The sequence below is a fragment of the Cyprinus carpio genome, chromosome B22, assembly GCF_018340385.1.
Source record: "Cyprinus carpio isolate SPL01 chromosome B22, ASM1834038v1, whole genome shotgun sequence".
NCBI lineage: Eukaryota > Metazoa > Chordata > Actinopteri > Cypriniformes > Cyprinidae > Cyprinus > Cyprinus carpio.
Window position 1 is genome coordinate 25,134,448 of NC_056618.1, and position 142,465 is coordinate 25,276,912.

Genomic DNA, 142,465 nt, shown 5'->3' on the forward strand with positions numbered 1-142,465 from the left:
TAAATTTGTCCAAATGAAGTTCTTCGCAATGCATATTACTAATCAAAAGTTATATTTTAATATATTTACAGTAGGAAATTTACTAAATATCTTCATGGAACATAATTTTTTTTGGCATAAAAGAACAATCCATCATTTTGACCCATACGACGTATTTTTGGCTATTGCTACATATACACCCCAGCGACTTATGGCTGGTTTTGTGCTCCAGGGTCACATATGATTCATTTAGATCTTATAGAGATCCTAAATAAAATTTACACAATTCTTCATAAAACTTAAGTATATTTACATTGCTCAGTTTAAAAGTGTACAGGTATGGACGTTTAATAACAGATCGTGAACATTTTTAGTAACTTTCCAGCTAATTAGGCGATTAAAAAGTTACTTCTGTTAATTTAGCTGTTATTTATTATTGATCTGTTTTTGTTATTAGGGAAATTTTATATTCCTCTACTAAATAGAGTAAGTTAACTTAAAACCCAATTATGCTCATTTTCAAACAGCCTTTAAAGCTTATTTTAGAATCTATAGTCTTTAAAAAAATCGTAAAGCCCAAAGAACTGTCTCAACTAAATGAATTTAACATATGCTTGTGATACCCTTATATTTTTAAATTATTATTTTGTTTTTATTTTATTAAAATTGTTTCATTTTTATTTACAAAATGTGTAAATATGAGAAATATGTCAAGCGCTTGCTGTTGAATTTTGTAACTTTGCAAGTTCAATCATAATAAAAAAAGTTATTTCTATCAGAATTGTTGACTCGAGATTCGCTCAATTCAATTGGTGAACGAATCATTATGAACCGTTTCACTGAAAAGATCCGACTCGACTCTCTCGGATTGGACACCGCTGGAAATGACCGATGAATGGCGTCATCACACTGCGGTTTCAGGCATGATGCGTTTATTTATTTTTCCGAATATATTTCAGCAATAACGCAAACGTATATGATTTTAAATTTGTGATTTGACCATGTTTGTTTGTGTTTACGTACACTGGAAAACTCTTGTCTGGGGGTGGGGGAAGGTTTTGGACTGAACGTTTCTCACTCACAGAATTGCGTCAGAAAAACGTCAATGTCTGGAAAAAAACCCCCATGAATAGGGAATGCCCCACCAGACTCCAACAAAAGGGACGAGGTTTCGTCACGTTTATGCACTTCAAATACATTCTCCATTTCATTCCAACGCACACTTTACATAGAATGTTCATTTAGAACGTTCACATCGAATCCGTCCGTCATAAACGAGCTGGCAAGTGCAAGAAAGCATTGTATTGTTGCTTTATTAACACTATTCACTTTTATTACCTTGCAACCACACATTTTTCCTTCAGGAAATGCAAATCTAGGGTTCATACAGTAGCTCTGACATCTAAACAGATTTTCAAGAAATCACTTTATTTTCAACCATATGAACAGAAAGTGTGAACGTTTATTATAGGATATACAAAATAACTTTAAAGGGAATGTCGGAAATTACCAATACTAGAAAAAATTTGGAATGGGCAACTGAGACAACCAACTTAAGGATCATAAGGATAAAAAAAAAAAAAAACCTGACACGTCTGTTCATCCTAAATAAATAATACTAAATAAATGAAAACAATTCTTGTAGGAGCTGAAAAATAAACTGAAAAGGTGTTTGGTCATGAAAATGAGAATCTCTGGGGACATCATTGAGGGACAGCAGCTGATTCCAGTGATATTTTGGAGCCTATAAAGGAGAAGAAAGCGCGAAAACCAGGAAGGTACCACATCAGTGTAAAGACTTTTGAAATAGTGTTGTCTTTCTTCAGCATCAGAAGCCTGTAGATACTGCTGAAGAAAAAGCATACAATCATATTCTTGAATGTTCAAGACTGTTCACAAGCAAGTTTCAGTTCACCAAAATAAGATCACTGAACTTCACGCACGTAATTGAAGAGTTCTGCAGCAACCTGAAGAGCATCATTCTGTACACTGATATATTTCTTAATTATAACTAAGAACTTTTCTGTACATAAATAGGAATTATATAATATTTCTCACATCTATTTCTCTCCAGCTCAACTTTCATGCATTGAAAGTAAAAAGTGAACGCCATTTAAAACCTCTACTGTGCGATGGACAGCAACAGAACTACAACCATTCTACTTTCAATTACAATTTTTTTTTTTTTTCTGAAGGTCGGTAAGGTGTTTGGCGTACTCGAGGTCTTCAGCACCACGTCATCCGTCTCGTCACAGTGAATTTGGGTTAATTTCTAGCTGCAATGACGACTGATAAAGCTACACCGCCAATCGCAACGGCTGTAGCCCCAAAAAGCCACTTCCAGCTGAGACTCTGTAAAAAGAAAAATACTTTTTTAAAATAAATACTTCACCCATAATGTATACTATCATTATTTATTCACACTCATGTTGTTTTAAACCCATATGTGGCTTTCTATGGTATTTTTTCGGAAATATTTTTATAGTTTTGAGGAATGAACAAATCAAAATGCAACTTTTTTTTTTTTTTTTTTTTTTTTGCCATTTTTGTCTTTGTTATGATTTATACAGATCACCGCTGACAGGAAGCGAACTGAGAGAAAGGGGGGCGGGACCGAGAAAGGTCCTAAACTTAAGGCGCATTCACACAAAGCACGATAACTAAAGATAACGATAAAGATATAGTTCTAAAAATCTTTCTCAATATTAAAGAATAGCAGAGTGTAGACCACAACTATAACGATAAAGGCACAGAGAAACGATATCATCGAATCACTTTCTGATAAATGATAGAAACATGGACAGCCAATCAGAATTCATCCTGCTGCAACGAGATCGAGAATTTAAAGCGGCAGGCGAACATGCGCTTAGAATAAACAGACGATATCGTCCGCTGGTGTGGATGCAAATTTCGTTATCTTTATAGTTATCGTTCTTGGTGTGAACAGGGCTTTAGGATTCGAACTCGGGACACCTGTAGCGCAACAGCGCTGTATGTCGGCGGGAACACTGCCCACAAGGCTATCTGCACAGACAAAATTTAACTTATCATTGACTAATAATTTTCTGCACCAGAGAGGTTTGAATTAAACTTGAGAATCAGATAGTCCGAATCGTCAAGGAATCATTTGGTCAGATTTGTGAACCAGATTAACTAGAAATGAAATGGCTCAAAAAATGATTTGTATGAAGTCCCTTGGGGTACATTGTGATGGGGGGAAAATTAGATGAGAGGACAATTTACATTTCAATTTGTTCACGTTCTTTAAAAAAAAAACTGCTATTTAGCTCTTACAGTACTTTGAATCAGTGGATCTGAGTCAGAATTGTTCACTCAGACTGATCCAGTCCAATTAATGAACAATTCACTGTAGACTGTTTGATTAGATCAGACTCAAATGAATAATTTCAAACTCATGAATAATTTCAAAGCTTTGTGTTTTCTTCACTAGCTCAACTGCTGATTGAAATAATATTTGTGTGGTCTACGGAAAAATTGTGTTTCAAAGCTTTTGCGAGCGAATGCAAGGTTTCTTCTGGAAATATTTTTGCGAAAAAACGCAAAGTTTCTCTGGGAATGCAATATTTTTGCGAGAGAATGCAACAGGCTTTACGAATGAATGCAGAATTTCTCAAGGCAATTCAAAGTGGAATGCAATACTTTTGTAAGAGGACACCAAGTTTTTCAGGGAAACGCGAGAGAAAGTAAAAGTTTCGCAAGAAATGTAATGTAATATTTTTGCGAAATAATGCAAAAGTTTTTTGAGAAATGCAAGTTATTGTTTGCAAGCTAATGCAAAAATCTGACTGATCCAGTTCTCAAGTTCATTTCAAACTCAATGATTCATTTACACGTGAAGATTCAAACAACTGCTACGTAGGAGTTTGGAACAAGAAGGTGATTAAACATTTTTTATTCGTTAATCATTTTGAATTTTTGAGTCAGCTATCCCTTTAACAGACTAAGGCATAAATGTGCCCTTTGTCATCTGTAAAACCCACTTCCTGTTTAAAGCAAAAACAGACATGCAGCCTCATAAATAAACAGTGCATGGTGTTAAATAGTTGAAAAGGGCCGTTTTAAGCTCTCACCCATGAGGACTTGGCACGGTGTTTCTGCAAACTGGTGTTTGTCGGGTTACCCAGCATCTTTTTATACATGGCCTGTTCGGCTCCTTTCTGCTCTGAGTGTTTCTTCACAAGCTTCGACAGCTCAGCATGGATGGTCTGCCGAGGAAAGGGCAGAGAGAGTGAAAAGTGTGTGTGTGTGTGTGTGTGTGGTATCGTCAGGCTGATGAAACTGTTGCTCACTGCAGCACACCAACACATTTGGGCGGCACGAAAATGATTAAACATGACAGTGCTGACAGAGACTGAGTGAAAGCCTAACAAAAGTCAAGATGTAAACCAATTTAGGATTAAAAACACATTCACTTGTTTTCCAATATCAGCTGCAATGGCACAGAACACAAAAGCAGAAGTGAAAGCATCTTGTACTTATGAAACATGTCTTTATATGGATCACACACACACATGATCACTTTTCTCTTATACGACCTCAAAATCAAGACCCTGGAGTTTTATTCTCTCTGTACCTGAGTGAAGATAGACTAGATCTGCTCTAGTTTTAGCCTGTGAAGATGATATATGAGAATGCAAAAAGAAATTTAGTTATATTTAGTTCACACTTGTTTCTGCCAAAGCCGAGGAGTTCGAATCATTTAGGAAATCAGTTTTCTCAGATGGTTTGTTTCAATTAGAATTAAATAAAAATAAGCAGTTTATCATTTAATTTTTAATCAACTCTACAAATTTCAAGTGATCTTCTTGTAGAATTAGAATTACACCTGAGTGTTTATTTTTCAAATTTCTCTAAATTTGTTTCCAAACTGATCTGTTCAACAGCTGAGTGTGACTCATTCAAGTGAATCTTATTCAAGTTTACTTGGGTGAACTGGTTCATTCATTCAGTTTGCTTCAATAGGCTACATATTTCATGTGATTTCACAAAACGAGTCATTTATGAATTGATTTGTTCAAGAGTTCAATGTGAATTGTTCAAGTGAATCTGAACTGTTCATATTTTAACAAATCGGTTCACTCAATTTGTTTCAATGCACTTATTCAAGAAATAGTTCATTGATTAATGATTATTTTTTGAACTGATCTTTTTAACAATTAGATTGGAATCATTCAAGTGAATCTGAATCATTCAGATTTACTTGAATGAATTGGTTCATCCATTCTGTTTGCTTCAAAAGGCTGGCCAACAAAATCAGTTCACTTATTAATTTGCGTCATTACATAATTCATGTGATTTTACAAAAGGACTCATTTATGAACTGATCTGTTTATGAACTGTGTGAATCATTCAAGTGAATCAGATTTATTCAGTGAATTGGTTCATTCATTCAGTTTGCTTCAATAGGCTGGTTTAAAAAAGCATGACTGATTTTAAAGAATGACTAATTTCTAAATTGATTTGTTTAACAACTGAGTGTGAATAGTTCAAGTGAATCTGAATCATTCCGATTTAATTTAGCAAATGAGTTCACTCAGTTTGCTTCAATGTACTGATTGAAAAACAGTTCATTGATTAATTTCAAGACATTGAAACATTTTCAAGATCAATTGAAATATTTAGCAGTTACAGTCGAGTGTGAATTGCTCAAACGAATCTCAACACATCAGATTTGTTTGAGCAGATCACTCAAGACAATGAACTGGTCGATTTGTTTAAAAGAAGATTCATTTGCAAACCGAATCATTTGAATACCTGATCCACACCTTATATGGTTACTTAAAAAGAATCGTTACGATGAAGAAACACTGCTAAATCAAAGCATAACCTACAAACATCAAAATTACAATTCAAAACATGACACTAAACAAATTAAGGATAATTAGATTGAATAAAGTGTCATTATTAATAATAAGTAAGGAGCGAGGGCTGTGAAGGGCATTTTAAATGTAGACTTTCAGGAGCCGCCTGAGTCAGACTACACCATGACAACCTGCCATTTAGTTTAATTACCACTGATGTTTAATTACTGGCTAATGACTAAAACAAGTAGGGTAAAGGCAAAGTGGTGGGATGGAATGAGAGTAGATGAAGGAATTCTGCACTGGAGTGTCTCTAAAGGCCAGACACATGAGAAGAGAGAGGTGTAAATGTGCAGATGTAGGGCTTGGCAGTGTCAGGCTGGTCATACAGCAGTCAGATGGAGGGACACAGGGAACCTCATCCCTCCGCCTGTGTAAGCAGAGCAGCCCAGTGCTGATTTAGATATGGCAAGTGTGCAGAGGGACCCGGCTATTTATAGACACGGAAAGAAATGCGATCCTAGGAGTTTTTGAACACTCTGTTCTGTCTGCAGTCTGACTGAATTTGGGGTCTGCAGCTCCATCTGCTGGTTATAATGGGGAATGCATATGATTCTGGGACAGGTTATACAAGTAGTTCTTAATAAATACCAAATTTCAATAAAAAATGTTTATCCTAATGCAATAAAAAAAGCACTTTTTTTTAAATAAAATAAAAATACAATAAGACAAATGAAAAAAAAAAAAACGGCTTTCAACAGATTCCAATTTTCAACAAAAGATAAATAAGAAAATAAATATAAGATAAATCATGTCAAATAAAATAAGATGTGAAAATAAAAGATAAAATAAAGATACCAATATTCAAAAATGACTAGAAAATAAAGATAAAACAAGATATAAGATGTAAAGTAAAATAAAATAAAGACACCAATTTACAAAAAAAGACAAATATGAAAATAAAGATTAAATAAGATATAAAACTTAAATTAGATAGAGTAATATATAAAATTGAAATCAATATAGAATAAAATAAGATGAGATAAGACAAATTACAATAAGATATAAAATAAAAATAAGACCAAATAAGGTAAAAATAAGACCAAATAAAAATAAAGATGTTTCAGTAAAAAAAAAAAAAAAAAAAATTAATTAAGAAATAAAATAAAAAACAAGATATTAAAAGATAAAAGATAAAAGAAAATACAACAAAATAATTTGAAAATACAAAATAAAAATTAAAATAACACAAGAGATAAAAATCTAAAATAAAGATACCAATTTTCAATAAAAGATTAGTAAAATAAGATCAAATAAAATATAGATAAAGTAATATATAAAATAAAATAGATATAGAATAAATAAAATACAATATAAAACAGAATAGTAATTCTCAACAGAATCCAATTTGCAATAAAACAATCAAATAAAATAAAACAGAAATTAAACTAAAACAAATAAGATATAAAATAGTTATCAATAGATGCCAATTTTTAATAAACCACAATGCGTTATAGTATTTAATTATTATTTTAATAATTAAATCATATATAATTATAAATAATAATATATATATATATATATATATATATATATATATATATATATATATATATATATATATATATATATATATAATTAATAAATAATTATTATTTTTTATTTAATTCAAAATAAAATAAAGAGATAAAATAAAGATCAAATTAAGAAGATATGACAAATATACATTTTTTAAATATATAATAAAACAAAACATTGATCATCAGTGATAGAGTCAATCAAATTTGTTCTGTTAAATTTTCACTTGTGTTACCTTATTACTTGGTTCCAACTTTAAGGCCATTTTCAGTGTTTTAATGGCTTCAGCATACTCACCCTGCAGAGCCAGTACCTGTGGACACAAACACACAGCACATGTCAGCACTTTTCATCTCAACACACCTCTAGCTGTTTGGTTTTTCCTCCGCTGTGGCCGGAAACCTAAACGGAGCAAAACGACCGAACAACCGGCTTTCACTGTGTCCCTAACCAGGAGTGCACTACTCTTTAATGACAGCGAGTGAAAACGATACGCATCTGAACCCAGGAAACCAACCTTGCCTTTGCGGAACAGGGCTTTGACGTTGTCCGGCTGGTGCGCCAGGACGGAGACGCAGGAGCGCAGCGCCGCTTCATAGTGGTCTAGCTTGAGCTGAGCAGCCGCCATGTTATTGAGACATTTCACCTTCATGTCCAAAAGTTCTTCCTCTTCTTGTTGACTGATGTCCACTAAGATAAAAGAGTAATATGATTGCAGACATATTCAACGGTTTATTAGGAAATTAACTCAATGAATCATGAATGAAGCAGTATCACCTCTGGAAGTGGCTTCGGTTATCTGTAGCGCGATTCCGTACGAGTTGATGGCGAAGGCATAATCTGCGCGCTGGTAGTGGACGTTTCCTCGCTCTCGCTTTCTGTTGGCCAAACTGATTCGCTCAGAGGGCGGCATGAGCTCCAGGTCTGGGGCGTCATCTGCAGACAACAGCTGCACCTCCAGCATGAGATCAGCGTCAGGAGGCACAGCCGGAGTAGAGCTGACAGAGGAGATGTTTAACACGTCACACTTCTGTTCAAAAGTTAGGAGCCTTACAATGTTTTTGAAAGATGTCTCTCATGCTCACCATGGCTGCATTTATTAGATCAAAAATACAGTAAAACCAGTCAGGGTTTCCCATACATTGATTTATTTGTGGCGGGCCGCCAATATCTAAACTGACTGCCACAAATAGATCTTCAAAAAGGCTTTGTTGAATAAACATGAGCACTGCACGTTTAAAAATCAAAAACCGGCGCGGGTGTTTTTATATCACTGTATTTCAGAAGGAAACAGACTGTTTTCAGAACATTTTTGATGTAATTTTAATTTAATCTTGCCTGTAATGCCTGATAAAGCAGCGTTTGTGAGATTAGCACTTCTTTGTATACAGCCATTACCGGAGAAACCTTATATCTGCCGCGCTTAAAGCACAGCGCTCTCACAATACATTTACACAATCATGCTGCACGTATCAGAAGTTCAGCGCTCACACTACATGTGAATCGTGAGTTGAGTGAGTCGTTACATCTCTAATATAACTATACAGTATATATTTATTTATATAACATAATCTGACCTGCCAAGGGCACCGTATGCGTATTTAGCGCCTGCTTCAATCAATGCCTTTTCGCCCATTTCCATCATCTGTACAGTAAGATCCAGCGCCTAATTATAACAGGAACAACAAAACATGTAATTAAGGTTCCTGAAAATAAAAGAAAATGTAAAGTATAAAGAAAAGTAATACTTAAAAAAAATATAGTAGATCATGAAATTAAAATTATTTTCTAAAATTATTATTAAAACAATTTAAGAAATTAAAAATGACAAATTATAATATAATATAATATGATACCTGGAGAACGTCCCCATCACCAAGAGTAAAAGATAGGTTTGGCAGCTCTTCTACCACAGCTCCATTAGTAAGACTGGTTTTAAGATGAATTGTGACATTTTGGCCTCTCTGGGGTCTGCTGTCTGGACCAGCTCCGGCTTCCACAACTTTCTTTAACAACCTAAAAATCACCATAACACAAAACACAAAATACTCCCTTAAAACAAGACAAAAATCAACACGCCACACATTACAAAACCACCTAAAAAACCAAGCCAATCAAAACATGCTCTGGATATTTGTGCATTATAGTGTTAATCTCCATCATTTAATGAATTATTGCTGCCACAATGACGATGAGGTAAAAAGGGGTACCTAAAACATCCAGCCACTCTTCCTGTTCTGTTGAAGGAGTCTGATCTGCTTTTGTAGCGTCTTTAGCGGGACTGTCTTTCTTCTTTCCTCCACCTGCATCTTCTAACGGCGGGAGGTCGTCATCCACGTCGTCTTCCACATCATCCAGCATCGTGAAGTCTTCCCCGCTATCCAGCAGCGAGGCACGTCCAGATTTCTTACCCGATGGCGCCACCTCCTGGTTTTCAGCAGAGCCGTTCACAACCTCACCGTCGGCCATCTGGACACAATACTACGAGAGCGAAAACAACAAGTTTACTTAAAGAATAGCTCACCCAAAAATTTCCATTTGCTTAAAATGCACTCACCCTCAGGCCATCAAGATGTAGATGAGTTTGTTTCTTCATCAGAACAAGTTTGGAGAAATTTAGCATTACATTACTCACCAGTGGATCCTCTGCAGTGAATGGGTGCCGTCAGAATGATAGTCCAAACAGCTGATAAAAAGCATTATTATGTATCGTGGAATAATGCATTTGTTTGTTACAAACACGCAGGTTTTCGCTTCACAAGATGTTAATTGATGGACTGGAGTGGTGTGGATTATTGTGATGTTTTTATCAACTGTTTGGACTCTCATTCTGACGGCACCCATTCACTGCAGAGCATCCACTGGTGAGCAAGTGTGAGCAAACTTGTTCTGATGAAGAAACAAACTCATCTACATCTTGGATGGCCTGAGGGTGAGTGCATTTTCAGCAAATTTTCATTTTTTTGCGAACTACTTCCAATCTATGTAGAACACAAAAGCAGAGTGTCTGAGCTGTTTTTTCCCCATCTAAAAAATAAACGGTGACCATTAAATGACCAAACTTCAAAAAGCAAGCAACAGCATAAAGTTATAAGTCAACATTCATTGTATGAAAAAGAGCAAATGGGACATTCTGCTAAACATCTGCTTTTGTGTTTCACACACACACACACAAAACAGTTGAACACGCTTCCTCCCACATATTGTTTAACATGCACACATTTATGCACTTCTTCTTCACATGGATTTCTAGGATAAGCTCAACTTTTCTTAAAACAGAAATCCTCCTCAGCATGAAGGTCAACCTGTGACACTGTGCATACAGTGAATATCTAGAAGTATCCGCACACATTACTGCCCAAAGTCACTCTCTGTAAATAATAAACCAACACTGGTGGAGTATTAACTACCCATGTCATCTCTTCTGTCAGCTTTTACGCTCGTGCACAACATAATATAGGCCTACTTAGTACTGTTTAAAAAATAATTTCAATTAAGTGCACTGGCATCAAAGAAACACCGAAAACAAATGGACAAATGATAACTAAAAAATACAAGCATTATATAATAGCATTAAAAATCAACTGCACAATTACATAACTGAATCTTTACAAAAAATACTATAATCCTCAGACTTATGACAGCAATTAAACATTTATCTAACGAGCTCTCGGGAGATTTGTGTCTAATTACGAGCGGGAGAGCATGCGCTCGTGATATAATTTCAGAACCCTGCGATTATTTGCAGACAGGAGAGAATTTCCAGAACATTCCATCAACTTTGATAACGAGCGCGCGCCACAACTCGCCGTGTTAACTACAGTTTGACGAAACGACTCTCGTCTGAAGGTTTAAGTGCAGAAAAATATTGTTTAAGTGTAATAAAATAAAAAAGAAATGGCATGAAAATACTCACCGCGATGGGAAAGGGAACCCACACGGAGCCGCGCAGCAACAACTTTGACAACAAAACAAGCGCAATCTGTGCAACTTCCGGGTAAAGTTCAAGGGTCAATCCCGACGAGTACAAAATAAAAGTCACAAAGTCAAGGGCGCTGCGATGACTGCAGGGGACTTTTATATGAAACGTTTAAGCTAGTTTTTAAAACATAAATGTGTATTATTCGCTGCATTTTTTTTTTTTTTTTGCTATATCGGTTTTATATTAATATATATATTTATATCTACAAATTTATATCTTTTCTGCTGTTTTTATAGGGTTTTCTCTCAAATTATTTTATTTAAATAACAAAACTGGAACACATAAAAATATCAAATTACATTTATTATTGATGCAATCATTTCTTTTTGATAAGCAAATTTTCAGTTTGTTTGTTTTTCAGTCTAAAGAAACTTTACAATATAGAGAAACATACAAAGGACAAATTTAGCTACACGAGACACCTATAAGGCCCTAGGACAAAGATCTGAGCTACCCTACTATGAAATACAAAGCAAACCCATAGGGACAGACTGCTTCATATTAAATACTGTCATGTCGCAAGAAAGGACAGTGAAAATTACAGGAGAAATTTCCGTCATTCCCTCCCATGACCCCTTCCTGCTCCAAAATACACATTTTCCTCTCAAACATCTCTAATGTTACAATATTATACATCACAACAGAAGTGCAGAGATGGCCAACAGCTGGAAAACTGAAGCAGGTCAGCGAGCAACTAAACAATTCCAGCCTTCAGGACCTTTCATTCGATGTAAAGTGGCTGAAATGTCAAATATGTCTACAGATTTGATGGTTGATTGCTCTGATTTTGTGTTTTCACATTCATATAGACTCACAGTTAACTTTCTGTTCAAAAATCACAATATTCTCTCGAGCAAAACAAACCATTTTTCTTTACACCAACTAGGTGTTTGAGGAAATATTTCTGAAGAAATAAATGCATAAACCTATTGAGGATTTGATTTACAGTAAGGGTGACCATCGATCTGCTGCTTTTTACAGCAAAAGCGTCTCTTTAAAATACAAAAACACAAACAGATTCTTTATAACTTATTTTCAGCTGTACTCATTGGTTGTGACTGACATATCAAAACATGTCAATGATATCAAAATGCATTTTACAGTATTTACAGTAAACCAAAGGTCAGGGGTGAGGGTCAAGAAAGGTAAAGGGCTGCGTACCAGACAAACTGAAGACAAGCGTGGACATCCCTTCAAAACTTACCAGGAGGCTGAGCCTGGTTCTCTCAGATGGCCAAAATACATAATCTAATCACTGGATAAAAGCATTTTAAACTGGACTGGCAAGTATTTAAAATAACGTTTTCAGAGGTCGACCTGAACTTTAAGAAATGTGTGATTTTGAATGTCCCACGATGATCAATGTTCTGTAATGAAGTGCCGATTAAATAACCGTAGGCATGAAATGGCAGGTTTAATGAGGGTACAAATTTGTCAACAGGATTTTTTTTTTTTTTTTAATTTATCTATTTTATACAAAGGAGAGTCTCACTAAACCTGTAAGTCATATTTCACCCCAAATTCAGAAATAAAAAGAAAAAATAATTGTAATTGTTAATGTTTATATTTATATAATATATATATTATATATATATATATATATATAGATATATATACACACACACACATTACAGGTCAAATTGTTTGGAGACTTACTATTTTTAATGTTTTTGAAAGAAAAATCTTCTATCTCATCAAGTCTGCATTTATTTGATCAAAAATACAGAAAAACAGTAATATTGTGAAATATTATTACAACTTAAAATAATTATTTTCAGTTTGAATACAATAAAAAAATAATTTACTCCTGTGATGCAAAGCTGAATTTTCAGCGTGGCATGGACGGCAATCAGCAGTGTCACATGTGAGGTCCAGTCTAGGCACATGATCATTTAGAAAGCATTCTAATATTCTGATTTATTCTTGCGTGTTCTCAACAGTTCTGCTGTCTAATATATTTTCCAATAAATTCTCTACTGCATTTAGGTCAAAAGTAAATAAAAAATTCTAACAATATACCATGGTCAGTAATACCATTTTCCTTTTTATCACTTTTGAGCAATTTAACACATCCTTGCTGAATAAAAGTCTTGATTTTCCATAAAAAAAAAGCAAATGAAAAAAAGTGCTGACCCCAGATAGCTACCTGCAGTGTACCTATTACAAAATAAAATATTTTGGACCAACATAGCTTTTTTTTTTTTTTTTACTTTTTATTCATCAAAGTATCCTAAAAAAGTACTCACATGTGGACTGAAAAAATATTAAGCATTTCCTTCTCCCCAGTTTCCAACTTTGATAATGAATCCTCATATTCCGAATGATTTGCAAAGGATCATGCTGATAATAAATATCCCATCCTAAAAAATTCAGCTTTGGACCACTGAGCAACAGTCCAGTGATAATTCTCTGTAGCCCAGGTCAAGGCGCTTAAAAACAATTATTTTAAATTGTAAAAATATATCACAATATTGCATTTTGGCTTTCTGGATTTTTGATCAAACTCATGCAGGCTTGATGAGCAGAAGAAACTTCTTTCAAAAACATTAAAAATCTCCAAATTTCCAAACTTTTGACCTCTTCTGTATATGTATATATATATTATTGAGAGAGAGAGAGAGAGAGAGAGAGACCCACTGAGGTATATTGATACAGCACTCTGGGATATATATATATATCAGATATTTATTTATATGTCTTATATATCTATATTAGGGTATCAGTGATGGCCTTTTGGACAGCAGTCAGGTTCGGCAGTCTTAAACAAATATTTAAAAATAAAATGATCCAGACTAGGAGCTTTCAAAAGCCTCAGGAATCTATGCATGTATTTAGATATATATAATTAGTTGATTCAACACGTGATTAGGTATATACTTATCTCTCTCTATATAACCTACAGATGCTATTAATCGATTTGACACCATTAGTCAGAATATAATGATGTGTGTATATTTATATAGACATAGAAACAGTTTACACACATTTTAAACAAAAATATAATTAATATAAAATTAATCTATTAGACAAAATTAGACCAAAACATAATTACCATGTGATTTTCCTCCTTTTCTGTGATTAATATCCTCATATTGCACCACATGTGATTTTCCTTCTTTTTCTGTGATTAATATCCTCATATTGCACCACAAATGCTGACAGCAAACCCTGCGAGTGCAACCTCATTTGAAGAAAGACATGGAACCACACGTGAGCTTCACAGACAAGTAGTGTATTGAAAATACCAATAAGGTCAATGACCAAAAAAAAAAAAGATATATTTACAGACATGGGACTATAGAGCACAAGGAAACTCGTGCTTGTAAGAGCAGCCTGCCTCCAACTACTGCTACAAACACGTGGGTATAATATTTCTAAAAAGACTTCTGAAACAACGTGGCAAACACGTAGTGGCAAAATTACAATGAACACGAAAGATATCGTAACTATCAGCGGCAAATCACCCAGAACGGATGGTAAAATGTAATGTTATTGACCGTTCATGACCAAGGCAAGAATGGATGGCAGTGAATATGCAACGTCACCCTTTTAGACTTCGAAATGAACTCCAATCTTTAAATACAGAGCCGACGGGTGCATTAAACCAGTGACTGTAGCCACTTTTTGTACATCTCGGTAGTGATGACATCAGAACACAGGAAGAGGTATATGCAGACATCTGACGAAACAAACTCAAACGAAGAGACATACAAATACCTAAAATCATGTAAACAGAAGTGTCATTGTGCATTTGAATGTGTGCTTATTCTGTCATTGATGTTGTTGAGATACAAATGTGCCCTTTACAGGAAAATCCATAAAATTATGAGTACATCATCATCATAGCAATTATGAAAATTATAACAATAATATTATCAATAATATACAAATATATTGTAATGAGACCATTCCTGCCCCTAGCGTCACCACTTTAGCTTTTTCCATTTCAAAATGTACACAGCAATTAAAACAACCGCTAGTTTCAGTGTTTCATTGCCGAGAAAAAAAAAGAAAAAAAAAAAGGAAAACAGGGCTGAAATAAAGCCACCAGCCTCAACGCTGATGAGCAGCTAGTTATGAAGTGTCTTCCTGGCACAGTCCCACATACACACGCACATGTACAAACACACACACACACGGTGGTTCAATCAGGGGCCCTTAGCGTCCCGATCCAGTGACGAAGCCCGGCAGGCAGGTTGAGTCCGTCAGAAGGCCTGATGCCTGTTTTCTTTCGGCTTTGTACTGGGCGTCCTTCGCTCCATGGCCACGCCGAGCGGCTGAAAGGCGCCACCGCGCCAGCCCAGAGTGTTTGAGGGAGTTGGGGAGAGTTGAAGATCGAGCAAAAAAAAACTAAAAAACAACAACAACAACATGCCAAACGCAGCAGAGATGAGGAGAACAGGAAGTGGGATGGGGGGCGGGTTAAAAAAATAAAAACAAAATAAAAAAGAAGAATCACACACTCATCGTCATGTTGGGTGAATACTGCAACGAGAAGAGAGGAAGGGGAAGAAAATGAGATTGCGAAACCGATAATATCATTCGTTTATGTTACGAGCCGATATTTAGACTAACTACTGCATAAAGTGAATTTAGGCATAACTGTAATGAACATGTGCGTACAGGAGAGATCTAGAGCGGACAGGTGTGATGCGGACTTACACTTTCACTTTGGAATGGGTTTAAGAAGTTGCCTGTCATCTCCCCGTCGTCCCGTGGAGTTCCTGGGGGATTGTTCATACCTGCCATGTTGTTCGGAGAGTTCTAGAAACCCAGATGTATTATGATTAGAGACACAAGCAAAAATACTCACAAAATGAAGTAAATGGCATCTAATAAAAAACTCGTGGAAGCATGATACTAAATTCTGGTCAATAATGATGAGCCGATAATTAGGGACGCACCGATACCGTTTTTTTCCAGAGCGAGTCTGATACCGATACTGTTATTTTTGGTACTTGCCGATACAGATACCTGCATTTTCATCACATACAGATACTCACAAAATGGAATAAATGGCATCTAACAAGAAACTCAGGGATGCTCAATAATAAATAAATAAAAATATCCTAAAAACGGCGTAAGTGATAGGATGCATCAAAACTCATATTAAGAACAGTAAAATTAACGTTTAAAAGATTAACTTTAAGTGAGTGTTAGAGGATGGCAAAATAAAAAACAATAAGTGAGTGTTAGAGGATGTAGCATAACTAACATTAAAATAAATAAAAAAAAAATACAACATATATTAAAACCCACAATAAATTAAAAACAAAAAAAAAAAAAAACAACAAGCAAAACTCAATAAATCAAAAAAAAAAAAAGAAAAACACAAAAAGAGGATCTCTGAATGTAGTTGTTATTGTTAACTGAAACTACTGACTTAAAACAAAATGTAATTATTAAATTAAAAACTAGCTGAAAAACAAACTTAAACTCAAAAACAAAAATTAAAAAAAAAGAAAAAAAAAAAAAAAAAAAAAAAAAAAAAACAAAAAAAAAAAAAATTACTAAAATTAAAATATGCTTCAAACTGAATTTCTAAAACTGAAAAGTTTAAAATATGCTTAAATAAACTTGAAATTCTAAATCTGAAAAATAAATATTACAAAAAAAATTCAGAACTTTACTAAATTTAGGGCTTTGAATGTGTCAGTTGCATTGCTGACTATGGAGGAAAAATAAATTTCTCTCAAGTACGAAAATCTTTTGGGTTTGGAAAAATAAAAAAAAGGGGAGTATTAATGACAGAATTTCATTTTTGGGTGAACTATCCCTTTAGAAATAGACTTAAGAACATAAAATTGCTAAAACTAAGATTCAAATTAAAATAGACCTATAAAAATAAAAGTAAATTCAAAATAATACAACATAAAATATAAATAACACTGATTCACATATATCCAGGCATTTAGTTCTCACCTTTGGCAACCCATCCATATCACCCGAGCCTGTAATCAAAAGCAGTTATGTGAACCATTTGAAATGTCAAAAACATCCTCACATAAACAATCCCTTAACACCCATCGTACCACATCGACCCCCACCCAAACACCATCTTAACATCGTGCCCCGTCCACATATCGAAATTACAAAACAAACATACCATCAACACCCGATCTGTATCAAAAATTTAAATTTATGCATCCACACATAACTGATTAAAAACAAATACATTAAAAACCAATAAAACAACATTTAAATTTATGCATTTAAAGACCCTTTTTAATCCAAAGTGACTTACAGTGCATTCAGGCCACCACATTTTACCGTCAGGCCCCGGCGAACAACCATCCAGAAAATAAACAAAAATACTATTAACAACCATCCAGAAAACCATCAATAATGCTAACAAAGGACTAAACCATTTTCCATACTGCATGAGAACGGTCAACTTACATTCGGTCTGTTGCCACCAGGGCCGATTGGATTCATCATCGTGTAAATGTTTTCACTGGAATTCGTCGAGTCTACGTGGAAACAGATAACATCTCTTAGAGCTGCACAGGAAAATTCTCCGCAATCTGATGTATTCAAATAACATTTCCCAAAACAAGAGCTTTTTAAGCTAATTTCCAGTCACTGAGGTCATTTCTCTGTTTTGATGAACTTTCAATAAAAGAAAGCTGATATGAAATTCAGATTAGATGAAAGCAAACTGACCTCCTGGGCTTGGCATGATGGGAGTTCCTGGAGGGCCGCCACCTCCTGGAGGCCCCTGCAAGATGAGCACGGAAAATGATTACTCACAAAGAACATTTCGGACAAACAGAGAGAGAGAGGGGGAGACAAAATGTTGTGCGTGCAACCCACCACATAGTTTCCTGGTGATGAAGACGAGTATGCTATCTGTGGGAAGAAGAGATATTAAGAACCTGTTCCTTAAGAAGAGTTATTGCGATATTGAAATGACTGGAAGTGGCACTCACTGAGTTTGCGTTAGGGTTAGGCCAAGGCCCCCGACCTCCCGGAACCCTTGAAAACACAAGACGCAATGTTAGTGTGTGTATAGAAGCGTGTGGCATAGACAGCGTGAGTGTGTTACACTATGGTGGAGACTCACATGTTCATGCCAGGCATTCCAGGACCGCCGAGAGAGTTTGGAGGAGGCCTCATTCCACCGCCGTAGTTCTGCAAATGCAGAGATGGCAAAAGTGAACATACATATGAAAGATGTTATGGCACTGTAAAAAGAAGGAACATATGACTTGCTTTTATCTAATCTGGTAAATGTTAATTCAGTACCTCATCTACAATACATTGTTTTATAATACTATCATTACATATTATAGTTATATAATAGTTATATTACATAACTAATAGTTATGCCACATTTTTTGATTTATAATGAACTAACAGGCAGGTTGCCAATTTTCTTAATCATATAAACAACATGATATATATATATATATATATATTTAAATATATATATATATATTCATTTACAATAAATAATTAATAAAAAAAAAATAATTAAGAACATAACAAAGCATTTTAAAATAATTAATTATTTATAAAGAGCTTGAGAGAGAGAGGTATTTTTATAGAAGAAGATAATGAAGAACATTACATGTCTTTTTGAATAGATTTTCATAAAGTTTTTAATAAAACCAAAATGCGTTCTTGTCTTATAATAATTTAATAAAATGTCAACTGCTTGTCAATTAATTAATTTATGAATGTAGGTATATTGTAGGAATATGTATGAATATCCTACACCTTTAACTATAGCAATCCCTAAACAATTAATATAATAGTATATCAATAAATATATTATATAAAAATAAAAAAATAATAATAAAAAAAATAAAAAATATCTAATTTCAAAATACAAATTTTATAATAATTAACTATAATTAATAAACAAAATAATATTAATTAAAAATCTAATATTTACACATATGTATAATAATAATAAAAAAAATTAAACAATAATAATAAATAAATAAATAAATAAATCTTCTATAAATATTTAATATTGATATATATGTATCTCTTAATACATAAATATTTAAACTTGATATATTTATGTTTCCATGGATATATATTTCCATGGTTTCTATGATTATATCCTTTATTTATGTATGTTTACATTTCTCTGATATTTCCATGGTTTCTATGATTATATCCTGTACAGGGTTCCCAATCTAAGCACAACTGTTTGATTGACAGCAATGCCAGCCAACCTGTGGGCCCATGCCTCCCATTCCTCTGGGTGGGTTCATCCTCATCGGGCCGCCCATGTTTGGATGTCCTGATGGGGTAGATGAAGCACAATCATTTTACAAATGCCTGAGCGATTGGAGTTCTTCCATAGCAAATTATCCTCAAACACAGCTGGTTGTAAAACTCTATGGTGCAGTGCGGTACCTTGCGGTCTGGTGGGGTCCAAACTGTTTGGCAGGAGTGGCTGTGACCCTGGGACTCCAACGGGAGGCTGAAACCAAGAAAAAGTGCATGAAACGAGAGCCAAAGCAGAGAAAACGGAAATAGAAAACTGCAGGAATGAAGGGTTGCGGGTGGGTCAGTACCTGATTTGGCATGCGGAGTGATGGGCGAGGTCCACCTGGGTACCGTGGAGACATGAAAGGCTATGGGAAGAGAGCATAGGGGCTGTCAATCAAAAGACGACACTGCTCACCTCTCATTAGCATAACAGTAGTACTTTAACATACTGTATGTTGCTGTTAATTCTTCTTTACTTGATAGAAATCATACTCTTTACCTCTGATGATTACATTTGATTTTCCAAAAGCGATTTATAATATAAACAACAACAACAAAAAAATCTTACGGATTTATAACTGAAACTAAAAGAAATGTTTATAACATATTTAGCATTTGAGATGCACAATACAATCGTAACCAGCAGGGGGCGCAATCACATTGCATAAAAAGCTTCTGCTTGAGCTTAAAGAGGAAACCTCAAACATAGATTCTCTCTACACTGATATGGTGAGCCTGCCGCTATCAGATTGTTTAATAGAGAAAATATATGGTATTTTAAACTTTACAGTGAGAACTAAAATAGAAAGAGGTTGGACAGGAGAGCAATAAGCGACGCACAAACAAAAAGTTACGGACATCATCGTAACCATCTGGAAAGCGACAAGTTACAGCAACAAGTAATTTGTCTATCCACCCTGAGAGCACAAACACTGCCAGACGCCACATGATCACAGTAAAATAAGAACATATTTCAAGTTTCATATACAGTTACAAGGCACTGGATTTTTAACCAGAGAGTTCGCTGTGGTTGAGGTCATCCAGTGCACCACCACCAGAATAAAAACACATCAAGCGACAAAATTATTTATCATTTAAAGCATTATTACAAAACATATTAATACGGAAGGGTGTGTTGGTGTTTGCGAGTTTGTGTTAGAGTGCCTGTGTTTTTCCAGCTCGGTCTACCTATGTTTGCTCCAAGTTTCAGCAAGTTTGTGTATTTGGAAGGATGTGTTGGTGTTTGTGTATTTGTGCTAGAGTGCCTGTGTTTATGCTTGCATGTGTAAACGCAAGAGCATGTTTGTGTGTTCGTGCATGTGTTGCATTATTAATAGGATATTGATGGACTATGAAGGACTGAGTGCAGGGTGTAGGGAGGGACCAGGTCTGCAGAGTCCCGGCTAGATGAACTTCCACTCCTTACGGGCTGGGGAGCAGCCTGCATTATTTATTTGGCAACATCGTCACTGTCAGCGAGGAATATGTGTGTGTTTAACTAACTAGATTCAATTTTTCTTGTATTTTATTCTTCAAATAAGTATTAAGATCATATACAAGGATAGTTGTCCAACAATTTACTTAAGGAAACTGACTAGATTAGATTTTTCTTATAATTTAATTTTTTTCTTATATTTTATAAAGAATTCAAATTATATACGTATTTGTCATATACTTAATTAGATTTAATAATTTAATAATCCTATAGCTCAAATATTAGAGTCGAGCAATGCCAAAATCATGGGTTTCATTCCCTGGGAATTTATAAACTGATAAACTGTAACCTCAAATGCAATGTTAGTCGCTTAGAATATTTTATTCTTCAATTAAAACAGTCTAATCTAATCTAATGATAATTATATCAATAATATATCAATAATAACTATTACAAATTATGGTAGCATCTCTAAGGTTAGAGGTTCGATTCTCATTAACTGATAAAGTCGCTTATAATATTTTATTCTTGTAATAAAACAGTCTAATCTAATGATAATTATATCAATAAAATATCAATACTAATTATATCATTATTCTATTTACCGTAGCAACTCTAAGGTCATAGGTTTGATTCCCATTAACTGATAAACTGTATACCTTGAATGCAATGTAAGTCGCTTACACGATTTTATTCTTGTATTAAAATAGCTTAATCTAATCATTATTATATTAATAATATATCATTAATTATTATAATTATAGTAGCAACTCAAAGGTCATAGGTTTGATTCCCATTAAGTGATATAAACTGTATACCTTGAATGCAATCGAGGTTGCCATCCTATAGCATCCGCCAAATGTGTCAAATGTAAATAAAGGGTTCAAGTGAAGTCAGGTTAGTCGACTAGTCATTTAGGAAACTCATGGACTAGTTGATTTTTTAAGTCTGAAGCTTTGCACACTACTAGATCTAACTAGTGAAGAAATGAGACGAAACCAAGCTCATGAAGCGGACTTTTTCCAGAAATAACAGTGGTCCATTTTGGGAATGAATGAAAGAAATAGAAGAATGAAGGTGTGAAGACAGAAAGGGTGAATGGAAAGCTGCTCCCAATGTGTGTCTGTTCCAGAGGTTATGTGTGAGGGAGTACAAGAAAAATAGGGGACAAGGGTCTTACCTGGCCGTGTGGCCCCATCATGGGGTTGTTGGGGTTGTGTGGAGGGGGCTGTGAGTGTGGTGATGGTTGTGACCCGGGAGGGCCCTGAGAAAGGGAAGAAAAGAGAAAAATTAAGAGATATTATACTTGAAAACCTACAGACATGCCATTAAATTGGTCTTTGCTGAAGCTGGTTGACCAACGAAGTCTCACAGTTTAAGGTAGTTTAAGAAAAAGCTGATGATTCCAATGGTCTCCTGTAACAATCCAGCCTAGATTGGTAATAAATCTACCCTTTATTCCCCAGCAAAGGACATCTCCTACAGAGCTGAGCAGCTGCTGAACCCCATTACAGAGCTCCACAAAAAGGCCTCCTACTTGTCTCTCAATGGAGTGCATTATGGGTAAGTGGGAGAGGCATATGGCCCATACCGAGATGCCTGTTCCTGCACCACATCCCTGTAGAGTGACTGAGGAACAACTTGGGCTGGATTGAATGTATGTGTGTGCGTGTGTGTCTTGGTTGAGGAGGGGGGTGTTTGTTAAATGAAGCAATTAATAAAATCATTTTCTACCCAGCTAAGGAGATAACGGCTTGGCACCAAACTACAAGCCCATCAAGAGCAGCCCCTCCCACCGAGAAAGGGAACAGCACATAGTATTCCTAGCGGGACAGTGGCAGAGAGGATAGCAGCAACCACAAGTCCAACTGTTTCAGGGAAGCAATGCCGCTTCCTCACCAAAAGGGGACAGTGTGTAGCTACTTGACCGAGTGACTGCCGGGACACAAAGTACCAAGCAAAACAAAGCATGAAACAGCAACAACGCATATTTCATTGTTGTCTCTGTGTACATTACGAAAAAAATTACGACCATTTCTTTGGCAAATGCCACGGGATTGTGCAATTCATGTTTTTGAGGGTGTGCTGCTTCAGAAGGATGGTTTTCACTTGTCTTGGAAGTAATTATTCTTATAAGTGCAGCTGCCACAGAATCCGTCACAAACCGAGACGATAAATGCAATGTGTCTTACCGTACAGGATCTAAACTGGTTGTCAAAAAAAAAAAAAAAATCAAGAAATCTCGCAATCAAGCTCTAGTTGCGTACAAAAAATGGTCGAGACTTTAAAGCAAAAAGCACAACTGTCAGGAAATCAGTCACAAAACTTCACTAAAAAAACAAAAACCGTCACGAAATCAGTCACAAACCGTGACGAAGGCATACCATATAGAAAATAAAAGAAACTCAAAAAACTGACGTAAATACAAAAAAAATCCAAAATGACGTACTTTGACCTCAGAAGTAACTGACAATGATGCAAACTCAATCAAAACCATCCGTAAGGCTACAACTTAGGAACAAAGAAAACATGAACCAAAATAGAAAGTATATTGATATTTGTTTGAGTATTGGGACATTCCCATGTCAACAGGACTTCAACGCTGTATGGCCTATTTCCATGTCCCAGGACTCCTACACCTCGCAGAAGTATGAACATGATCCTCCAGTCCTTTTAACCTTGACGGAACTCTCCCTCTCTAGAGTCTGTCAGTCTTTCACTTTTCTACGTGTTCTGTTGGTTTTCAAGAGTTTTTTGTGGGAGAAGGGCTGATGAAATTCTCCCACCTTCTCCCCTCAAAACAAATCCATCCATTTCAGATGTTTTAATCTAAACTCCAAAGAGCAACTTGTGCAGTGGAGTTTCTACTCGCTCCCTCCCTGCCTCCCCCTTGCTAGTCTGTCCTCCCGAGAGGAGCTGGTGCAGTGGAGTTTCGACGTGAAGATTATTGAAGAGGCCGACCCATGCAATGAAGGGAATAAAAAAAAATTAAAAAAAAAGAAGAATTCATAAAAAATTTCCAAGATCCGGGCCAGACGCCAGCACACAAGCTTTGTGTTTCTCTCCTTAAACTCTCTTCCTTCGCTCTCCGTCTCTCCCCCGTATCACACCACCACACAGGGCACCCACCGTATAGAATGGGAGAATCTACAAAGAAGGAGTACAACAGGAGAAACAACAAAACTCCAAGGCGCGCAAGCATCAGCTACACAGCTCCAATACCAAAATTATCACCACTGCATCTGGAGCTGCATAGCTCCACTACCAAAATGCTTTTTCAACTTAACTGCAACACATCTGGAGCTGCATAGCTCCACTACCAAAATGCTTTTTCAACTTAACTGCAACAGTGTACCGCTCACTAGAGTACCAGTATATCTTCTAGAATTGTTTCTGTCCCTCCTTTTTTGCTGGACATGACTGGACAACATACAATTCAGCAAGTTAGTCGTGCTTATTCAATAAATAGTGAGTTCTTTATTAGAACGTCCCAAGCTGACAACTTGGATGTTTGTTTGACTTTTTGACTGAATCACAAAAAGTTTTCTGAGATAGTGGTGCACTCATGACCAACAAAGAAATAATTAGAGAAATAAAAGAAGAACAACAAACCAAAAGACATGCAAAGGAGGTGACAAAGCACAAATGTCTGCCTTTCGAAACAACAAAGTTAGGATTCGGATTGCGGAATCAGCATGGATCACAACCTGTTTCAACCACAATTCTATTAAAAACAGCTACAAAAAGAACAGCTCCAATTATTAGCACAACTGTGTCCAGCAGTCGTGGCCGATGCGAGTGGGAGGGAGCAGTAGTTAGCTCTTGAGAGGTGTGAAAGAGTGATATACTGGCCACTAGGATATATGCCAAGATATAATTGGTGTCACCAGACCACAGCCACTGGTCGCGTGGAATCGGGGAGCGTACAAGGAACGCACGTGGGCCTGTCTTCTTGCAATTGTTGCCACATTGCCATCTCTCTCTTCCTTCATCTTTCATGCTTTCATTTTGTCTTCACTCTCTCCATGCCTCTCTTCTGCCATGCCCTGGGCTGCTACCAAGAGGGAATTACTGCAGTGAAGCACAAAGTCCTCCCTCTTCCCCCCTTTCTTAGTTCTCTCTCTCTTTCTCTCCCACTCTTATGCACACAAACACTATTTATAGAATGCAATGTCACTCACACAACAGTCAGATCGCTCCCTGCTCTGAACATTGCTCATACAACATTAACACTCTCCTCCTCAACTCAAAGACCATATCAGGGTTCTGTCTGCCAATCCATATGACGCTCTACCTGATGATCATCTCAGCATCTGCTGCTTTATGGGATGCTCTATCAGCTATTCTACCTGACAATCGGCAACATTCTGAAAGCATTTCTCTCTGCAACTCTACCTGACGTTATACTTAATTATAGGATGCTCCATCTGCCACTCTATCGGATGCTCTAACCTATCTAATGTTCAATTTGTTGTATTGGATCTTCTCATCTCATTGACTCAATTGGATCCTCTATCTGCTGCTCTGTCAGGTGCTTTATCAGATGTTCCATCTAATCTATCTGATGTTCAACAAGACGTTAAATACACTATCAGATTTTCTATCGAATGAATCTTGTTACATATACACTCTATGGGATGCTCTATCTGCCACTCTTTCCTTATCTTCTATCTGACATTCTATCTACCCTTTTGGGTGCTCTATCTAACCTACTGATATCCATCTCTGTCAAAGTATCTGCTGCTCTATCAGGTGCTCTGATATTCTGTCTACTCTATCAGAGTTCGATGTTCCATATTCCATCTAATCTACCTGATGTTTGACAAGATTTTAAATACACAGTATCAGTTTTTCGATCTAATGAATCTTATAGTATACATTGACTTTGTGGGATGCTCTATCTGCCACGCTATCTGATTTTCTATCTACTCTACACCTATCTGATGTTTTACTAAATATTGAAATCATTGCACCGCCTCTTCCATCTCGTATGTTATCTTTTATTGACTATACTGGATCCTCTATCTATTCTACTGGAAGCGTCACCTGATGTATCTTGGATATGGGATGCTCCATCTGCCCTGCTATCCACTGCAACTGATTATTGATCAAACATATCTTAAACTAGATGTTAAATCCTTTGAAGTTAGAAGCAAATATAGAATATAGAGATGCAATTTGTATATGGCTTGAATTAAAAACAGAAATTAATTGATATAATAGCTTAATTAAGTGGCCTACATAAATTGGACTCAGGGTTATGATACAGAATTTGTCTTCCTAAGGTAGTGTGTGTTTTTTTTAGGAAGGTGACTAGCTTTGTCTAACTATAAATAGCTCAATAAAGATCACTATGGTAGAGGAACTCCCACAGGCACCTTGACTTTGGGAACTATGCCCCTAAGCATTTCCCCAAATCCCAGCCTAGAATTTACAATACAAAGATATGTTGTTAGATGTGTGTTGCCAAAGAGCTACAACCAAACACGCATGTTTTTAACCATTTTGGCCTTAGGGATTAAACTGTCGAGACATTCACACTTATCTCAGATCAGGGGCCACGACTCTCTGTTTGTGTCAGTGTGAGTTGCTACTGTACTGAACCACTAATTTAGACACGCAAAATGGAAATGAATGGAAATACGGAGAGGGAGAGATAGCGGGAAATAAACATCTGGACAGGGATTAGAAGAACTAAAGGGGGTAAGCGAAAGGAGGGGTGGGGATAGGGACAGAAAAAAATGGTAAAAACTTAATGCACAGGGTTAAAGGAGGAGGTTGAACGGGAGGATGGGGGAGGAGAGAGCAGCTCTTACTTGAAAGAAACCGGGAGGCATGGGTCCACCTGGCATGCCGTCATTGGGCGGCATGTTGCCCATCACAGGACTGGGAGCTGCTGCCGCACTCTGAAACAGAGAAACAAGCAAAGCCTGGTCAGAAAATAAATTCTAAAAATAGTAAAAAATTCCAAAGCAAATTCCACCTTTTAGCCATTCAAACTATTAATTTAAAGTTTGTATGTATTATAGAATACATTAAATAATTCCACTTTCGCCAATAACAATTCCAAAATACAACAACATAAAAGCATAATCTCTCGTCACATATGTAAGCAGTTCTTCAGGTTAAAGCCTGGGCCCCCCACACCCCAGACAAAAGCCAAACTCAGCCGTGTCTTTCCCATGACGATAAAGAAGGGGTAGACAGGGATTACACATGGCCCAGCGCCCCCTCCTCCACCCTGTAATCATATCCCTCACTCTTGTCTGAGTGGAGGAGGGTAAATCGCCTCAGTACCGCTGACCCTAAATAGCCCAGACACTCACCGCTGACCCTGAGAGGGCAAAGGGCACCGTTACACACAAAAACACACACACACACATACACAATAATACCCCTCTCTATATCTCACACATATATATATCCAAAAATAACAACAAAAAAGCCATTTACCATTCGTAAATCCAAATACTAGAATTCCTTTAGGGCTTCATCCCACCATCACCTAAGTTTAAGAAACCAAGAAATAGTTCAATTTTAAATGTTTTCCATGACTTCTGGTTCCATTAATGGATTTTTCAGAGATTTCAAATGTGTCAAAATGAACTTAGAGAATAAAGGCCCATTCACACCAAGAACGATACAGACAACTATAAAGATGAACATAATGTCCACACCAATGGACAATTCCTTTGTTTATTATAACTGCACAGCAGTTTTGTCATCTGCTGCTTTAGGTAAATGTTCAAGCACTTTAAAGTTAAATGGGTTCTGATTGGCTGTCAATGTTTTCAGTGTTAATCATGTCGTTATTGTTAAAGGGGTCATATGATGCTGCTAAAAAGAACATTATTTTGTGTATTTGGTGTAATGCAATATGTTTATGCGATTTAAGGTAAAAACAAAAAAAACATTATTTTTCATATAATGTACATTATTGTTCCTCCTCTATGCCCCGCCTTTCTGAAGCACCCTCTCTGAACTGTTAACCTGTTATTTGCCGCCGTAACGGCTGATGCTTCTCCGCCAAGCAGCTTCTTCTTCGGCTTTTGCGTGGTACTGCGGGTCACACAAGCAACATGGCCGTGGACACTGCAGACTAGCGGTTAACATGTGTACTGCACGTCGAAACAGACAACGACACAGAAGTATAAATGAAAACTGACACGGCGTATGTCCGATGCAATAGTATAAATCAGCCTTTGTAGTTGTGGTGAGGACTTCCATATTCTCATAGAATTAGAACGATTATTAAAACATTATAGTTATTAGGGCTGGGCGATATATCTAACGATATGATCATGCGCATCTAGTCAGTAAATCTGGTTCCTTGATTAGCGCTAAATCACCATCACCTGCTTTCAAATGGAGTGGCATTTAATAGACAGAGCCGTAGTTCACTGACAAGCTACGCAATATCGCGTTCATTATCCCAGATGAATCGCCTTTGATAATGAACGCGATATTGCGTACCTTGTCAGTGATCTACGGCTCTGTCTATTAAATGCCGCTCCCTTTGAAAGCAGGTGATGGCGATTTAGCACTAATCAGGGAACCGGCTTTACTGACTAGATACGCATGATCATATCATTAGATATATCGCCCAGCCCTAATAGTTATCATTATAATATCATGCTAGATGTGAATGACTTAAATTTTGTCTGGTTCTTCTTACACAAAAGTATCATATAGCTTCAGTAAACTTGGAATATAGAGCTTAAGTTGTATGGACTACTTTTATGAAGCTTCTTAGAGCTTTGTTCACAATATGCTTTCACAAAAAAACACACAACAACATGAACTATTAAACATAAACACATCACCATTACATTTAATAAAGAATAAAGTCACATAGGTTTGGAACTAAATGAAAACAACCACAACAGAAAGAAACCAAAAACAACCACAACAAAAACCCCACAAATATACATACAAAAAAAATACAAATAACAACCTCCAGCAACAACCACCACAGAAACTACACAGATTTGCATATAATCTATATACAAGAACGCACTTTCTCATAAACTAGGGAAGAAAAAGGGGCCGGAGGCTGGCGCTGGGCAGATAACAGGTGAGGTACGGCCAGGCGCAGTGTTTGCATGTAGTGGAGGGATGGCGAGTGTGTTTGGTTAAGGAGAGGGAGGGGCTGAGTGACAGATTGGACCGGTGAGATTTTGTTTACACAGTGGCTAGTGTAGGTTTAACCAGCACAATGGTTCAAACAGCATATATGAACAAGTTAAAATGCAGAAGGCGGGGGGATGAATACTTTAATTAAAACAAAGAGATGAGCTAAAAGAAAAGAAAATCACTGGCCAGAATGACCAGCGGCCCATCCGCGGGAACAGGAGTCATTGGTAGCTCACACACACACATACGCACACAGCGCGACTCCACTGCACTCAGGTAGAGCGGCAGAGGGCCCAATCGCCTTGTTGCCATGACAACCCAGACCTTGGCTCTCCCGCTCTCCGGTGCCCATTAAAACCCTCAGGCCGTCAATCACTTGCCCGACCAGGGAGCGAAAGAGAGGGAGCACGAGAGAAACAGAGAAAGGAGAATGAAGATAGAGTATAAAGGAGCCTGTGGCTTTTGATAGGCCTGGCTGTTTGCTACTGCTCCCTTTCGACAACATAAACAGACACATTCCAGCTCCTGTTAACCCTTCTCACACCATGCTTTGTAGCAAAAACATTATACATGTACGGATCGTTCCAAAGGTTTTGAGCACTAAGGCACATTCACGTTTAACATCGATTAAGTAGGAATTTCGCACAAGGGGGGGAAAGATTTTCCCAAACAGATTTCATGGATTAAAGATTGTCACATAGATTTGACAAAAATGGCCACAAAATTTTTTTTGCCAAAATTTTGTTCATGTGACCACACCGACATTTAAATGATAAAAAAGTCAGCGTATAATTTTAATTTAATATAAACTTTCAAGTAAATTTTAACAAAACTGTGACTTTTGTACTCAGATTACAGTTTTACAAACACATTAAATACACACACACACAAACACATGCACACACAGATTTTTAAAGCATGCAACACAGCATGTGCATCGTTATTTTGGGTACATTATTGATTGTATAATAGCAGAAAGAAAGCAGATCAAAGCACCCAACAACAAAACACACACAAACAAACACAAATAATCCAATACGTTCACCAAAAATCCACACACATACATTCACACACACACAAAAAAAATATAACACTGTCCAAACCCTCTAAAGTAATTAGCCACTGCTATTTTAATTATCAGTATCAATCGTGGGGCTAGGCTGGCCAGCAGACAGCTTGGGAAAGGCTTAATCTGGGCATCGATCTGGAGCAGGGATCCAGGATGAGGAATGGATCCTACCTTATCTGTGCTCAGACGAGCAGGGTAACCCAGATCACCAGCCCACAAACACAAGCACATGTACTCTGGTAACAAGTCACTGGCAACTCAGCACATGCTAAACAAGTGGCACAGTGGAATGGAAATTATAGATCTGTAAGCATAAAATTTATCTCGACTTTACATATAAACAATATGACATTATTGAGGCATACACCCAGAGGCATGTGGAGCACTTTTAATCATGGATAGATGCACCTTTTTGGACTTCAAAATCTCAACACCCATTCACTGCCATTGTAAAGCTTGGAAAAAGAAAGACATTTTTTAATAAAACTCTGATTCTATTTGTATTTGAGTAAACCATGAGGCAATTTTCATTTTTGGGTGAACTATCCCTTTAACCTCAGTATATCAGTACATTGATTTGACTGAATAGTATTGATTTGATTTGACTGAAATTTCATTACTGTGACATTGCTAGTCAAAATGCGTTTTTTTTTTTTTTTTTAAACATTCTGAAATAAACATCCAAGCTACAAGAACTTTACTGCATTTCGACACACTCACTGCCTCCTCCGCTCTTTCTCCCAACATCCCCCATTTTCAATAACTCTGTCAGTGAAGTTGACTCCATAAAGATTAGCCAGTGAGGACTGGCAGCCATAATCAGCCGTGCTGGCTGACAGATGTGCCTTTTAATCAATGGGGCGCTGGGACGGCAATCTACACTGTGTAACATAGGGAAGCCACTATGACAAGGGGTCTCTCTCTCCGTCACTCCCTCTCTTTCCCTCCCATGGTGTCAACAGCTGTTGTATCAATCAGGTGAATTAATTACCAGTAAACAAATCTGCTGAGGAAACCCCTCATGTACACCCCCACCCCACAAACACACACACACACACACACACTATATTCCCAGAACCCCATAGCTTTCTCAATCTCAGTGGCCCACAATTATGCTTGCTCAAGGGCTAATCATAAGCCATGTACAGAGACAAGCGTGTTAATGTGTGTGGACAGTTGGAGAGAAAGTTTCCCGCCCAGAACACCTTCTGAAATGCTGAAGCAGCAGTATAACTGTGAAACAAACAGACAGATAAATAGCTATGCGTAGCCCAGCTCTACCTGTTATTTACATTAGCCATTACCATACTAATTTACTGTACTGAACAACACTGAGCCAAAAAAGCTAATGTGAATACTTACTAGGAAGTTCATACTTAGATTGGAAAACAATATGTTTTAATATTAACAAAATGTCATTGATAATACAACAAAAAGTGCTAAGGTTGTACATTAGCCATTTAGCATGTTGATGTAGGCATTTTGTAATTTATGTGCTCGAAACTAGCTAAACTGTTCAATAACAGTGCTTAAACACTATAAAACAGTAAACAGTGCAAAAACAAAAAACAAAACCTTAATTATGAATAATACTGACAAAAACATTAAACTTTAATTGATCTGCCTTGAACTCGGAAAGTCACGACTCAAAGAAAATCCCACGATGCATATTCAAACACTCCATTAGCAATGCAAAACAAAAAAGAATACAACATTTCAAAAACTAATCAAAAAATAATAATCCCACACAAAAATTAAGCTAATACAAAACTGCAGTAAAAGAAGCCAACATGCCGAAAGTTAATGCAAACAGGATTAGCTTACATGTAAATTAAGCAAGACCGACAGCAGCAAAATGGTGTTGGGATACGACACATGCAGTGCACCACTGGGCACGACCCTGTTCGCCACCTTATTGGCCATGTCAGGTATTTTACCATGGCCTCACACATACAAAAACACTGTAATAAGCTCCAAATTACTAAGAGAAAACTAGGTCTATGAGGAAGTAAGACATTCATATACCACACAGATTTGTGTTTTAATAAAAATGAAATTTAGAGCTCTGGCATCACCCTTTTTTTATTAAATTCATAGTAACAACCAAGTAAACCCAAAAAGATACCGTACATCAACATCTTTCTATAAGCAACATCAACTTCACACATCATTGATCTGTTATTTTCATGTCAACTTGAGGCCAATGCACAGTTCTTAACATCCAGAGAGAAGATGGAAAGAAAAATGGCTCATTCTAAGTGAAGACACGTTTAGAAACGTCTAAAAGCGAGAGACTGATAAATGTAAGGGGGGGTGGTGGAGGGTTGGGTAAGACGTAGGAAGGTTTTAATGTCAGTGTTGCCATCCTATTTCTAATGTGAAACATGCAAGGTGGTCATATTACAATCCATACATTGCAAGAATGGTTGGCGGGAAGGGCGTTCCCATTGGGACCATTGATGTTGCCTGCTGAAAAGGGGAGTTTCCCATCTCTCCCTCCCTTTCTTTCTCTCTCTGCTTTCCTTTCTCTTCAAGTATGCCCTCTAAGCAGGCAGAATCATTCCTCTTTGGAAAGAGTCTCTGGAGTTCCCACTACAGGGTTAAGGAGCTTAGCATACTATAGTTAACATTCACGGAGTCTGAACGCTGGGAAAGAGTAAGAAACCAAGCAGGCTGTGGGTACCCAAGAGGAGCTGGAAGAAAAAGGAAAAAGAGAGGGCCTCGGTCCTGCCAGACAGGGGCTTGAAGAAGGGAAACACGAACATTCCTTAGACAATGAAGGGTCTGTAGCGCTGGACCTTTGCGCTTGAGGCACCAACAAAAAAGAAACGCAATCAAGGACAAAAACTATGAGCAGGTTGAATTCCTAGATGAACAATGATAAGAAGAAAGTGAGAAGAATTAAGCTGTGGTGGCAAAAATAACGTAGTTAACAAGAACACAAAGTCTAGGCAAATGAAAAGCAGACACAACACATCAAGAGCCCAAACAAGTTTCCCCGTTCTTCAAGCTTCAGCCTGGTTAAAGTGGCTTTGGGTTCCCTCAGATGTCCAAATCCACAATCCCTTTATGCACATCGTGAATGAAACCACTGAAACAGAGTCAGCCAACTTGTAACCGGCTGTGGCCAACAGTGGTCAGCCCACCCACTAGTCAAATCTGTCTTCCATCTACAATAACTCAAGTTCTTTACTTCCACCGAAAGTTATAAAACTGTCAATAGATGTGGTAACATTGATGCTAACCTATCTTCAAAAGAATACAAAAATAAAATGTCCTCTTAAGGAATCAAAAGCACCTAACTTCTCACAATCACAGTTGCTGAAGAAGTAGAGGCATACAGGAGCTCAAGTACACAATGCTTTTCTCAAACAGCAGTGTACAAACGTGTGCATGTCATGCTAACCTGTGCTAGCATCCCATCAATAAATAAACAGCCTCACAGAAATCTCTCTACACAGAATAATTCCCCTACACAACCAAAACAAATCTCCACCCCAATTCCATTGAAAAAAAAACTATATAAAATTAAAAAAAGTCACTTAACCCAATAAAACCAAATTTCAACCTCAATTTAATTAAATACAATTAAAGAAAATGCACCTTTATCACACAAAAGATTCTTCAACAAAGACTAACATAAAATAAACAACTTAATCAATCATTTCATTATCTTATCTATATTATAAACTAATGTGCATCTAAAGCTTGATCATCCCCATATCTGTAGATAATTTCCACCTGGAAAGCACTTTCTCTTCCACTCTTCAGGCTCACTGCCGGCATCAAGTCTCCAACTGACCCCAACGCACTGCAAATCCCACCACATCTTTACAGAAAAGGAACGCAAAAGCCATGAATCTGCACAGAGTCAACAGTTTCACTTGATAGTGATCGTTTCTGTCAGAGGAACTACAATACTGCTACTAAGATCTGACGAATTAACAATCCAATCAGTCGAGCTCATTTTAATTGCATTAGCCCTGTAGGAAGTATGGATGGAATGCAACTTCACTTGTGCTATAATGTGATTACAGTGACATTGGAAACCAAATATTTGTTGTCAAAGTGTTCAGCAATAGAATGTGAAAATTATGTGGGTTTGATCCAGACCTCAAACAATAAATGGGCATTCAGACCCTTGGGACACCAAGAGGACATGTGTCCGGCAAACTCCCAGCCTTTCGCTCTAATCTTGATATACTGTTCTGTATCTCTTACATTCTCTGTCTTTATGCTAATTCTACATGTGAAAACAAGCAAACTGCAAAGTCCCAGGGGGGGAAAATGGGGTTGTCTGATTCCACACCCTCCCTTCTCTCTCTTTCTGTCTCTCTCTCGCCACCCCCTCCCACAATAGAGTCTGCGTGTCAGGCAGCTCACAGAAGCCGTTGTCATGGTGACAGGTCCTGTCTGTGTTCCGTCCCTCAGGCATTTCGGATCCAGAGAACGCTGTATTTTTGAGAGGTAGAATGAGAGTCAAAGAGGGATGGAGAGAGAAGAAACCAATACACATAGACATTGGTGAAATGAGACTATGTGAATTGATCTAAGAAAATTACAAGAGTAGGACACAAGGATAAGGGGGAGAAAAGAAGCATTGCCCTTCTTTGACCCACCATTGTTAATCTGATGGGACACCGAGAGGTCAAGGGGTGGCATGGACTGGCCAATTGACAGAACGTCCTCCCAGAGCCAACAAACAGAGTAGGCATCTCACACCCCTATTCCTGGCACCCTACACCCTCCACATGACCTTTCAGACACCCTTCCACCAATACACTCCAAACCAACTGCCCCAGCATCCTGCCCCATCTCAAAGGAGAACTGCATGCAGATCCCCTCTGCATTCGCTCCGTATCATGTAACACGCCTAGAACATTGTGCACCTGGTACCGGCTAAAATAAGGTTTCCTGCAGGGACCATGTCAAGAAGGCCATTGGGCTCTCTAAAAAGACGTCAACAAGTTAGAAAACATGAAATAAAAGCAGGCAATGCCAATCCAAGATGCAAGACAATACATGAAATAGGGACTTTCACCAACTGTCCCTTCGACTTGGGTTCAAAAACACATCCTATTTCTTCCCCAAAACACATACAATACCAATGGACTAAACATCTGTGTTCCTGAAAAGTGAGATGTTACCATTGGTCGAGACATCTGGTTTCTTGTCCACAACACCTCCAAGTTCAAGGGACTAAGGAGTCTGCACTACTCTGCAAGTGATGTTTAGGAACGCTTAGGAATAGAAGTACGCTTGTTATTTAAACTAAAAAACAGCATACAGATGAGTCATACATAAGAAGCCTCTCATGCTAAACAAAATCTAAGCATCTGGAGGCCTCTCCTTCATGTACTGAAGACTTTGCCAATTGCAGAGAACTGCATCCATAGGTGCAGTTGCTTAAAGTCTTGTTTCTTACTTATAACAGCTCTTGACTTCCCCCCCATAGGGCCATCCAGCATGTTAATTGCAAGGCAAACAATCCGAGAGCCCACATTAACCTCCAGAAGTCTCCCATGAGTGGAGGTTAGTTAAGCCCTTTTCAAAAACCTTAACGCCACTGGACAAGTACCAGTTTGAAGCTAATCCCATTGAAGGAGGGACCCCTTCCCTCTAAATTTGCACAGCAGGAGAGAGATGATGAAAGTAGCAGAGATATGAGTCACATCAAAGAAGGTGTGGAGTGAGACGAGCGCTACCGCTTTGTTTGACAACTATTCTGTTAGTGATGGTTAGCAAGCTGGATAGATTTGTCAGCGGAACAGTATGGCTTCAATCATTGCACTGGAACAGCCCTTGTATTCATTTCCCAAGGTGTGATTTGAGTGTCTGCATGCAGTAATGCTATATAACTAATGTTTTGTGGCAGTTGAAACTTTCTAGACAAATTAGTAGGGTAATAGTGTAAATTGGTGTCAAGATTTGTTATTAAAAGGGTCAGGTTAGGCCTTCATTAGTCATATTAACTATGTAACTAGTGATACTTATTTAAAAAAAAAAAAGACTAGTTGAAGTGTTGGCACAACAAAGTGCATTGAATAATTAGGCTATTTTTGAGTTGACCTCACCTGAACAGATGCAATGCTACAAAAAATGGAAAAGAATACAAGGTTGAGAGAAGCACATTTAAAAGGTTTAACTATTTAAAAATTCACACTGTATCTTAAAACTGTTTAACTCTTCATCAAAACTCGCCCTTATGTCGTTCCAAACCCATAAGACCTAAACAATGTGAAGCATGACTAAACATACAAAAAATAAAAACCTACATATTTATGACCCTGCATAGACAGCAACTCAACTACCATGTTCAAGGACTAGAACAGAAGTAAGGACTTACAGCAATGATTGGCATCTGATATGAGAGACAGATTCATCCAATTTCTGCAAAACCTGGGTGATTTATTGTCATATTTGCTAATACCACAAGAAATTGTTGGTTTTATCTTTTGAAAAAGCTTTACAAAACTACCTAGAATTAAGCAAGATCCAATAATTCTTCTTGTTGGTACTCTGGGAATGCACAGCCACAGATGCAATATGCCCGGACAGATGGAAACAAATTAGTAACAAAATAGTATTACTATCCCTCTCACCCACACCCAAACACCACCACCACCCCCAACATCCACAACCCTCATTCGTTCAAAAATCTAGGTTCCTAAGCCAAACATATCCCCCTACACAAACTACTAACCCCTCTACACCCACCACACAACCTGTTCCCCCCACCCCTCAGCCTCATAAGCTTGGAGAAAAGTGCAGCAAAAAAAAAATCCTTTGGTAGGTCGGCCAGATTAAACTGCCACTGTAATCCGCTTGGCTTTCACCTCCTTGTCCTCAACCAAGAGAGAGAGAGAGAGAGAGAGAGAGAGAGAGAGAGAGAGAGAGAGAGAGAGAGGGAGAGCAGGGAAGAAAAGGACTGCAAGGTAAAAAAAAAAAAAATTAACAAAGGCAAAGGAAGCATTAGGAAAAACAAAAATACAAAAAAAAAAAAAAAAGAAAAAAAAATACACATTAAAAAAAAATACCTGGGACTAATGGGAAAATGGGTGGAAGGGAATGATCATGGACGATAAAAAATTTCTCCACGGTCTGCTTTTGAAGAAATATCGTAGCATTTTGCAACACTGCAACATCCGCATCAATACTCAATATAAACAACAAAAACACACACATCAGTGTTAACTCAGTGGTAGATTAACCCCACAGTACACTTACTCTCACTGCACTTATTCACAATCAAAAAAGTGCATTATTTGCATAGGCTTTAAAGCCTTGCTGGTTAAATGTTTCATTCGCTTTTTCTGAGTGTCGCGTACATCTGAGGTGTGCGCACTAAAAAGCCTATCAAACAGCGCCTGGTTACTAAACTAAGTTATCTTTTCTGCTAATACTGTCAAAACACAAAAGACTTGTTGGTTATGTCTAAAGGTTATAGTTGAGAAAAAAAACGGATGCGTGCCTGTATATTAGATGCGTGCAGCTCTTAAAGGGACAGTACTAAACATGCAGCTGACAGTCATTAAAGGGATAGTTCACCCTAAAATTTCTGTCATTATTTACTCACTCACATTTACCCAAACATGGGTAAAACCTTTACCTAATACAATGCACCCAAACCTGTATGAATTTCTTTCTTGTGCTGAACACAAATTAATATTTTGAAGAATGTGGCTAACCAAACAGTTGCTGGTCCACACTGAATTTGATAGTAGACTGGAGCACTATGGAAGTCACTTGGGACCAGTAACTGTTTGGTTTTACAAGTTCTTCAAAACATTTAACATAAAACCCAGGTTTAAAACAACTTTTGAGTGAGTAAATTATGGTATAAAATTGACAGAAAGATGACAGGACTTTTATTTTTGGGTGAACTATTGCTGTAACGATGATAAAACAACAAAACGCAAAGAAAGAAAAAAAATCACTCTATTCTTGACTGAAGATCTTTTAAACAGTTGTATAATCAAGAGGTTTTATTTTTATATTTGAATTCAAGGAATGCTACTGCTAATTATCTTCACCTGAAAATAAAGCACTGTTTGTTTTATTTGTATATCATGTATATAGTTGTAATGTGTCTCTTTGTTCTTATTTTTTAATAACAAAGATAAAATGACAAAGATTTTTATCTTCGCCCACTTTGACCTAAATATCTGCCTTTTTTATTTTATTTTGTTACCTTGAAGGGCTTTGTCTTTATAATAGGGAAATTAGTTTGGTTGTTATCCTCAGACAACTTGATAAAATCGTGAATCGTGATATTTAAAAAAAATAAAATAAATCTTGATATATTTTTTTCCATATCGCCCACCCCTACTTACAAATAGTTTTTAAAGGAAGGAAGGAAGGAAGGAACATATAGCATCGCTACAGCCTTCCAGAGTCACATCACCTTAACTGACCAAAACTATCAACCAATGTTCAAACAACACAAAAGAAATACAATGCAGAAAAACCGAACACACCAAACAAAAAAAAAACATAAAAAAAGCCCACAGTCAGGTACACACACACACAAAAAGTCTTGAAGAGACACACCACTAAACAACCACAAACAAAGAGAGCAGTAAATAACAACTCTTCAAACAGTGAGAGCAGTGATGGACAACTCCTAAGACCAATAAAACCCAGCAGGGATTCAATTTCCAAAGAAAAAACTCAAACAGAACAGTAAGGAAATAAACTAAAGAAAAAATTACTAAATATGTTAACAAGTAGATTGAAGAACCACTTCCTAAAGATGTTAACAGCCTTTCCATTTCCAAAGAAAACATATCAAACACTGGTGTAACTCGGTGCTGAAATCCAGCAGTTTTAGATGTGAAACCTTGATCCGAACTGGCTATGTGATTTGGGGGTCCTGCGATCTATCGTACAGTGCTACCTGCACTCACCATCTCCACAAAAAAAAGCACTTTTTTAATCCATAGTGCTTTCCTACTATGGTACTTTTTTAAATACCCTTTGGGTTATCTGCTGCATGAACAAAAATATAAAGCCAAAGCAAATGATGAGTCCAAAGTTAGATAATTAGGGTTTTCAATATTTTTTGATTGAACCAACTGCAAAGGAAAGAAAACTTCAGCAGGTATAAACGTATTGGAAAGCCGATGTAGCCAGGTATATAAACCTTTAATCCCCCATTAAAAAAAAAAAAAAAATTCAGCAAAAATGTAACAGAGCAGACTTGTTTTCCTGATTAAAAAAAAAAAAATAATATTAGTTGCTGAAAGTTTGAATAACCCTGGTTTAGAGAACTCTAAATGAAAGTCTTACTGTCTTGCTTTTTCGTTCTGATACCCCTGGAAATGGAAAAATGAAGAATTTATACATATTATTATGAAAACCCAGTAGAGTAGCATGCTTCCATCACAAATGATTAATGTGAATGCCTCATAATCTTGGCTACTTTATGTCTGTAATCCTTTCGGCTAGGTGTGTTAACCTTTTCCCTCTGATGAAGCCCATTACAGAGAATAAATCACACGCCAAATGAAAACAAATGATGTGACCGAACTGTGCATGGAGTAGGAAATCCCTGATCACTGAGGCCCCCATTCAACAGCATTGATTAGCTTCCCAACCAAAGTAGCCAGCCAGAGGAACTAAACGCTCTGAATCGATGCTACTTAGCAGATTACTGACCAATCTCTGCTTCTCCCTTTGACATTAAAGCAAAATTCAAATTCGAAGGAAGTGACAGACAACCAGCAACATGGTTTTCAAACATATAGCTATAAGGTGCTAGAAACTGTATTACGTTAATCCTGACCTTATTTTAATTCAGTATATTGATTGCGATGCAAAAACAAGCCAACGAATTGAAGGTGCTAATACCACAGATCAACCAAAACTAGGTAGAGTTTCTGCGTGTTGGGGGTGGACGAGGGAGGGTGATTTAACACCCTCCAATGGTCCCAAAGCACTATAGTATTCTGCATACACTACACAAAGTTACCATGGTGACAAGACCCAATTCTAGGCCCTGACCCACGAGGCATATCCAGCCAGTACCATTGTGTTAATCGAAGCTGTGCCAATCAGAAATGGACTAGTGTCTAGCTATGTGAAAATATAACTCGCTCTATCAAAAATAATTTTCCTTATAATTTTAAATTGTTTTTTAAACAATCCGTGTGCTTACATTAAATCGCCAACATAAAAATATAAAAAGCTAACAAAGGAAGAAAACAAGCTTGTACATGAGACAGAAAATCTGTTTTTTCTCAGGTTTTGACATCTAAATGTAAAAAGACACAACTAAGACATACACACTGTTTAAGGCATAATAGGTTTATTAAACCTAAATGGTGTAAGACGAACACAATGTTCATGAGAGACTCAATTTTGTTTCAAACATGTGAAGCATTTCCAAATATGAAATAAATGTTTATTTCTGTTGTATACATATCTGAAATTGTATACATTTCTGCAGACGGTATGCAATGTTGAAACTGAAAGTATGCGAGCGCCAGTGTGTATTTGTGCATGAACCTGCGATGAAGAGGAGGGGGGTTCGGGGTGGAGAGAAAGAGAGATTTTGGTTCAGCTGAACCTCATTAATTCAGAAATGGAAATCATTTCTGCATGGAGCACAGGAAAGACGAGAGATAGCAATAGAGAAGGAAAGTCTGAGAGAACAAACAGGAGAGAGAGCAGAGGGACATTCAGAGAAAGTCGATATTCCTCTCTTTTTCTCTTATCAGGAGTGCCTACAGTTTGCCAAAAATATCTGATATTAGAGCTTATTTTTGTTTGCTGCATTAGGGCTATATATATTTTTTCAATTAATCTTAGTAGGGGGTGGTATGACCCTATAATGGTGTTAGGTATAATATAGTATATATCAGAATCTAGTTATTTTCTCCAGAAATTCGACCCCAAAATGTTTCACATATCACATAACTATTAAAAAACTACTTTTCAAACCAATAAAATTTATTTAAACTAACAAAACAAACTAATAATTATTATAATTTTTAACATAAAACATAAGAAACCACCTAATAATTATTATAAGTTTTAGCCATAAATTTAAGAAAATATTTGTGGGGTAATAAATCTAGAAAAATAGTCATATTAGACATATAATCTCGAGTTTTTGTAATATCACAAGGGTCATTATGATATATCAGATCTGTCTTGCACATCACAGCATGTTATTAAACCATTATAACGTCATAAACTGTGAACAGCAACAGATGTCAAAACTATTAATTTGTAACACAACCAGGCCAAGAAATAATTATAAACCAGAGTCATTTCAGTCAACCATAATAATTCCACAGCCAAATAATTACATTTGTGAAGTAAAAGCCACAACAGGAAACATAGTATTAATATCAGAATTACATTAATGTTTTGACGCCGAGCCTAACGCATATCGTTGTTGAAAAATCAAATTTGGCAGTCACAAGCTTTAAATTAATTAGTGCAATTAAACACAATTTGCAGCAGTGTCAAACTCTTTGTTTTGGGTGGGCATTAGCGACACGTTGGGACGCTTATTACTACAAACATTTACTTTGCAGCATGCACTAATAACCTTCCGTTATAAATCAGCGAACAAATTAAAGAGACAAGGAGTTGAAAATGTGCCATGCAACAGGAAAATGAATATATACTAAAGCAGACAGAAGCTGTATTTCAACCAAACTAGTTTAGAAATGAAAAATGCAAACTGCACTGGTGAGAAACATAAAAAAGGTCCATTCCCAAAAAATCATGCATAATTTACTATAAAATAATTTATCAAATAATTAGAACATAAACACATTTAAACCAAAATACAACATTATTATTAAAAATCAAAATTACCAAAAACAAAAACCAGGTGAAATACATCAACAAATATGCAACTTTTTGAATGATGAGCATGTGAATTCTTGGAATCAGACCCAGATTTAGCTACTAATTACAGGCAAAATAAACAAACAAAATATATCAACAAACATAATGAAAAATATGAATAATAATAACAATAAATAATATAATAACTCTAATAAATTCAAAATTGTAAAATAATAAAAAAATAAAAAACAAAAAAAAAAATATCACACTTTTACATATATAACTGTGAATTTATAAATAATTATATTTGATAAAAATGATATTCTAAATGTACAAATGTTTTAAAAAAATTACATTCTAAATGTACAAATGTTTTCATTTAATTTCAAAACCAATAACCTCAAAATAACCAACAACAAAAAAAAACATGAAAAAAAAAAATCAAAAAAATAATAAATAAGGAGAAAAAGAAAAAAAATAAGTGAAAAGCCACCTTCCCCAGCATTTGATCTGTCCTGAGCCTTTTAGTGACTCTCCCGTCTTGTAATATGGGGCAGCCTCTAATCTGACAGTGCATCCCTTGGATTACAAAACCCTCTGACAACACCACTATCACAGCCTCCACAGACCCCCAAAATCAGGTCAACTGCCCCTCCCCCAGCCTCTTCATCACACTCCTCTTCCTCAGTGGCTTGCTTCAGGAAAAACATGACAAACTGTCTGTGCATGCTGTCGCAGTTATTTCTGTTTCTTTAAAAGTGTTAATATAGCATTGACTGATCATGTAAGTTGCATTTACAGTTATAATTTGGTTGCTAATTGCATACGCAGACATGCTAAATAGCGAATACAATTCAGGTGACTAAAATCAGATTGGATTTTTTCACACAATGATATTAACAGAACATGATTATCCATCACTACAAAACAGACTGAGGGAAAACCAAGGCACCTGCACATTTGGTAAACAAAGCAAGGTCAGATTTTCAGAGCAAGGTGTGATTTAACAGCACAGACACCAGATTTCTGATATTCATCATAAGAATCCGTAAACCCTGTCACACCCTTTAGACCCAACAAACATAAACAGCAACACACACTAAGTCTGAGGTATGAGACCAAAAGAGAAAATAGTGAGAGGATGAGAGACTGATGAGACAAAATGAAGATCAGACGTAAGAGATGAAGGAGAACAAATGCCAGTGAGCAAAATATCTGACAGATACGGCATAAACATCTTGATAAAGCCATCTACGCTGAAGAAACTAAAATCTTTGTGAGCTTTCCCTTTGAGAAGTATGTATGTGGCATGACTATAGAACAATGTGGCATAATGCATGAGATTAACAACCAAGCAATTTAATCTGAATGTAGGTGAAGATAAAGAAGCCAAATTGAGTGTTTAAAAGGGAGACAACAATGCACAAAAGCACAGAGGAGAGCATCATAACTCAACAAAGCAGCTGTGGCTTGAACGCACGCAAACACCCACACACACACACACACAACACACAGAGGGGCTTGAGCACACCTGATCAGCTCAGAGACAGATGCATCTTTAGCTCTGTTAAAAAGATGATAAGAATTCAGAGCAAACAGACAAAAAAAAAACAGTACTAAATTATTACTATATTGATACACTATGGTATTTAAATTGTACTCAAAGTTACTTTAAAGTATACCTCGGTACATCAGAAAAGCAGGGTAATAAAGCAATACAGTATTGCCATCTGTTAGCAATGCAAAAAAAAACAAGCAAAGAAAGCAAAAGGGTGCCATGGTGTCAGATGGTAATACCATGGTAAGTTTGGTCATTTTTGTTAGCGAAAGTTGCAAGAAAAAAAAGTGCTGCTTTGTTACTGATGAAGTAGCAGAAATATCATAATATTCTGATGTACGCCATAGTACTGAGTGATTACCATATTTAACCCTCTACATTGCGAGTAAATCACTCGCATATGCGACTAAATATTCACCTGGGTGACTAAATGATGTCTGATATTAGCCAATGGCTAATATAATATTAGATTTTACTCGCTAGCGTGTGAGTTGGAGGCTAATTATAAGTTATAAGCACAGATGTGTTTTCACTCGCCGAACACTCTCTGACTGAGAGCTTCAGAGTTTCACTCTCCGCTTACCGATCTTTGATATTTTCAGTTCATCTGTATTTGATGTACCGTAAACTCTAGTGTGAAGACGCACGACTCGCCATCACTTTTCTCACACATGCAGCGAGAGAGAGAGAGAGAGAGGGAATTGACGCGCTACATGAAAACGATATTCTTTGTTGTATTTTCCTGTCAAAATAACAGCGTTCCTTCAGAATTCTTCAGCTTTTAAGAACTGCCGGGTTCTCTGGTAGTAGGTGGAACTAATGCGCAAATGACAATCTCATTGGCTGGCGCTCACCTATTATCGTCCTTGTTTTAATTTCAGCAAATCAGTTCGAGCGAATGCACACAACCTGATTAATATTCATGAATCCAGCAGCTCATTGATCTTTAGTGCGTTTCATATTGTTCTTATTAGCAGAATTCATATCATTATCTTTTCAGTATCTTTGTTAATTTTTTCCCAATTATTTTTTTTTTTTTTGACCACCACCACCAGTCCGAAGTTCAGTTAAAATGACTAATATGCATTCATACATGGTTATCAAGTTTTAATTCTAACTACTAAAGTTCTATCATTAAATAATACTTGATTATCATATTATAATGCTTGACTGGCTGATGTTAAGAGTGTACTTTCAGATATTTAAAAAACTGTGCCATTTTACAAACATGTATATAATTTTTTTTTTTTTTTTTTTCTCATCAGTCTGGCGAGTAAACTAGAAAATTTACTAGCCAATGGCATTTCAAATGCCAAGATGTCCGTCGAGGGTTGATATTCATATACGAATAGGGTTGGGAAACGAGAACCGGTTCTTATTCAGAATTTTCTTATTCAAAATTTTTACTCAGAATTTTCTTTTTCAGAACCGGTTCAGTTTTTTGAAAAGAACCGGAACCGTGAGCAATTCCTAAGTTTCAGTTCTGAAAACGGTTCTGGTGCGACACGTGACCAAGTGCTGTGAGCAGCATTGCACCAGCATTTCCTGTAAACGATGTCACAAACCAAATAACAGAAATGCCGTCCTGCCTCTTTAATTACTGAGCACATTGTTTCCAATGACATGCACTCCACAGACTCGCCACGTGGCGCCGCATCGTGTCTTTAACTGCCGAACACATGTTTCCTACGACTGTACTGCACTCGCGCCTTTGATAACTGTGCACGTCATTTTGTCTGACTGTACATGTACTGGCAGCGCTTGCTGCCACTAAATCACATTATATTTGTCCCATGTTTTCATTAATATACATATTGACTTCAACTTGGGACCACTAAATAAACAGACTGCTATTGTTATGCAAGTATGAGGGTTAGATCATTTACAGGTCATTTCAAGAGTGATAAACAAAGTGATAGAAAATATTTATTTTCATGCATTTTAAATGTTTAAAAATGTGGAAACCACTCATTGCATCACACCATCTCCTGACTGACATTATTATTTGTAAAATAGAGGCTTTATGGAGTGTGTGTATACATGGTTATATGTATAGCAGTTTATATTTCATTAATTTAGGGAAATGAACAAGTGTCTTAGCCCTCAAGGAACTAAATGAACTACTTGAAAAGCAAAATGTTACTGATAGTGTAAAAAACATCAAAACATATTGAACAAAACAAAACATGAAGCAAATGCTGATTGATGGACTAGCATTACTCAACATTACTTACTTTTTTTAACAGTTGTTAAATGATTTTAATGGAACCAGAATCAGAACCGTTAGGCGGAACCAAAAATTTTTAACGATTCCCAACCCTATATACGAATTAACAATTATCAATATCCATAGCATTTAATAAAAAGAAAAAGAAACAAAAAGACTAAAAAAAGAACAGTTAGAAAGGAAAAGAAAAAAACATCAAGGTAATACCACAGACAAACAGCAGAAAAGAACAAAAGAGGGAAAATACTATGGTACTGTACGTGTAAAAAGTCAAGGTGATACGACAACACTGACTTTCTCAGATAGAAAAAAAAGATAATGCCATTGTACATGTCTAAAAAGTAATACTATAATACTCTTTTTCAGAAAAGAAAAGAAAAGAAAAGAAAAGAAAAGAGAAGAAAAGAGAAAAGAACCATGTCAAAAAGTCAAAGTAATAGTACCGTGATAATCAAGCAACCGTACAAGAAAGCAAGAAAGAAAAGTTACCATGGTACATTTATGGTATCAGATGGTAATACCATGACACTTTAATACAGGCTGTCTCCACAGTACTTCAAAGAATATCACAACATTAACATGGTACTTTTTTGTGAAAGCAAGCAAAGAAAGAAAGGCTCTTGTGAAATGTTGAGACAGTGAAAGCAGTGAACGTGGCAATTAAGACATGTAAAGAACCATCCCAGTTAAGCCCCGTCATTCTGTCGCTGGGGCAGCGGGGTACAGCTCTGCCAAGGTACGACTGGAGGCAGGTGCGGACACGGCCTCAGAGGTAATCAGCCGGTCAGTGGGGAGCCATTTTGACTTCTAGTGAAAGCCTTTGGAAGCACATGGCATAAAAATAATAATTACTCTGCATTACGCTCACTGTCTGGGAATAGACCCACGGCAACACAAGACCGAGACGATGAGCCGCTGCGTCTTTCACCAAAGCGTAGTATTGTGTGTGCGGAGGTGAAAAGTGGAAAAATAAACACTCCACCAAAAACAAATAACGTAATACACACTCATACAAACTGACACTGAGAATAAATCCAATCAACAATGCTAGTTTTGTGGCTTTTTCCCCAAAATATTTATAATACTTTTGAAACTTGATCCCCACAACACAACTAAACCACAAAAAAACCGATCCCGAGCAAATGGACAGTTTTACTTCGTTGCGCCAAGTCGGCACTTGAAAGCAGAGTGGAGAAGGGTGGCCCGCTATGCCAACGGTGCCAGACGTGGTAAATGCCAGCTGAGGGACCTGCTAACTTGACCTCGCAGACACCAGCGCTGCCCACCGCTGGTGCAACAAAGAGGGACGAAATGAAATAGAAAGACTTGAAATAACTGTGGTATCCCTTGATTCACACCCCCTTGCAAGGTTATGAGAAAAACACACCACTGCGGTCTCTGTATTGACACTCGCAGAAGAACCAGATGGTTTATTCGGACAAAACCCACAGCAGTGCAAACAGGAATCTGAAGCGTTGCGCAGAAAGCAAGCAAACACCTGCCGCTTCTGAAGAATAGATCAAGACGGAAGGGCGAGTCAGTCAATGGAGAAATATTTCATTTCATTGTTTGCCCTAGTTCACCTTGATAACCTTCAATGTGAAGGTCACCAAGAACGCATTAGCCACGAATGCTTTCATAAACCAAAAAAACGAAAGATGGAGGTTCGAAAACGATTAGATACTGATGCCATCAGTCCTTATAAGTCCTTATACTCAAATTAATAGTACAGGAGCTTGGACCATACACCTATGTAAAAAAATCTAGTTGTTTTGAACTTTAGTTGTGTTTAAAAATATTTGCGACTAGACTGTGTGATCACCCAACCGTATGTTATGTAGCTTAAAAACTGAGGGCAAAGTGAGAATTATCAATAGGTTTGCAGTAAAATAATAATCTTTAAATTATTAATAAATAATTATTTTCAAAATGATTATTAAAAACTTCATGATTTTGTTTTAAATATATTAGCAATCATTTGTTTTGCTTGAATATTCACATACTGACTATTTATTCATAACACCATGGTGATAAGCAGTAGTGTTAATTTTGTCTGCCACTTTTTATTTAGTCTCAGACTGTTAAATTAATCTTAGTCCTGTGTCAAATGTACTTTTAAGTTATCATATTTAGTCAAAATTGTCCTGTTTTTGTTTAGCCAAGTTTTAGTCGGCTAAATTGTACTTTCACCAATAAGTACAAATCAACAGAATGTGGGCTCATTCACATGGTTTATTTTACCTCATCTAGCGTACTGATTTATTACATGATATTTAGATATTATAGGTTCTTTAATATGTAAATAATATCAAAGACTTAGATATGTACTTTGTAGAAATGTATAAACAAAAAAATATTATAACAGTAAAATTCCTAATAGTAATTCCAACAATTCCTAATTCAATAACGTTTCTCTATTAAAACAGCGGTTGAGTTAGTTCATTTATTAGGCAACCACAAAAGCAAAAAGCTCTGATTTGGGGATTTGAACTCTTGATATCTGGCAACCGCATACATGAAAGCTCACATAGTAGAGGCGTGTACAGCGGTCTGCAATAATATTTTTTTTATATATTTGAATCTCATCTTTTATCTTCAACGATATTGCATGTTGATATAGTCAAGTTATCGGATATTGACCTTATTGTCGTCTCATCATAGTTGCATCTTAGTCATGGGGAAAAAGCTCTTCAATGAACATTTTATCAGTTTTCGTTAAAATTAACACTAATAAGTAGTAATGTTTTAAGCGACTGCCACTAGGGGGTGAAACGCGACTACAGTATGCTAATGTCAGCGAAAGTGAAAAGACCATAAATTTAGCTGGCATTGATAATATTTGTAGGTTATCAGTCAAAACCTAAAGTAATGTTAACTGGAAATCCACATTGCACGACAGTGGAAATGTTGCAACAAAATCTGCAATGTTGCCTGTGGAGAATCACCAGTTGTCTTTTTTTTTTCTTTTTTCATTTAATGCCTGTAATTCATCCAATTTTCTGTGAGAAACGAGTATCTCTGGACCTAAATCTGGGTTGGCCAGCCATCTTCAAAGTAACAACGGAGTTTAGATCAAAACAGCACTAGGGAGGGAGACTTGCAATTGTAGGAATTCAGACGGAGTTAAGGTCACACCTCCTCCAGACAGATGACATTTAAATTCCATTTATTTATTTGGCAAATGCCGCCTCACCAAAGCAACTTACAAGAAAATGCATATACTGCATCGTGACAAGTGCTTCAACACACATTAAAAGGACACAAAGCGGTACCAACAAGCCAAGGGACAACAAAAACAGCGCTAATAAGACAAGTAACTATGGTACAGGATTGATAACATACAGGTCACTTCTTCAAGATGAAACAAGGCCCTTCCCTTAATTTGAAAATAAATAAATGACCCTCAGACACACCTGTCCCAAAATAAAAAAACAAACAAAAACTCAAACAAAAAACAAATGTCCAAAATAACCACACAAAAACAAACATCCCTAGACAAAACAAACAGACCACATTTCACACTTGTTTTTAAACACAACACGCTCAGGAAAGTCATAAAAGCTTGATGAACTCTTTAAAGATAGAAAAAGGGTGGTAAAAGAGTAAAAAAGAAAAAAAAACATATTTCCATGCTGGGTTAGCTGGTGAACAGGCATAACTATGTTAAACCTGACAAAACTAGAAGCTAGTTGTGAAGCATGGTATTGGACACAAGCATGCTAACATCTCATGCTGGGGACCAGCATCCGAAATAAAACATATGCTCCTCTCCTGGTGTTTCTCAGCTGGGAAAATCAACAAAGAGGAAGATGAAGGTGAACAACGACAAAGCCTTTGAGTGAAAACGTGTGTGAGTCATTGTTCGTTCCTTTAAGGTTTATTCCTTTTTGTCATCTTTCAAAAAGCTGGTAATTCTCATTGAGAGCAAGAGAATGGGAGGCATTTTTGAGAGATTTAAAATGAAAAAGGGCAGAAACTGAGCATTCGAAAGGGGAAAAACAGACAGGTGAACGCTAGGGCAGATGATGCAGGGAGAACAGCTCAGACTGAGAGGAGAAAAGCGGCACGTAGCTCACATTCAAAATCACAGTCACACATTAGTCATCAGGACCACCTGGAAGCAAATGAAACAAGAAAGACGAAGACAATGACCAATGCTTATTCACTTTCCACTTTTGAAACACTCGGATATATTAAACCACCTGTTCCTCCACTCATCTTTTCAATGACGCAGAACGCTGCCAAAAGATGCCGCAACGAAAAACATGTTCGTCTGTCGCCCTTCCATCCTCTCCAAGCTTTCCGCCTCGTAAGTGTGTCATTGAGGAACGCTCACGTCCGTCATGTAGGCATATGTGACGGCTGAAATCGGTGTTAGTTATGTTCCAATTTAAACGGTGTAACAGAGCAACTCAAGAGTGCTGAGGGTCAAGAAAAGGGCCTCCATTATGTACTTGCAATGTTTCTGTCAGTATGTGATGGGTTGGGGAATACCATCTTTCAGAGCGTAACACTTGATGGAGCAGACAGGTTGGGTGACATTAAGGATATCCAAAACTATGTTTTTTTTTTGTTTTTGTTTTTTAAATGGACCAGTTAGTAGGTCACCTGAAGTATTAATTAGTCTTGAAAAAAATCAAGTGATACTTCGCCCAAAAAGGTTTTTCCAAATGTGCATGACTGTCTATTGAATTAAAGTCAATGGGGTTTTGGACCACACTGACTTATCTACTGAACAAAATTTAACTTTGAAGATTTTCTAAAATTACATATTTTGTGTTCTGCCTAAGGCAGAAACTTACAAATTTGGAAAGACAAGAGGCTGAATAAATGATAAAAAAATATATATTTTTTTTTTGGTTGAATTATCAATCTAAGGAGGCCTTGAATAATTAGGCTGTTTTTGGGTTCGCCTGACCTGGTTCTTCTGGGAATTTACATTAGACAGGTTCTTGCTGGTGATGCTTAATATATTGGTACCATTCGCCTTTGTTATTGTTTTGAAAATGCGAACGCTTTTTTTTTTATTGGTGAAAACTTACATATTGTGCCTTTAAAGGTGTTGTATGTAGGTTTTTGACTCTACTAAAGCATAAAAATACCATAATATGTTTGCAGATATTTAAGAAACATGCTAAGTTAACACACTTGTTTATCTGAAAAACAATGCTACAGTCAGTTATTCTCCTTTGAAAATGTGCATTCCAGGCTGGAATGTCAGTCTCTGTTTTGGTTTGTGAAACCCACCCACTGCCAGTTTACCCAATTGTATTACAGCAACCCGGGTTGCCAGTTGGTGGAAAACACAGCATATTTAATCTCATTCATCCTCAAGTGCACTTGTTCCTGTTGGTGTCGTCAATCTTGCAATCTGCGTGTGCATCAAGTCTGAGGAGGGGGGCCGGGTGAAAAAAACCCTCTCCAATATTTTGAATTCGGACTGCAACACCACCTAGTTCAACCACTCGGTGTCAATCTATCAAAGTCAATGTAGACCAGCTACTTTTTGGTTACCCACATTTTTAAAATATCCTCTTTTGTGTTCAGCACAAGAAAGAAATTAATACAGGTTTGGGACAACATTTGCGTGAGTAAATAATAACAGAAATTAAATTTTTGGTTGAACTATCCATTTAATGACAAGCAGCCGCATGTTTAGTCTCCTGTCCCTTTAAGAGCTGCAAGTATCTAATACACAGGAAGTATCCTTTTTTCTCTCACCTGTTTAATTTCATTTAGACATAACCAACTATGTTAATATGTGAACTTTGTGTGTTTTGACCATAGACTGTATAAAAACATGGATGTAGTGTCCGTGACATCACCTGTAGACTCCTGAAGAGTGTTTTTGAAGCTCAAAGTGTGCAGAGTGGGCCGTCTCCTTCTTGGCAACGCATTACCACGCGACTCTCCCGGACAAACGAAAATGGGCAAAAAGGCGGGAGCTAGTTGCTGAAGCCACGCCCTCCTAGCTCGACGGCAGTGTCAGCAGCGGCAATCCACCTGTCACTCATGTGGCCACGCGCTTAATTATGCAGAACTTTAAGGCTTAATATAATTTAAACGGATGAGTTATAAAAAAAATTCACCCCCCTCACAGTTGTCATGAAGGGCAAAATTAGCTATATAGACCAAACTCATATTTTGCACAAGGCTGTAAACATGTTTTTTTCTTCTGTAAAGTTGGGCATTTTAACATGGGGAGTCTATGGGATTGACTCCCTTTTGCAGCCAGCCTCAAGCGGCCGGTCGATGAATTGCAGTTTTAGTCACTTCCTTATTGGCTTCACGAGAGAGAGCGGGAGGTTGGCGCTTGGTTTTGACATTATTAGCATGAAAGATATCTTAATCCAATTATCAGGTGCTGTTTTTAGTGCGCCGCGCGCTCAGTAAAAGTGCACATCAGAACAGAATGCACATTAAATGTTTAAAGGTGCTGTATGTAGGATTGACACTGAGTGGTTGAATAGGTATTGCAGTCCAAATTCAAAATATTGGAGAGGGTTTTTTCACCCGGCACATCCTCCTCAGACTTGATGCACACATAGGTTGCCAGATTGATGACACAAACAGGAACGAGCGCACTTGACGATGAACAAAATGAAATAGACTGTGTCTTCTGCCAACTGGCAACCCGGGTGCTGAAATACAAATTAAGTAAACTGTTAGTGGGTGGGTTTCACAAACCAAAACAGAGACAGACATTCCAGGCCTGAACGCACATTTTCAAATGAGAATAACTGACTGTAGCATTGTTTTTCAGATAAACAAGTGTGTTAACTTAGCATTCTTCAAAAATATCTTAAAACAAATCTTATTTTTATGCTTTAGTAGAGTCAAAAACTTACATACAGCACCTTTAACAGGCAAGGCTTTAAAGCACATGCAAATAATGCACTTTTGTTATTGCGAATTAGTGCAGTGTCCTGTGAGAGTAACTCTAACGCAGAGTTAACATTTGATGTGAATGTACAGTATATTTTTACGGCGGCGCCAGAACTGCAGCTGATAGAATGAGCACTATAGCACGATACTATGATTTTTTTTTTTTTTTTAAACAGATCATGGAGACATTTTTATTGTCTGTATCAAAAATCGTCATATTGCACACCCCTAAATGCCAGCATATATACAATTTACAATATCAGTATCAATAACATAAATACAATATCAACCAATATGTGGGCTAGTGGTTAGAGAGTTTCACTCCTAACCCTAAGGTTGTGGGTTCAAGTCTCTGGCCGGCAATACCACGACTGAGGTGTCCTTGAGCAAGGCACCGAACCCCCAACTGCTCCCCGGGCACCGCAGCAGAAATGGCTGCCCACTGCTCTGGGTGTGTGTGTGTGTGTGTTCACTGCTGTGTGTGTGCACTTTGGATGGGTTAAATGCAGAGCACGAATTCTGAGTATGGGTCACCATACTTGGCTGTATGTCACATCACTTTCACTTTTTTTCACTTAACAATATAGATAAATTTATATTAGAAAAATAGGGCTGGACAATATATCGAACGATATGACCATGCGCATCTCGTCGGTAAAGCCGGTTCCATGATTAGCGGTAAATCCCCATCACCTGCTTTCAAATGGAGCTGCAGTTAATACACAGAGCCGTAGTTTACTGACAAGCTACGCTATATCGAGTTCATTATCAAAGGCGATTCATCTTCAATAATGAACTCGATATAGCGTAGCTTCTCAGTGAACTATGGCTATGTGTATTAACTGCAGCTCCATTTGAAAGCAGGTGATGGGGATTTACCGCTAATCATGGAACCGGCTTTACTGACGAGATGCGCATGATCATATCGTTCGATATATTGTCCAGCCCTATAGAAAAACTGTTAAAGTTCCTGAAAATCTCCAAATTAATAATGTGCAATTATCACATGAACATCAACAGACTTTTCACAGAACCAGGATTACCATCTAGATGAAACTGAAAAAGGCACTATCTGAAAAAAAAAAACCCGACTAGGCCCCAGCTCTGACGGCAATCAAAAAAATAAAGATCTTTCAAGTCACTCACCAGAACAATATTGTTATGAACTCATCTGTTTACAAGCAACTCCACATGCAAAATTACATGACAAATATGCAAACCTTTCTGCTGGTGTAACTTAATACTGAGGTTTAGACAAAGGCTCTGACAGGAGACAGACATCCATTAAACTACCATCAAATTTGAATAAATCATGTACCACTATATCCAGCTTTCCCTTCCTTTCCTCAATGTTTTTCTCTTTTCCCTTCTTTCTATTCAGTAAGCGACCCTAATATTGGACTAAATGCTGATTTCAGATCCTCTATAACTGAGAGTAGCAATCAATAGCTTGTCTATAAGTAGACTGAAGTATTTCCAGATGACCCTGTCTTGACTGTTTAAAAGCTAGGGTGTTCTGTTCTGAATGGTTGATATGTGGTTTCTTGGTGGCACTAGTTGCTGCATGGATTTGAGGAACTGGCTCTCCACTTCTGGGAGCCCAGCCAGAGTCACAATCCTATAGCAATCCTCGGATTAGTTATGAACCAGATTCCACAGATCTCAAGATTTGCATTTTATATCCCATTATCTTTCCTCCCAACTGGAGGACTTACTCGCACAAAGTGCATCACTGGCCACTTGAGTAAAAAAGAGAAATGAAGGGTAGACAAAAAAGAAGAGTCAAGAGTTTCCCCAAATTCCACCATCAGGAAGTTTACATACAAAAACATAATAGTTTAATTCTACGACTGCAAAAACCTAGTCACTGTTGAAGCCCTGACTTGGAGAAGCCAATATAGCTAACTGCAGCGCTGACAGTGAGGAGGATTTGACTCATGGGAACCCACTTGTTTTTCTGCCCCTGATCCACTGACACGCTAGGGAATGGGCACTGTTATCAGCCATGCCTGAGATAGCAGGCTTGATGGGGCAGCCGGTCCACGGGGATCCCAGAGCTGAAGTTAATCAGACGGAGACAGGTCTGGAGTGACCCATGGGACCTCCACCGCCTCCTCTTCCATCTCCACCACCCCCATCACCACCAAAACTCACGACCTCCACCGTAAGACTCTTCACACAACATTAGCCTGGTGTCTACAAAAGCCTCAAAAACAGACAGAAAATAGCCTCAGGTTTTCCAAGAAATGGCCAGCCATTGGCTCAAGAGTTGATGCCTGGGGAAATCGCTCAACAGCACTGAGTAACCCTCGAGGAACGAACTTGACATGTTCACTACATCCTAGCCCAATTAATAAAAAACCCAAACCCAAAATTAGTCCACTGGACGCAACATTCAGAAGGCAAATGGAGATTAATAGCCTGATGAAAAGATTTGGGAAAACATTCGAAACGGGGCACAACACAGGCCGGATATTCTCTGACCTCCTGAACTTTGCCAAGGGTTAAAGGTCAGGGGAAACCGGTCATTAATCCTCAGACTAGAACTCGGGGGCAGGACATCTAAGCCTTTCAAACTCACAGAGTCCCTGAGGTCCAGTAGCAAAGCCTAGAAACTTATCTGGAGTTTACTTAGAAAAGGCCACCGAGCATTTCAAACAGTCAATTGGAGCAGACAGCCTGTTTCACCATCGAGCACGGCTGGTCAGTTGTGCGGAGGAGGGGGTCGTCAGAACACTCATTTCGACAATCCCAGGTGTCCATTGGGTGTTAGAAATGATTAGGCGTATAGATTAATTGAACACACGTCAGACTTAATTAAGCATGGCGTTTAATTAACCATGTAATTAATCTTATAGAGGCCATACACAGGCATGCAAATTCCCACGAACTTGTAACTGTTCTCTGCTAGCAAGTCCAGTAAATAAATGTTCTCTGCTAGCAAGTCCAGTAAATTAACTGTCTGTAATAAGAAAAGACGCATAATCCCTTTCATGACTCAAGCCCCGAGATCTGGCCCAGGTGAGACTCCAGTGCTAGCAGTTAGTGGTAAATCATAGTTACTTTCATATAATCTTTGACATATTATCCTCCTCTGGAACGTATTCACGAGGTTTTAACACTGCTAATGTGGCGGGTAAAAGATATTTGCACAATTTATATTTGACGCTAAAGTTCTGCCAAAGAAAACATGCAGAGTGGGAAAGAGGTCCCAGTGTACTCTGCAAATTGTAGATACAGGCGCTAACACTCAAACTCTTAAAGACCAAGCCCAAGAGTTGAGCAAGGGTCAGTGTTTGTGGTCACATTAACATGGTCATTTGCAATTGGAAAGCCGTGTCAACAAAGAACTACACTTTTTGGTGGAGCTCAAGGGTTGTCCACACATGCTACTCCAGTTCTCCATTACTAACTTAAAGGTCTTCCACGGATCAAGAGGTCAAAAGGGTCATGGTGCAGACCCTTTAAAGGGGCCCAAGATAGCCCAGCCAACTCTTAATCCTGCAGCCTTAAAAGGATAGATCATCCAAAAATTTAAATTGTGTCCATCACTTTCTTGTTGTTCCAAAGTTCTGGCCACTGTGCCAGAACTTTATTAGAACCAAAGGTGTATCCTGGTACGTAGACAATGAAGCTACCATGATATTTATAGATATCATGAAATTTTCAGTGATAAAAGTCACAACCTGGGTGAACGTATTTATAGCACATGCGTTCTATCAAAATGACCCGAAGCTTAAGATAAACAGCACAGGTAACTGTAAACAGACAGTAAACCTGGCCATTTGGGTTTACACAGTCACCAACAGCAGAACATCAGGTTCAACCCAACCCCACGGTGGATAAAATAGGAACTCACATAGTCGTGGAAAGCCTTGGCCTCGCTGGAATGTTCACATGTCTCCCGTCGATCTGGAGCTGCACAGTACAGATCCCAGAATACACTGCAAAATAAGGCAGAATAAACAAAGCTGAGTATCAAATACATGGGTGAACTTCACCAAACTAAACAGCTGCTATACTAAACACCAACACGCTGTGGTACACTTCACATCAAGGCTATGTGAAAAATAGTACTGAATGGCATGGTTTGTTCCAGGCCTTGTTGTTTTAATTTCCCCAATTAGCCTAGTCTTTACCGAAAATGCTTTTTGTTTTTTTAAACAGAAAAGCTTGTGCTCAACTGTGATGCAACTCCCCTACTCACAAATAAAAACACAAAACTGGAGTTGTCATTTACAACCCTTTTTGTTCGGTTTAGCATTCAATATAATTTAATTCAGTGGCTTTTCACCATTCTGAGCTTTTTTGATGGAACAACCGAAACTACTAAGAAACAAAATTCAAAGCAATAAATTTATAACAGTGATAGATTTTTATTTTTAACATCCAAACTAATTTAATTTAGTTTTTGCCAGATTGAAAAATTGTTACAGATAACACATCTAATAAATCACAATACAAAAGAGAGGGTTTAGGGGGCAATGAAGATTTAATTTTTCTATGGTGTAAACGTGCAAAATGGTTTCAGATCAGGCATTGGCTCCAGCACACTGTAAAAGGCACGTCAGAGTAAGAACAGAAGACTGATCTTCTTCAGAATCACACTCAGAAGAACTTGACAGCTTCTATCAAAGCTGGGTCACTACAATCATAACCCCTGGATAGCTTCCCACTTTATGAGGTGTGGCCTGTAAGTGGCTAATCAATTAGGCTTTATATTTGTTAATTAAGGAAATACAGTCCTTAAGGACTGCTAGGGGGAGCAGGTTGCACTCCAAATAGTCCCTTAATTACTTCATTGAAAATAAGTACCTGTTAAACAGGTCGGCATTAAACCACTCTCACTCTTTAGATATTGATTTAATGGACGCTTCATAAAAGCTGCTGAAGCAGGGCTTAAGAAAACGAACGCAAGTTGTTCCATCTTCCGAGGCAGCACTTTTTACCGCTGTGCATTATTTCTGCTGATGTAACAAAATTAGACTTCTGTTCTGAATGTGGGAAAAAGCTTACGTTTGATTTGACAGATTGCAAAAAGGACAAAATAGGCCACTCACAGCACGGCGACAGGTCAATGGGGCTAATCAGTTTCCACCCATTTCATATATCTTGCCGTGGAAACCATTTGACGGATTTGTGTTCGTGAGCATAACACAAAGGATAGCTTATGACAGCTTTCATAAATCACTCACTGTTTATGGGTGGAATAAGAGAGCAAGGTTAAACAACATTCAGCTCATCAGACTACAAAAGTAGAATAACTGCGGCAAAAATCAAGTCTTTCGATTTAAGTGCAGATTGAATACATACTTCTTAAAGGGAATAGGTCAGCCAAAAAAATTAATTGTGTCATCACTTACACAAAATTAAATGGATTTGGAACAAAATGAGGGCGTCCTCCATGGAACATAAAAAGAGAAATTTTAAAGGCCACACTGGTTGCCCTTTTCCATGAAATCACAATGAATAAAGACCTTCAAACTCTTAAAAGGACACAAAAGTACCACAGAAGTATCATAAAGGTAGTTCATATGCAGAAAAATGAACAAAACAATTTCTGAGAACTGCATGAGATTCTTAGATTCAAAATAAACATCAATACACAAATAAAACCAAAATAACGAACAACAAAAAAATAAAAATTCTCTCATGAACATCAAAAACAATAAACATTCAGTCTGATCTTCACACAAGGATATCACACAGATATAAAAAAAAAACCTTGTACAGTATTCTTTGGAACACTTATGTAGCTTTTTTTTTTAGCTTGATAGCCTTAGTCCTCTTTCACATCAAGATATTCTTCAAATATTCACCTTTGACATTCTACTGAAGAAATAAAGTCACACATATTTGTAAGAATTTTTGGGTCAACTGTTCCTTTAAAAAGCGGAGGTGATGAATTTATAACAATGGTGAAGATCTACTCCACCTAAATGAGAGGAGGAGTAAGCAGAGGCACAAAAGACGAAAAAAAGGAAAGACGACAAGATGCATTACAAGAATCATAGATAAGTGCGTAAATGAGTGCTCAGTAGGAGGTACCATACATTAACACCTCACATCCTATAGAAGCCATAAACTAGGAAACAAATAAAACAGGTGAAAGGAAGGGAAAAGAAAAAGCAAGAAAAGCACTTTGACAGGGAAACGTCATGCCTGTTCTTCGCCCTTCAGTCAGTGCACAATAAAGCCAGGCAGCATTATCATATCTATCAGCTGCCGTTAAAGAGATTGCAGCTTTGTCGGAAAGCTGCTGGAGGGAGACAGCAGGACCATCTCAAATCCAATCAGGGTGCAGGGGAAATGAAATAAGACGCCAGTTACACTTTGTTACTAAAAAGCCGCAACTAGACACACATCAAGTTGGGGAGGAATGGAGAGCACGAGCAAGTCACGTTCAGTTACCTTGACTGCAGCAGGAAAACTGGTTTAATGCTTGTGTACTCTGCATGAACCAGGGGCGATTCTAGGATTTTTTTCAACCGGGGGCACAAGAGGGGTCACGACTAATACAGAGGGGCCAATCTTATGTTGTGTATTTATATGCAGAACTGTAGATATCCAAATCATGTAAAGTTCAGTAAGCTTTAAAATCAGCAATAAACAGTGAATAATGGCATTTATTCCCTACTGAAAATGAGAACAGTCAAATACAATTTGTATTAACTTTTATACTTTTCAGAAGTGAGAAAGTGAAATAAGAGAATCCAATCTGTGAACAGAGCACAACTCACATGAAAATAATAAACCTCAACAATGCTTTAATGCAGAGCTGAATGATGAGTGGCAGTTGATGGTCATAAGTTTGGTGAGAGAGTGCTGTGTGTGTGTGTGTGTGTGTGTGTGTGTGTGTGTGTGTGTGTGTGTGTGTGTGTGTGTGTGTGTGTGAGAGAGACAGGAAAGCCTGGCCAATCCATGACACATATGCAGTTCAAAAAATAAATTACTTAAGATTTTCCATGTTATAAAATAAATTGTGAGGAAAGTTTCTGTCCATATGTAATGAAAGTCAATGGTCATCAAAACCTGGATTTGTTTTCCTTCGCCTTTCATTGTGTAGATAACTATAAGGTTTACTTTATTCTTCCAGTTATCAATCAAGATGTTCATTATAAAAAAAAAATGTAAATAACCAAATACATTTACTTAAACGTCTCTGAAAATCAGAATGTCAGATACATAAGTTAACAGATTCATTAATATTTTGACTGAGATGTCACGGGGCAATGACCTAAACCACTGGATTCGAACACTGGTTGCCCACACATGCAACAGGCCTGTACATGTACACTTCCTGCAATACCACGTCTCCAAAATTTTTCCTTTTGATAATAGATAATATAAGACAACATCCCAGAACAATAACTTCTAGTGCCTCAATGTGAAGTATTTTGGGTAAAACAGTATATTCAGCAAGAAACATATGTAGGAGGAAGTAATTAAATGGTTGGGGAGCTTACCTATTAAAATGAATGAGAGTTGGTGAAAACAATGCCTAAATAGCCATTTGGCAGTTTTAGACAAATTATTTACTTTAAGCCTAGAAACATTAATCCATTTTTGGGCCATTATTTTGATTTTGTCTTGATTTTAAAAACATGCTGCAACTACATATAAGTACTACATAGAACTACATAGAAAACACTTGTTAGAAAACTGTACAACGTCCATGCAACAACACAAAGATGTCACCAAACAATATTGAAATGGACATCACATGATCTCTTGATTAAACCAATACAATTATACAAGAGCAAATATCAAGTGGATAAATGATTTTTTTTTTTTTTAATTCAGGTCTGAAGGGGTCCATTTGTTAACTCACATATGTTTAAATCAGCTCCCTTCAAAAATGCAAAATTTTAAAAGTCATTACCAGACCAAAAAGTAAAATCAGCATAAGGTATAAATCAGCTGCCTTTTCATTTGCAGGAAGTCTTTTTAGACTGTGTTAGAGGAGAAAGATTATAAAGTAATATGGATCGTTTAAAAATTTGCTGTTTTCTACCTGTTTTAATTTACATCCAGGTCAACTTAATATGCACACACAACCATATTTTTTTTTGTTTGTTTCCTGCGTTAACACGGTTGCACTTAAATGAGTGTATTGGAGGTGAACACTTCTGTGTAGCTTTTCTCTCATCTCTACCAATCAAAAAGAAGGATGTCAGCTTTAGGCCATCTGAAAGTAAATCAATGTAACATTTCTATCACTCGACTTTCTCCTTTCTCACCAGACATCGATTAAACGGATGTATGTGCAAGATAAATCGCAAACGGTCATCCTTTTTTCTTTTTCTTTTTGCGATCCACACCTGCACCCCAACCAAAACCACCACCCCCAACCCCTTGCTTGCCTTACAACAGATGTGGATGACTGCCCCGCTCACCAAACTTTGCCCCACCCCAGAGCCTGGTGCTACCATTCAAACCCCCTTACAACAGGAAACTGCTCTAGACAGAAGGGAAGAGAATGCAAAGGTGGGGGTAGTGGAGAAGGAGATTTGGCTGTTTAACACAAAGAAGACTGGAATGCAAGGAGTTAATCCATTTGAGGGTTCTTCCGCAAACAAAGGACAGGCCTCCAGACAAAGGTTGGTGGGGGTACGCACAGGGGGAGGGGTTGGCTTTCCCTTACCATCTGGCCCTTTTGTTTGGGGGAGGGGGGGTTGGTGAGAAGGGCGGTGCTTCGTGGCCCCTCCGAGTTCCTTAAACCCCGACACGACCCCCCTCCTCTACATGTTACAGCTCCAGACAAACGCTCCTCCAATAGTGTCAACACCATACAGGGACCCTCCAAAACCTACTAGACTCCTAATAATCTCACAGAGGGAAGCCAGTAATCCAAGATGGAAAATAAGTTGAGTGTGATAAATGAACACACTGCTCTCTGTGAACCTGATCTACACACACTGATCTTATTTTTGAGTAAGCTAAAAACATAACGTGAATTCCAGACAAACATGAGAGTCTCCAAAGGACCCAAGTCAGGATAGACACCATATTTCATTTGGATCCAGTGAAATAAGGTCATAATGGAAAGGTGTACAGTCTGTTTGATTGGTTGTACTGTTGTGTATCTTGGGCTCGATAGTTCAACAGACAAAATATTAAAAATAAGTCTTCTGAAAAAAAATACCAGAGGACAAAAAAAAAAAACCTCCAGGAAACTAGGGTTCCCTGCTGTAAACAACAGCTTAGATGAACATGAATTTCCAAGCAAGTCCAAACTGGTTTATGGCAGCTTCTTGCTAGTCTAGCTAGTCCACTAGCTTAGCCATGTTTTTACTAGCAAAAAAAAACTGGTTCAATTCCTGAATTAAAATTTTCTGATAATTTACTCATCCCATGCAGCTTCAAAGGGCTCTTATCTAGCAAAACAATCAAATAATTTCCTAAAAAATCAAAAAAAATCAAATATTAAATATAAAAATGAACAAAGATGTATATTAAATATAGACTAAAATTATATACTTTTTAACCACATATGCTCATCTTGCACTAGCTCTGTGATACACATGCACGTCTTCATGCATTGCTTAATCACACTGGAAAGGTCAAATGTGGTTAGTTCTTCATCTGTGTATTCTGGTTCAAAAAGTAGGGTGGGGCAAAAAATACTTTCTCCTCCAACTTTTTAAAGTTTGACTTTCTTTGGACGTTCGCTTTGTAAACACTGGGTCGGTACTTCCACCTACATCACACGTGACCTTTCCATGTTGACTACATAATGCAATAAGTCGAGCTAGTGCAAGACGCGCATTTGTGGTTGAAAAGCATAAATAAGTATTTTTTTTTTTTTAGAAAATGACTGGTCATTTCACTAGACAAGTCCCTTATTCCTCAGCTGGGATCATGTAGAGCCCTTTAAAGCTGAAATATGGACCTTCAACCCGTTGGTCCCTGTTGAAGTCCACCATATGGAAATTAAAATCACGGAATGTTTTCCTCAAAAACCTTAATATCTTTTTGACTGAAGAAAAAAACATTTTTGGATGACATGGGGGTGAGGAAATCAGGCTCAGGAAACTTTCATTTTGGAAGTGAACTACTCGTTTACCTATCAGAGTCTGGGTTCTCTGTTGGTTGACCAAAGGAAACTTGCTGTTTAAGTAAGCTAAGAAGCCTTGTAGACACAATCCTGGTTTTTCAACAGGGTTGTGAATATTGGATCTTACTGAAAGGACTGTACGTCGACCCCTCACAGCCTATTTACGTAACTAATTCAAATTAAATATGCCCTCTATCCTGGCTAAGGTTCACAGAGAAAAAGACCAATATAAGAACCTGTCTTGAAATCAACCAACAGTCATACATTAAGATCTTCAAATCCTTCCAAAGCATTTTACTCTAACGTCTGTGTATAAAACAGGCCTAATATTGTATGGCAACATACAGACACTGTCTACTTCCAAGAATAATGGACCAGCGTTCATTAAGGCTCCTCTACTGCTGCTATCAGCTAGCATGGCCATACCATCAGAGAATGTTAGGGGTTTTGAGTTACAAGATCGATACATACCACCACCATGAGTGCAGGAATCCAGGAGGCTCTCCTAATGTGATATTCTTCTCCCATCGGATCTAAAGAGGTAGAAACAGACAGAGAGAGACAGAGAAAAAGAGGTCAAGTATGAATAGACCAGGTTCACAAGGCATGAACTACAGTTAAAAAGCTCCTTTACAATTTTCACACCAAATCAGGTCACGTTCACTCTCTCTTTACAGATTACACCTACTCAGCCTACCACTGTAACGGATGGTACTTTTCCAAGCAGACATATCGATTTTATAACATGCCCTGTCCATAACTATGCACCCAAAAAGCTGATGTGCATTATTTTGTGTCTCCCTGATGTAAGGGACTGATTAACAATGTTTTAAAGCGTGTGTGTGTTTGTGCTGATCAGTGCAGAGCTGTTTTGCCCCTTGAGGTCCAAGGTGTAAGTAGAGGGAGTTTCAGCAGTAATTGTGAGGTGGCAAAAGGAACAAGCAGGTGACTGCTCCCTCATTAAGCTTCAATGCACAGGTGCGTCCTCCTGCTGTGTACCTGCCTGGGCCGAGAGACCTCCCCTGTGGTGTACAAGTGTGCCTGCACTAAGGTCTCGAGATCTGACGAGCGTTCGCCTAATTGAATAGCAACGGCGGTAATGACGACTGTCGACTGCACGCATGTTTGACGCCCTACTGCCGTTACAAAAACACTAAAACGTTGGTAAACACAGCCATCTGTTTACTTGTTGACTCTTTAATATTTACTTACGGTGTACAGTCTAATTTTTCATGCATATATGGCCTATATTCACCTTTCTAAAACTATGTTATTGGGTTGGATTGATAACTATATTTTGTTGTCAATACCTAATGCAACAAATAAACATCCTCAGGCAATTAAAATGCAATTAAACTATGACTGTCAATAGATTTAGTAATTATCAATAAACTAGAATAAATTACTTTGCACTTAACGTCAATATATTGCATTATTTTAAGAAAAAAAAACGACAATGTCTAAGTGTAGGGTTCAACAATTCAATATAATGACACACGTGTATTTTTATTTGCAATTTGTAAATTTATGCTCAAATATATTACTTTTTATTTCAACGATGCACAGAAATTACAATTTAAACTATGAAGATACAACCTGCAATAAATAATAATATAAAATTTTATGATTACATTTCATCATAAAAATTAGAAGTCAACCAATTTATCAATAACACTTTATGGACACTTTTTACTACAGTCCATTTGTTTTATTAATTAATAATTAATGCTGTAGGAGTATTGTTCATTGTTAGATTTTTTCATCATTTACCAATGCATTTTTTAAATTAAGTTTTATGTTATTATTAGTTCATACACTATGAACTAACATGAATGATCAAGTTATAATTAATATATTATTATTTATTTATTTAAAAAGTACTGTACAGTACATTTTCATGACTTTTTATTTTTGTAATAATGTAAAAATTTTACATGGAGTGTTATGTTTGTTTTCATTTCATGACTCTCACTCAACATATCGAGTTTCTAAGTACTGCAATTTGTGTGAAATTATGATATTGTACTGCAGTACACAGGTATTTAATAAAAACAACTTTTTAAGGCAGTACTTTTTTTATTAAACATCTGTGTATTGTGGCACCTTATACTGGTTAAAACCCAGAAACAACAACATCTCACCTGTCTGACCAAGATCCCAGGAGGTTCTCACAAGCACAAAGCCAGACTTTAACACAGTGCTTCATCTTTGTCAAACTTTGAGCAAAACATTTAAAAACATGGGGCACATTTGGAAGTCCACTGTGAGCGATTAATGATACCCACATAAACAAACACAGCAGGTACCAGAGGACCACGGCAAATGCAATAAGATAGATGATAACATTTGAAAAGTTCACAATCTGTAAAGGTCCTGAAGCACTAAAGAAGAGTTACACAATCTCTTTAATGTCTTATAATGTCAAACAATTAACATTTACACAACTTTATAACTACAAACAAAATCTTGTCAAAAACACCTCCCATATTCATTCAAATTATCAACTGAAAAGCTATATGGACATCACCTGCTTCTAGGGGTGTGCGATATGATGATTTTTGATCGTGGACGATAAAAACATCTCCAAAATCTGTTTTTAAAGAAATATCGTAGTGTCGTGCTACAGTGCATCAGTTGCAGTTCTGGCGTCTCCGTCTCAATATACTGTACAACACCACACACATTCACATCTTTTGTGCTAATACTGTCAAAACACACAGGGTTTACATATAGACTCAGTTGGTTGTCTAAAATGAAAGTAAACAGTTGAGATGCGTGCCTGTATATTAGATGCGTGCAGCTCTTAAAGGGACAGTACTAAACATGCAGCTGACAGTCATTAAAGGGATAGTTCACCCTAAAATGTAATTTCTGTCATTATTTACTCACTCACATTTACCCAAACATGGGTAAAACCTGTACCTAATACAATTCACCCAAACCTGTATGAATTTCTTTCTTGTGCTGAACACAAATGAAAATATTTTAAAGAATGCGGCTAACCAAACAGTTGCTGGTCCACACTGAATTTGATAGTACGAAAAAATACTATGGAAGTCACTGGGGACCAGCAACTGTTTGGTTTTCCAAGTTCTTCAAAATAGCATTTATGTTCTGCATAAGAAATAATCGCCTTCAGGTTTAAAACAACTTTTGAGTGAGTAAATTATGGTATAAAAATAAAACACTACGACAGAATTGACAGATAGATGACAGAATTTTTATTTTTGGGTGAACTATTGCTTTAATGATAATAAAAAACAACAAAGAGAAAAATCACAATTCTTGACTGAAGATCTTTAAAACAGTTAATATAATAGGGAAATTAGTTTGCCCGTTATGCTCAGACAACTTGCAAAATAGTAAAACCATCATGACAAAGAATAGTGATAAAATCGTGAATCGTGATATTTATATAAAAAAATTGTGATATGATTTTTTTTCATATCGCCCACCCCTAACTGCTTCTAACAATAGGGCCCTATGATTTCAGCAGAACCATTATCTGTGGAATCACAGAATCCAGTCATAAAAACTGAATTTAGTAGGGGTGCACTCTATGTAAAATCACGCACATGATGGAATTTACCGCTGATTAGAGAACCAGCTTTACTGACGAGATGCGCATTAATTATTGGCCGATATTTATCATGCACCCATGGAATTTACTGTATAACGCAAAATGTCACAGAATTTTGGATGGATACAACAAAGTAGGCCAGTACACTTGAATAAAAATGTGATATGGACTAATGTCTGTGAATACTAAGCTGCAAAAATACTATATGAATCCTGCATGTTCTGCATGTCTCTGTGTAAAATATTGGCACAGACGCACGGTTTCGTTTGCTACACACTTACTGAAGTGCGCATGCGACACTCGCTGGGTTTTTCAGCCTCTGCTGCCTCAATATATGAGTACATAAACACAAATACAGTCTTCAGAACTGCTCTCTGAGAGTCACTTCATGAGCATTTTACCATTCCATTTGACAAAAACTATTGTCATATCATATTATATCAGAAACTTAAAGGTGTTCACAGCAACACGCCAAAATAAAGTTTGGTTTAACTTGAAGAAACTGTGACAGAAAGACTAAATGTAATGATAGTACTACTACTACTACTAATAAAATTATAATTAAAACATTGTATTTACCAGAAATATCCGCCAGAAAAAATGTTTACCAGAATTTAGTTAGCAGAAAAATTTAAATACGCAACACAGTATTTATGGAAAAACAGATATAAATTAAAAAACAAAATAATAATAATAATAAAAATGCTCATTTTTTTTATATATATATATATATATATATATATATATATATATATATATATATATATATATTAGAGATGCTTTGATTATTAATATTTAATGAAAGGAATAGGCCTACAGAAAATTAATGGAAAATATCATTTGAGAAAAAAATTCATAGGGCCATGAAAAAAAAATGTTTTGTTAAACATTAAATAAACTGCTGTTTAATATTGTAATTTTCATGATCTCAATTAATTAGACATGCTTTTTAAAGAATACATTTTAATTTAACCATTAAAATAGAGCCTAGATAAATTAAAACTGAAAATTTTGAATTTTGAATAAATTTAAACAGAATTTGGGAAAAAATAAAATAGATTTCATAGGGCCCTATAACAACTATGAATGACTTTCAAAGCACAATAAAAGCATTTTGTGATGATTTCAAGCCCGCAAGTTGGCAAAATCTTTAAAAATGCAACTAAATCAAGTTCCACATAAACTGGCTTCTTTATTCATTCAAGTATAGGCTACCAAACTTTGTAGAACATCTTACAAAGATGACAAACCAATACAAGTCTTTGATCGGCCTTAAAAGAGAGCATTACAGCAGATCAGGAGATCGAGAGTAGGCTATATTACAAACCAATTTCACCTATTCCCACCAAGGCCAACGTTAAATCAGACTTTTAACACGCAGTTGTGTTTAAGAGCGGTTCTAAACACAAGTGGTGGCATCACCTCCACTCCAGACATGTAGTGTACTCAAGCTCTATATAACATTCATATAGTGAGAACAGCACTGACACAAGCTCCACCGCTTCACAAAGCCGTAACGTCGATCCACTTTACCATGCTAGTAGTAGCTGCACAAATGTTAATGCTGTGATTGCGCCCCCTCAGTGGCGCCAAACTGATTTTTACAAACACAATCATAGGTGACACATTGCATAATATCATAGCAACAACAACACCACCAATTAATCAATAAATACCATTCATTGTGCATATAAATGCAGGACACTTTGGAGAAACAATATCAGATATCACAGTTTAAGAGTGTTGTAATGAGAAACTAAATTCTCTCTGTATGACAAAAAGTAACTTCATATTTGCTGAAACAAAGCAATTGGAATTGATTAATCAATATGAATAAAAAGTACAACAAATCGAGTCTCAACCAAAAAGTATTCACATCAAGCCCCAAACCTATCTCTAATCAACAACATTCAGTCCTGAGTACACAACAACAATTGATTGCTTGGGAAGTTTGATTATGCGATAGCACTTACCTCTGACAGGAAGGTCTGTGCCGATTTCTGTGCGCCAACATGCAGCAAGTACTCATACACATATAAAGCTAACCTGCAAGACAAAAGAGGAAAAAGGCATTGTAAATCTCAGTTAGTTCTATAAATTGTAATTTTGTGTTGTTCCCAAACTTCAAGTGAGAAAAATGCAGTTCCACAGGCTCTTCCATTCTAGATGGACAAGCAAACACATTGCAGCAATTAACTCCGGTGCATGTTGAAGCCTCACAGGTGCTTAGTTGCAAAGCATTCTTGGAAATGCAGGCTGGTAAAAAAAAACTGGTTGAAATATGAGATTTGAGGTAAGGAGCATTCATTTCTGACACTAAAGTCTGACCAAGTAGTCAATATCAAGTCAAACTTATTTACACCGATTGATACCACAACAAATATACACACTACCATTCAAAAGTTTGTGGTCAGTAAGATTTTTTTTTTTATTATTAATACCTTAATTTAGCAAGGATGCATTTAATTGATCATAAGTGACAGTAAATACTTTTATTATGCAACAAAAGATGTATTTGTTAAATAAATGCTATTCTGTTGAATGTTCTATTTACTGATAAATCCTGAAAAAAATTATGGTTTCCACACAAAAAATAAATTAATAAATAAAATATTAAGCAGCAAATTTTTCAACATTCATAATAATAATAATGTTGTTTATAGATACTTTAGAAATGTGCTGATTTGGTGCTCATATGACAGTGGAGTAAAATCTATTAAAATAGAAAAATATATATATTTTGAATGTATTTGCATATTAATATTAGCACACTTATTAACAAACATAATCCCATATAGCCTAGCTGGTAAATATATACTTTTAATGAAATAAACACTATTTTTCATTTTTAATTACTGATGTAAATATCAGTAAAAACATGGATTCCTCACAGCACATTTTGAAATGTAGCTGCTAAATTAAAAGTAGCCTTTATTAAACAAATAAAAATTAGGGCTTTCAATTAATCACCATAAAATTAAGTAAAATGATGCAGTTAGTCTATTTAAAAAAAAAATAATGGGATTTAGTTAATTAAATAAACATAAATTACAAAAATAACCCCCCCCCCAAAAAAATCTCATAATTACTCTGAATCATAAATAAATTATTATGGAGAAATCAATGTTTCTAAGAGCCACTCTGTAATGTATATTAAACTAATCTTAATGTAATCAAGTGTAAATGTCTTCATATTTTTCAGCAAATATCGATCTGATTCATTTAATTACTGTAACTAATTTAATCAAAAATTGTAAAATTGACAACCCTAACAAAAATGCATTATCTATCCACATTGATCACTCCCCAATACTATTTAAATAGCATCTCCAGAAGAACAGCTTTAAGGATCAAATACCAAGGACTCATTTTCCCCTCAAACGTCTGAATTATTTCTTGGTGTTTCATCAGACATACTCATTTTAGGAGCTCCCCTCAAGTATATATACAGCTGTCAACAACGTTGTACTTTTGTGCAATGCAGGAAAAGATGTCAGAGTTTCGCTTTTAATTTAATAACGCTCATTTTTAGCATTTAGAAAAATGGAAATTGGTGCGGAACTCATGTCACACTTCATTTTCTCAAAAACACAAAAACATTTGCGCAGGTTTTTCCAGCAATGGGACAGAAGCAAACAGTGATGTGATGAGTTCATGAACACCCACGTCCTGACCTCAGAAGACCATTAATGCCCACCCGTTCACGTCATTCCCAAAACGATGGACTTCCTCAACTTGGAAGAAAACACCTCGATGAACAAATCAAAATCTTTATTCATTCCGAGATTTTTAGCAGCGGGGCTTAAATTACAATTTAAACAATCTTTTTGTTTATATCTTTTCATCATATCTTTTTTTGAGCATTTAGCCGCAAGCCTCAAAAAACTCAATCCGTCACACAAAATCCATCTTACATGAGCATCTTATCGGGATCCCCAGTTAAAGGCCCATTCACACCTAGAACAATAAATATATTAGCATCCAAATCATTGGACAATAACACTTTGTTTATTATAAGCAGATGCTGCAGTTGTCACCAGTTTTTTTTAAATGATCAAGCTTTTCAAGAACGATAATTATACCGATAACTATAATTGCGTTCACACATCAACAGACAATAACGTTGTTTAATATAAGTGCACATTGCAGTTTTGTCGTCTGCTGCTTTAAATGCTTGAGCTTTTTGAGAATGATAACTATACCGATAACGGAAGTACCGATCCACTGTTTACAAAGCCAAAGTGCAACGAAAGTCAAACGCCCTTTACAAAAAAAGGTAAAACAACAATGTTGGGTGATTTTGAAGCTGGAGGAGAAAATTTGTTTTTTGGCCTAACCTACTTTTTTGAACCGAAGTACACAGACGAAGAACTAACCACTAGGCCTGTCGCAATAATTAAATAACTTTTAATCGTGATTATTGTGCTTTATATACGGCACAAGGGGGAGTCATACACCAAAAGAAACAGAAAAGCACCAGTTTGGTTTTCATGCACTGTATAGGCTATATCATCTGAAACCATTCCATATCTTAATGCGAGGAACAGAATTATATTTATATTGTTAAATTAAAGTTTACAGAAATTGATCTTCCTTCTGCTGCAGCTGTCAGTTATTCTCCGCTCAGCATTCAAACAGCACGTCACGTTCAGTTATTTGAGTCAGCATGGTAAAACTCTCTACAAGATGATATTCCAATTATAATACTTGATGTGTAGATAAATGTCTGGGGAGTCGCATAAAATGACATCTTGCTGAAGCTCATTGCTGTACATTTGTACCGTGTGGAGTGCATTGCGCTGTGACTTATGTTCCTTCAAGCAAATCATTCTGCACCCTAGATGTGCATAAGAGCTTTGTGGCGCTCTGTTTGAAGTGTTTCACATTATCAAAGTTTTGCACACAGAAAGATTATTAGAAGCTTTTATTTTGATTTCTATCTTTTTTTTCATGAATGTATTTTGTAAGAATACAATTAGTTAACTGAATCAACATGTTTAAATTGTACAATGTGCACCAACGATTTTTTTCCAAGATATCGTTTTTGCTGCTAAATTATACAGTCAGCTAGTTTAATTTCAAAGCTTATATATGTTTATTCAAATTTAGTTTTTCTCTCTAATGAGGAAGTGAGTATTTAGTGGATTGCGCTCAACAAAGGGTTTAAAAAAAAGATTGACCATTAGTTCCACAAACACAGTATTGATATGCTGAAGTGGTGTAGAAAAAAAAACTGCGCTGGTGTTGGCTCGGTATTGGCCAATTCTTCGAATTTGGAATACTCTATGTAATCTTGCACTGCAAAATAATAACTCAAAAAAGATTAAAAGATAATTATTTACTGAAGCCTTAAATTAATCACAATTATATAATGAAAGCCATAAAAAAACAGACAATTAATCGTGATAATCGGCATAATTGTCATAATCCCCAAATCCCTAAAACAGCCAATTAATCACAATAACCGTGACTATTTTTAGACAATTAATCGTCAGCCAAATTTCATAATCGTGACAGCCCTACTAACCATACGTGAGTTTTCCAATGTGATTACGCAATGTTTGAAGACACGGATGCACATCGCAGAGCTTGTGCAAGACAAACATTTGTGGTTAAAAAGTAGCCTATTGTTTTTATTTGTCTTAGGAAATGACTGATCATTTCACTAGATAAGACCCTTATTCCTTGGCTGGGATCATGTAGAGCCCTTTGAAACTGCACTTTGGACCTTCAACCCATTGCTCCCAGTTGAAGTCCAAATATGGAGAAAAATCCTGGAATGTTTTCCTTAAAAACCTTAATTTATTTTCAAATGAAGAAAGAAAGGCATGAACATCCTGGATGACATGAGGGCAAGTAAATTATCAGGAATTTTTTTATTCTGGAAGTGAACTAAATCCTTTAAAGGCTCAAGCTTTTTAAGAACGATAACTACATCTATAACTATATTAGCATCCATGCCAACGGACGATAACATTCTGTTTATTACAAGCGTGCACTGCGGTTTTGTGGCTTGCTGCATTAAATATTTACTTTTTTTTAGCATCCACATCCACAGATGATTAACAGTGTTTATAATAGGTGCATGCTACAGATCTTCCGGGTGCCACTTTAAATGCTTCAGGTTTTTAATAACGATTACTTTATTAGTGTCCACCCCATCAGACCATAATGTTCTGTTTACTATAAGCATGCAACAGTTTTACCATCTGCCATACTAAATGCTCAAGCTTTTTAAAGTCGAGTGGATTCTGATTGGCTGTCAATGTTTTTATTGTTCATCAGCTTGACAAAAATAATTCTGAAAGTGATTCCAACGATATTGTTCCTCAGTGCCGCTATCATTATAGTTGTGGTGTGTGAACTTCTCTATTCTCATAGAATTGGAACAATTTTTAAAACCCTTTTTTATCTTCTTGGTGTGAATGGGACTTAAGACCAGTCAACTATTTTTTCAGGCATTACACTGCCTAGCTAATTTCAAAGATGTAGTTTGCATGCAAAGCCCTACATTTATTGGTTTATTGAACACTTGACCTCTGGACGGAGTCATGTACTTGACAGCGCAAGTCAGCTCGTATGAACCCAACTGGCATTGAGATGGATCAAACGGAGATTCCCACAAGTGACCGGATGAAATTTTCATCGTAAGCTCTGGATGATCTGAGGAGCTTCTGCAGGTTGATGATGGGTTCCTGCTCTCGTCCTGATGCATTATTGAGAAGGACTTCATCTACAGTGGGCTTCAGGGAACACTTTTTGTCATACTGACAGAGGAACATATCGGTATTTCAACTAATAGAGAGACCGCAGGTGGAGGATCAACAGGCTGAGAAGCTCAGTGTGCGTTTGACTAATCCTCATGCAATACAACAGCTAGGGGTGCAATAAGAAGGCATACCTATTGACTTAATATATAGATTAATGACTCCGTAAGAATGGTCGAGGGATATCATTTTCACACGCCTGCTTCTGAGAGCCGCACAGCAGGGATAATTTAGACCCTGACAGCAGCATATGGACGGCAGCGTGGATGTCGATAGGCCTATGATGGACAGGCATATCTGACGAGGTTCTGCTTTTGCACTGCCATTCAGGCATGGCGCCTCACTGTGTGTCCAGTCCCATCATGATGAGCTCTCCTGACTTAACCTTGACATCTCGCCCGAGGCTCCCAGTCAAGACTCCGTTTATACATAAAAGAAGCAGAGCCAAGTTTAGCTAGCTTAAGCGCAGACAGTTAACAAATGAACTTTGCTGTCTCCATTTCAATAATTTAGCTGCAGGGTCTCGCATGAAGATGAACAGCATGTGAGGAGAGCTAAAAAAGATGGCTGAAGTTTAGAAGTGAAGTTTTAAGGCATCAGGGAGTCTTTAGTTTCACCTCAGGACCCAACTTTGACAAAAGAGCCAATCAGAAACCTGTATTACACATTTTTTTATCTGGAGTAGTTTTTTTGTGGATGATGGCACACTGTAAAAAAATAAAGTTGTAAACAAAAACAAATAAAGTTGTAAACAAAAACAAACATTATTGGAGTATGTTTCATAAGAAATACAATTTCAGTCTTTATCCTTAAACTTTTCAATTTAATTCAATGTGTTGTTTGCTGTTTCTTTGTAATTAATTAGAAACTGTACTAGCAATTTCGGAGTTAGAATTTACTTTCTTCAGTGAATGTCAAAAAAAAAAAAAACATGCTGGCATTTGCAAAATTGTAGGGATTCACCAATTTCATAATTCTGGTTGATACCAATAAGCTGGAAATTATGTATTGGTCAATAAATGGATGATATTACATTTTATAGTATTTTATATTTAAATACATTAACAATAGACTCAAAAAACAAAGATTTTAGGCAAACTTGGGCATGAAAATTCTAACAAACAGCTATTATTAAAAATATTTTGAGATTTACTAAAGTTTACAATTAACAACGTTATTAAATTATAAATTATTAGTGAAATTAAACACTGAAAATAAGTGACTGTTAGATTATGAAAAATTGTAATCTAAAAGTAAATATATAATAATAAAAAAAAAACAATAACGGCATATAGCCTAGCACTTATAACTTAAAGGGATACTCCACCCAAAAATGAAAATTTTGTCATTAATAGCTTACCCCCAAGTCGTTCCAAACCCGTAAAAGCTCCGTTCATCTTCAGAACATAATTTAAGATATTTTGGATGAAAACCGGGAGGCTTGTGACTGTCCCATAGACTGCCAAGTAATCGCAGCAATCAGCTACGCTGATGTGGAGTGACACAGAGGACACAAATTTTTGAATAATGTCATATTTTTGTTTTATTCACGTACAAAAAGTATTCTCGTTGCTTTATAACATTATAGTTGAACCACTGATGGCAGATGGACTATTCTGATGATGCTTTTCATACTTTTCTGGACCTTGACAGTGTATTTTACTTGGCAGTCTATGGGACAGTCACAAGCCTCCCTGTTTTCATCCAAAATATCTTAAATTGTGTTCTGAAAATGAACGAAACTTTTACGGGTTTGGAACGACATGGGGGTAAGTGATTAATGACAAAAATTTCATTTTGGGGTGGAGTATCCCTTTAAACTGTATCCCTACTGTTTTGATCACATATTCTGTTGAAAGCAATTAACCAGAAATTTACCAGAAAAAAATCTCTGGAACATAAGTGCCTTATATGCAACTTGTGGGCAAACTGAGCAACACAATGGATGTTTTTTTTTTTTTATCAATAAATGATTTGAAACCAATCACAAGCGGCCTGACATTCCACTCACAGCATGAAAAGTGCTGTCATAATATCGTTGGTGTGGCCTTGTTCCACATCCTTGTACTTTTTGACCCAACTTAGCTGATCTTTCATACATAATAACCAAAGATTGACAGAAAAATTCAGCAAAGCAATAGTGCTAAATAAAAAATGTTGATAAACTTTCATGAGGCAATCCATCTCAATTATTCTGATGAAAGCCGAACGAGCACTCTTTTAGAAAAGATTTCCAAACACGCACGCACAAAACAGACATTTCCGCGTTAGATCATTAAATATGCCCCTAAATAATTACAGAGAACATCTCTCCTCAAAGTAAACTTAAAAAGCCATACATCCAGCTATCCAAGACGGAAAATTAATTGACTCGCATCCACGTCTGAGAGCAACGTTTATCCAAAACAGAGCAAATCAGACGCTCTTCATAAGAACAACGTCCTGTTTCTGTGTGCATGCTTGATTCCCTTTATATGTGGCTGAAAACACCTCTATGAAGGAGGCTGAACCATCTGGATGAAATCAAAACCATGCATTTCAGACCTACTCGCTGCCTCTTAGACACACCAATAAACTCAGGGAAGCCAGAGAAGTGCTCAAGATGTTGGGGGAAAACAGGAGATGGAGACCTAGATCAGAATCGGTTTTCATTAATTTCCACCCCAAAAAACACGCCACGCAATTTCTTGTGGAATTCCAACTGATTCGTGGAATTAGATCGGACCTGTGGATGCTAAACTCTGATGAACCCAAGCTTTGAAATCTGTTCAGAACTAATCAGAGTCAACAATGCTGCAATAAACTTGACATTACTGGTTCATAGAGTCCTCCCAAGTGGTTCCACCAAGCAAACTTCCCAAGGACGCCAATGGGTGATGTCTAAACTTGGTTAGTGCATCCTAAACCTAAATCAGCTGCTTAAGGTTAATGACACTTTTGCTTGACTAGTGCCGACAAATGTATTAACCTCCAACAACAGAACAAAGCCTGTGTGGTCACAACACGTGAAACGGTAACCTGCGGTGTTAATGCGGTGCCCGTGGCAACAACACTTGAGGAGCCGTCTACATCCTCTCACAACCTGCGTTCGAGCATGTCCACTAGCTGACCATTTCAGACCCCTAACTGACCATTTCAGACCATTAATGGACGTGTACACCTTGTTTGTACGCAAACTGTTGCAGACACCTGGTACGTGGCAAACTTTTGGGAAGCTTTTTACACAAAAACCACTGCATAACACTGAAATGAATAGTTTCAAAGTCAAAAAAAACATCAGAGACAAAAAAAAACAGAAAAACCACCAACAACAGCACTTTCTTCCAGAACTTCCATACAAAGACGGTCTTGTGAGCAATTTCTCTTGGATGCTGATCTCCTATACATCATATTCAGGGTCTTCTCAACAAACTAAACTTCTAACAACAATATACAACTCTGAAACAGTGTTACATCTCCACAATCATCTGACTCACATACTAAGTGTCTTATCATCGTCTACAAGTCTGACACAGTAACCTTCGACCCCATAAGACAGATTTATGAATATTACAGGTCACTTTATTACATTTAAGGGTTGTAAGGTTGCTTCTATGGCAACAGATTGTACACAACAGTGGAAAGATCACATTGTTATGTACTACCATAAAATATTACAGTATGCAGTGTGGAAAAGTCAGCAAAACTTGAAGCAACACGAGTTTTAGTTAAAAAAAAAGGTACTTTGCGCTTCAACAAACCACAACATATTAAAATAATCGGGGAATATGTGTCGGAATTACGAAAATAACTTATTTATCAGTTAGCTTTGAAGCCAAAACGTGCAAATGCACAGGCGATGATAAAAAAACAGCGCAAAAAAAAAAAAAATAAAACAAAACAAAACAAAAACTAACGGCGGATAAAGACCCAAAAGACTTTAAAATGCGTTTAAAAACCACCCAAACTCTTAAACAACATTTAATGCACGCAGCAAAATATCTATTAAAAAAAAGAACAACAGCATATAACGTTGATGCAAAAGACACACAAGCTTTAAAATGAGAGATGCGAGCATGCAACATCACTCAGACTAGATGCACTGCTTCGAGTGTTGACGTGCGCACCCAAACTTAAATAAAATCGAAAATGCACGGACAACTCAAAGCATTAAAGTGCTACAAGCGGCTATAAAGTTAGGAAGACTCCGGGACGATCACTCCACAGCGCAAGTTCGCACTAAATACACCTTCAAACAATAGTACGCGCAGTTTTAGAAAGTTGCGAGTCCGTAATAAGCAAAGCGAGACTCTTTAAAGCGCGCGCGATTCACTTACTTTTCTCTCGCTTGACTATCGGAAGGGACGACAGCTCCTTTACCTTTGGCGTACATGCTGGACTCTGTTTTAAGACTTTTACCCCACTCAACACCTGTCAAAGAAAGCAGCCAGGAAAACGTTCTATCTCCATAGCTACCCCCTTTAGTGTTTTCCCTCCCCCTCCTCCTCTCTCTTTTTTTTTACATCTCCAACATTGGCCACAAATCAGGCACAGTTTCTATTGGGGGGACTTGAAACAGGTCGCTGGTGATTTTTTTCCCTCTCTCGCGCTGTTCTAGGAATGCGCTCTGCCTCCCGCCGCGTCGGGAACGGTGGGGGCCTCTTAAAGGGGAACGCACACTCTCTTCCAGTGTTTACTAGGCTCAGGGACTGATATGGGAAAGACGCTAACATTGCCTCGGGCCTTCGTTTATGACTTTTAACGTTTTTAAAGTAAGAATTTACGCTTGTGTTCCGAGATTGGAAATCTGAGGCATTTTATTGCCACATTTTTTTGTACGTCCAGTCATATAATTGAGGGTTTGTTTAACAATTTTGTAATATGATGCGGTTTGGTTTGTAGTATTGCTATCTGATATCTTTTTTTGTCATTTAGATTGTGTTTGTGCGCAAACTATACACAATATTTAAAGGGACATGACACCTTTTTAAGAGCTGTAGCGGAGCTGTAATCAGAATCCAAAAATTGAGTAGCCTGCTTGAAATTGGATTATGTTACATTTTATAAAGCATAATTAGAACGCCATTACTTTTTATGGATTACATATTCACATAATTCAACAACACATTTGCATCTTAACAGTTCTCTGATGTCGGTTAATGGTCACATTCATATGCAAGTAAACAAACAAAAGATTTCTTCTTGATTGTTTTGATCTTCAAAAAAAAATGTTTTCATTTTACATTTATGATTTAATCATTAGCTTTTCTTTAGTTTACTTTATCAGTATAGTGAACAACAGACCTTAATCTGGGGTGCGTTTCCCAAAAGCAACTATGGTCGCAAGGTCTGTTCTTACCAATATAGTTCAATGGAACTAACGACCATAGTAAGCTAACAATGTTTTTGGGAAATGCACCCCAGGGTAGTCACCATATTGAATTTAACGCGGATGAAAATGAGGCTGTGAAGGATCGACTGCAGTCTTTACAACGCAACACACTGTATAAAGCTCCAAGATCATGTAATTTTCATAACTCACAACAAATGTTTTATGGAGTTTTTTTGTCTGCTGAAAGTTTTTTTTTTCCAGAAAGACATTTCGTCAGCTGAACAACTAAGCCTATTTTGTTAAATAACAGTACAATCCAATGAACGCACTGTATTTCTGTTGCTCACAGCCTTGTTTTCATTTCATATGGCACTCTGACTAAGATCTATTAATCATTACAAGTTAAAGGGATAGTTCACCCAAAAATCCATATGAATCAAAGGGTTTAATCCAAATACTGTGTTGAGATACAATTGTGTAATATGATAAACTGGTTTAATTTGAGCTTTCATTCACATGCAAACAAACATATATAGAGCACAGTAAATATCTAATACCTAAATTAAATCTGTTCATCATAGAAAGCAATTGTATCTCTTCACAAGCTCAGTTTATACAGATTTGTTTTACAACGCCTTTATGACCTTTTTATACCCACTAATAAAACGATAAGATGACGGACAGAAACCTCTCAGGTTTCACTAAAGTCTGAATTTGTGTTTCGAAGATTAACCAAAGACTTGTTTTTGGAAAAACGATTTTTGGACAGCCAAAAGACTAAATGGAGAGCAAATGGAGGTTTTTCCTATACACTAGTGTCTTCTCCAATCCAGATCTCAACAGTGTCTCTAACTCTTCTTAAAGATGCCAGTGTAGCAAAGTCAGAGATTTAAACACAAAGATCTTTTTAAAGAATTTATGCCAATTTTGGGGGTTTCCAGTTCTTATAAAAACAGACTATGTCCTCTTATTAAACCCAATGTATTTTAGTTTACATACACTAGTGTAGGCCTACAAGTACATATAGCATATGTACAGTATACTTTGGGCTTTGGGGTAAAATATTGGGAATTGAGGAACAAGAGTATGTATCATTAGCCCTGGGACTCATAATAAAGCTTTATGGTTACAAACATATGGAAAGAGTCAGATAGGGTTTGTCTGAATGCTCGTACTTCCTGCATATTGTACGTTTTAGGAACACACATAGGATATTGTGGCCAACACAATTGGTGAATCATTTTCAATAAAAAGCAAATAAGAGTCTAATACATCATCTGAAAGTTATGCCTCTCTGTTTTATCATCTTCATAAAGTCTCATTTGCTAAAAGAGCATGACTGGGCTAATGACATCAGCGGGTGAACCAAGGCATAAAGTATGATTATATGCTCTCTGTAATCGCTAGTGTTTAGTGTTCATGCTAGTTGATGTTTCACCATTCTTGAAAATTTACTGTAAATATTCAAATTATGACTCTTAATGAGAACTGACACATCCAAAAATTTGATTTCCATTAGACTATGGAACATCTCATGGCAGAAACTACTTTAGCATCTCGTCATGAAGCTGGATCTCTAGAGAAACTCTAAATGTGCTTAGAGTCATTCAGCTTTCCTGAAAAATTATTTTTGGGTGTGTTTTTAAACTCATTGTTGATATGGGCACCTAAATTTGGCCATAATTCTTACTAGACACAATGTTTAGCTGGGTATTTAGCCATAATCGTCGTAAAAATGTAACTAAATTGTTATTAATGGAAAATTTAAGCCATTCTTTACTCAAAATGTTCCTCTCCAACTTAGTTTTTCTTTTCTTTTCTTTTTTTTTCAGAAATGAACATTCCGTCATCATTTGTTACTCCTCTCAAGTTGTTCAAAAACTGTATGAGTTTAGCCATTGACTTCAACAGTGTGGAAAAAAATACTATGGAAGTCAATGGCTACTGCAATTGTTTGGTTACCAACAATATATATATATATATATTGTATTCAACAGAAGAAAGAAAGTCATACAGGTTTGAAATAACTTGAGGGTGAGTAAATGATGAGTGCAAAACTGAGTGTTGAATGTCTGTTGCGATGTTTAATATTAAAATAAACTAGTGCTGCCAAATGATTAATCGCGATTAATCGCATCCAAAATAAAAGTTTTTATTTACATGATATATGTGTGTGCTGTCTTTTAATTATGTATATATAAATACACACACATGCATGTATATATTTAAGAAAAAAAATATGTTTATATATTAAATATATTTATAATATAAATTATATTAATATAAATATATACTTGTAAATACATGTACATGTTTTCAAGATATATTCTTTATGTGTGTGTATTTATATATACATAATAAATATACACAGTACACACACATATGTCATGTAAACAAAAACTTTTATTTTGGATGTGATTAATCACAAATCAATCATTTGACAGCACTAAAATAAACATAATTTGGTTACATTACATGTGTATTTTACCTTATTTCACCATGTTCTTGGTAGTTGCACTGTGTGATGTTTAACACACTTTATGAGGCAATTATACCACAAATAAAAAGGTTTAAAAAACAGATGAAAAGAGTGAATGTCAATTCTTGAGATGAATTATGAGTTGCATATAACTATCATATGGACCATAAATCAAAACAAGTGATAAAATATGAATAAATACAGAAAATAGCTCATGCATAAAGGCCACAAACATCAAATAATAAAAGTCATTATCTAAATCTAAAATAATCTTGTTAAAAAGTGATGATCTTAAATTGTAAATAGGCTATATATTTTGCAATTTGTTTTGCAATTTGACATTACATTAAAAATAAAAAAGAAACATTACATGAACACAAACAATCACATACAAAACACATCTGGGACTAATTAAGCTCAATAAAAATGCTTGGGATGACTTTTACTCAAACTTCGATATACTGAATTGATGTGCAATGGTGGGTAAACTTTTCTACTTCCTGCGGAACAATGTATCGATGTTCCCTTATTCACAACGCAGGTTGCAATGTCCTTTTGGTTTTTGATCACACTTTTGAGTGTAATTTAACTAAGAAATCCAGCATTGGAAATTATGGTAGGCTTAAAATGCCACTTAAAAAGCCATTTGTAAAATTTAATAATTATTATTATTATTATTTTTACAGTTATTTTATAAATTATTTACCTTATGTATTAATGCATGTATAAATTAATTACATTATAATATAAAATACATAAATTAATTGTAAATTAATTGCATATTTAAAATAAATTCAAAATTTTAAATTACATTTGATATTTGTATGACTTTTATTTATGTAAAAAAAAATCACATTAAATTAGTGTCTTAAATTTAGATAAATGACATATCCCTATAAAAACCTTTTTTTTTTTTTTTTTAAATTTAAGTTATGTGTTTTTAATTTTATAATATCATTTTAAACAATTCAGAGGTATAGGATATTAGGCAAACCTAATAATATTCAAGCTCTGTTTCTGAGTGAAAACTGGAAGCTGTGGATCCATGAGGACGGCGAGTCTGGCGTGTGAGGCCCCCAGAGAGGAAAGACAACCCAAAACACCCACAGATCTGACTCAAGCCTGACTCACGGCAGCCCTCTGATCTTTCACACTCCTTCACTCGGCCCCTCAGAAGTCTGACAGACGTTATTTATTGCCATGGAATAAGGCGCTTAAATGAGGATCTTTAAGAGAGACCATGCGACTAAACACAGGGATTCAGTCAATAGCCCGAGGTGACAGTTACTGTTGTTGTTACTGTGACGAGGCAAGGACTGGTTTCCTTTATGTAACACACATTTCACAATGTGAATTTTAGCATTATTTTATATCTTTAACATAATTAGAAATAAATATTTTTTATAAATATTAAAACAATAAATATTCAGTACATGTCTTTGTAAATAAAGTACTTTTTCATGCAGGGGTATTTCTAAGGATGTTTCTTGTTAGATACAGTGCCGGTTACTTTTCTTATCCAGATGTAAATATCTGTCAGATTTAGCAGAGGAAGCCACAGTCTTCTTTTTGTTTGCCAGTCGTGTTCTTGTGGTTCTGATGGAGGGCGAAGCAGCGGCATGTGTGCGGGCCTGTCCCTTTAAGAGCCCAGCTCCAGCTTGTGTGTGTGTGTGCGTCTCTGTGGGCTGATGAACAGTCCCATCACAGCACACTGCATGTGTGGGTGAACACATAGGTGTGTGTGTGTGTGTGTGTGTGTGTGTGTGTGTGTGAGGTAGAGCAAAAGAAATAAAAAATTAAAATGGATGGGTTTCACTTTTCTCCTGAAAAGTAAGTGGGTGAATCTCACAAAAAAAATAACTGTATTTAAATAAAATAAAATAAAATAAAATAAAATAAAATATTACCGTTATAACATTTCTTTGCATTATGGTGATGAGAATTTAGGGGGAAATGTGCTTAATGCAAAGAATGCCGACATGTCTTCAAACTAAACACTAACAATACATAAAACAAAACAAAAAAATCTTAATCAAATGACTTATAAGATATGCAGATTAATTAAATAGATTAGTGTATTTAACAAATATCTTCTCAGAAAATCTGATAAAGATCATTTAATACATTATATATTTTTATAATACTATAATCATTTCTTAAATAATTAATCACACTAAATTACCATGTTAAATGGATAGGCCTAACCTTTTATTTGTATAACATATTTTCTTCTATTACTGCATTACAGTAATAGCAAGAGTTTGGGAGGGAAAATGTTCATCAAATGAATTACAAAATATGCAGATTAATTAATTGCATTAGTGATTTAACCAATTTGAAATGATACAATAATATTTTTAAATAAATAATCAAATTAAATTAGCATGTAAAATTAATAGCTACTTATTTATTTAGTCAATAAAGCTAATTTAAGACTTAAATATATTTAATTATAATAATTTAAATAAAACCTTTTAATAATTATAATAGCGTAATATAATTTTATAATTATTCACACTGAATTAGCAGGTTAAATTAACATGCCTTATCTTTCTTTCTTTTTTTAATTTGTATTATAGTAAAAAAAAAATTGGTTGACAAAATGTACTCAACTGACATGCAACTAAATAATCCACTTATTAATCCTATATATATATATGTGTGTGTGTGTGCGTGTGTGTGTGTGTGCGTGCGTGCATGTGTGTGTGTGAATGCAAATAATCATAACATCACATCAAACCACATAGAGATGAAAATCAACCCCATAATCATACCTACCCTATTCACTATACACAAAAACACAAAAGACCTCCTCTATTCACTGTTCACTAGTGCACAAAAATCTGAATGGTTCCCATTATTTCTCTCTCTCTCTTTCTTCTCTCGCTCCCTCTTTCTGTCTCACACAAAACCACCCACGTGTGTGCGCTTGCCAAACCTGCTTGCCCACACAGACGTGTGTTAAGTCTGAACCCCCCTAACAATCCCATGATCCTGTGTGCTTACAACCCTCTAGCGATGCTGCTGCCTGACCTCACTGTGCCTAGAGGGATGAGCGAGTGTGTATGTGTGTATGTGTGTGTGTGTGTGGGCACTGGGAGTGGGAAGGGATTTAAGCAGACGGGTAATGGAGGCTGTCACATCAGGGATCAGACAGTCTGGTCTGATGCAGATGGAGCTACAGCCGAAAGTGGAACAGAACCCGTCCGTTTTAGAACTGCATATTTTTTGCATATTCATTTATTTTAAAAAAAAAAAGTAACAATATACAAAGACTTGCATACAACTGTTATATATATATAGCAATTTCACGCATAGTAGCAATTTTAAAAGCTCTCCACAAAGAATGTATAGCTGATATATACACAGTGCCCTCCATAAGTATTGGAACAGTAAAGACAAAATTGTTCTGTTTGCTGTGGAGTCAAGAAATCTGTAAATATGATTAAAAGATGAATATGAGACAAATCTACAGAATGTCTCATTTTATTATTGGGTGATTCAACACAAAGATGTTTTACCAGCTAAGAAGATCAGCACTTTTAGAGTTTCATCTCCCTATCTGATGTGAGCATAAGTATTGGAACAGTTGCCTCACAGGGTTTTCTAAGTGTCCAGCTGTGTCCCGTTGCATTCATTCTTCAGATATTAAAAGCAGGGAATGTGTCCTATCAGTTATATCCATTACTTCTGCATAAGTCTTGCATTCGATGATGACACACACACAAACCAGGATGAAGACGAGGAAGCCGATTGGATGCTCAAAGAAAAGAGGAAGTCAATTAGAACTATAGGAAAAACAAAGGGCATGGAGAAATCAAGAATCAGCAACCAACAACGACATAACAAAACAACTACAACCTGATCGGCTGAGAAAAACAACAGTAGTTGATGACAGACAAATCATAAAAGCTGTGAAAATCTGTAAAAATCACCAACAACCTCCAGAAAGCTGGCGTGATGCTCTGTCAATCTACAGTCTGCAGGAGAATTTGACACAGAATTACAGAAGCTACACAGCAAGATGCAAACCTCTGATCAGCCCCAAAAATAGAAAGGCAAGATTCTTCACAAATGTGAGCCAGTAGAGTTTAGGAACTGAGTTGATTGACCGATGAGACAAAGATGAACCTTCATCTAAGTGATTGGAAAGCAAAAGTGTGGAGAAAAAAGGGAACTGCAAATGATCCTAAGCATACAACCTCATCTGTAAAGCTTGGTGGAGGTGGTGTCATGGCATGGCATGGGCATACATGGCTGTCTCTAGAACAGGACCTCTTCATTTTAATGATGACTTAATGTATGATGGCAGTAGCAGAATGAATTTGGAAGGGTACAAAATCATCTTGGCTACCAATATTCAAGAAAATGTCACCAAACTCATTAGAAAGCACTTTATATTGGATCAAGACAATGACCCAAAACACCCTGCCAGTTCAGTCAAGGACATTATCAGGGCAAAGAAATGTAAAGTCTTAGATTGCCCAAATCAATCTCCAGATTTAAATCCGACTGAACATTAATTTCACCAGCTGAAGAGGAGACTAAAGACAGAAACTCCTCAAAACAAGCAACAGTTGGAACTGGCTTCATTAAAGGCTGGGGAAAAGCATTTCAAAGCATAAGACCAAGAGTCTGGTGATGTCTATGGGTCACAGACTCACTGCTCTGATTGCATGCAAGGAATCTGCAACTAAATATTATCTTTTAATATTTTACATCTGCCTTAAATTCAGCTGTTCCAATACTTATGCTCACATCAAATAGTGGGATGAACTCTAAAAGTGTTGTACTTTCTATTTGGTAAAACATGTATGTGTTGAAAGACCTAATAATAAAATGTGACATTCTGTAGTTTTGTCGCATATTCATCTTTTAATCATATTTGCAAATGTCTTGACTCCACAGCAGAGAAAGCAATTTTGCCTTTACTGTTCCAATACTTATGGAGGGCACTGTATATATATATATATATATATATATATATATATATATATATATATATATATATATATATATATATATATATATATATATATATATATATATATATATATATATATATATATAGCTGTCAGTGAAGAAAGGGTTTTTATAGTTAACTAAAACTAAAATTGAAACAATATAAAACGATTCAAATTTTTATTTACTTAAATTAAAAAACAAAATACTTTTTAACTAAAAAGGCAAAGTTTCTCATGTACTTGATGTGAAAAAATAACTAAAACTAAAATTGAAATAAAAACTATATAGACAATAGACATATATGCTTTAAAAAAATCTACCTACTTTAACTTTAACAATTATGTTCAATTGCTGCCTTAAACTTTTAAGTTTAAGTCATTTCGACTTAATTATTATTTTTAAAAAAAGTCTTGTAAATGTAAAAAAAATGAAGTTATTACGTTATGAGGATTTACAGATCACATAATTTTTTACAATGTATAAAAACCCCTAAAACTATTAAAAATGACAAAAACACAAGAAAAATACAAAAGCTTTAACAAAAAAATTTAATAAAACGGTAACACTTTAGTATACGGACTAATTCTCAAAATTAACTAGTTGTTTATTAGCATGCCTATATATTGACTGTTTATTAGTGCTTATAAAGCACATATTCTGCCTGACCATATTCTACATCCCTAATCATATCCAATACCTAAACTTAACAACCACCTTACTAACTATTAATAAGCAGCAAATTAGGAGTTTATTGATAAAAAAAAATCATAGTTAGTGGTTTGTTAATGGCTAGAATTGGACCTTAAAATAAAGTGTGACCAATAAAACTAATGTACAATAGTCATAAAAACTATAATAGTATCTCAATGACACTAAAATAGTTGTAAGTTGAAATAAAAAACATGTAAGAAGTCATTTTGTCATTACCTCTGGTGTGACTTTAAATGCTGACCTTGAGCCAAAAACTCATCACCAAACACCAATGACTTTTTTATACACTATATGGACAAAGTATTGGCACACCCCCTTCTTTAGAACAGAAAAAGGCACTTCCAAAACTGTGGCAACAAAGATGAAAACATAATTCATATAAAAAGTGTATTTCCATCTCAACAGTTTTGGAAGTGCCTTTTTCTGTTCCAAGAGGGGGGTGTGCCAGTACTTTTGTTCATATATATATTTACCGTGAATGTTTGAAAATGCTTTTGGTAATAATTGAAATACACTTCTGAACAATATTGTGGTTATACGAAGGAATTTTCTGTACTGATATTTCATAGATGCTTCCCCAGTATTTTGATTTCCACATTGCATTTTGTGTTTTAAGTGCAAAAGGAAAGTCTGTAAACATATTGGAAAATGTCCTGGCAGAAAACTACCAAAACCATTTTTTTTTCTACTTTTTTTCCTCCACTTTTTTCCACTTTCCACATTTAGCCCTATTTGGGCATAAATGGTTTTACTCGTTGATGTATTTTCAGTATTCAGAGACACTAGCCAGTGATTTTATCACTATTCCGGTCGGAAATGGATTTTTGCATACATTTCTTAAAAAGAAAATTCTCGGCAGAATTGGAAACATCAGATTTATGCGGTAGTTGAACTCACTTCCAAATTATATATGATGGCATGAAGCAGTTGACCCAAAATTTAATTTCAAAAACATTTTTTGACCACTGATAATTTGGGAATTTGACGCAAACAGAATTGAAATGAATAGGATTGCTAACAGATAGCTTTCTCCACTGAGCTTAACTGACATCCAAATGCATGAGGTTTTTCACAGAGAAGACATGCAAATGTTTTTTTGCAGACATCACCCTGAGAAACAAATCCCATCCGAATACTGCTTTTGTCAGCTGTATACTAGCAGAAGAAGCTCAACTTAGCAAAGGACTATGCAGTGTTTCTGCAAAACACTGGGGTCAACAAAGGGACAGAGTAAGAGAGAGAAAGAGAAAAACAGAGCTGGGCGGTAGATGGGCAGCATTGTGTTCCACCCCCTGACTCTCAGAAAATGACTAATGCTCCAGAAAGCAAACAGCAGTTCTTCTCCAACACCTACGCCAGCAGATGACAGATGACAATACTCAAGAAAATGAAAAACGTGTATAAATATAGTTCATGGGCACGACTAGCTGTTTCAACATAGCATGCCTGGTGAGAAAGGCTAAATTAAGTGGTTAGGGCAGATTATTCCTCATGCTCTGATAGGGAATGGATATGAGTGGAAAACTTTAACAATGTAAGTGCAACAAGAGGAATAGTTCATCTCATTCAAGATGCAGATGAGTTTTGCCTCCATCAGAACAGATTTGGAGAAATTTAGCAATACATCCCTTGCTCAACAGTGGATCCTCTGCAGTGAATGGGTGCCGTCAGAATGAGAGTCCAAACAGCTAATAAAAACATCACAATATTCCACAAGTAATCGAAATGACAGCAGTCATCAATTAATGTATTGTAAAAATCTGGATGTTTGTATGTTCTAAATCAAGAGTTTTGTTCCAAAGTGAGTTCCCGCCAAAATCAGTATTGTATCTGGTCAGTACTGAAAAGTCCATTTTTAATTTTATGCAAAATGCGATATCCGCCGCGTTATTCTGTCATGTTTACTCCCTATATCTTTATTGTCATTCATCCACATACACAGTATACAGAAGAGCCAAATGTCGTTTCTGACGGACCAAGGTGCAAGACATTGACAAAACAAGTATACGCACGTGTTCATGACAACAGGAATTTAAACATAAGAGCACATTAAACATAATATAACAAGATCATAACAAGAGCAATACAGCAACATGACAAAAGCAATAAACATGAGGTAGGAATGTAAAATTGCAGTAATGTGAGAAATGTTAGAAGTGTAAAAAATAAAGTGCTAGTGCACAGTTGAGGTGGCTCAGAGCAGACCAAATACTGTTAAATAATGTGCATTTGCACAGTGTCTTTAGTGCACATTGGGTGGCTGAGTGCGGATGTATGTAAACTGACCGTTGTGCAGTTGTGCAAAAGTGTCTATAGTGCACAGCTAAGTTAAAGTGCAAGTGCAGATATATCTGAATGTCCATTCGAGTGTTTTTTCTGTAGGCATGGGATGGGAAGGCAGTTTATAATGGGTGTAAGATGGTGGGTGTATCAGCTTATTCAGGATTCTGACAGCCTGGGGGGAAAAGCTGTTGCAGAACCTTGCCGTGCGGGTCCTGAAACTGTGTAGTCTCCTGCCTGATGGCAGGGGGTCAAACAGATGGTGGGAGGGGTGAGATGAATCCTTCACAATAGCAGAGGCTCTGGGTACACAGCGTGCCTGGAAGATGTCCTGGATAGAGGGGAGGGAGACCCCTATGATCCTCTCAGCTGTCCTTACTATGCGCTGTAGGGTCTTGAGTTCTGCTGTTTTGCAATTTCCGAACCACACAGTGATACAGCTGGCCAGGACACTCTCCACAGTTCCTCTGTAGAAGGTGGTGAGGATTTGTGGTGGGAGGCTGGCTCTCTTCAGCTTCGCAGGAAGTGAAGACATTGTTGTGCCTTCTTCACAGCTGAGTTGGTGTTGATGGACCAGGTGAGGGCATCAGAGATGTGCACACTGAGAAACTTGGTGCTCTTGACTCTCTCTACAACAGAGCCGCTGATGAGCAGAGGAAGATGGTCAGTTGACCTTCTCTGGAAATCAACATTGAGAGACAGATTGTTGTTGTGGCACCAGCTCACCAGTTGTTCCACCTCCTCTCTGTATGGTGTTTCATTGCTGTTGCTGATGAGGCCCACTACTGTCGTGTAATCAACAAACTTGACAGTGAGGTTGGATTCTGACTTGGCTGTGCAGTTGTGGGTGAGCAGCATGAACAGCAGTGGACTGAGCACATAGCCTTGAGGGGCACCTGTGCTCAATGTGATGGTGCCTGATGTTCTGCCACCCATGCGCACTGACTGTGGTCTCTCTGTCAGGAAGTCTAGAATCCAGTTGCAGAGTAGCGTGTTGAGACCCAGTAGGGAGAGTTTACTCACTAGTTGCTGGTGTATGATTGTATTGAATGCTGCGCTAAAGTCAATGAACAGCATTCTGTCATATGTGTCTTTTGTGTCCATATGTGATAAGACAGAGTGCAGTGTGTAGGAGATAGCATCATCTGTAGAGCGGCTGGGTTGGTATGCAAATTGTAGAGGGTCCAGTGAAGAGGGCAAAGTGGAGTGAATGTGTCTTTTAACCAGACGTTCAAAGCACTTCATTGTGATGGGAATCAGGGCTATAGGGCGGTTATCATTAAGACATGTCACTGTTGACTTCTTAGGCACCGGGATGATGGTGGTCTTTTTGAAGCACATAGGGACCACAGCCTGGCTCAGGGAGATGTTGAAGATGTCTGTGAAGACATTTGCCAGCTGGTCAGCACAGTCCCTGAGCACTCTTCCTGGTATGTTGTCTGGGCCTGCAGATCTTCTTGGATTGACTCTCGATAGTGTTCTCTTACATTAGCTGAAGCCAGACAGAGCACCTGCTCCTCAGGAGTGGGCATGGATTTAAGTGCCTGTGTGTCATTCAGAACTTCAAACCGTGCATAGGAATCATTTAACAAGTCAGGGAGATGGGTGTCACTGTTGTTGGCATGTGGTGGATTTTGTAGTCTGTTAGGGCCCGGATGCCCTGCCATATGCTTTTGGCATCTTTAGTATCACAGAAGTGGCTGTTAATTTTCTGTGCATACTGGCATTTTGCTTTTCTGATGGACTTGGAAAGCTGAGCTCTTGCTTACCTGAGAGGCCCTTCCTCTCCCAGCGTCAGCTCACAACAGCTCAGCTGTTAGCCACAACAAACCGTGACAAACTGTTCTCTGCAGAATGGAATACATCCCCTCAACACACAATCACAGCGCACCATTTTACGCCCTGTAAACAGTAACTGACAAGCTACACAATATCGTGTATTCATAACAAGCGGCAACCTCCCCGCTCACTCTCGTGAAGCCAACACGGAAGTGACTTAAACTGTAATCCATCGACTGGCCACTAGAGACTCTTTACAAAAGGGAGTCAGTCTCATAGCCCTTCCATGTTAAAATGCCCAATTTTACAGCAGAAAAAAAAAATAATTACAGCCAGGTACAAAAAGTGTTTTTGGTCTATATAGGTAACGTTGCCCTTCATGAAAACTGTGAGGGGTGAATTTTTGTCATCCGTTTAAATCATATTAAGTCTCAAAGTTCTGCATAATTAAGGGCATGGCCACTTGAGTGACAGGTGGACTGCCACACTGCCCTACAAAAGGCAAAAGTCGTGAGTGTGAAACTGAGAAAAATGGCTTTAAAGATTTTTATTTGTCCAGAAAAAAATAATTATAGGTAGGACACTGGAAATCTGCCAATTAGATGTTTTAATGAAAATGATCTCAAACTTGATTTTTACGCTATTTTGAAGTTATTGTACTCTGCTTTTGCATTGTCTGCAAAAAGTGAGATGTCATGCCAAGGCAAAAGGCAGTAACTTCCACATTATATTCAATATTTGGGTGCTCTAGTGATCATTGGCTCATAGGCTATAACCTATAGTAATGTGATAAAAAAAAAAAATTCTGACCTTAACAACCAGACAAAAGTTAAACGTGAGTGGATACCATTTTGCAACCAATTTATTTGCGATGTTTGCTAACATTAAAGGATGCAAGACAGGCTATGCCTATTGTTTTTACATCCATTGAAGAAAATAGCCTAACTAACCTATAAGAACGACTTGTATATTGATGTGAATGCCAGCCAGTAATTTAGGAATTATGCTCAGAATGATTGTGAATTAAACATCTCTAATGATGTTCATTGTCATGGATTTTATCAAGTTACATGAAAAGGTATGAAATGGATTTAATTGCTAACTGTTACTGATTTTATGTGTGTCACATATATGTTATCACGGCATCCTCACATGTGCAGAAGTGTGCAGTAACTCCAGGGCGGAACAGTAATATTGACGAACGGCTAAACAAATGCAGAGCACTGTAACTTAATTTGAGCGTTCCAAAACAAAGTCGAAGAGCAGTAACTGATGTAATACTGTGCTCTGCCTTGGTTTCTCCAGGGCTTTTCTCCAAGATAATTATACACATGATAAAGGAATGTCCCAAAAATATAAATTTTATCATTTTCGACCAAAAACAAAGTTATGTTTTTTTTATTGTCTTTGCACGGCAGCACTGCTGTCATTCTGGGCGTGGTTTCAGCAACAGGCACCTCAGCTTCACCCACATCCCACCTTTTTGCCCATTTTTGATTATCCGGGAGTGAAGCGCTGCCAAGATGGCGACGGTCAGCTCCGCCCACTTTAAGCTTCAAAAACACACTTCAGAAACCTACGCGTGACGTCACGGACACTACGTCAATGTTTCTTACAATCTACGGTTCATAATCACAGATGAATCGCCATTGATTATGAACGCGATATTGCGCAGCTTGTCGGAGAACTACGACTCTGTGTATTAAATGCCACTCCATCTGAAAGCACGTGATGGAGATTCACAGAACTAATCACAGAACCAGCTTTACTGGCGAGATGCGCATGACAATCAAATGCGATTTATTGTGCAGCCCTAAAAAAAAGAATAATTTTGACGGCATTGATGAACCTGTGGTGGTTTCTGCGGTGGGGAAGAAACATGAGCTATTAATAAGATTAGTATTGACCAATTTCAGAGGCTGTCATATGTGGATCAACTTACTTTGTTGTGTATATTCAACAGTTTCAATATGAAAAATAACTTTTATATTGATTCAATGGATTTATTGCATTTTGGGGAAAAAAATAATCAGTTTTTATAATAAATCTTTGAAAATCAAAATCTGGATTTGAATTTTTAATGTTATTATAACCTAAAGATGCTATGTGAAAGTTTGAAACATAAAATGGTTGTTTTCATCTTGACACTTTCTTGGTAAAGAATACACATTTTTACTGAAATGAATCAAAATGGATTTATAGCGTTTTGGAACCAAACTCATCAAGTATATGAGTTTTCCATAATATTTCTTTCTGTAGCGAAATAGTCATCTCGTCTGAATCAGGAGAGAAATCTGCACAGATCAAGTACCGTTCGCATAAGAAAACAGTCCAAAATCAGTTTTAAACAAATATGTTGGTGGGTTTTTATGCAAGACAACAGGGGATGGACTTTTTCACATGGTGGAAGCGTCATCATAGACTCATATGGCCATAAACAACAGTTTAAAGTTAAAATTCCTTAATGATGGATTTGTTTATTATAAACACACATTCATTGATGGACTGGAGTTGTGCGGATTACTTGTAGATTATTGTGATGTTTTTATCTGCTGTTTGGACTCTCATTCTGACGGCACCCATTCACTGCAAAGGATCCACAGGTGAGCAAGTGATGTAATGCTAAATTTCTCCAAACTTGTTCTGAAGAAGAAACAAACTAATTTATATGCCCCGAGGGTGAGTACAATTTCAGCAAATTTTCATTTTTGGCTGAATTATTCCTTCAACTTTATTTTTACATTTTCTGGATAAATGCGAGTGGTGGTTGCTTGTGCAAAACTAGTCATGATGTCACATCACTAATTGTTAGTTTACAGTTTATCAGTTGAAGTCTATGTGCGAATGTGACTGTCATTAATCTAATGATTGGCCTGTCAAAATGTCTGTCTGTCTGTGTTTGGGAGAATGTTAGTGGACGGGTGATGTGACCTACATATGCACATGACTACTCATTAGCATAGACTCTATAATCCTCCATCACATAATAAATAGTGACTTGAGTCACGCAGACAGGTCAGAGAGAGAAGGCCATTTACATTATTTACTCTGGCTCTTTTGTTTGTCTTCAACTGCCTTACTTGCGCCCTTACCAGATGTCTGTCTGATGCTCTTTCTCTTTCTTCATCTTTCCTTTGTCTTTAGTAATCTCTGTCAGATGATAAAATATTGGTTGGTTTATTCTTTTTACAGTCCAAAAGAGTGAGATGTTTATGTTAAAGAAATACACTATAGGCAGTGTTTTTTAAGTTATTGGATAATGCCTTCTGAGATTTTGCTGAAAATATTTGTTTTCATATAATGGAGCTATATTAAATGTAAATGAGTATAATACCAGTGGAAATATTAAGTCAGTTCTACTAAAAAGAGCCCTTAATTACCATTAATTTAAATAATGGAAAAAAATGCATATATTTCTGATAAATTCACTCATTTAGTACCCAAACTAGACGAATGTAAAAAAAAACCCATAGATAGATAGATAGATAGATAGATAGATAGATAGATAGATAGATAGATAGATAGATAGATAGATTGTGCATGATGTCACTACCTGTGGCCAGGGCCCATCAGAGGACCCCAAAATTTGCGGTTCGCCACTGCTGGGGGGGTCTTTAGTGTTTTTAAGTCACTTGACCGAGATTGGTCCAGTGTTAATCTATTTCCTCCTTTTTTCCCTCTGCAGTCCTTCCCAGTACACTCATTAATCACAGACAGAAATGATAGATGTTGTGCACACCAGCAATACCATCTATTACTATGCATATCACTTGCTCTATCTCTCTCTCTCTCTCTCTCTCTCTCTCTCACTCACACACACACATTCTCCTTTGCAATGATGCACCACCAGAAAGATGCTGTGCTTGACATTAAACGCAAGAATGACTGTCCTAGCATAATGGTGCATTGCTGATTCTTCACAGTTGCTTCTCCAAACATGGATAAGAAATCCTTGTCACTGGCACAAAATATCATTTTCACACAGCTCTCAGCATTTAAAGAACCACTGAAATCAAAATGCTAGTTTTGTGTCTATTAGCTTTGAGGCCATCTGTATGCTAGCATACTATTTAAAAGCTGACAGAATAATCTTACAAATCTAAAGATTTACAGTCTTTCTTGTAAAGGAAAATGGTCCAAAAATATTTACATATATTATACCCATATTTTTGTCAAATCAAATTCTCCCTATAATGAGAATGTCTCTTGCCGCTAATGCTCCTCATTTCTGATTTGCAATAGCAAGTACAGAGAAAAATAAAAAGTTAGGTAAGAATTTGAATGTAAGCATAATCTAATGGAACATAAATGGAATGGAATTCTGATGGAATAATGGAACATAAATGTAGTTTATTTTTACTACAAGTAGTATTTCAGTTGAGAGAAATTACATTTAGCTTTAGCGTGTTAGCTAACCTAATCCAATTATGTACTCCAAAATGCCTTTTTAAATATTGTAAATATTATATATCGGTTAATTCTTATTCTTAACGTGTTTTGTCTATTTTTCTAGTTTAAGTATCTAAACATCCTTGAAACAAGATCAATATAAAAGCAACACTACAGTGTTGAGATAATGCTTAAGCATAAGTTAAAAACAAGTTAAAAAATCTGCCAGTGCAGTAAGACTAAATATACTCATATTCAAGGTCCAATCTATGAAAAAGTCCTAATATCTTATGCAGTGTCTGCAGTTTTAGATATTACCAGAAACAAATGAAAACACATGATTAAAAGCTCATCTACGAGCCATTTTTGCAGTGCACAAATACTGAAATATAAATCACACAACATTGAGCTGTTTGTAACGCATTTAATATTTGTAATGTACTGTTTTCACCAATGTTTCATAGTTTTCACATCCACCATCTTAAGGTTTTTTTTTTTTCCATTACATAGGAAAATCTGTGTTAGCGGCTATGAAGTGTCCAACATACTTTGTTTATCCATCTGAAAAAGTGCACCATCTGTACATCATTCATCCGTTACACATAGTACACAAGCTCTTTTATGAGGTCCTTAACATAATAAGATTGGTGTAGGGTTCATTTTCCACCAATGATCCTGTCTTTTTCCTTCAGAGTACAACTGAATTGGAACACCTGGATGCTTACACAGGGAGTTTGCTGGGGTTGGCTTACACATTTTGAATCGATACACCCTGAATGATGGGTAATGTGGAGACTCTACTCTCAGGGTGTGATTGCGTGTTGTGTTCACTTAATGGCTTAATAGCTCCAGGGTAACTGAGCTGCCTTGTTGGCAGTAGAGATGTGTGGAAATAACCTCAATAAAATGCAGAGGGATATGTGTGTGTGTCCGTACTAGATTGGGGCAAGGACTAGAGACATTATAAAGAGGAAGGGATGGACCACTCATGGATAAATGATCAGGAGAAAATCATAATGCTCAAATCAGCAGCTGAAGGTCTGGAAATATGGCATATGTAGTACAACTGGCTTTCATTCATACTACCCACATTCATACAATGTCACATACTTTTTAATGATAACATACTGGATTTTGGACACAGCTTATTTTATAGCACTATTTGAGGTATAAAAAACAAAGCTCCATTTATGATACCATTGCTAATTTAAAAGGATAGTTCACCCAAAAATGAACATTCTGTCATGAATTACTAACTCTCATGTCGTTCCGAACCTGTAAGACCTTCATTCATATTCAAAACACAAATGAAAATATTTTGGATGAAATCCAAGAGCTTTCTGACCCTCCATAGACAGCAAGGGAACTACCATGATCAAGGCCCAGAAAGGAAGTAAGGACATTGTTAAAATAGTCACAAGTGGTACTCTTGTGAATGGCAGCGAACTGACCCAGAAGAGAAGAAATTGTTGAATAAAGTTTTTTTTTTTTTTTTTTTGTACACAAAAAATATTCTCATAGCTTCATAAAATTAAGGTTGAATCACTGATGACACATGGACTATTTTAATGATGTCCTTACTCCTTACTACCTTTCTGGGCCTTTAATAAGTCAGTTGCGTTGCTGTCTATGGAGGCTCAGAAAGCTCTCGGATTTCATCAAAAATATCTTAAGTTGTGTTCCGAATATGAACGAAGGCCTTATGGGTTTGGAACAACACGAAGGCAGGAAATTAACCAAATTTTCATTTTTGGGTGAACTATTCCTTTAATCTTGACAAACCATTTTGGAGACATTTGGCTCTTTTCCAATTTAAGCAGAGGTGAGCCGTTTATGCCGACCTACAAGAAAATAGTTGCACAATAGTTGCATTTCCAAGATGGACACCAAGTGAACTGATGTGCCTCAAAGGGACTTTGCTAAGAGCAAAATTATTGTGGGGTCTTCAGACATTGCACCAGCACCAAGAATAAAATCAACCCTAACACAACACCTCTCTTTTTCTGCATCCCTCCCTTTCTCTTCTTTCTTATTCTCCAGAGAGTGCCTCTCTTTTAATTCAGTGTGCTTGCCATGCTAAAAAAAAAAAAAAAAAAAAGACATGCTCCCTGTGCTGAAGCTGTGTCCAATTACTCCGGTGGGGGATGGGCACTGCAGGAGCAGAGAATGATTGTGACCTGCAGAGATCCTACGCTCCCCAGAATCCAGATACTCGAGACAAGGACATGTTAGGAAGTTAGGAACGTATTACCTACCACACCCCCATCCAATCTAGCCAAAGAACCTGAGACAAGACAAGGAAATGTTAGGAAGAGTCAAACGTTGTCTGTACTGTCTGTACGTCCTTCCTCAAATTCATTTACACTTTGTGTTATGGGCAAGCAAAGTAGCTATCTATAAGTCAGTTTCATGGCATACATCTTTCCCAATGTTGGAACATCATATATCTCGTCTACACCCATTGCTGCGACAACAATACAGAACGGATCGCAAATTAAAAATGGTTCTTATTTAATAACAAACAATGCTCAAATAGAGGATGTCCCAAGGAATTCTTCAGAAGAAAGCATGTCAATAACGAGACTGGAACTTGCATCAGAATCTGGAGCATGAATGACAATAATCATCTCAATATGTTGGGTTATGTCCAATGAGATAAATCAAAAATAATTGTGCACCCTCTTCCCATTTTCCAAAGCTGAAGCTGGCAATTTAGGCCAACAATGCAAAACAAGAGGATGCAACATTCCTATTAGGATTTGAAGATTTACAGCATCATGATCCACATAAAATTATGGGAAAAAAAGGGCACAGAGTTCAAACTAACCCAAAGACGGAAGGACTGGTAGGGATGTATCAACATACAGTATTTACAGTGATCATTGCATTCAGAGATAAGCCAAGAAGTAGTTCCCATGTAACCCACATGCTCACCTCTTAATAGTTTGTGGATGATTCCAAGCAGAAGTTTAACTTATCCATTATTTTGTAAGAAAATGAGGTCTGTTAGAAAAGTTGTATGTGTTGAACTTGGCAGAGATTCTGGGTTAGATTTGCCTTCTCCGTCGTTGCAGAACTTGGCAAAATGACACGTTCGAATCAGTTTCTGCACAGTTTTGGGCGTAAAGGTTCACAGGTTTTTATCAGTGTGCCTGGAAAGTCATGTTTACAAGTTCCCAGGCACTCCAGAGCTTCCGAGGAAGAAGTTGTTTTTGGATATGCCAAAGTTTGTGTGGTTCACAGAACTGAATATTTCAAATAAGTTTTGTTTGAGACACTTAGTAGCAAGCAAACAAGAAATTTTTGACCTCAAGTCTTGTTGAGTCAAGTCCGATTTCTGAAGGACCCTCCCTTAAATGTCATTTAAAAAAAAGAACTCTGATTAGTCATTTTACTTGTCAGTCAGAGAGCTTTTCCCTGTTTAAGTGGGCGGTTCTTGGCTGGAATACGATGTTATGCTATACTCAAGCAACTGGCTGTATGTAGCTTTGAGGAACATACTTCTGCTGGAAGTGATCACTCATCAAATTCATCAAACACTAAACTTGTGGTTAGCCATCCTCTCTCCACAAACAAACAGACATACACACAAACAGCTTTGCATATATAAAAACTATTATGAAGCAAATTTTCCCTGCGGATGCATATGTTCGTGTTTGACGCATATACAATGTGATTTTCAAATCATGTTTCACCGCATTTATTTGTCGAACACTGCTAATCTGCCTGGTGTACCTTTATGGTAGGCCCTTTGCCAAATGCTGTCCTACTTTTTGCAGTCCTCCAGAGGAGTCTACAATTTGGAGATGTAATGATGCATAGAGTGTCAGACTGAAGTCTTTATCAGGGTGGGCTAGGCAAAAGGCATTGAGGATATGTAGCGGCTGTAAATGACAATTGGTACTCCCTGCGATTTATATACACAATGTTATAATTAGTCTTGTTTAATTTAACAGCATTTGTGACGTTAATATCCAGAGCACATGACACTCCAGACAGAGTGTCCAATCCTAATACATAGCTAATATTTTTCAATACATGAAATCACAGGCATCCTGTCAATAACTCAGATATTGTTTATATTGGTATATAATGAAAATCCCATCTAAATATTGCTATAGGCAGGTCAGTGTAATTGCAGTTCTCTCATAACTATTTGCAGAGATTTTTTCTTATGTTATATCTGTTGAAAGAAACATATCAATATCAGTGCTTCAGTGTGTAAAGCTTTGCCACTGTTGAAATGAGGTACTTGACTTTGACACTGTGAGATTCCTTGTACTTTTTCTGAATTTTCTTATACCAGTTCAACCTGTTCACGAGTCATTGCACAGATAGTTGTGTTCTGAATGGTCTGTTTGCCCTTGTCACAACATGCAAGTCAGACATCAAGAAAGCTACTTGGCTTGTATGGCTGTGAGACTCACAATAGAGAGACATTTGTTTAGTCACAACACATATTAATGATTTTTTAAAACTTTTATGTGTATTTTATATTAATTATGTATAGCCTATTGTTTATTTATGATTTTTATTATTCAAATAATAACAATTATTATTATTCATTTTACATTTTCTGAAGAAAATAAGAGTGGTGTTTAAATGATGGTTGCTAGGGTGTCCTGGGTGGTGCTTGGGTGTTTTGGGTGGATACCAGACATTACTATGTAGGTGCTAGAGTATTATGGGTAGCTGTTAAGGCATTGCTAGGGGGTTGTTAGGGCACTTTGGCTGAGTGTCAGATGAGTTACACGCTAAATGTTTACACTTTTTAGTTTGCATATGGCATACACATTAACCCAACCAACTTTTTGTTTTCATTTACAAAAATCTTTCCAATTAGTTGACACAAAGTCTTTGATCTTGCTACATTTCAGAAATTGTGAAATACACTAAATCAGGGTACATTTATACAACAATGAAGTAAAATAAATAAAAAATTCAGTTGCGTTTTTGAAAAGTTTTACATACAACTGACAAAACGATCCCTGTTTACCCAGATCTGCAAAAACGAGTAAAAAAAAATATTACTCATGTCAGGCCAGTAGATGGCGATGTCTTTTTGTAAAAATAAAACACTACTCGTCTCCGCACATATAAACTGTGTCGCAATTCAAAGGCTGGACTTGGAAGGACTTGGACTTCAAAGGCCACAAAGGTTGAACCGAGCATTGTTAAATGGGACAGTCTAGCCTACAGAGGACTGTTCTTGTCAACTGTGACAGCTGCCCTTGATGAGCAGCAGTAACGTTTGTACTGGACTGCTTTAAATGTTATTCAACTGCCTAAAAACAAAACAGGGTTCAAACACTGTCTAAATATGTTTACCATGGTCTATTTATGTACATAATAAGAGTATAAACAATATAAAATAGCATCTTGGTAAGATATCAGTCAGCATTTGAACTGCTATATATACATCTTTCTTTATTTTTACATTTGTATCTTTTCATAAATTACATTATTAGAGTAATCAGAAAACATACTTACATTTAAAAGTGTAATCCACAATAAATCCTGTCATCATGCAAGACCACAAAGGATCCATCGGTTGTATCCTCACAAGAAACAAAGGGCGAATTTGGAGGCCCCATTTGAAGGAACCTTTAAATTGGGACAGCCTTCATCACACTGAGGTGATTCAGTTGGCCTTCAAATGCAACCTTCGAAGGATGCAGCCTTTGAATTGGGAAACAGCTATGGACTGAACATGTATGCAAACGATGGTACTGTTTTCACAAATTCACTTTTTTGTAGTGTACACAGAGAGACGGTAATGGTGTCGCTTTCAAAAATGCGCAATTTTCAGGCCTGCAAAATTGGCATTGTTGTGTAAATGAATGGCCAAAATGCATCTGTTTTTAGTTGAAAACTATGTTGTGTAGACGTCCTATGGTGGCCCAGTATGCATAATACCACAAAATCTCCACAACACAACGAAATCTCCTAGGGGTGTAACGGTTCAAAACATTCACGGTTCGGTTCGATACGACACAGGGTTCAGTATGTTTTCAATACAGCAAAAACAAAGAAATGCTAGACAATTTTCTATGATTTGTACTTTAAAAAAAAAATGTATTAAAACTAGTATCATATGATCTCAAAAATATTTTAGACTTTGGGAGGCCTTTTGACATTTGCATTTATCTAAAATAACTTTGGAAGCTTTTTTAACATTCGTTTCTTATTTATTTGGTTCCACCGTGTTTGCTGATATTCAGTGTTTCAGTTTTTAAGTTATTTGTTATTTTCAATTAGGCCTATAGCATGGTGTATTTGAATTTGTTTTGTTAATAAATTAAGTGAGTGAGTTTGTCGCACATTTTGTTATTGTCAATTCACTCAATTGATGCTGAAATGCCGCTAGTTTGAAAGTGAAAGTAAAATGCGCACAAACATTTACAGGCTATTTAAAAGCAAATAAAAGCAAAGAAAAGAGGGAAAATGCTAACGAACTACCTCACCATCACAACCTGGAGTACATTATATTTCACACACTTTAAGCTCTTTTTTTCCCAAATGTAATAGGATTACTCCAACAAATCGTTCGGTTTGTAATGTGTACTGAACAGAAAGCCTTGTACCGAATGGTTCAATACGAATACGTGTATCGTTACCCCCCTAAAATCTCCAAAACACAACGCATAGGACTAACTTTGTTGTGTTGTGTTAATTTCGCTGTGTTGAGGCTTGTTTCCATTGTGTTGTGCTATTTTCGATGTGTTGGGGCTTGTTTTCATTGAGTTGTGGAGATTTCATTGTGTTGTGGCGATTTTGTTTGTGTTGTGCACTACTGAGCCACTGTAACGCCCCCTTAAGTCCGGGACACACAGAGAGTCAATGAGAGCCGACCGTTGGCGAGCATCTGTCATGCTTCAAAATATTTAAAATAGTAAGCGAGCACTGCTTTGTCTATATATCATCTATATCATATATCTGTGTATATCTCATATATCATTGCTTCGGTTTCTAATTTTGAATGATGAATATACAGTATACTATTGATAGTTGCTGAAATAGACAGCTAATTCCTCTCACACAGGCACAAAACGTGTTAGTTTGCAGTCGGTTGTAGTCTGTGTCGGTGTGTTCAAGTACAGGTTTTTTTGTCCAGATGCCGCCAACGTTCTTTGAAGTCGGCTTTTTCATTACCTACATCAATATAAAACCTCAAATCTATACCTCCAATTTTCACAAAACCATCATAAAAAGGCAGTAGAAAAGTGTATATTTCTACTGCTTGTTTTCACAGCATCAGGAGACAAGGGCGGAGGTGGTTACGCATTAGCAGGCTCCTAATTAATGCAGAATTTGAAAGTGGGGGAGGAGCTAGGGTAATTAGGGATTAAACAGGGGTTGTGTTATGTTGTTCCTATTTGATGGGATTATTTACACACCAGGTTTTAATCACCGCCGTCCAGATGCCATTGAAGACACAACCTTTAGCCATAGCTGAGTAGTTGTTAGAAGTAGACCTCTCAACCAAACCCTTCCTAATTACCTCATTTGGCCTTTCCTCTCCAGAGCTGTTCTCAAGTTTTAGTTCGTATGTGGTTCAGTGAGTTGGCTCCACTTCTCCAATGCTTGTTTGTTTTTAACACCTGCACGTTTTCTCAAAGGAGTGATCGCAGGACGCTGATTGCAGTTGGATCGGTCTTGTAAGCTACACTACACTACAATGACTTTTCTATTTATAAAAGCTCTAGAAACATTGCAATGACGTTTATTGGCACACCGAGACATGCTTGTGGCCAAATGTCAACTCTGCATCATAATCGATCAATCATCTACAGTATTTAACACATCTCTCTGGCGAATACCATTCATACATAATAGGGATGCCAGAAGTGCTGGTACTTCAGTAAGTTCATACCGAAATTAAAAAGTAACAATACCAGTCCTGTTGTACTGAATACTGACTCCATTCAGCATCTGATTGATATTCGCCTGTTTTTGAACAATCAGCAGTGTATGTTGCAGTAAGAATGGATGATGGGTGGTCCGTGCCGTCTACAGTCCCACCAAACATATCCAGTGTTCTGAGATTGTTTTCTAGGAGGCCATTGTACTTCAATACCATGCTGTCAAACCTGTCTGTAGCCGCTTCAGTTTGTCAATATTTGCATGTAGGATGATGTTGCCAACAACGCCCCCCACCTCCACATCCCATCCCCCACCCTCATTCTTTCTCCTCACTGTATTGCATGTGTCAGTGAGGAGCTAATCTGCAAAGTCTATTTGCCCCCTTCCCTTCATCTCCACTGCTTACAGCCCCCCACCCATTGCCTGTCTCTTCTCTTCTGCTGCCAGTAACTGACCACCCCCCCCCCCCACCCCACATCCACCCTACATCTCCACTGCTTAAAGCCCCCCACCCACTGCTGGTCTCTTCTCCTCTGCAGCCAGTAATTGTTAATGTTGAAGAAATTCTTCATCCTCAATAGAGGCTATCCAAACCCACTCGAAACAGAACACCATAATACACTGACTGACAGTGGACAGTGTAGGGTGCTTTGGCATTGACACAGCAAAACAACAATGTATTCACTGTTAGAGACAAGGTCACCTATTTGGCGACTTATTCACCTCACTGTACGCAGGTATGAAATGTCAAATTTAAATGGATAGTTCATCTAAAAATAAAAGTTCTGTCATCATTTACTCATTTACCTTATTTTCATCCATGGAATACAAAAGGAGATATTTAGCAAATGTTTGTGCGGCTCTTGAACATACATGTCTATCAAGCCTACAAAAAACAAAAGCACACCAAAAACATAGTCCATGCCAGTGTTATATTTATTTACTATTACAGTTTGAATAGTTTACTATTCAACAGTCAGCAGTTTAGGTACTTCAGTTTAAACTAATTTTAGACAGTCAACAAGGCAACATTTCTAATTTCCGAAAAAGTATTTCCAAAATTGAATTTTTAAAAATAAAACTAGTTTAATATGAATTTATTATATTTCATCATTATTTCAGTTCTATCATGACAACTCTCTGAAGATTTTAGCTTGGTTATGCATATGACAATGTTAATGTATTTGGTCTGTGAGTATACATATATAGTAACCCGTAGCAGATCTATACAGGTCGAGCTGGGGAAGGTGGAGGGTTTCAGAGGAACTAATGGCTAACCACCCATTTAAAGGTAAAGCAGCAAGCTCATTGGCTGTGAATGCTTATGCCAAGTAGTTTAATGCTGTGAATGTCATCAGTTTGCATTAACAACCCATCATCCTGTGCCATCTAGAGTTTCATGACAGAACTTGGCATTTACCAAAAAACAATTGATAATATTGTAATTTTTTAGTAAATAATAACAATACTGGTCCATGCAACTTGTGCACTATATTCCAAGTTTCCTGAAGCCGTATCTGTGTATAAAATCAAAGTCACTGACACTTCCTAAATTCATTATTTAATGAAATCGTTCATATTTCTCACTGTTGCTTGCACATATTCAGAACTTAAATTTTACTTTTAATACATTTTAATATGAACCAGTTGAAAATTTGTCTTGTTAACTTAAGCTTATATTAATGCACCTTTTAGTTTGAGATCACACAGTAATTGGTGCACCCCCTGCAGTATCACTGCAGACCCCCTATGGGTTGCGGACCCCCTGTTGAAGACCCTTGGTCTATGATATTCTGGTCCCTAGATATCTCACTGACACATGCACATTTTTAAACTTGGCATCATACCAGCTTTGATGTCAGTGATGCCAAACGTTACTGGTTCTTGCATGTTGCCTAACTAATTTTCACCCATTAAGTTTGGATATATTGAACTAGTACTAATACATTCTGACTAGTAAAGCCGGTAAGACTGTTTCAAAAAAGCGCAGTCCAAACATTCTTTGAAACTTCTCCTTTTTTGTATATTAAAAGGTTTTATAAATTAAAATACTAGAATTAAGAGCAGGACACATGGAAACTTGACCTTACAAAAGAGCGGTTTTTAAAAGTGAGGTGTTGTGGGTGTAAAGTGAGACTGAGAGACAGAGTGAGACAGAGATAGACAGTGCCGCATAAAGAGGTCATGAAAGTGGTTATGAAAGCTGTTGTGACCTAATCTTCAGTGTTTATGGCTTTTTGCAGTCGCAGAGATGCAGGCTGAAATTAGAGTGGGTGATGCCACAGAAGCACAGCAGAGACAACGGCAGACAAGAAGTAACTACAGTTCACCATCTCTCTTACACCCACTGAATTAAATCACGAAACTTATTATAAAAAAAAAAGCCTGAATTACATATCATTTTATTCCTATTTAAAAACTAAAACTTATTCAAAACAACATTAGCAAAAGTTTGAATTTCAGATTGACACTGGTAAGATTTTTTTAGATTGGACATTTCTTTGTAGCCCCCATGAAATCAGTAGATGAGTACAGCCAATAGGTTATAAAGTGCATCCAAGTCCTCCTGGGAAGATCGTATTTACAAGTTGAGAAGTCGTAATTATGACGTGTGTTCAAGTCACTTTGGCCGGAGAAAGATGGTGACATACCTTTTCTACAACAAATACAGCAATGTTTTTAACTCTGCTTATACAAAAGTATACTTAAGTCAAGTATACTTAAATGTCATTTTAAGTATATTTCTGAGGAGTACATAAAGCCCATTTCTGAGAAGTACATAAAAAGTACACTAAAAGCATACTTTCCTATTTTTAGTTTAAAAGAAGTATACTAATAGCACACTTGAATAAACTTCTTTTTCGTAAGGGGTCTACCAAATTTTAATAAGTAAAAATCTGAGTTACCCACTCGTAATTACTATATTGGTTTGGCGTTCATGTGCTTTCAACTCGACATGACTTATACGCACCATTAGTTACATTAATACAACTGTGAACTGATTTGCTACTTACTAGTCATCTGTAGCTAGTATTGGGGGAGGGGCAGTCTCATTCTTTGAATGCCTCTGATTGGACAAAAACTGTTGTAGTGCAACGTGAGTCATCAATGTTTTAGGTCCATTTTCTGGAAGAAAAAGAAATGTGTTTTAATTAACATCTAAAAATTCATTTTTTATTACATTTTTCCGCAGTAAAAATATCTAAAAATCTTTTAAACTACACAAAACATAAAAAATATACAAAAATCAAAAAAACTAAAAAAAAAAGACAAGCCTCTCATTTTCACCAAGTCTGCACTTATTTAAACAAAAATACAGTAAAACAGTAATATTGTGAAATATTACTGGTTTTAACTTTTTTATTATTTTAAAATGTAATTTATTTCTGTGATCATTACTCCAGTCTTCAGTGTAACATGATCCTTCAGAAATTATTCTAATATGCTGATTTGATGCTAAAGAAACATTATCATAATTATCAGTTTTGAGAAATATTCTGTAACTTTATAAATGTCTATACTGTCACTTTTGATCAATTTAATGCAAACTTGCTGATAAATAAAAATATATATATTTTTTATTTAGTTTTAAATATGGTAACTGGTAAATAAGACAAAAAAAATGCTATTTGTCTGTTAGTTAATATTGTTCAATACTTCACATGGCTTAGTTGCAGAGCTAAAACACAATAAATGGGAGTAGCAGAATTGCATCTGCCTTATTGATGTATCTTGTGTTTCCACAAAGAAAATACCATCCATTCTTTCGAATTAAGCATAAAGATTATGAATGGGAGTAGCAGAATCGCATCTGCCTGTCTGGGGTTTCACTCAGCACTCGAATGCACCGTCGTTCCGAACTAATCAAAAGCAGGTATTGCTAAGAGCAACAAGAAAAAGCCTATTCGTGCATGAAAAAAAGTCCCACCACATTGTGGCGGACCACGCATGCCATTTCAGTGATGTAGGTAGATGGAAGCGGGCCTCTCCGACTTGGGGGAAGCAGAAAAAGCAGCGATATTCTGTCTAGAGATGGCGACGCATCTGGTTTTCTCGCATCAAACTGTCGATTTTTGAGCATTCCAGATGGGGACAAAGGAACGAGACTGCGCGGCTTTATGGCGAATATATGGTAGATGACATTTGCGGTTTGATTGCATGCTGAGAAATGCCAGAGGAGGAATTTTTCTGTCCCTTTCCATGCCATACTGTCATCTCATCTCCTCTTAGCGTGTCGCATTGTTGACTGTGTTTCTGTGGGTCAGGCCAGCTAACAAGATCTGCCTGTTCCCTTCCAAGGGCCTCAACACCCCTAAAACTGCGCATACAAACACACACACACACAACCCTCCCCCACTGCGAGCAGAGGAGGCATGTGGACAAACCGCAGGCAGGGAGAGCTACACAGGGCCAGGGCTATACTCTCCCTGATTACTGCAGGAAAAACACCATTGCCAAGCCGTTTCTCTTGCTTTCTCGCTCTCGCATACGCAAACGTGCTCGCAAACTGCTGTCTTGCACAGATACGTGTGCATTCCGCCTGTCGTTTTCACGCAAAACACACAACAACACTGACAGACACCTAATTGGATGCATACATATGCTTACCCAACAGGCTACTGGCATACACACACACAGACGCACCCACACAGAGATGTTCATTATTTCACCAGAAACACGCACACACAAACATTCGCTCGCACATAGTTCTTCAGTGACGTCCGCCGCACACACACCCTCCTCTCTGACATACTACTGCGGTTCTCCCACACATACACACACACCTTCACACACTCTTAAACCCATAATACACTCCGACTCCTGTGAGATTCCCCCACACAATCCTGGAAACAAGCTTCTTTTGTCAAATACTCACTCCTGCACATTCACACTCAAACAGATACACACACGACACCTTTTAATGACCTGGCTTGTTTTGGGGTGGGGGGTTATGTATAACTGGGGTCATTTACAATCCACTATAATGTAATTGTAAGAGGCGGCATAAACAGCAGAATGTTAGCAGTGCAAATTAAGCATACACATGGACTCTATAGAAATTTGTTTTGTTTTTTTCTTGATTTTTTTTAAGGAAAATCTATAGAAGCTTGTTTCTGTCACAAAAGAAGGTAATTGCATCTATTTATCTCGCAATTCAGAATTTTTTCTCAAAATGTTAAATTTATATCTTCAAATTCTATCTTTTTCTTAGATTACTGAGTTTAAATTTTTCTCAGAATGCAGTATTTACATCTTGCAGATCTTCTATTGTCTCAGAAATTAAAAAAAGATAACTGTGACTTTTTAATCTCACAATTATTACTTGTTTGATGAGTTTATAACTTCCAAATTCCAAGTTTCTGAGTTTACATCTCACAATTATTTTTATCCGCATTTTTTCCAAATGTAAAGAAATTTGACTTTTTACCTCACAATTTTTCTTTTTCTCAGAATTGAGATGGTAAGTTTATGCAAACTCACAATTCTGATGAAAAAAATAACAATTGCAGCATGTAAACTCAGAACAGAATTCCACGTTTGCATCTCGCAATTTTAACATTTTTCCCTCCAAATTTCTAAGTTTGCATCTCGCAATTCTGTGTTTTTGTTTCTGCCATGGAATAAAAAACAAAAAAGGTAATTGCGACTTTATAATTCTGACTTTTCATCTCAGAACTTCAAAATTTATCATCTTGCAATTCTGACAATTTTGGTTAGTCCCACCCCAGAGGTCTTGACCTTTTCAAATGTATCCAACAATGTCATTATTGTGAAAATTTGTTAAATTGATATTTGGTTCATTGTAGTAATTTTCCCAAAATTTTTCCAATGCCCCCCCCCCCCCCACCCCTTTAAATTTAGAATACATTCTTAACATGTTCTGGTGTTCATTTCTTTAAATAAATAACAAAAAAATACCATTTAATTTAATTTTGACAATAAAAACAGACATTTAAGGAGCTGCAGGCCTCTGTAATTTGTACACAAATCACGGAAAGTGCCATTAATCGCTCATTTAACTCATAAACATTATAAATGATATTGATTTCAGAAGTGACACCCTCAAAGACCCATAAAAATGGTTGCCATCAATGAACAACAAATCCGTTTTCCTCCTCCTCCCATCCATTTTGTGCAATCAACACACCAGAACAAGCTGTGTCTATGACAGTATGATCCATTTAAAGACAACCAGGGCCCAATTGATTATCGTCTCAGTATCCAGCACCCAAATAATGAGATTTGGCTCAATTAGGCTCCCTTTAAGGTGCGAAAGCAGAGTGAAGAGGCTAGTAGAGCCGGAGGCAGCTAATCCACACAGCTCTCGGACTGAGCGCAGTGGATTATACACACTGCTGCTGTTTATCCTGCTCATACAGCAGCCATCCACACCACAGACACCTCCTCAAGAGATAACATCTGATCTGGGCAGAGCCTGTGAGTGTGTGTGTGTGTGTGAGGAGAGGCTGACAAACAGCAGGACTCAGGTTTCTTCTAGGACTCATGGCAGCCCAAGTGTCTGGATCCTGGATGTTTTTGTTTTAGTGTTCATGTAGCACAACAGGTAGAGTTATAGCACTAGCAATACCAAGGCCACGGGAACAATTCCCAAAGAAAACACATACTGACTGGATGCATTGTAAAGCCGTGCACTCACTATTGGATTTTTGCTTGGATTTTGCTGCCACAGATGAACTTCTGGTTCAAGATGTGGAACAAAACCAATAGTGTAGCCAAATCTGAGCATAAACAGTTCACAATCTACCTAATTTTCTTGAAAAAAAAAAAGTTAAAGAAGAGTTAATTGCTCTTTTTTATTTATAAAATTGTATTTTTCTATACTGTACTCTATGCAGTAATGCGTATAATCTGAATTTAGGTGAGTTTTATTTGATTTGTATAGTGCCTTTGACAATGCACATCATTTCTAAGCAGCTTTGCAGAAAATCATGACGTTAATGTCTTAAAATCTTAATGCCTTATAGTTGCATTTAGTGGATTAGAGCTGGGCATTTTGCGATGATACAAGCAATCCAGCAGTTGAGATATGCTATATATATAAGCAATATCACACTCATAGATGTGAAATATGGCTGTACATCGGCACGGCTGTGATTGGACCGTAGGTAATCACAGCGTACCGATATAGAGCCATATCGCACGACTACGAGTGTGATATTGCGTTTATACAACAGTAGTCAATGGACAGTCTTTAAAAACCCTCTTTTGAAAAAACCAAAAACCCTTAAATCCATCTTTTGTGCAGAACTACTTCCTTCTGCCATGGATTAATATCTAAAGTTGACAGTTTAACAGCTGAGCCCAAGCCTCCGTTACTAATTCCAAAACGTCACTTTAGAACGAAGGGACGGTGAGTTGCTTTATTGAAAGCTTATTGTATTACTATATTGAAAGCTTGGTGTATTATTTAGAGTATTTTGAGAGAGAGATGGACTGAGTGAGTGTGATTACCTGCATCTGATACAGCATTCATTCTTCAGATCGGTCTCATATCCACAATAAACATTAGTTTGAATATCTGCTGAGGAAACCGTTATCTTGGTCTTTAATATCCTTTCACCTGTTAAGGGTGATTTTGCTGCTCAGTTTATTTGTTCGCTGAGTCAAGCTGTTGTTGAAACTAAAAATAACTTCCGTTTATAGCCTTTATAACTTTTAAATGTAAAACTCTTTACTGCTGACTCATTCATAAAAAAGTCTCTTGTCTCTTGGAACAATGTAACTACAATCACCATCACGAACACGCTCCGTTTCTCAATACTAAACACTTATTAAATATATATATTATTTATATAAAATATTATTTATTGAATAATATTTAATAAACAAAACAACAACAGCCAAGTTGCTAGGCAATTCAGTCAAAAGTACAAAGGTTGCGCACTGATATACAGCATTGAATTTATATAGGCCTAAACATGAGATTTTGCCAAAACTATCTTCTCTAGAACAAATTAGTGAGACCAAAGACTGCCCAATAGATTTACCCAAAATAAATTACATCTCATGTTTAAGCACAACAGTAACATCAGAGCCAGTGGTAAATTCCAGGAGATTTTTCTGGCCGAGGTCAGGCGCTGGCCATCTGGAGCTCACATGTCCGAAAATATCGAAGCTAATTTTCAAATAGATGTTATCTCTATTAACAAACTGCATATTTGAACTATAAACAAGTACAGTCTTGCCTGAAAACCTCTTAAAACTACATTCCGTGACACAAAAACAGTACTATTTATAAAATGATACTGGATTTGGGCGTCGCCATGACACTCGCTGTAAAAAGTATCGCAAGCGGAGTGATAATTGCTCTAATATCGCACTCTTATCAGCCAATCAGATTCGAGGAGAAGAAGGAACTGTTGTATATATATATATATATATATATATATATATATATATATATATATATATATATATATATATATATATATCCTACACTGAAAAAAATTCTGTAGAAATAATTCTCACTCAGAAATTGCTAGTAAATTTCACAAATAATTGCAAAGAAACAGCAAGTAACATACATTAATTAAACATGATTTTTTTTGGTAAAACGTATTCGAATAATCTTCAAAAGATCATTTTTACAGTGTCCTTAAGAATGCATGCAGATAAAGTTTATATTAAAGGCAGGGTAGACAATTTCAGAGAGGCTAGCAATAATAAGCTAGCTCTGAAAGCATAAGATCCCACCCTCCCTGCAAATCACTCGCCAAAGCCACGCCTCCTCCAAAACACATGGACGCACACCAGAGGCTAAACAGATATGACCGGATGAACATTTTATGGTTCTACGTCTTCCACAGAAAATATATATACATATAAATACATTTAGACCACTTAACTTATTGATTGCTATCAAGATGTGAAGCGACTTTCAACCAGCATAACAAAAAGTGTTTTAGAACCAAATCTGGTTTAAAAGCTGGGTGATAATATTGTTACATTTTATGATGAAATAAAAATCGTAAATAAAAATCTGCATTGCTTCTGCAGATACTTAGTTTCTAAAGTCTGAAAGAATGTCTGTGGAATATTTCCGCAGCATTTAATCAAAGTATAATCTAGAAAAAGTAAGCATTTACTTGACTGAAATGAAGTGTTGGCCTTTTTAAGCCTTTTTCTGTACCCATTTATGTGAAGATATGTCTTGACCAGAGATTTTGTAATTTTTTCACCTCATCTGTGTTCTTTTGTCAAGTACGTGTTCTGCTACCACAACAACATGACAGAAGACAGGAAAGATTGTGTAATGCGAGCAGTACACTAGTTTTAGTAGCCTGACAGTTGTGTAGTGAGGGCACGGCCTAAGTTGCATTGGATAAAAGCGTCTGCCAAATAAATAAATGTAAATGGATGTTACATGAGCTGCAAGGACTGTGCTGAGGCTGATGGGATTAGATGCTCTTGATTGAGTCTTATACCTCGGCTTGAACTCTTTTCAGTTGGTTCAAACAAATAAAATAACACCCAAAACAAGTTTAAATTCTACAACTACAACAAACATACAAACAACTGTTGCCACATTTAAAATACTTAACTGACTTCCTTGTAGGGATTTTTGTCCAGTTAATTGCAACTAAACTAGCCTTGCTGGCTAAACACGTTTAAATGCTTTTACTTCCGCAAACATACAAACAACCGTAGGCATATTTAAAACCTGTGGATAATGTGTTAATCATACAATACTTAACTCTGTATTGTCAGCCAAATTAAAAGACATACTACATCATATGTGTCACTGATCTCATTCCTTTCACTGAAATTGACAAAAACATCCGGCACATTTCAGTCATCAGCTGGAAAACTGCAATGTTGGATGTTCACATGGTTATGGCAGGTTCACATTGCCAGATTTTCAAAGTCTTCAGATCGCTGCTCTTCTCACACTGTACAACTGTGTAAAATCTAGTTGCTTTTGTGTGCACATGTCGGATCAGCGACAAGGAATCACACATAACACAACTTTTCAAAAGGAAGAATCACTGACAACAATTTGTCTACAATCTACGTTTCACAAACACACTCGAGAACTGATACGGTAAATAATGTAAGGTCACATGAGAGACTGGTGTTCTTGTGCGAGAATGGATTCATTCCTGTCAAAAACAAAAAGCTCACAATCCAAGCTGTCTGTACACTGATTTGCAGTGAAAAATAATAAATAAAACAAAGAAGAGTATGAAGGAAAGATGGTTACTTGCAGAAGTCATGCATGCTGATGTTTTGTTGCAGGTCTATTATGACACCTCCCACTAAACTTTCCCTTGCCCTGTATCATGCTCTCTCATTAGTTGCATTTCCATTACCCTTCAAATTGCGCCAATTTAAATTGTGAATTGAAAATACGCCTAATGGAAACACATTAATTTTGCAAAAACACCCATATATATAGCAAAATGAGGTGCACTCACATGAGGTGGTCTTTCAGGCTACGAATAAATCACAAAACTGCAATTGATCATTTTTTTCCGCATTTACAGGACACCTGGCGTATGTAAAAATCACACGATCATTCTTTAATGTACTATAACCCCGAAGAAACAGCTCATACATGGCCGCTCTCGGGATATAAGGTGCTTTCCTTGCCATTAAATGCTTGGATGGATAACCCATTATTTACACTGGACACGTCTGTGGCGCATTACGTCTCCTTCGATTAAAATTAATGGCTAGTGTGGTGGCTGCGATATATACGTAAACCTACCAACATCCGTCGCCATGACTTATCGTGAAAGGAAAAAATTAAGTTTTAGACCCATACCATTGGTTAATGGAAACGCCACCATTTCGCAGTTTAACATTTATAAAATATCGCAAATGTTTGGCGCAGATCTGTAATAGACATGCAACCTATTGACTGTAGGTTGCCGTTGATATGTCATTTCCAATCAAAGTCTTTGATGGCACACACTACATGATTGTCTCTCACCTGAATGAGATCTGCCTCTGATTTCAGGCATTTGTCTGCAATTTCCGTAAAACTGTTGGAGATTAAAAATCGGAGCTAAAATCTTGCAGTGTGTGCCCTGCATTACTGTAGATGGTATTTAAAATTTTACATGGATGAAAATGAAGCTGTGAGGGATAGACTTGCAGCTTTTACAATGACACGCACTGTATAAAGCTCCTTAAATCATGCAATTTTCACAACTCAACTTTCAAAACCATTTGCTAGGAGTTTTTATCTATTGGATCTTTTTTTGAAAATCATTGGCTAAACAATCATTATGTTGTTAACACTTGTGCTTTGCTGAAAATCTCACCTAATTTGACCAGCTTTTTAAAAATAGTCAGTAAATCTCTCATGCTATATTTTCACCAAAATACGAAAAGTATTGTTTGTAGATAATTTTGACAATATTCACTCAAAACCTGAGGTGCATAAGCTCATATGATTGACCATACGATCAGTCAGTTCTATATAGAAATATACAGAAATACAAAACCTGTGCTAATTGAAAGAAAACAAGTTGATAAAAAAGTCTGAATCCAATATTTGGTAATAATATAGCATAACAACAAATAACAACACCACAAATGAATAAAAAAATACCCCAAAAGGTACAATTTTTTTTAGGAAATTGTTATACCAATCTGAGCAAAGTCAGAAACTTTTAGACCTAGCATTTTTGAACACACTGTACTTCTATCTCTCATAGCCTTGTTTTAATTCCTGTCATAATTTAAATGTTGCGCAACCCTGACTATCGCTACTGAATATACAACACAAAACAGATTCCTGAACGAATGACTCTTATAAGCCATATCAGATCAAATCAAAAAATAAAAAACACAACCATTCAAATACAACAACAATACAGACTCTTCAAAGGCCTCTTTGTACATTGACGGACATTCAAAAATTGGTGGCTTTTGCGGGATGTTCTTCTATGCAAAAATGTCAAAATGTCATAGGACCTCTTGCCCATATCTCCACTCTTGACAAAGCAAATGTGAACTCATCCCAGCCTGGTTGGATTGGGTTTTTTCGTTGGGGACGGGGGCCCTCTTTACTTTTTACAGCCTGCGTTGCAGGCCTATAGAGATATGGTTTCATTCTCCCGGAGCGGGACAGATCCTGTAGGCCCCACTGCTGGCAGCAGCTTTTATTTTATGTGGACGTCTCGTGTTGGGTTACAGCACCAGCTAAACATATGATCTTCATTACAGGCTGGAGCAGGAACGTATGGTGCTCGCTGACTGGTGATGCTGGACAGATAGAATTGGAGCGAGGCGTTAATACTTACCATGCTGACATCCGCTGCCAGACTGGGGGTAAAAGTCAGCAGCTAAATCTGACATCAAACGCATATAGTATCTTCAGCGAAATCTGAGATGCGGTTTTATCTATGCGCTGAATTGTACCATGAGATATCTGACGGGGTCATGTAGAGACGAGGCGCGTGGCGTATAAGTAAACGAAATCTCTCCGTGCATCACCACTGTACACTGGGGCTGTAGATTTTACAAATAGCAGTAATGCGATAAATAAGAACATAATAGCATTTCCATGAGAAATGCAACTCTATATAAATCTCATTGAATTATTCATGAATCTTTGTCTTTGAGCGTTACAGACCGCACAGGATATTCAAGATTCAGGTATCGGCAGATTTATCCAGATTAACATTGTTAATTTTGTGTTTGTGTGTGCTTTGACAGCATGATCAGCCAGTTGTGAAAATGCTGTAATTGTAGTCGTAGAGTAGTCGTAGAGCGACTACTTGTGATTGCAAGTAGTTGCTCTACGAGAGGACAATGAGAGATGCTGCCTTCATCCACCGGTGTCGCTGTTGGACAGTTTTACTTCATAAAGATGAGTCCGTTTCATCCACTATTCGATCTCATATTGAGTTTTGTTTTATTTTTTTGTACCATCAATTATTTTATCGTTTATTCCTTCTCGTTTTTTTGAGCCAGCACTGCCTCCCGTGCCTCCTCCGAGAAAACAGCCCAGGTTAAATGAAAGTCATCTGGGTTAAAGATGACGGGGTTCACAAAAACACGGCGCCACAAATGTTATTACATACATAATAGCATACAAAAGGTCAACAATTCGGCAAATTATAGGAATTCTTAGGTCAAGCACCTTTAAAATCTCTGTCATATCCAGAATTAATCCATATCCAGTTTGTTTTATTGTGCTGATGAGAGTCTAACTCTCTATTTCATTGTCTGGGCCTTAGCATCTATTGTTCCCCTCCAAAATATTTAGATCTCACATTTCCATAATACGACGGGATTGTGAACATTCACATTTATTGCGTCTTTATCCTAAGTCCATTCTCTCCGTAAAATCAGAACGGCACAGTATTTTATAACGCTCCCTTATCAGCTTCGGGGTTTAGTTATTTACTTTAAAATGGACTAATTTCTTATTCTAGCGGAGGGGGGAACGGCTGCTGACTTGAACAGCTGCTTCATGACCCAAAAAACTGTCAGTCTTTCCCTGGAATAAATTGTGGACTGTTCCATTTCCGACGAAGGGGGGGGCGACTGTGTGGAGAAAGACATGCGGAGGGAAAACCGGCGTTAATTACGTCAGGATTTGTTTTGTGAAAGAAAATACGCATGAAACTTATTCTTAAATACATATCTGATCGATTAGAGTGAGTGTAAGGGTGGTGTTTGAACGATTAAAAGTTTATATTTGTGTGCGTATACCTCGGTGTTTTGTCGCTCCGATTCGGGTAGGCTCATAGTAGAATCAATTCACAGAGAGGGGAGCTTGAAACCGTGCTCTCGTGCCCGCGCGCCGAGTTTGGTGAGCGGCGTGTTGGGTATCTCAGAGCTGAACTCTGGGTGTAAGATGTGTGATAAGCTGTCCGTTTCCTCAACTCCATCTCCAGGAGACATATGCACTGATGTTTAAATATGTCTAACATTAACGCACGTTTGAGAATGCGAGAAGCAGGCGTTGCGCGCGCATTCGTTCTGTTGCGGAAATTAAAACATTCTTTGCGTTCTTTAAGTCTTAAAGTTTCTCTTTAGGTCAGTCTGCTGGCAGGGTTTTGAAAGCTAGATATGTTTTTACCGCGTGGGCGTCAAGGAGTCTGAACGCAAACATTACGGTTTCTTTTCCTCCCGAGGTTCTCGTGGGTTTGATGCACTTGGTTAATTTGATTGACAGACGTCAAGTGTTACTCGCGCAACTCCTTTGTGACGTCACGCGCCGTCAAACTCATGAATTATGTATATATTATGCATACTTATGAAAAGCAAAGGATGATATTTGATGTGTACTTTGTTTTTTTGTTTTTTTTAGCTCATCCTAAAAATTGGCAGACGTCAAAGTCATACCATAAACATTTTTTTATGTTTTTAATATACTTTTTAGATCATATATATATATATATATATATATATATATATATATATATATATATATATATATATATATATACACACACACAAAGCTTTTTGTTAAAGAGAGATTATTTCTTTATTTACTCATGTTTTAATTCATTATGGAGTGGACTGATTGGTTATTACACAAAAATGTGGATGTGCATCCACACATTTTTATGGAAAAATGCACAGGTATTTTGATACAAGACTGTCTGACATGTAATTTTTTCCCCGTATATTATTTTTGCTGTCTGAGCTGATGATGTAGCGTGAAATGTGAGCTGGCAATTCTTGCATATAGATGTTCTTTGTTTATTTTTATTTTTTATTCTTGATTATTGCTCTGTACAACAGTGATGTCAAACAAATACACAGATATTTTAGTGTCATGCCGTATGCATATTTGGTGGTCCATAAATGACCACATTCGTAAAACCTTCCAGAAAGCACCTACTTATGCATACATGAGATGATTATGGAAAACAGGCGATATCATATTCATACCATTTAGTTTCTCTCACTGTCTTTCATTATTCTGTTCATTTCTACAGGGCCCTGTATGACAGCGAGTTTGGCTCTTCAGTGCACTGCAGGCTGACTTTACCAGCAGGCTGGGACTGATAAGGAAGTCGTATATGGTTGAAGCGGACCTCTAGCCCAAAGACAGTCTCCACAAGCGGCAATGAAGCTCCACTGCGCCCCCTGTGGCAGCACATTTGAAGTGCAGGCACAGCTTTGAACTGTGACACAACATGATTGATTTGTTAGTCACACTATACTTATTTTGAGGTATTATGGATAAGGGCGTCACATCTGCGTCAATATCAGGTTAGTGATAGGAATCAGTGAAAGTCATAAAAAGATTTCCATATGAACAAACAACTGTGCTTCATAAAGAAAATTATCCATTTGTGTTTCACAGACAAAATGACATGAGGGTGAGTAAATAAGGCCAGTATTTTCATTTCACCTGAACTATCGCTTACACACTACCACACTGAGATTACAAACCACCGTAATCCCTCCCACTGTAAAAACCCTCATCTAGATTTATTCTCATCAGGTGTGGCGAGCCGCTGTTATTCAGAAACCAGCGCAGGTCTTCATCATGTGCAATGCACTGTGGGATAGGGCTCGGGCTGTGTGTGTGTGTGTGTGTGGTGCGGGGGGACAAACAGAGCAGAACAGGGTTCATGTAGGGTTGTTATTAGCTTTGTGCGTTAGCATTGAGTCAGATGCTTCGGGAACTGACCGTGTGAGTCATACGCAAACAAATCTATCTTTAGTTGGGTTTCTGTAGTCCCCCAGCAATCCTATTGTGTGGCATCGCAGTCCTGTCGACTATGTTAATGTTTGCACAGCAGCACAATGGTCTCTATCTGATATCCTCATCTGCTACCTATCAGGTTAATACTAAACCGAGGTGACTAGATGGACCAGATAATGCGTAAAAGAACAAGACTGAGGTAAGAAGAGTCATATAAATAATAAAATATGCATTAAAGGAATAGTTCACCTCAAAATGATAATTTGTCCTTATATACTTACATTAAACACAGAATAAAGCATTCATTTGGAAAGCAGCTTAGATGTGCAAAATATCTTAACTTCTGTACCACTGAAAAAAGAAGCTCTACAAGGTTAGAATGAAGGTCAGTAGATGACGGATGAATTGGGTGAAATTTTACTCACCAAGAAGAAAAAACAGTTGACTGAAATAGGAGGATGTGACCTTTAACTTTCCCACCAGCTCATTTGCATGTTCTAAACAAAAATGACATATTGTATTTATATGATGTCTGTCCACCTTATTTTTAAAGTTAGAGTGACGGTGGCCATTTATTTGGGCTGTCTGAATTTTTGGAATCGATTCCTTGTTCTGGAATTGATGGAATTCAAGAATTCCAAATTCTGAGAATCAATTCTTCACAGTTTATATATACACTACCGTTCAAAAGTTTGGGATCAGTAAGACTTGTAATGTTTTTTAAAGAAGTCTCTTCTGCTCATCAAGCTGCATTTATTTGATCAAAAATGCAAAAAAAAAAAAAAATGCAAAAAAAAAAAAAATTATAATTCTTGCAAAATGTTATTAGAATATATAATAATGGTTTCTATTTAAATATCCTTTAAAATATAATTTATATCTTTAATGCAAAGCTGAATTTCCAGCATCATGACTCCAGTATAAAAGTGTCACACGATCCTTCAGAAATCATTCTAATATGCTGATTTATTATTAGAATTATCAATGTTTGCAACAGCCAAATATTTTTAGGAAGCTGTGATACTTTTTTTCAGGATTCTTTAATGAATAAAAAGTTAAAAAGAACAGCATTTATTAAAAATAGAAATCTTTTTTTAACAATATACACTACCATTCAAAAGTTTGGGGGTCAGTAAATTTTTATTCTTTCTTTTTTTGAAAGAAATTAAAACTTTCATTCAGCAAGGATGTGTTAAATTGATAAGAAGTGATAGAAAAGATTTATATTATAAGAAAAGATTTCTATTTTGAATAAATGCTGTTCTTTTAAACTTTTTATTCATCAAAGAATCCTAAAAAAAAAGTATCGCAGTTTACAAAAAAAATATTTGGCAGTACAACTGTTGCCAACATTGATAATTCTATTAATAAATCAGCATATTAGAATGATTTCTGGAGGATCATGTGACACTATTATAATGGAGTAATGGCTGATGGAAATTCAGCTTTGCATCACAGATATAAATTATATTATATCTATATTTTAAAGGATATTTAAATAGAAACCATTATTTTATATTCTAATAACATTTTGCAAGATTACATTTTTTTTTTTTTTTTGCATTTTTGATCAAATAAATGCAGCCTTGATGAGCAGAAGAGACTTCTTTAAAAAAAGAAATGTTGCAGGAACATGTTCACCTATTCTCACCATGACTTCAAGATAAAGTTTGTAAAATGAAGCTTTAGGCTACTTGGTAAATATAAAGATACATTTCTGTAGCTGTGATTGATTTTAAATGTTTCCAATCACAATTAGCAAGGGAGAGGTGAATTAATGAACAGTTCAAAAATTGTAAAACTTTTGGAATCGGCTCTTAATTCACAAAGCCCCAGAATAGAAACTGATTCTTTTTGGAAATGATTCCCAGTCCTACAATTGTCATTTGCTTCCAGTTATTTTAGCTGCCAAAAAAAGTCTGTTATGCTGCTTGATATTAGAAACTTGTATTTGTTATCATAGGCCTTTTGTTTTAATTTATCATAATCCTAATCATAGGCTATGGGATAATGTGAAATCATCTAGTCATCGTCGCAAAATAAACCCTGACAGAGTGATACAAATCCCTCCGCGGTACTTTAAATTGTTCCATACTTAATATCCGTGATACACCTTTTCATACCTGTTGTAATTCATCGATTGTATTAGGTAGGGATCCATAGAGCCAGGAGGGAAATGTTTTATCACAGCCGATGGGCACATGGAGAGTGTGTGTGACAGGGTGTTAAATCTGAAGCAAGCTATTTTTGAAGATCAGTCTGCTGGACATCTCACCTAAAACTTGCCGCTGACCTTCACAGGTTCGCACCTGCTTCACAGCACAGGTGGTTTGTTTTTTGGAAAATAGCTGTAAATGGTAAGAAGCAGTGGCCTTTTTCTTTTTTTTAGCTGTAAAAGTCAAAGAGTTCTGAGAAGCAGAGTTTTAATGTGTCATAAATGGGGTTTTGACACCCTGTATGTAATGCCGGCGTTAAATTGAGGGTATATAAACAGGGATTCATTTAAATTACATCGGTGTGCATGTAATAAAATAATCCCCGGGCGTCTACAGTAAACTCTATGTGAGTGTGCGCTATCTAGTGGCCATAGTGTGTATGTACACTTTTAAAGCACAGCCGTTCATTTTGCAGTAACCAACAGCTTTCTAGCGCACCCGTGTGGTTGATGAATTATTACAAATACAGTAATATTTCACTGTAAAAGTGTGCAGATTACTTGATTGACAGTATGTGGTTGCAGCGAAAGATGCATGATGCATGAGGAAAGTCAATTTCTGCCGCTTATTTCTTGCAATATACAGTGACTAAAATTGTTATAAATAACATCTAATGTAATCCAGGGGTCTTCAACCTTTTTCAGACGGGGGCTCCTATTACTCTCAATGTATAAAACTGAGAATTATCTGGCCTGTAGTATGAGTACAGAAATGTGTTTTCACAATAAAAATAACAAAAACAATATTTATTCATGTTATATGTCATATGTACATAACATTTTACTTTACTACATTTTACCATAAAACACTTAGTTGAACTTTAGCTTTTTGACTGACTTTTGACTTTAGTTTTAATTATTTTTATTTTGTAACACTTTATTTGAACAGGAACTGGACCCACACCATCTTAATTACAACATGAAAACACTTTATTTGTCCGATTATTATGGAGTTTCTTATGGGAAACTGTTCAAAAGAGAGAAACAAAATATATTACTGACTTGTATTTCATACAATAATGATGAACCAGTAGATATTAAATGGCTTATTAAGGTATCCCACCTTATTACATATTACAAAACTACAATCACAACTAAAAATCAAACAAAAAAACAAACAAAAAAACAAAAAACAAAATCGTACACCAAATAGATTCCAAAAAAAATTCAAGATATATTCAACGTCTCATACTCATAGCGTACTAGCATGCACTGTGGCTGAGCTTAAATGGGGAAAAATAGCAGCACAAGACAAATAGTGCCATGAAAGCCTGTCGATTCTACAGTCTAGTTACAAAAGATATTTGTCAAAGCCTGGTGCCATCTCCACCCCATCGCTTTTTATGGGCAGAGATGAAGAATATAAGGGAAAAGGCTCTGGAATAATACAACAATTCACATTCAGTCTGAACAGCAAGCATTTTTCCTCTCTATAATGGTTTACATTGGGAATAAATTTACAATTACGCCTCATAAAATCTAAAGGAGCTAAATGAGAGATGAAAGACTACAGAAAACACAACCAAAAAAATAAAAAAAAACACATCATGCTTCAAATAAATAAATACAAATAAATCATCCATGACAATAATGTAAGCATAATTAACCAACATTAAAATCAATCAATAAATATCCATATGAAAATCTCCCTCAATACCTGCTTGCACACAGAACATCCTAAAGCCTATAAATACAAATACTTTAAATTAAACCAAACCACACAACAAAACAAAAACATAACTCAACAAACCAAACTACCCACAATCACAAAATTAAAAGAAAATAATTGAGTCCTTGTCAGTTTGATTACATATCAGTTCAAAGGATGCATTCATGTTTTGTAAACGTTGCTACGAAAGCAGATCTTTCGCTAATTGGCTGCGTTTGATTTTTCCGTTGCTCGTTTCACATCAAAGTGAGAATCTATGAGTGTGACTCTCTCTGACTGATTACCTTCAAAGCTTATCTTCCAGTTCAAATGCTACACTAATTAATAACAAGGAGGGGCGCTTTGAAAGTATTCATCTCTAAAAAAAAACCACATTAAACCACCTAAATGCAAACGCTACTCTTTTGAGGTTGTCGGGTAACCTACCATCTGAAACCCCTGTGTTTTTACAGTTCGTTTTTTAAGAATTCAGTAAGAACGTATCACAACAGCGATAAGAAACTTGTTGCGAAGTTGTTCATGTGTTCAAACGTTACTAGTGTATGTATACATTATAGTCATAAATGAGTTTGTTCATTATGTGAACAAGCACCTACACTACAATTCCATGAGGTTTTGGAAATCCAGTGAGGAGACTAGTATTCAGACAGGACATACGTCGTAACCGATATAATAAATGTCATCATGCATGTTTTTTTGTTTGTTTTTTATATAGAAAAACAATGTAACTTCCCCTTAAATTGCGAGAAATAGCTCTGGAGATGAGTTGAACCCTAGTCGTCAAAAGTATCGACCTCTTCAGTGCTTTTACAGAGATGTTTTGCTGAGGTCAACCTTGACCGGAAGTGGCCCCGCCTCCTTGCTCTCCTCCGATTGGCCGATTGTCATTGCGATCACTGGCGTCAAGTGATAGGGGTTGACCTTCTGGGTGTCATCAATGTACTCTCTATCTCCATTGATGCTAAGCTGTAGATACAACATTGTTTATCAACATTTAACTTGTCAAATTATGTATTCAAAACCATATTAGAGCTTATTTCAAGTAGCCACGTTTGTGAAGACTTTCATGTATATGCTGGATACTTGTTGCCTCAACCAACCCATCTAAAAAAAATCCATCTAAATAAATCTCCTATACTACTCAGTATTGTATTTCTTTGGCAGTGTTTGTTTGATGAATGAACGGGTACCTGAGTCTTGACGTGCTGCTCGGGTGCCGTGACCAGACTGGCACAGCTCAGCCACAGCATCACCATGATAGACAGGAAGAGACAAGCTGCTAAAATCCAACGCGGCAGTCCTGAGCGCCTAGCGGAAAGATACATGGGAAGAAGTTACATATTGATGATGTATAAATTAAGAAATTATGACACTTATTCTTATTACATAATTTCTACAAATTACAGAAATGATAGGAATACATAATTTCTAAGCTTTTTTTTTTTTTTTTGAAAATAAGGCATTCAATTACTGACTAACAACCTTTTCAATACACACTTAATAAACACTGTATATATTTATTATACCTATTTTATTTTGTATTTTATTATTTAGTTAACCTTTATTTTTCACAGGAAAAGAAGCACAATGAGATTAAAAATCTCTTTTACAAGAGCGTCCTGGCCAAGATAACATCCACACACACACACACACACACACACACACACACACACACAAAAGTATATCAATACATAACTAGTCAAAACATCTACAGCCCAATGTTTCCATCTCCAAGTTATTTAAAATAACTTTAAAAACGTCTTTAGAAACCAGCTCCTTAAGGTGTAATTTAATTTGCAAATTATTCCAGGCAAAGGGAGTAGCAAATTTAAATGACTTATTCCCTAATTCAGTACCAACCACTGGAATTCCTGGGACTGAAGGCTATGGCTATGAACAGATTTTTTACAGATGTATGTATTAAGATATGAGGGAAGTAAACCCAGGATAGATTTATAAATAAAAACATGCCTGTGTTTTAACCTACGGATGGACAAAGCAGACCATCCAACCCGGGCATACAACTCACAATGATGAGTGAGGGTCTTGAGATTAAACAGTGTCTATAGCATGTAAACAGTTGGAAGATGCATATATATATATATATATATATATATATATATATATATATATATATATATATATATATATATATAAAAAACATCACCATAGTCCAGTACAGACATAAAAGTGGTAGTGGTAGATATATATTATTTATATTTAAAAAAATTAAAATGCTGGATGTTTTTAAAACATTTTACTGTGACATAACCACACTAAAATGCAACTTAAATATTTCTATGTACATGATCAATGGACCATCAAGCTGTTTGAACATTTAAACATGTCCTGACTGAAAAAAAAGTCCCTTTCACCTTGACATGCAGCCCAGGAAGTCGTGCTCAGCAGCTGGGTCCTCAGCATGTTGGCTGACATGCTTTCCTTTCACCCCAGGTTTTGCCGCATTCCTGTCCCCATGTGACCGCCCACCTGGAAGGATGCAGAGGCAGCACTTTCAGCAAGTGGACATTGATTTTATGACCCTCCAGCTTCAGACAAACTACAGCAGCGCTGGATGAGTCGCAAATGAAAGTCAAAGCTCAAGCTCTGATCCTTGGCTCCACTTAAATGAGCTTTCAGATGAAAAAAAGAAAGCTGTCAGCAGCCATCTGGGGTGAAAGCGGTCATTCTTACCAGTATGTGGTCGCTGTGTGTGGGAGTTGACTTGGGGCCAGGGTTTGTCGACCACGTTGGAGCGCGGGGCTTGTAACTCAGGCAAGGAGTACTCAATCTCTGGCTGGCTCTGGGAGAATCAACAAACACAGTGTCAAGGGCAGGAAACAGCATTATGGGATTTACTCAGCAGACAGGCTTCTGAATGAAACGGTTGGGTATGTGACCGTAATATTTCAACACAATCACAAACAAATCATAAAAACAAAAAAAAAACAAAAATACAAACATAAAATTCACATAAAAATGCTCTGATTCTTACAAACATACAGATGATGAATAGCCCAGTTAGTTATGACGACGTCGAGGGCACCTTTCAAAAATAGCAGCAAAAACTAGCTGCTAATGCAGCTCCTGCTCGCGCCTGCATCACGTACAGCTAGAATGAGCTGAAACAGATTCCCAAGAGTAATCATTGATAAAAGTGTAATACCTGATTTGATGTCATTTGCAATATTTTATGAAACTGGGTCATCACTGCCTATATGTTTACATGGTATCAGTGATGTTGTTTGGTCAATCTGAAATAGTTGGTGTCAAGAAAATTTTATTTATGTTAAAATAATATCTGAGGTATATACACTGCTGTTTATTTTTTTCCTAAAGAAATTAGAATGATATTAGCTATTAGAATGATTTCTGAAGAATCATATTTTTTAAATTTTTTTATAGATTTTATAATTTAATAATCACAAGTATTTTTTGACAAAAATATCTTAGATTTTGAACTAATTTTATAACCTACAAATGTGTTCTCAACAACCTTGACAAGCAGCATACAGGAATATATATTTGTTTACTTTTTTGTTTGTGTTGCACTTGGTAACCACACCCACAGTGGAATCTCATTGGTCCAAATCCTGCTCGACATTTAATGCCTGTTTAATAAACAATGAAGATGTTCTAATTGGCTGTGATTTTGCCACTTCACACAGCATTAGTGCTCTAACAGACATACTACTACCCACTCAATTGTTGTCAAGCTGAACCCAGTAAGGACATTACATTTTGGTTTAACCCCTTCCAGAATCTTTAAAAGCTACAGTCAGCTGCTTCCAGCTTGAGAAACCATGCAGGAACATCGTGTTAACTGAGTCCCTCTTTCCACTCTCAATTACATGGCTGCCTGGCGGCGCTAAGCCACGCTGGTCAAACCGAGCGCTAGACACCAACTCTGACAAGAGTGAGGGGACTACTTGACTTGAATAAGAGCTTTTAAGCAGCCACTTTCAAGCAGGATCCAAAGGATGTGATTTGAAATCTGTCTCATTAGTCTACAACTAGATGTGTCCCGTTCTGCCCCTCCATCTCGCCCTGTATATGTAAATTAGTACATGTTTTTTCAGACTATGTTTCTTTTAGTTCCCCCTTGAGATCTTATTAAAGAAAGATTTTTGCTCTCTTCCACTGAATTCTTCTAAATCAGGCTCAGCAGAGCAGACCTCTGAGATAACCTCTCTGGGGAGGCTCATATGAACCTCCGAAATGACCACAGAGAAGGCAAACACACATGGTTTTTCATGTCAAGCCACGGTAGACGAGAACGCAAGGAACTGTTTGGAGTGTCATCTTATTCCTACAGTCTAATAGTCTGTAACTGGACACATAAGGAGTACATTGGGATTGTACTTTTTACATATGTATAACTGACTGGTGTGTCCAATCTTAATTTCCAAAGATTAAAGGAATAGTTCAGATAAAATGAAAATCCTGTCATCGTGTACTCACCTTCATCATGTTCTAAATCCATATGACTTTCTTCTGCGAGGAGAAAATCTGAAGTCTGTTTTCTGTGCGCTTTTTTATGCAATTACAGTGAATTACAGCAATTACAGGGAGTGAAGCTTTCAAGCATCAAAAAGGGTAAAAGTATCATAAAAGGTCTTCGTATGACTTGCACTATATTGATCTTGAGAACTAAATAAGTCGGATAAATTAACAAATCATTCAAAGGTGCGTTTCATGTAAAACAGCGTAACCCGCTGTTTAAAGGAATAGTTCACCCAAAAATGAAAATTACCCCATGATTTACTCATCCTCAAACCATCCTAGATGTATATGACTTTCTTCTTTCAGATGAATACAATCGGGAGTTATATAAAAAAAAATGTCTTGGCTCTTCCCAGCTTTATAATGGCAGTGAATGGCAATAAAGACTAAGCAAAAAAAAAAAAATCCAATCCATCAAAAATAAAACACAATACATACCCATCCGTTAATAAAGCTCTTCTGAAGTGAAGCGATGCATTTGTGTAAGAAAAATATGCATATTTAAAACTTTATAAAGCGTAATCTCTAGCTTCCGCTAACTGTCATGCCCACGTTCATGAGAGTTGTTTTGCAGCGGATGATGTAGTGTGTAATTGTAGCATAAATTCTGATGAAAATATGCTAGCTTTGCGAAAACCAAGTTTGGTTTACAGCAAAGGAAAACCAGTCTCCTTTCGGCTTATATCGAAATCCTCAGACATTTTTCTTTACAAATCCTCATTTTGTACTTCTAATTTGTTACCACCGTTTTCTTTCTATCTATCACGCACTACGCACTTCTCACCTCACAACTAACATCAACTTCTGGATCAAATCAAATTCATGTGAGATTATTGCTTTAAATAATGAACATAGCATCTGAGGTCTAATTCGTTAATTTTTTCACTAATTCGCTATGTTTTGCTTTATTTCAGATGTTTGATTCAATCGTAGTACTAGAGCACATTCACACATGCTCACTCTTCAAAAACTGAGCTTTTATTCTTTTGACAAACTAAAAAACATTGAATTAAATTAGTATATGCATAAAATGAAAGAAAATAACTAAGTTACTACATAGATGGCACTACATGTATTACGTATTTTGCTCAAGAGCACCATAAATTAAGTCCACATGTTGTACTAACAAAAAACTACATTTCAAACCACAGGCTGAGAGCTGTAGTTTCAGCCACACAACTTTGCGCTATTGTTTGCGAATGTTCATTGTAACTGTGTTTTGGAAATACATTGCTAATGACTTGCAAACAGTGTTTTTTTCGGAGAGGCACCCCAGACTGGTTTTGTGAATAAGAATAACCTACTGTATTGACTGAATTTTGCTTTGTTCCGCAAAGCTATTGCAAGACTAACAAAAAATATACCAAAAGAACCACTTTTATGGTGTTTTTGCATCCTTTCTGAATGGCATTTACATTGTATGAAAAAGAAAGGTCATACTTCAAAATATGTTAGTTTGTGTCAAATTGAGGAAAGAATATGGGTTTTTAACAACATGAGGATGAGTACAGAATTCAAATTTTTGGATGAACTAATTCTTTACATAAACAAACATGGGAAAACATGAAGTCATGAAATGCAACATAGTATGGGCAATTTAGCTTTGCAAAAAGCTTGAGTCTCACAGTTGCGTTAATTGAAAGGGATGCTGTCAAAAATATTGAATCCAGATGTCCGCAAGGGATGAGAATCAAAAGGGGGAAAAATGAACATCTGAGGAAGTTAATGTTGACTGGCCACAGACCAATGGAATCTTGCCATTAGTGAAAGCAGTCTGATGTGCATCTGTCACGCATTACCGCAGAACTCGCCAAAGGTGATCAATGCAGCTTACAAGACTGCCAAGAAGACGAGGCCGAGATTGTTGACTTCATAGTAAACAATCCCATTTCCCTTATTAGGAATTTGCTTGCTTTGTCCAAACTCGTCTTTTCACATGTAGCGGCCATCCACATTGAACTGGTCCAGAATTTAAACAAGATAGCCGACCTCCTTCCAAACAAAAATCCATCGCACCAATCAGTGGCTATTCAGCAACCGAGTCATGTTTAACCTTCAGCTCGGAGGAAATAGTCTTATTCCTGTTGATTACCTCTGAGGGACTCATCAAAACCCTGTACAGAACGGACAAACATTAAGCCCAGACTGCAGCATAACCAATGTCAAATGTCCGCCTGGTACTGATGTGAAACTAGGCTGCAGATCATAGCGTATATCTGGGGGATTGGGGGATTTTTATATGGCTTTTTTATTTTAATAAAAAAAAACAAATATCTGGGTTACAGAGGTCCTTATGGAGCAAATGGGTTTCACTAGTACAACCACAAGATGTAAACAATATGCCTGTTAACATGATTTTAGTGTGGAAAAACGCTTACTAACCTTTTGTGTAAAGTTATATCCAGTTTTACAACAAACTAAAACTACTGTAAAAATGATTTAAACAGCAGCTCAAATAATACATAGAAAAATTTGTGTAATTGCTTATAAAATTCAAAGATGCTTTTAAATGATCTAAAATTGGCCACATTTGCCTCAATTATGGCTGCACGATTATGACAAAAATCATAATTGTCGATTATTATTATAATTACGATTATCAGTTTACATTGAATGATGCTTATACCATTGTTTGATGCAACTACATGCTGTATTTTTATATGAAAATAAACAAGCTGAAAACACTAACTGAAAAACCTTTAGTGCTTTTATATAGTAATAAGCCTCAAATGTAAACCATACATAGGATTGGTTTCTTCTTTAAATTATAAAAAAAGTACAAATATGAGTGGTATTATAATGTTATACTAAAATTAAAATAATGGGAAAAACCCTTAAGATAACATGTAGAAAGAAAAATGCATCTTAAGCGTGCAGAATAACATAAGTGGACTTTGAACGATTACGTAATTGTGGCATCCATAATTGTAATCGCGATTAGAAATTCGATTAATTGTGCAGCCCTTGCCTCAATGCATCCCTTGTTTTTTAAAGAAAACAAGGGAGGAGTCAAAATAATTTTTTGGTAATCAACATTTTGCCATAAAAGGTGTCGATTAAGCTAAACTTGTACATAACCAAAACATTCCACCTGCAAAAGCAAACAACCAGATTTAACATTTAAGTCTAAAAAATTAGCATAGCGCTACTCTTATTTACAAACATATTGCCTGAATAATTTGGTATAAAAGATGTTGGTTTTATTTGGATTTCTACCTATTCCCACAAATGTTCAAATGAAATTGATTCTACTGTTACAGATACTCATGGAGAGCTTGAGCGTCAGGAGAACTTCCACCGGAGAACTTCAAGCATCAAAGAGCCGAACAAGCTGGTTCTTAAAGAATTTGGTTTCTACCGATACTTCCTGCTAGTTAATGGGTTTTTTTTCAACATGCAACTTTAGGGAAACTTGTGCAGCACTGTTGGATGCACATGGGGAAGGTCTTTTTGAAGTGCAAGAATTACCTCCAGACTTTCCTCCGAAGATACATTTCATTAGTTCCTCACAAAAATCAAACGGATTATAACATAAATCACATTTATGGAGGAAACTTTCAAAATCCGGCTCACACCCCATCAAGTCAAAATTTCCATATTCTGTTTTTTATGCAGTGCTATTTGTATTACAGTTGTGCGGTGGTTCACGTAACTGTGAAAACTGCATCATCTGGGCCAAATGCACACCACAGCAGGTCTGTTGAAAAACAATCTGTTTTCCTTTCTCTGTTTAGACGCCCGAGGCAAAAAGCCCATCATTAGTGCTCCACTTCCCCCAGAAATTGAGTCTTGCATTTTCAACAAAGTTCTAATTCCATATGCTTGATTTAGCGCGTAGGTAGCACGATGCTACCGCTAAACCTTGGATTTTCACCGTCTGTGCAATCTCTGGCCCGTGTCGGTCCTTCACTTGGGCTGGCCGTCTTCCAGCTGACCGCTAAATACAGGCTAGGCCTGCCGCAGGACGGCTGTGGAGGCTCTCTATCGCCTCTTCTCCTGTCACAACTGTTAAACGCACATTCATCAGGGCTGCGACTAAACTGAGAAATCGTGGATGGGTTTGTAATGATGAATTGCTTCATTTCTATTAGTTTTGGTTTATTTAAGTCACACTTTGTGAAGTGAATTTTTAACATAACTATCTTTATTCACAAGATGTTTTTGCGGTCGTCTAATGATTGTAGTTGGTTTAGAAACAGCAGGAATCTCACAAAAACATGTCAGGCTATGGATACAGTTGGATGACCTCCAGGGAGAATAAGGTTTCTGATTTAACATCACTGGTTCTTCTTTGAAGAACCAGCCCCATGTGCTCATATGATCCCAATAGTGCAGGGATGTGACCGCAAGCTTCGTAAAACATACCAGATCTTGAAACCAAGAGCATATGAGAGTCACTAGTGGAATCTTCTACACCAGTGATTCTCAACTGCCCAAAAATGAAAAAAAAATAGATCAGAAAACAAATAGCAAAAAACAACACTAAATGCAAATGATATAAGTCAAAACATTTGAAATGGAGGAGAAAATGCTTCCCATATATTTTGTTGCAGACATCAGAGGTTAAATGGCTTGTTTATTCTTAATTTATTACGGCAAGAGCATGGAGCTCTTGAAATTTACAAAGAATTTGGTCTGTGTCAGGTTAATAATTAAATATTTAATATTTAATGTGTAAAAATAAATTAATTTAAATATCATTAAACGTATTTCATTAAATATTGTACGTTTTATTAAATATCTATTATTAAAATATATTTGTTTATAAATCATGTTAATAAAATTGTCGGATAGGAGAGTAGAAAAAGAAAAATGTAATGAAAATTAAAACAAATTTAGTTGCAACTTTACTTCTTACAACTGGGATGTTATTTCTCAGAATTTTGAATATGTTTCTCATAATTTCTCTTAAACTCAAAGTATAAAGATCGTTTCAAGCAACAACTAATTTACCGTTTTTCTTTTTTTTACTCTATGAGACGTAAATTCAGTATTTTTACTGTTATTTACAACTAATACTATTAAACATTTCTGTTAACTGATATAAAATATAAATGTAAATATTAGACACAATAAAAAACTTAAACAGAAAACATTTAATGAAAATTTGAAATGTTGCCTTGGTGATTAACTGACAAGTACTGAAGTACCAAAACAAAAACTGAAATAAAAACAAAACTACAAAAACAAACAAAACTGAAAAGGATTACATCAAATAACAAAAACAAAAAAAAGAAAATATAAAAATAAAAGCTAATCCGAAATATTAATAAATAGTATATAAACATATAAACAATAAAAAAACAAAACATACCACCATTTTCAGCACATCATAGTACTTCTAAAAAAAATAAATGTTTTCAGGATATTAGGTATCAAAATTGTTTATTTAACAAAACTGAACAGATGTTTTGTCACTGTTTAAAGTAAAACTAGTTGAGAACCACAGTTGAGCTTTACTCAGAACGCAGAGACGCCGACGGACAAACCTGAAACACAACAACCTTTCCATCATCAGCCTGCAGGTAGAAAGTCCAGGTGGAAGAAATGAAGCTCTGGGCAGAACTGACGATGTCATTGCACCAGCTAGACACGGCATCCATAACAGAGATGGGCTTGGGCCGGTTGGTCAGGGCCTTGAGCTGCAGATCAAGACGAGAGCAATTTAATAGAGTTTGATAAAGATGTCAAAACATCACCGCAACCCCAAAAGGAAACAAACGAGAGTCGTACCTTCCTCCGTTTGATCTCCGGCTCAGCGGGTTGGCTGGCACACCCCGTGCTGCACGCCTCCTGCTCCAGCAATTTACTGTAGGCCTCCTGACATGCTGCACACACACACATAAACGATACCTGTCAGGCGGCTCCATCTCCATTCAGCCCTCCCCACGGTCAAGCAGTCATCAATATCAACAAACATCTGAGCAGCAGCCTGCCGCACCAGAAAGCGCAGGATTGATTTTCAATAAAACAGCTTCCCTCATGCCTAGCAGTTTCCCACAGACAGCTCTGTTTGCCACTAGCACACAATACCATCTCTAGATAAAAATGAGCGCTTATCAGCTTGTCTGCACACTCTATAGTATATGTCCTTGGGCTATGTGCACTTCATTCCAAAACATTAGCGTTGTCAAATGCATTTTGACAGGCAAAAAGATACAGTTTTTCTCACTCTGGATTTGTACTAGCGCACCAATTCAATATGTTTTAGTGGTTCTTAAGCGGTGTTTGAGTCCCCCTGGAAAGTTTGTTCTAACAAACGCTGGGATCATAATTACGGCATACGTTTAAAAGATTTCTTACAGAAAAAAAGGACTTTAGGTATGGTCAAAACTTTCCTTATTCTGCTAATTTTTAGGAAAACTTTTGCAAATGTGACTAAGTGATTAAACTGCGTTCAAATCCTCTTGGTAAGTTTGTGTCTACAAGCACTGAAATAAGAGTTGTGATATTAGCTCAAGACTGGACTTAAAAGGATAGTTCACCCAAAAATGAAAATTACCCTATGATTTGCTCACCCTCAAGCCATCCTATGTGTACATGACTTTCTTCTCTCAGAAGAACACAATCAGAGTTATATTAAAAATATCCTGGCTCTTCCAGGCTTTATAATGGCTGTGAATGGTGGCCGAGATTTTGAAGCCCAAAAAAGTGCATCCATCCATCATAAAAAGTGCTCCTCATGGCTCCATCAATGTATTTGTGTAAGAAAAATATCCGTATTTAAAACTTCATAAACTGTAATCTCTAACATATTACTAGCCTATTCTCACCAGAGTTTACGCTACACCTATGTCCTACATCATCTGCTGGAATGCCACTCTCTCATGAATGTGTGTACGACAGTTAGTGGAAGCTAGAGATTACGGTTTATAATAGTTTAAATATGGATATTTTTCTGACACAAACACATCAATTCGCTTCAGAAGGCCTTTATCAACTCCCTGAAGCCATGTGGTGCACTTTTTATTATGGATGGATACACTTTATTAGACTTTAAAATCTCAACAGCCATTCACTGCCATTATAAAGCTTGGAAAATTCAGGACATTTGTAATATAACTCCGATTGTATTCATCTGAAAGAAGATAGATATATACTCCTAGCATGGCTTGAGGAGGATTAAATCAGGGGTAATTTTCATTTCTGGGTGAACTATCCCTTCAAGATGCGGTCACATTTACTGTAACAGTAACAGTAGAGTACCATCAAATTGTTTGTGCATGAAATATGGGACATTTTAATTTGAAGGTGAAAGAAACTGAAACTGTAGTTTAGCAAGCTACAAGCTAATCATAATTTGAAGTAGTTAGCCAAAAGCTGCTAACAAAAACTAGAAAAAGATACAGAACACAAAAAACGTAAAGGATTTTGAATGAATCTCTATTTGATTGATAATATCAAACCTTCACAAGTAAATTTACATTAAATACCACAACAAAACGAATTTACACAACTGAGTCCAAAACATTGTGCAGGGAGTTGAATCAGTGAATTATTTTTTAAATCTGTTCATGTTCAGAATTTGGACGTGTTGGCGCTGATAGCCTTGTAGGCAGCATGCTGACATACAGCGCCATTGCGCTTTGGGTGTCCCAAGTTCGAATCCCGACTCGAGGACCTTTCCCGAACCCACCCTTCTCTGTCTCCCACTTTGTTTCCTGTCATATCTGATCTGTCCTATTACAATTAAGGCCAAAAATGCTAAATAAAATAGAATGATTTGGACACTACATATGAATAAGAGGATCATTTACGACAAACTGACTCACTAGAAGAATCCACCTTTACTGTTTAGGTGAGCATGTTTGATGTAGTTAAGTTAGTAGTGTTGGCACTTTTAGTTAGATATTTCCCAAAACTGGTCAAAATAGTTGATACCTCCCTGGCACTCTTCCTTGCTGGTATTGATGCCTGTATTTCCATTCACAAACTGGCAGATGGAGTAGAGCCGACAGCCACGGTGACAGGCATTCATGATGGAGTCCTGTAGGAACAAGGTAAACGCTTCATTCAGAATATTTTTTTTTTTTTTTTTTTTTTTTTGTACTGAGATATATGTAACTCCAAGAATAACTTTAGTTGATGTTCAGACGTTTTTATCCACAGGGAGGTTGTGGTCACATGGAGGTTTTCTCAAAGGATTTTTAATGCAATATCCAAGATGAGTTCCTGAAAATGATTATGCAAGATGTGACATGCACACGGTTTTCCTAATGGCACATCAGAATCAGGGATTGATTGTGGGTAGAGACAGCAGAGCACTGGATGATGTTTAAAGACAGAAGGGCAAAGTGTGGTGATTCAAACCCATGGAAGGTCAATTCATGACCTTTAGAGTAACAGAAGTCACCTGACCCTGCAATGACCTTCAGTATCACCTTCAGAACTGACAGGAAACTAAATAAAATTACATTTGTTGAGGTGGTAAGTTTCCTCTGTTATATTTTTTCAAATCCTGGACCAATGACTCCTACGAGCTGGTTATTTTTAGTAAATAAAAAAACATACAGCACAACCCATGTGGTTGGATTTTCTAACAAATTATGATTCACAAAAGCCAGTTAACTTTAGTCAATCACAATCACTTATGAATTAGTTGGAGCGGTTATTGAATTGCAAGAACCTTATTACTTTCATTATGTTTCACTTGAAATGAATTACAGTTCGTTTCATTGTGAGCTTTGGTAATATTCTATAAAAGATGAATGAATTAAAGTTACATTTTAAAGTATGTGAGAAGTCATTTAAACACACCTTTTGCAATACTTAAATGAAACGTATCGTAATTGTTATATCTGTTCTGTTGATATCAGATTAACTCATTGTTTTTAAGGGCAGTTAAAGCTAGAATTTATAAGAATAAGAATCGTTCAAATCTATTCTCAAACCAAAAGATGAACCACCTCTAGTGCGAAGTGATGCAGGCTGTAAGAAAAATAAGGATCTCATTTTCTAAATATATTTTAAAAAAAACAACAACAACAATTCCCTCACATGATTATATACAAGCTAAACGAACGTAACTGAACGACGTCGTCCTCGGATATGGAGCAAATATCTACCCACGTCTTTACAAGCGTTTATGGGCCAACATCAAACAATAGAGACGCGCTCGCGTGCTTCCATTGCCGCGCTCAGTTTGGCGCATTTAGAACGTAGAACGTTCATTGCGGTTAAAAACCATTCGAATGACAGATACAGCCAGACAGTTCTACATATTGACCGTTAAATTCATGCGTCATAAAGCATCCTTCTCGGCCTGTTCTTGGATACAAAGTAACGTTTCCCGTGCGGTGCCAGAAACTGGGACACAGAAATCCATGAATCGATTAAGAATTGGCTCGAGGTGCTGCCAAATAATGCTCCCATCTTTGCGCATTACAGTTTTGTTAAAACGAACCCCGCACGTTTTCTATAGCGATTATCAATTGCAGAACGACTTTATTTATTCAAATCTGCAAATGGCTGCGACTCTGCTGAACGAGTAGTAAACGCAAAATCCTATAAACGCATATTTTCACAGGCCGTTACATTATATACTACAAAAGCATCTGGTACGTGGCACTTACTTTGGCGGGGCTTTTGTTTTTGATGGACATCTGGCATTGCTTTTTGCAGTAATTGATATCGCCCAGTTGGTTGTCAAACAGATCAGATGATGCCGCCGCCAACGCCACCAGAATCAGAGAGACGAGCGCGAGAACACCGCGCACCCTGCCGCCGAACTGGAGCATCATTTTTTCCGCAGGATTCGGTGCACTGGCGCGTCCACGGAGCTCGGTGCGTCTCTAACGGTCCCTTCCGTAGCTGCTTCGGATCGGCTCTATCAGCCTCGTGCCTTTGATGCGCCGTGTCGTCACTCCTCACATCATCACGCACGCGCTGCGCGTCTCCAGCCAGTGCATTGCATTGCAGCAGATCGAGTATAAAGCAGTGGATAGAAACAACAGGGGAAAATGCGTCTAGTACTTTAATGTAAATAAAAACAACACAGATGTTTCATTTCTACCAGATAAAATACATTTCTAATGAGGATGGCTGTAAAGATCTTATTCGGCCAGCAGTTAAACACAAATTAAAAACAATAATTTAATATTATTAATAATAATTACCTCCTTAAAATAGTGTTTTATACGTAGGGTATACTTTATATAGGCTATCTAAAATAATACTCAAATAATATAAAATACTATTAGAATAACAATTATGTAGGAATTTACAACTCCTTAAAATAGAAGCTATTTTCCACTAGGCCTACTATTACCTTTCTACAAACTTTAATAGATAGATAGATAGATATATAGATAGATAGACAGATATAGGCTACACACACACATAAAATTGTAGATTTCAATTCAAAACTAAAAAAAACTATGCGATGTACAAACTTTAGATTTAGCCTACATCTGTTCCTACGCGAGGAACAGCAGACAAATACAAAAAGGAAGGATTTTGGGAATGGTTCGTTTCATTATTTTCTGTTGTGGCCAACTTAGTGTACAAAAAAAGAAAAGAAAACACTGGCTGCAGATGCGCTACTAATAATGACTTGTGGCTGTGTGGTAAGACATAGGAGGAGCTTCAGAAGAATCAACTTTTTCAGCTTTTGAGGCGTGCGCTATGTTGATTCTTCTCCAAAATTGAGAGTGAAGGTGAATCTGAGCGTCCTCTCCGCATAATGCTGCTTTCCAGAACCAGCAATGAATTTTGCGAAGCTTTCTGCTGATTAATGCTTTAAATTTTCAGCAATTTATGTGAAGGAGAATGGATTATGCGTGCGCGCGCTGCCACCAGCATGACAAGAATCGAGTTGAGAGCGCGCGCGGCAGACAAATGGCAATTTTAGTCATTATGTTGTTTTTTGTTGTGCTTCTTCCATATGCGCTCACAGCACGTAAGTACAATTTCAAGTGTATTTGGAGTTTACTTTAAAGCAAAGCCATTTGAGAAGATGTCTATAAACTTCATGTTCATTTAAAGGTCTTGTTGGATGTGTTTATGTTTTCATTTTCATCTCTACTCACGTTTATGTCGGCTATTCGTCTTCGTTTACTGTAAAATTCAATATTTAAGAAATATTTATTAATTTTAGCTGTGGTAACTTGTCATTAGCAATAGCTTTTATCAAAAAGAAACAGAATTACAGAAATCTTCTGAAAACTTCCCATACTTTTTTGAAAGGCGACCTTATAATCATTTACAGCACTAAAAGTAAATTGCATTGAAATAAACGATTGGAAATTAATGTAAATGTGTGTAAAGACATGCTATATTAAGTTGTAAATAGATCTATAATAGGATAATAACTGTATTAATAAACAGAAAAACCTAAGGTAAAAAAAAAGTATTATTGACAAAAATAACTCGAGTGCAATTGCCTAATGCTTTTATGTAAAAGTCACTACATGATAAAATTATTAAAGACACTAATTTAAAAAGCTAATTCATTAAGTTAGGTATCCTTCCTCTAGAAAATATAGTCAATCATAATATAATATAATATAATATAATATAATATAATATAATATAATAATATATATAGGCTATATATATAATTAATATTATTGTCAATATAATTGTTCATTCACTAATTTCATTGGTCAGTCTCTCAATGCTAAAGCATCCAATAATGTAAGTCTTTCCTAACAAGTACAGTACCACAGTTTATAGATTAATTATTCAGTCTTGTTTCCCAACTCTTCAGTGTTCAATGGCACATGTTTAAGAGTTTGTCTGCCTCCCACCAGGAGCAGAAATGATCTGCATCAACACTCGGTTTCCCCGAAGGCCAGTAGTAGCTCTTCCAATCCAGCCATCTTTAACACTAAAAAATATTATCTAACATGAAAAAAAATAAGAACATCTAAAACACAAAAAAAAAATTAACAAGATAAAAAACCACCTAATTTGACAAAAAAAACGACCTTGTCATAAATCCACAACTGTGGTCATAAATCCAGTTGTAAAATTGCTGGAATCATGAAATCTCCTCTTCTTCTGACCCCCAGACTTGGCTGTCATATCCCCCCAGGATCCAGTGCTTCACATCGGCTCGAGCTTGACTGCGGTGTGCACCATTAGTGCCGAGCTAGAAATAACAGCCAGATCCTTGTACTGGACGCTGAATGGAAGACGCTTGGCTAGAAACACTTACAGGGTCCTGAGCCCGACCGAATCCAGCGTAACACTTCATCAACTCAATGGCTCCTTGCAGCAGTCAGGAGACAACCTGGTTTGCCACAGAAGTAACGGAGAAGTGTTGGCCGGATCGTGTCTTTATGTCGGCTGTGAGTCTGTGAACATTTCTGGCTTATACCCATCATTTTTTTTTTTGTTGCAATGTGTTTCTGAATATTTATGCCTTACTCTTCTTTTTATTTTAATTTGACATATAGCGCCCCCTGAGAAACCTGTCAACCTGACATGCTGGTCACGAAACACCAAGGATCTCAGCTGCAGATGGAGTCCGGGAAGTCAAGGAGAGACGTTCATCAACACCAAATACATCCTCAAGTACAAACTAAAGTGAGGTTTTGACAAAAAAAAATTCATACCAACACCTGTTTTGCAAGAATCCATTTTAATATACAACTTTTCCATTTTAATAACCATCTAGATGGTACGGTAAAGAGAAAGACTGTGAGGAATACACAGGACAGCCGTATATATGCTACGTTCCTCGCGACCTTGCCATTTTTACACCATATGAAGTTTGGGTGGAGGCATCTAATCAGCTCGGCTCTGCCACTTCTGATGTCATCACCTTAGACATTTTAGATGTAGGTAAGTAAGACTGAAATATGCTAGATTGATGGGGACATGGATGTTGAGATCAAGGTGACATGGGATAACTTCATGCTTACTAACTTGCACAAAACCATATGAAAGTTTCGCATATGGTGCGCACACACTCGTCTGCGAGAAAAGATTTTTACAGACTATAAAAACACTTTCCAACAGCTGAAACGTTTCCAAAAGGCAACTTGTGAAAATAGTACTGTTAAGGTCAATGGGCAGCTGAAAGTCTGTTGGCAATTGGTTAAAATTTTAAATCAAATGACTTATTTGACATACCAATGCATTAATCGAATTAATCACAATTAAACTATATCCATCAATCAGCACTTTTTGCTGAGAAAAGCAAATATATTACATTACTACATCTTCATTTCCTCATCTTCTGAAACAATAAGCTCCATGATTGGCTTTGCCCTAAAGGCAAGCTTGATTAAAAAACGTAGCAGTGGAGCACGTCCATTTCAAACAACAATAGAAACGGGAGATTGCCATAGTAATGAAAAAATATCATCGAGCTAATGAGCGCCGATGAAGGTTTATTGGGAGGTTCAATTGCAAGAATTTAGCCTTTGAAGTGAAAGAAAGAATAGTTTAACGGTTACCAACTTTTATTGGGTTTAATCAACAGCTCTGAAAATGCCTTTCGTACAGTGTTAGTTAATGTGAAATATTTTGTTCAGTAACTACAGATCCGCCTCCTGATGTCCTTGTGAGCCGTGTTGGAGATCTGGAAGATCAGTTAAGTGTACGTTGGGGCAGTCCTCCTGCCCTGAAAGACTACCTGTTTCAGGCCAAGTATCAGATACGATACCGTGTGGAGGACAGCGATGAATGGAAGGTAAGGCTGGAATGGTTTAGTCCAGGGGAGTCCAAATCCTGCTCCTTGAGGGTCAACATTCTGCGGTATTTAGCTCCAACACATCTGTCTGGAAATATCTGGTAATCTTGAAGACCTTGATTAGCTGGCACAGGTGTGTTTAATTGGTGTTGGATCCAAACACTCTTAAAAATAAAGCTTCCAAAAGAGGGTCTTCACAGCAATGACAGAAGAACCATTTTGGTTTCCCAAGGAACCTTACAGTGAACATTTCTTAAAAGAACCATTTTTCTTAGTTCACTCTTAGAAAGAAAGGTTCTTTATTGGCATCGATGGTTCCATGAAGAACCTTTAACATCCATGGAAACCAAAAACTCCACAACAATTTCTTCAATGTGAACATCACTAGAGTTAGATTTTTAAAATGTTCTTCACACTAAGAAAAAAAAATTCACTGTTCACTGAAAGGTTCTTTGAGAAACCGAAAATGTTCTTCAGTGGCTTTGCTGTAAACATCACTAGATGTTAAAGGTTCTTCATGAAACTATAGAATCCAATAAAGAACCTTTATTTAAATTTAAAGAGTACAGAGCAAGATTTGACACCCCGGTTTAATCTAATAAAAAATGAAATTTAAAGCAGGGATGTCCAATCCTGATCCTTGAGGACCACCATCCAGCAGAGTTTAGCTCAAGTCCTAATTAAACATACCTGAACCAGTTAATCAAGGTCTTCAGGATCACTAGAAACTTCCAAGCAGGTATATTGGAGCTAAACTCTAAGATGATGCAGGAAAGTGGCCCTCCAGGAGCAAAATTTAAAGTGACAGTTCACCCCAAAATTAACATTCTGTTATTGTTTAATCAGCCTCATGTGATTCTACATAAGTTTCTTTGTTCTGCCCAAAATGATGTCCTGCTGCCCTCTTAAAGGTCAACTCACTGACGTAAGGATCCAGCAGTTAACTTCTCACTAGAGAGGAAGATTATCTGTGAAACTCGGATATGATTTCAACTTTTCTTTTCAGAAACAAATTTTATAATATAATAAACCTTAGAACAAAGTACAACAATTACCAATGGACCACTATTTTAATGTTGTTTCAAACCTGTGTAACTTCTACAGGTTTGGAATGACATGAAGGTGGGAAAAAAGGACAGATTTTACATTGTGAACAGCTCTCCCCAATATAATGACTGGTGCACACACTTTGATTATTATTCTTAGTTTTTATTTCTATTTCCCATGAGGTCATAGATGATGCTGGGAACCAGACGTCTTGTCGGTTAGCGGGTCTCAGGGCAGGTACAGTGTATTTCGTCCAGGTACGCTGCAACCCGATAGGCGTCTACGGCTCGAAGAAAGCAGGTATTTGGAGCGATTGGAGCCACTCAACTGCCGCATCGACACCTGGCATCGGTAAGTTACATCAAAATGCAATAATGCAATGTCCCTTTACTTCACATAAGAATTAGATTCAAACTATATGTAAACACAATATCAAGCTACTTGATAGAGATCTCTCACAAGTAGATTCAAAAGACTTTAGCAAAATGTCAGAGCGCTTTAGGGGACAACTGATGAATTCTTTGGGCTTTTTTTAGATTGATACATTAAGTCTTTAGAGCATGTTTAGATTAAAGGGGCGTACAAACCTAAACTTAATGCAAAAAAATACGATTTAATACAAAACTAAACTACCCCATTTATGCCAAACAATATGAGTTATGGCAAGTCTGAGCTCCCCCTCCTGCATTCTGTGTTTAATGCTTCGGAGCTCATTAGCAGAGAGCTGGTAAATAGCCTATTATTCATGGCTATGTGCACATCGCTCAGGGCAACACTATACAATCGACAGCATTTAAGCAAATGTCGTCAACACATAGAAAATATGTAGAAACTAATTTTTAAAAAATAAATAATGGGTATTACATAGAATGGGT

At 36.8% G+C, this 142,465-nt stretch overlaps 4 protein-coding genes across 4 annotated transcripts in view; 1 reads left to right on the plus strand and 3 right to left on the minus strand.

Moving 5' to 3' along the window:
* Positions 1-1,386: 1,386 nt before the first annotated feature.
* fkbp8 (FKBP prolyl isomerase 8) lies at positions 1,387-11,439 on the minus strand. The gene is made up of 9 exons (XM_042748901.1): positions 11,296-11,439; positions 9,570-9,860; positions 9,236-9,385; positions 8,957-9,045; positions 8,157-8,377; positions 7,897-8,069; positions 7,615-7,692; positions 4,071-4,205; positions 1,387-2,331 (listed from the first exon to the last, which is right to left on the minus strand). The coding sequence occupies exons 2-9, from the start codon at positions 9,846-9,848 to the stop codon at positions 2,245-2,247; spliced, it is 1,212 nt and encodes a 403-aa protein (XP_042604835.1). The 5' UTR covers positions 9,849-9,860; positions 11,296-11,439; the 3' UTR covers positions 1,387-2,244.
* A 3,133-nt stretch (positions 11,440-14,572) lies between these two features.
* Positions 14,573-77,604, minus strand: ssbp4 (single stranded DNA binding protein 4). The gene is made up of 17 exons (XM_042749552.1): positions 77,417-77,604; positions 68,307-68,379; positions 63,225-63,286; positions 56,556-56,640; positions 26,839-26,928; positions 22,203-22,286; positions 19,893-19,952; positions 19,732-19,798; positions 19,548-19,615; positions 18,425-18,492; positions 18,291-18,336; positions 18,175-18,210; positions 18,025-18,079; positions 17,755-17,831; positions 17,284-17,322; positions 16,024-16,125; positions 14,573-15,846 (listed from the first exon to the last, which is right to left on the minus strand). The coding sequence occupies exons 1-17, from the start codon at positions 77,470-77,472 to the stop codon at positions 15,817-15,819; spliced, it is 1,098 nt and encodes a 365-aa protein (XP_042605486.1). The 5' UTR covers positions 77,473-77,604; the 3' UTR covers positions 14,573-15,816.
* Positions 77,605-122,798: 45,194 nt separating this feature from the next.
* On the minus strand, positions 122,799-136,780 carry tmem59l (transmembrane protein 59-like). The gene is made up of 8 exons (XM_019123845.2): positions 136,477-136,780; positions 134,786-134,891; positions 132,638-132,732; positions 132,394-132,546; positions 125,096-125,204; positions 124,777-124,891; positions 123,592-123,709; positions 122,799-123,367 (listed from the first exon to the last, which is right to left on the minus strand). Exons 1-8 carry the CDS (start codon positions 136,642-136,644, stop codon positions 123,209-123,211), a joined length of 1,023 nt encoding a protein of 340 aa, XP_018979390.2. The 5' UTR covers positions 136,645-136,780; the 3' UTR covers positions 122,799-123,208.
* A 726-nt stretch (positions 136,781-137,506) lies between these two features.
* The window catches only part of crlf1b (cytokine receptor-like factor 1b), a 6,555-nt gene continuing 1,596 nt past the window's right edge, over positions 137,507-142,465 (plus strand). Inside the window, exons 1-6 of the mRNA XM_042748805.1 lie at positions 137,507-137,801; positions 138,916-139,194; positions 139,303-139,432; positions 139,524-139,690; positions 140,386-140,543; positions 141,773-141,941. Of these exons, the coding sequence (XP_042604739.1) occupies positions 137,672-137,801; positions 138,916-139,194; positions 139,303-139,432; positions 139,524-139,690; positions 140,386-140,543; positions 141,773-141,941 (1,033 nt within the window). The 5' untranslated portion in view covers positions 137,507-137,671. The remainder of the gene's footprint in view (positions 137,802-138,915; positions 139,195-139,302; positions 139,433-139,523; positions 139,691-140,385; positions 140,544-141,772; positions 141,942-142,465) is intronic.

Coding starts and splice junctions, on each gene's coding strand:
- fkbp8 (XM_042748901.1), bottom strand. CDS start 9,848: ATGGCCGACGGTGAGGTTGTGAACGGCTCTGCTGAAAACCAGGAGGTG. Junction 9,386..9,569: donor GTACCCCTTTTTACCTCATC/GTCATTGTGGCA, acceptor AGGTTGTTAAAG/AAAGTTGTGGAAGCCGGAGC. Junction 7,693..7,896: donor CCCTGTTCCGCAAAGGCAAG/GTTGGTTTCCTG, acceptor TTGTGTCCACAG/GTACTGGCTCTGCAGGGTGA.
- tmem59l (XM_019123845.2), bottom strand. CDS start 136,644: ATGATGCTCCAGTTCGGCGGCAGGGTGCGCGGTGTTCTCGCGCTCGTC. Junction 134,892..136,476: donor AAAACAAAAGCCCCGCCAAA/GTAAGTGCCACG, acceptor TTGTTCCTACAG/GACTCCATCATGAATGCCTG. Junction 124,892..125,095: donor CACACAGCGACCACATACTG/GTAAGAATGACC, acceptor GCATCCTTCCAG/GTGGGCGGTCACATGGGGAC.
- ssbp4 (XM_042749552.1), bottom strand. CDS start 77,472: ATGTACGCCAAAGGTAAAGGAGCTGTCGTCCCTTCCGATAGTCAAGCG. Junction 19,616..19,731: donor GGACCCCACCAGACCGCAAG/GTACCGCACTGC, acceptor CTACCCCATCAG/GACATCCAAACATGGGCGGC. Junction 18,211..18,290: donor CTAACCCTAACGCAAACTCA/GTGAGTGCCACT, acceptor TTCTTCCCACAG/ATAGCATACTCGTCTTCATC.